A 144,179-nucleotide genomic window follows, 5' to 3' on the forward strand; every position below is an offset into this window, starting at 1 on the left:
CTTGGATGTGCTTCTTTAAACATCCTACAGAACATCTCTGCTTCAGTTTCCTCCTCTGTTGACTAGACATAAGACCACTTGCTGGTAAAGGGCAAAAAAGAAAAAGAAAACATACATGTGAAGACTAGTAGGAAGATAGACTATTAAGCTACTCCTACAGGTTTGAAACTTTGGCTGATTCATTTTATTGCTATCTTTATTTATATGAACTATATGTCCAAAATCAACAATATGCTAGTTATTGGTATGAGGTAACCTTCCATAATCCATAAAGATTAAGGTCTTCTACAGTGTAATATCTTATACTGCTGCCAAAGGGAGTGTCTGAAAACATAAAACTGATCATGTCATCTCTATGTTACAAATACTTTAATAGCTCTTCTTAGCATAAAAGAACAATTCTAAACTCCCAATCAGGATGTGTAAGGGCCTTCTAAAACTGGATTCTAACTTCATTTGTAATTTTATTTTCTACCACATCTCCAGGTACATGCCGAGTTTCGCTCACACTAATTATTCGTAGCTCCTAACCCAGCACATTTATTCCTTCACTTACATTTCTGAATTCCAAGAGATTAGGGATTATGACGTACCTGTTTTCTTTTCTTCACCCGCCTGAGCAATTCATGGTTATAGAAGACTTTAAGTCGTTGTCTGTTGCATGAACTCTTAGTGTTTGGAGCTCATAAAGCAGTATCACATACATCATCTCATTTAATTCTCAACAACATTGTGAATTAGGAGGGCAGGAATTATATTTTGCAGGAAACTGAGGTCGCTGGAGAGTAACTTGCTCACCTGAAATCTCAAAGCTGGTGAGTGGTGTAACCAGGGTTCTGCCACCTTTTCATTAATTCCAATGCATTTTTCATTAACATTAATTTGTATTAATAACAAAATGCAAACATAGAAAAGTCTTTAATACTAAAATTTTTTTTAGATCATTCTGCTTGTTTTAGATACTAATCTTACTGCTATGGGGATATTCTAAACATAGGTAATCTTGTGTTGGATAATATACTTCAAACAATAATGAGATTTTTCTGGCTTTTGAACCAACAGTGACAAATTCAGCAATGTGTCAATGAAGCTATTAGTGCAGCACTTTTACTTATTCCCAGCTAAGCTTATGATGAGAACAAATAAACTGCCATTCATTATGGTAAAAAGAAAATTGATGTGGGATATACAGTGTCAGGTTGAATATGGGATCCTTCTTTTTGTCCTAAATTATATTTTCATATATTTTTCAGAAGATTCATGAAGTTGATTTTCAGGGCATTTGCTTATACAATCCCACTTGTGAACAATCATTTCTTACCTTAATATGTCCATAACATGTGACTAGTATGATATCACTGGATATTGGGACATGATGGTTAGTTTTGTATGTCAACTTGACTGGACTATGGGATGCCCAAATATTTCATCAGACATTTTTTTCTGGGTGTGTCTGTAAGAATGTTTTTGGATGAGATTAACAACTGAATCAATAGACTGAGTAAAGCAAAGTAGATTGACCTCTTTATTGTGGGTGACCCTCATTCAGTCAGTTGAAGACCTGAATAGAACCAAAAGGCTGACCTTCCATGAGTATGGGCAAACTCTTCCTATCTGACAGCTTGAGCTAGGACATTGGCCTTTTATTGCTTTCAGAATCTAAATGAAACATGGGCTCTTCTTGGGTCTCAAGCCTGCTGGCTTTCAGACTGGAACTTTATGCCAATGACTTTCTTGGTTCTCTGGACTTTAGGCTTGGACTAGAAGTACACCATCAACGCTCTTGAGTCTCCAGCTTGCCAACTGCTGCTCTTAGGGTTTCTTAGCTTCCATAATTGTGTGAGCCAATACCTTATAATAGGTGATGTCCCTTTGTTTTCTCTTTCCTTCCTTCCTCCTTCCTTCTTTCCTTCCTTCCTTCCTTCCTTACTTCCCTCCCTCCCTCCCTCCCTCTCTCTTTCTCTCTTTCCTTCCTTCCTTCCTTCCTCCCTTCCTTACTTCCTTTTTCCTTTTCTCCTTTTCTTCTTTTCTTTTTTCTCTCTCTCTCTGTCTCTTGTGTGTAACTCCCCCGACCCCACACCCCCCGCCCCCCACACAACACATTCTGCATTCTATTGGTTCTGCGTCTCTGGAGAGCCCTGACTAGCACAGGGGCTCACTGTTATTATGTTTTACTCCTAAATAGTTCCTTTTCTTGCTCCTTCCTTGCAGTTCTAATTGAGGAAGCATAAACACAAGAGTTGAAAACATAGTGGGACTTTATGATAGCTGGGCAAATTTGGGAAAAAAAATTTCCCTCTGAGTTTAGAACTCTTATTTTTTCCCACCAGTGAATTCTGATCTAGAACGTTCCATAAAGCTGGTATATTAGTTTCTTAGGACTGCCATAACCGAATATCACAAACGAAATGGCTTGAAACAATAGAAGCTTGTTGTCTCACAGTGCTGGAAGCCAAAACTCTGAAATCAAGCCTCAGCAATGCCATGCTGTCTCTGAAACCCATGGAGGAATCCTCGCTTACCTCTTCCCAGCTTCTAGTAGTGTCTATCAGTCTTTGACATTCTTTTTACACTATGTAATTCTAATTTCTACCTTCATCAAAACATAGTATACTTCCTATATATCTTTGTCTTCTCATGACCATTTGCAGAGAGAGAGAGAGAGAGAGAGAGAGAGAGTAGTGAATGTGACAACATAGTTTCTACTTAACTAATTTTGAGTTACTATGAGGATAAACTGAAAATTAATTTAAAGTGTTCCCAAAGTGTTTAGCATACAATAACAAGATGTCTATAAATATTACCTCTATAAATGTTATCATTACTCCAGTATCTGTGATGTTGAGTTTGTGTGGTTGTGATCAGTTTTATCATTCATTTGTTTAGTTAGTTCACTAGGGGATTGTTACATATAGATTCTCTCAAGTGGGTTGGAAAAACTACATTTATTCAAGTAAAATCATGGCCTATTGTGAAATGTCATTGATGACTCAATAGAAGGATAAATGCTTGCTGTATTGTTAATTGATCAATTAATTTCACAAAAATTATTTAGCATCTTGTGTTCATTGATGCTATTCATTTACTCTTTCTGCAGACAAATGTTTGCCACCTGCTCTGTGTCAGCAACCCATAAAGTCAGCACCTCTTCCTTCAAGGAACTCTCTATCTGGTGGTATTCCAGATAGAAATTGATTGATACATGAGTAATACATACTTATTGATACATAAGTGAATCAGTAATTATTACATAAGGGGCCACATCTAAATAGAGTGCTTTGAGAGAGAGATATTGTACATGCCTAAAATTCTAAAGGCTTGTTTGAGATAAATAAATTTAAAACAAGAGAAACATGAAGAGTCAAGCAGGAATTTTTTTAAATATGGAAGATTTTTTCTGACATTTATAGACCTTGGAGGCACAAGGCAAGAATAAAGACTACTTTGCAGTTGTAGTGGTGATTGAAGAAAATGTATGGAGCCAAATAATGCAGCAGATGGAAAGGTGTAAAATCTGATACACAAATGGACAGGTTGATTTTAAAAAAGAAAAAAGATATCTCATTCTCTATGATAGTTGGGAGTATAGATACATTTGTAAAGTTGGGGTAAAATTTGAATTAATTAGGGTAGTGATGATTTAAGTTTTCTTCAAAGGCAATTTTCTATAATGAGGCTAGGAAGAAATTTGAATAGAAGTCTTGAGGAAAAGTTTTGAGTTTTGGAATAATTTTTGAGGAAGTAGAAAGAAAACTGTTTAAGGAAATTCAGTCATTGTTGAGAAATATTAAATCCTCAAGGTGAGTTGACAACTACACTTTTATTTTAAGGCAAATCTGTGTATTTAAGAGAATTTCTGAGAAGTGTTCAGACAAATCTGTATATTTGGAATAATTTCTTTAGAAGTATTCGGGAACTGAAGCATGGTAGTATTAAAATTCTAAGATTAGTAAGTCATATTGTATACATTTATATTCTTAGCTTCTTAAAAATATTTGCTGCTGAATAATTTTTGTGATTTTTTAAATTGTTGTTAATATGAAGTTGAAATCTAATTTGTTTTTTCATTTACTTCTGCTCCAGTCACCTATAAGCCATTCATTTAGTTAGAAATTCTCAAAGAAATGTGACTTTTAACCTGTAGGGGTTCTTTCTGTCGTTGTTCAAATGATATGTCTTATGAGCCACCGTCACTGTGTTCAGTATGTGTTGGAGAACTCTTACCTCTAGATCTCTTCTCCTTACTTTGACCCAATCATCTACTGAGAATGAGTGAATAAGAAAGTATTTATCAATATGTCATGAACGTAAAATGATGCAAGCAAAGGGCCCTTTTGTTCAGTGAAACCTCTACCAATTGGCATTGTGATTAGTACATTTTTATCATTAGTTCCATACTTTTAGTCTGTTCATACAATTCAAATACAGAAAAAAATGATTTCAAGTAAATGTTAACAGATGCTTTTACCTTTGTTTGTTCATGTGTGTGTTTGTTTTTGGATCTTTCCCCAAGAGCGTACATTTACAGTAGGGAAAGGTAAGTGAAGCTCTGATAGCTGTACCAGAGACTGGGAGGAGAATAGAGAAGTGAATGAGAACAGAGAAAGGAATTAGAGACTTTTATTATAACTGCCAAAGCTGTAATCTGCTACTTCTTCTGATAGCCATATCTCTAGACAGTGGCTGTTCACAAAAGTAAAACAATTCAATTTGAGGTGTGGAGAAGATCAGTCATAAATTAAATCTGGAATCTGAATTTGTTCGAAGAAATATTGAAGCATGTGACAGTAACTGGAGTGGCAGTAGTGTGAGTATAAAAGGGTATTAGTGCTGTCAGAGCATGTTTAGACATTGGAAAATGTAGGTCAGCAGCTTAGAAAGGCACTAAGTTGGAGACAAGTTTGGAAAGTATTTACATAAAGATAATCTCTGTCATTCAGGTTATGGACTTCTGTTGTTTACCACTGGAGGGAGCGGAGTACCAAAAAAAAAAAAAAAAAAACCATTTAATATAATGATTGAGGGGTGCGGTGGCTCACGCCTATAATCCCAGCACTTTGGGAGACTGAGGAGGGCAGATCACCTGAGGTCAGGAGTTCAAGACCAGCCTGGCCAACATGGTGAAACCCTGTGTCTACTAAAAAATACAAAGATTAGCCAGGTGTGGTGGTGCACAACTGTAATCCCAGCTACTTGGGGGCTGATGCAGGAGAATCACTTGAACCCAGGAGGTAGAGGTTGCAGTGAGCCAAGATTGCACAATTGCACTCCAACCTGGGCAACAGAGTGAGACTCCATCTCAAAAAACAAACAAACAACAACAACAAAAACATAGTGGTTGAGAACTCAGGCCTCAGACTCTGATTTGATGTCAAATTACCATTTCAAGAAGTTATATTTAACCCTGAACAAGATACGCAACATTATCTTACCCTTGGTGTGAGCATTAACATAAAGATAATAACTATACTTATTTCAGAGAGTTTTAATTGAGGGTTAGATAGAATAATACATATAACATGATTAGCAGATACCTGCCTGACATTTACTATGTGCTCAATAGATGTTAGTTAATATTATTATTAACGTTATCATTATTACTTTATATAATAATGTATCTCCATTGGGTACATAGAATACTTGATAAAAATATGAGGGGAAATTTAATGATTCTTTGAAAAAATGTGCTAGAGTGACACGTCAGCACCTAGTGAATGCTAGTATATTCACGGCATATCCAAAATTCAGTTCAGTGAAAAAAGGAAATCCAACCTCAGTGTGGAACAACTTTCAATCTCTAAAATCAATTTTTGTGAGTATGGAGTAATAATCTTTTACCCATGTTTTTCAGAGTGAGAGCTTTACAAGAGCGTTGTCTAATAGTTAAATCTGTTTAAAAAGATATTTCTGTAAACATGCTAAAGTGCTTCCTGTCTCTGATTAGTTCTTGCTGAATGACATGGTATTGCACAGTGTGACTGCCTGAAACTTAAAATACAGGAAGCTCTAGATCATTCTTAATAAATAAATCATGTCTGTTCCTGCCATCATTTCTGCTAACGCTTTTGTAGAAGCCAAGGTTAGTGTTGTGATAAACTATCAATAATTAGGAAAAACCAGGTCAGTTATTTGGTACCTTGATGTAACAGCAATATCTGTTCCTGTATATTTTTCTTTTTTTAAATTAATTAATTAATTAATTATTATACTTTAAGTTCTAGGGTACATGTGCATAACGTGCAGGTTTGTTACATATGTATATTTGTGCCATGTTGGTGTGCTGCACCCATCAACTCGTCAGCACCCATCAACTCGTCATTTACATCAGGTATAACTCCCAATGCAATCCCTCCCCCCTCCCCCCTCCCCATGATAGGCCCCGGTGTGTGATGTTCCCCTTCCCGAGTCCAAGTGATCTCATTGTTCAGTTCCCACCTATGAGTGAGAACATGCGGTGTTTGGTTTTCTGTTCTTGCGATAGTTTGCTGAGAATGATGGTTTCCAGCTACATCCATGTCCCTACAAAGGACACAAACTCCTCCTTTTTTATGGCTGCATAGTATTCCATGGTGTATATGTGCCACATTTTCTTAATCCAGTCTGTCACTGATGGACACTTGGGTTGATTCCAAGTCTTTGCTATTGTGAATAGTGCTGCAATAAACATATGTGTGCATGTGTCTTTATAGCAGCATGATTTATAATCCTTTGGGTATATACCCAGTAATGGGATGGCTGGGTTATATGGTTACATCTAGTTCTAGATCCTTGAGGAATCACCATACTGTTTTCCATAATGGTTGAACTAGTTTACAGTCCCACCAACGTGTAAAAGTGTTCCTATTTCTCCACATCCTCTCCAGCACCTGTTGTTTCCTGACTTTTTAATGATTGCCATTCTAACTGGTGTGAGATGGTATCTCATTGTGGTTTTGATTTGCATTTCTCTGATGGCCAGTGATGATGAGCATTTTTTCATGTGTCTGTTGGCTGTACGAATGTCTTCTTTTGAGAAATGTCTGTTCATATCCTTTGCCCACTTTTGGATGGGGTTGTTTGTTTTTTTCTTGTAAATTTGTTTGAGTTCTTTGTAGGTTCTGGATATTAGCCCTTTGTCAGATGAGTAGATTGCAAAAATGTTCTCCCATTGTGTAGGTTGCCTGTTCACTCTGATGGTAGTTTCTTTTGCTGTGCAGAAGCTCTTTAGTTTAATGAGATCCCATTTGTCATTTTTGGCTTTTGCTGCCGTTGCTTTTGGTGTTTTAGACATGAAGTCTTTGCCCATGCCTATGTCCTGAATGGTATTTTCCTTTATTTTAGAACACTGAAGCATGTTTTATTAAAAAATTAGTTCCTAGAATGTATTTATTCTTGTAACCGTTGTTTTTTTCTATGAGACAATGGAACATCCATAAAAAGTAAACTAGTTTTAAATAGCAAAGATAATCCTGTTGTTTTAGGCATTAAATTATCTAATTACTTAGTAATATTTGATTGAATGCCTTATATTGAAAATGTCGTTACTTGCCATACTTCTTGGCTGTATCTACAATACTAGTAGGAAAAGGTGGAATCAGCTGGAAACTATAAAAAATTAAAAAGAAAAAATTTTTGATTCTTTATATTTTCAAAAAGAATGCAGTGGTCAACTCCATTCTGAGAGATGAATAGGTTATTATTAAGGAATGGACAAATCAAGCATATGATTAGCAGTTTATATTCATTTAATATAAATTTGTATTAACTTAAAAAACATAAATCTCATATATGCACTTAGTAATAGTTTCCCTTAAAGAAATGTAAAATAACTAAATACAAAATTGGAGTGCTTTCACTTTAAAATCACTTTAAGTGCCTATTCTTATTCTCCTCAAAGTCATAAGTTTGCTAAGTGTCTGTTTTAGTTTTGATTTCCACCAAAATGCTTTTTCATTTAGTAAGTATCTATATATTTTTGGGAAATTTTGCTTTGATACAAATGTATTAACATAAAAATTTAATAAACATAGGTATGAAGTAAGCACTACACTTTTTATGGGCATACTTGGCTAAATAATCATGTGATCTTTATCCTAAAGAAATTTTTATTAAACTAGGTAAAACAGTTAAGTGAATACATTTTTTTAATAATATAGTGTGATAATAGCTATGATAAAGGCATTTATGAGATTCTAGGTGAGCACAGAATGGGACAATAAAATCGTGTAGAGTGGTGATAAAAGTATAATTAGAATAGAGATTTTAAGAAGCAAATAACAGGATATTATACTAGAGTGTTAGGTAGGCACCTGATTACAAATTGCCTTGTTGGTTAAATTAAAGGGCTTGAATTTTAACTAGAAAACTAAGGAAAATGTATTATATAATTTTAATTAGAAGTAATATGCAAACAGAAATGCACTTTTGAAAATTTACTCCCATCCTGGCACATGAGAATGAGATTGGAAGGCAGGAGACCAGTTAGGAGGTTGCTGCTATAGGTTAAGTGTGGATTTCTGGGCTTATATTGTAGTTTATAGTGATAACAAATGTATGGAGGAGTTGATATGCTTGACAGATCCTTAAAGTATAAATTCATAAATCCTTGGTAAGGTGGATGGTGAGGAAGAGAGAAAATATATTAGCAGACCTTCATTTTCCCCAAATTGTTCTTCCTTAAAAATAGAAAGACACTGGCTGGGTGCAGTAGCTAGCACTTACAATCCCAGCACTTTGGGAGGCCGAGGTGGGCAGATCACTTGAGGCCAGGAGTTCGAGACCTGCTGGGCAACATGGCAAAAACCTGTCTCTACTAAAAATAAAAAAGTTATCCGGGCATGATGGAGCATGCCTGTATTCCCAGCTACTCAGGAGGATATGACATGAGAATTGTTTGAAGCCAGAAGGCAGAGGTTGTAGTGAGCTGAGATTGCGCCATTGCATTTCAGCCTGGGTGACAGCGCAAGACTCTGAAAAAAAAAAAAAAAAAAAAAAAAAAGGAAAGAAAGACAGACAGATATTTACATATTTGACAAGAATAATTGAAAATTGCTGTATATATTATATTTAAACGAAATTGTAGATAATACTCAATATTTGAGTATGTATGTATTTATTTACATGACTTTTAGTGCAAACATTATAAATAGTTAAGAACGCTGTATTATTTTCCTGTGGCTGCTTCAAAAATCACCACATACTTGGTGAATTAAAACAACAGAAATTTATTCTTTTATAGCTCTGGAGTCAGGAATTATGAAATCAGTATCAGTGGGCTGAAATTGAGGTGTCAGCAGTGCCATGCTCCCTCTTAAGGAGCTAAGGGAGAATTCATTTCTTGCGTCTTCCAGCTTCTGAATGCTGCTGGTATTTATTGGTTTCTGCCCACATTACTTCAGTCTTGAAAGCCAACCATCTGAAAATCTGGCTTCACTTTGCCTTCACATTACCTCCTCTTCGTGGGTAATATGTTTCCCTGCCTTTCTTTATAATGACACTTGTAATTGCATTTAGGTCCCACCTGACATCCCAGAATAATCTCCCCATCTGAAGATATTTAAAGGTTTCAGGGATTAGGTCCTAATATTTATTTTGACAGTGGTTGGGGGGAAAGCATTAACCACTTACTAAAATGCCTGTTGTTATATAGTTAAAAGAGTAAAATATCTAGACTAGCTATATTTCTTTGCATCAAACATCAAGTATACACTGATAGGATTTGAAAGAAAGAGCTTGAATTTTTTGGAATACTGTATGAGTCCACTTATAAAAAGCCCCTAGAAGAAGCAAATTCATAGAGACAGAGAGTAGAGTAGAGGTTATCAAAGGTCGGCGAAAGAGGATATGGAGAGTTATAATTTATTGGTTACAGAGTTTCTGTTTGAAATGGTGAAAATGTTTCGGAAATGGATGGTGTTTATGGTTGCACAACATTGTGAAAGTACATTTGCCACTGAATTATACACTTAAAAATGGTTTAAATTATAAATTTCATGTTATTTGTATTTTACTACAATTTTTAAAAAGCTTATAGAAAAAATTATGTTTTGCCTTGTTAAGAAAAAGCTGACCCAAATGTCAGAACACAGAAACACAGTCTTAAGATCAAAAATGACTCAACTTTTTCTCTGCCCTTTGGCTCAGTCTATAAAACCATCAACATTACCCCAAATGGATATTTTGAGAGTTGATTTTGTGTAAGAGATCCTGGGGGTAAGACAGAAACAACTGCAAAACAGTAAGGCAAAAAAGTATGAGTAGAGACAAAAACAAAACAAAACAAAACAAAACAGAACTGACACCACCTTCTGCTCCTAGTAAGATTACAAAACAAATTTTAAAAACCTGAAAAAAATATGATGTTAAAAAAGCTAAGGCAATCAATTGGATGACATTACAAATATAGAAAGAACTGAGCAGAAGTAGTTTAAAATACATATGTGTAGAGGATGTATACTTCTGGCCATTATGTAGTAATGGGTACTGTGTTTGCATTTTCTTTTAAAAGACTAAGAAAAAAAAATATCCACTGATTTTTCAGACATAGGATAACAAGCAAAAAGAGAATAATTCTTAAAGGAAGGGAAATAATTGGGATAGGTACCCCAACATTTTGCTGAGGATGGTTTTCAGGATGCAATGCAGGCAGGGAAAATCAAGTAGAGCCTGTCTGTTCCCTAGAGGTAAAGATCAGAATTTGGAAAGATCAAACTGCTAGAATTTTGGGGGCAGCATAGTGGAGGGAAAAAAATGAGCTACATCAGCGAGGCTTCAAAGATCTCCAGAAAGTTCCCCTTGAATTTTTGGCTATATACTAATCTACAAATATTAGTGAGAACTATCCAAGGCGAAAGGGAAGAATGACAATAACAAAAATGCTTCATGTGAAGTTGGACGCAGTGGCTCACACCTGTAATCCCAGCACTTTGGGAGACCAAAGCGGACGAATCACTTGAGTCCGAGAGTTCAGAACCAGCCTGGGCAACATGGTGAAACCCTGTCTCAACCAAAAATACAAAAATTAGCCCGACATGATGGTGCATGCCTGTACTTCCAGCTACTTGGGGGGCTGAGATGGGAGAATAGCTTGAGGCCGGGAGTTGGCAGTGAGCCTAGGAGACAGAGCGAGACTCTTACTGGAAAAAAAAAAAAAGAGAAAGAAAAAAAGAAAAAAGGAAGGAAGGAAGGGAGGGAGGGAAGGGAGGAAAGAAAGAAGAAAGCCTGGCCCCATAGAAAACAGTACACCAAACAGTCCCTTTCATAATGCATTTGGATATTTAGATATTAGGTAAAGTCCTCAGAAGTCTATCACATTAGTTATTCAGGAAAAATCAAGCCAGAAAACAATGAAGCATTATCTTTGAAGTACTGAAAGGGGAGGAAAAACCTGTTTTTTGTTTGTTTGTTTTACATTTTTATTTTATTTTATTTTATTTTATTTTATTTTATTTTTGAGACGGAGTCTCCCTCTGTCACCCAGGCTGGAGTGCAGTGGCATGATCTCCGCCCACTGCAAGCTCCACCTTATAGGTTCACGCGATTCTCCTTCCTCAGCCTCCCGAGTAGCTGGGATTACAGGAGCCTGCCACCATGCCCAGCTAATTTTTGTATGTTTGGTAGAGACAGGGTTTCACCAAGTTAGCCAGGATGGTCTCAATCTCTTGACCTCATGATCCACCCACCTTGGCCCCCCAAAGTGCTGTGATTACAGGCATGAGCCACCAAAATTGAAAAAATAAAAAATTGAAAGTGAAATAGTTTCCTGACAACAAAAGAAAATTAATCATCAGCAGGCCTATGCTAGTATGTTTATAAATTTGGTCAGGCAAGAAGTAAATAATACCACATAAAAATGTGGAGCTACAAATAAGAATGAAAGCTCCTTTCTTTCCACCAAGAAAGCTAAATATTTGGGTAAGATACAAGAAAACTATGAGTAAATTAATCATACTGTAAGCAGAAGTCAGGAAAAAAAATAAAGATAACAGAAACAAATGTAAAAGGAATACTGAAAAATGAGAAAAATTAATGAAAACTAAATCTGATTCTCTGAGTAAGAAAGTATAATTAATAAACCTATATTCAGAATAGTTGGAACAAAAGAAGATGACACAAATTACCAATGTCTAAAATAAAAGAGACCTCACAGGTAGTAAAAAATTACTAAGAGAATATTATAAACAGTTTGTAGTCGATAAATCTTACAACTTACAAGAAATAGATAAATTCCTTGAAAGAAGTAAACTACCAAATGCCACACAAAAAGAGATAAATAATATAAATAGTACCTTGTCTATTAAATAAATTGAATTCATAATTGAATCCTTTCAATCTAAAATACTCCAGAATCACGTGGCTTCACTTGCGAATTCTTCCAAATATTTAAAGCACCAATTCTACAAAATTCTTCCAGAAAATAGAAATGATGAGAACACTCTGTATTTTTACAAGGACAGCATTGCCCTAATACCAAAATCAGACAAACCCATTCCATGAAAAAAAATTGTCCAATATCTCTAATGAATATAAACATAGAAATCTTTTAAAAAATGTAAGAAAAGCAAACCCGTAAATAACATATTGTGATGGGCAGAAAATTGAATCTCCAAAGATGCCAATATAATAATCTCTGGGATCTATGAATATGTTATCTTGCATAGCAAAAGAGATATGATTAGGCTGAATTTTTTTTTTTTTTTTTTTTGAGACAGAGTCTTGCTCTATCACCCAGGCTGGCGTGCAGTGGCATGATCTCAGCTCTGCTTCCTGAGTTCAAGTGATTCTCCTGCCTCAGCCTCCCGAGTAGCTGGGATTATAGGCATGTACCACCATGCCCAGCTAATTTTTTTGTATTTTTAGTACAGATAGGGTTTCACCATGCTGGCCATGCTGGTCTCAAACTCCTGACCTGGTGATCTGCCCACCGCGGCCTCCCAAAGTGCTGGGATTACAGGCGTGAGCCACCGTGCCTGGCCTAGGCTGAAGATTTTTAAATGGAGAGATTATCTTGGATTATTTGATTGAGTCTGATGTAATCAGAAGGGTTCTTAAAGGGGGGAAGAAAGAGGCAGGAAAGAAAGAGAGATGGGAGCGAGGAAGAGATCAATAGAGAGAGAGAGAGAGAGAGAGACAGAGCTGACTAAAGAATTGTCAGAGAGATGCAAAGTTGTTGGCTTTGAAGATGGAAAATAGAGATCATGAGCCAAGGCATGAGTGGCCTCTTAAAGTTATGAAGGGCAAGGAAATGAATTCACCCTTTAAGCCTCCAGAAAGGAACACAGCCATGCCATCACCTTGAATTTAGCCTAGTGAAGCTGATGTTGAACTCCTAACCAATCGACAAGTTTGGGTTGTTTTAAGCCATTAAATTTCTGGTAAGTTTTAATAGGAACAATACAAAAAATGATACAGAGTTTTAAAAATTATGTTCCAGTCACATATGTGCCAGAAATATAATGTTGGCTCAACATTCAAAAATTAATCAATGTAGTTTATCATATTTACAGACTAAAAGCAACAACTGCAACAATACATGTAATCATCTCAATTGTTATGGAGAAAGCATTTAATAAATTCTAACCCACTGGATATGAAAGTTCTGGGCAGAAATAAATCAATTAAAGGGGATTGAACATCAGCAATGTGGCAGAATAGGGCTTTCTAGAACTTGTCTTTCTGTAGAAATACCGATTTGAACAACTGTCCATGCAAGATAGTTGTTCAATGGATATTTCTGCAGAAGGAATAAAGAAAATGCAAGAAAATACTTTCACAAGAGCTAAGGAAGCTAGATGAGAGATTATAGCACCTAGGTGTTGCACACAAATAAACACACACATTGAAAAGGGTGGGACAGTTTCACACTATCTGTGTCACCCCTCCTCCAACCCCATGCAGCACAGCATGGAGCCAGATAGCTTTCATGTGGGGGAAGGAGAGGAATGTGAGTACAGGACTTGGCCTTGAATCCCAATACTTAGCTCACCCCAGTAAAACCCAGCACCAGCCAAGCCTCTACAGTCTCGGGCTCTAGGCCAGTGTCCATGACTTGGCCCTCCATGGTGCCAAGCAGGATCCCCAAGCGTCAGTCTCCAGGCCTGCCTGGGGTATTGGGTCTCCAGGCCCCCTCCAGCATCAGAAACACAATGGAAAAGGATAAACAAAGCTAAGAGCTGTTTTTTAAAAAAATATATAAACAAAATTAACAAACATCTAGCTAAACTTAGCTTTTAAAAGGAGAAGAATCAAATAAATAAAAACAGAAATAAAAGAGGAGTCATTATAACTGAAATAACAGAAATACAAAGTTCATAAGAGATTACTATGAGCAATTATATGCCAACAAATTGGATAACCTAGAAGAAATAGGTAAATTTCTAGCCACATACAACCTATGAAGACTAAATCATGAAAGAAATAGAAAACCTAAATAGGCCATACTAAGGAGGTTTAATCAGTAATAAAATGTCTCCCATAAAAAAAAAAAAAAGATCTTATGACTTCATTGCCAAATTGTACTAAACATTTACAGAAGAAGTAATAACCATGCTCAAATGCTTCCTAAAAATTGGAAAAAAAAGATCAGAATAATTTAAAGAGGTGAGCATTTCTCTGATACCAAAGCCAGACAAGGACACTGTAAGAAAAGAAAATTACAGACCAATATCCCTGATGAACATAGATGCAAAAATCCTCAACAATACACTAGTAAACTGAATTCAACAGCACATTAAGAAAGGTTGCTCACCTTGATCAAGTGGCATTCATCCCGTGAATGAGAGGATGGTTTAACATATGCAAATCTATAAATGTGATACACCACATCAGTAGAATAAAGGGCAAAACACATATTATTCCAACAGATAAAGAAAAAGCATTTGACAAAATTCAACATCCTTTCATAATAAAAACTCTCAACAAATTTCATACAGAAGGAAAGTCCTTCAACATAATAAAGACCACAGATGACAAATTCACAGCTAACTTCATGCTTAACAGTGAAAAGTTGAAAGCATTTCCCTAAGATCAAGAAGAAGACAAGAAAGATCACTGTCACCAATTCCTTTCAACATCATAGCAGAAGTCCTAGCCAGAGCAATTACCAAGAGAAGATATAAAAGGCATTCAAATTGGAAAGAAATAAGTTCAATTGTCCTTATTTGCAGACAACGTGATCTTATATGGAGAAGATTCTAAAGACTCCACCAGAAAACTCTTAGGAATAATAAACAAATTATATAACATTGCAAAATACAGAATCAACATCATATAAAATCAGTAATGTTTCTACACACTAATGACAAATCACTTGAAAAAAATCAAGAGAACAATTCCATTCACAATAGCTATAAAAAATTACTAAGGACTAAATTTAAGCAGGGAGTTGAAAGACATGTGCATTGAAAACACCTATGAAAGGAATTGAAGAAGACATAAATAAATGAAAAAAGTCTGTGTTCATGGATCAAAAGAATTAATATTGCTAAAATGTCCATACTTCCAAAGTGATTTACAGGTTCAATGCAAACTCTATCAAAATTCCAATGACATTTTTCACAGAAATAGATAAAACCATTCTAAGATTTGTGTGAAAACACAAGGGACCTCTAAGGGCCAAGACAATCTTGAGTAAAATAAACAAAGTTGGAGCCATCACGCTACCTGACTCCAGGAAATAATACAAGCTGTAGTAATCAAACCAATATGATACTGGCATAAGAGCAAAAACAGATAAATAGAACAGACTAGAAAGCCCAGAAAGAAAAACCTTACATTTATGGTCAATTGAGTTTTGATAAAGCTTCCAAGAACTCCCAATGGGCAAAGGACAGCCTCTTCAATAAATGTTGCTCTTAAAATTGGTTATCCACATGAAAAAAATAAAATAAAATTGGATCCTCATCTGAAGTAAGAACTGAAATTATAAAACTATTTAAAGAAAGCATAGAGAAAAACTCCATTGCATTGGTCTGGCCAATACTTTTTTGGATATGATCCTAGAAGTATAGACAACAAAAGCAAAAATAGACAAATGGGATTATTTCAAACTAAAATTTTTCCAGGCAGCTAAAGCAACAATCAACAGAGTAAATCACATTGCCTTAACCTACAAAATGGGAGAAAATATTTCTAAAGCATACATCTTATAAAGAGTTAATATTCAAAATATATAAAGAGCTCAACTTAATAATAAAACAAATAACCCAATTAAAAATGGGCAAATAATCTTAATAGATATTTCTCAAAAAAAGGCATACAAATGGCAAACCGTTGCTCAGTAGCACATCAGTGAACAGGTGTTCAATATCACTTATCAGATAAATGCAAATTAAAACCCCAATTAGATAGCATCTCCCACCTGCTAGAATGGCTATTATTAAAATGATGAATGATAATAAGTGTTGTTGAGGATGTCGAGAAACAGGAACTTTTGTACACTGTTAGTGGGAGTGTAAATTAGTACAGTCATTATGGAAAACACTATAGAGATTTTTTAAAAATTAAAAATATAACTACCGTATGATCCAAGAATCCCACAACTGGGTATATATTCAAAAGACATGAAATCAGTATGTCAAAGAGATGTCTGCACTCCCATATTCATTGCAGCATTATTCACAGTTGCCAATATTTGAAATCAATCTGAGTGTCCATCCGTTAATGAATGAATTTTTAAAATGTGCTATATATCCATAATGGAATACTCTTCAGCCATCAAGAAAAGGAAATCTGTCATTTGCTATAATATAGGTAAACCTGAGGGACATTATATGAAGTAAAATAAGGCAGGTACACAAAGACAAATACCACAGGATCTCACTTATTATGTGGAATCCAAAAATGTTAAACTCATAGAAGTAGAGAGTAGAATGGTGGTTACCAGGCGCTGAGGTGGGGAATGTTTGGAGAGATTTGGTCAAATGATACAAGTTTTCAGTAAGATAGGAGGAATAAGATCAATATATCTATTGTATTATATGGTGACTATAATTAATAATAAAGTATTTTGTTCTTGGAAATTGCTGAGAGATTTTAAGTATTGTCATAATAAAATGATAAGTATGTGAGGTAATGCATATATTAATTAGCTTAATACAGTCACTCCACCATGTATACATATCTCAAAACATCATGTTGTACATGATAAACATATACAATTTTATCAACTTTAGAAATTAATTTTTAGAAAGAAATAGAAGGGAGTTTTGTCAATTCAATAATGCACATCTACTAAAAATCTGCTGCTACACTTGGTAAAATGTTGAATTCTTTAAGCTCAAGGTTGATACATAAGGCAAGAATGTTATCTCTCACAACTTCTAATCAGCATTGCACTGGAGGCCATAGCCAGTGCAAAAATACGAGGGATTACAACAAAACATCATATACTTTGGAAACGAAAGGATAAAATTGCCTTTATTCACAAATGACATAGTTATCTATATAGAAAATCCTGAGGAATTTCTTACAGATCTAATAAGTGAGAGTGTAGCAAGGCCAGGGAATATAGGTTAAATGTAGGAAACGGAAGTGTATTACCATATATTGATGATGAATAATTGGAGATTAAAAAACAAAAAAATTAAAAATGGCTAACATATTGGGAGAGATGTAATCACTGAAAATTCTCATTTGAATAGTATGTATTTCAGAAAAAATGAACCATTTACAAATGAAGACACCATAAAAATTAAAAAGTAAGAAATAAGTTAAAACTGATTTTAATATCTGATGAGATAAATATCTAGAATATATTCAGTTACACACACACACAAATTAGAAGGACAAAAGCATCAAGAGAACCCAATACAAGGTTAGGCAGATGATGCAAACATACAACTCATAGCAAATGAATTAAACAAGACCAATAAACATAGTGTAAAATATCCCATACTACTGGTAAACAGATAAATGCAAATAAAAGCAATATAACACCATATTATGCTCATTAGATAGACAAAATTTTAGAAGAGTTGGCATGTATATGAAGCAATAGAAAGTCATGACTCAGGGTGATTATTGGTAGCTTGTAACTGTTGAAGATATTTACTGATATAATTTAGCTTTCTAATTTTACCTATAAAACCCTGACTCTAAGACTCTAGCATATGTACAAAAAAGAACAAGCCATGTTCATGATTACTCATTGAAGGATTGGTTTGGTTTTAATAATGAATGTGAAAATGTATGATATTATACTCCAGATATCCATTGACCACAGAAAGGATAACTAAAGTGTAATATATTAATGCAACACATTAATGTACAGCAATTATAATAAATGAACAAGCAATATGTATATTAATTGGGGCAAATCTTAATGGTATAATATGTAGTGCCAAAAACAAGATGAAAAATAATACATACAATATTACAACATTTAGATATGTTTAAAAGTATTCAGTATGCAACTCAATATTGTTGATAGCCACATAGATATATAGTAAAAATATAAAAAGTACTCTTCAAAATGAGAATCACCAAATTAAGATTACTGAGTACCTCAGAGGAGAGATATAGGGAATTAAAATTATGGAGGAATAGACAATTAAAAGATTATTTAAAAACCCGAAACAAATAAACAACATATAAAGGTGTCCTGAACCTGGGTTGATTCGTAAAATGAAGTTTATAGTATTTTTCTCTACACTTTTCACTATATTTGAACTATTTAATGATAAAATAGACCAAAGTAAAGAGAAACTGCTGTTGTCTTTATCAACAAGTTTAAGGTTGATTTTTGGACTTTATTAATTGTGTAATTCATACCAATTACAACTAAGTGAGACAGCATCGCGTGGCAGTGAAACCTATTCCTGTTCAATCTATTATTTAACTGTTTTATGAAATTGGTCCCACTGAGAGTTGTCTAACTGTAAAATTATAACACTTGAGTGTTCACAACTAAATGTGACTATATTAAATTTAAGTCACTTTTTGCACATAAGCTGTTGCAGCTACCTAGCTCCATTTGCACTTATTTTAGAACTCTTCGGACTAAAGTTCAGAACTTTCTGTGAGCCCATCAACTTACTTTCTCCTGTCATTTAAGACAAGGGAACCTGGTTGCATATAAATAGTTTGTTGAAAATTATTTTAATATATGTTATAGGAAGCACTTTATATGTTTATGTTTTTATCTTGAGCCAAGCTTCTGTTATTTTGCTATTTCCAATGATGCAATGTATGGACATTATTAAATTGAGAAAACACTTTTATCAAAATGTAATCTTCATCATAAAATTTACTGCTGGGAAGTTCCTGTTCCAGAAACCAAAAGATAATGACTGCATGTGGAATATGCTTTTTATTTACTTTCAGAATAATTTTTAAGTAAATCAGTTAAGAAATGTAACATTCAGTTTTATCAAGATGTAAGATTGCTATACTTGTTTCATTTGATACCTAGTGACACTACCATGCTCTTTAAAACTTTGGACACTTTTGTTTTAATATTCTTTTATCTCCTTATTCTGGGACTTTTCATCTCTAAGCTGGGGATAATAATATTTACATGATTTTGGAAAGCTTTGTAGTATTCTGATCCTCATAATAGCAATCTTCTTTATTAAAAGAAGAAATAAAACAAAAGTGTGAAAGTGTTATCTAGGCATTCATTGAATAATTTGGGCCTTGTGACCTTCCATTTAATAGTAACATATACATCCATAATTAGTCTCTTAATTTGGAAAAATTTTTTTTGTATGTGAGAAATGTGTTCTTTCATTTTATTTTTTATTTATTATACTTTAAGTTCTGGGATACATGTGGTATCCCAGGTTGGTTACATAGGTATACATGTGCCATAGGGGTTTGCTGCACCCATCAACCCGACAACTACATTAACTATTTCTCGTAATGCTATCCTTCCCCTTGCCCCCAACCCCCGACAGACCCCGGAATGTGATGTTCCCCTCCCTGTATCCATGTGTTCTCCTTGTTCAACTCCCACCTATGAGTGAGAACATGTGGTGTTTGGTTGAATGACCAAGTCTCGCTCTGTGACCCAGGCTGCAGTGGTGGCATGATCTCAACTCACTGCAACCTCAGCCTCTAGGGTTCGAGCGATTCTCCTGCCTCCACCTCCTGAGTTAATTTTTGTATAAAGCATAAGGAAGGGGCCCAGTTCCAGTTTTCTGCATATGGCTAGCCAGTTTTTCCAACGCCATTTATTAAATAGGGAATCCTTTCCCCATTGCTTGTTTTTATCAGGTTTGTCAAAGATCAGATGGCTGTAGATGTGTGGTGTTATTTCTGAGGACTCTGTTCTGTTCCATTGGTCTATATATCTGTTTTGGTACCAGTACCATGCTGTTTTGGTTACTGTAGACTTGTAGTATAGTTTGAAGTCAGGTAGCATGATGCCTTCAGCTTTGTTCTTTTTGCTTAGGATTGTCATGGGTATACGGGCTCTTTATTGGTTCCACATGAAATTTGAAGTAGTTTTTTTTTTTAATTCTGTGAAGAAAGTCAGTGGTAGCTTGATGGGAATTGAATCTATAAATTACTTTGGGCAGTATGGCCATTTTCACAATATCGATTCTTCCTATCCATGAGCATGGAATGTTTTTCCATTTGTTTCTGTCCTCTCTTGTTTCATTGAGCAGTGGTTTGTAGTTCTCCTTGAAGAAGTCCTTCACATCCCTTGTAAGTTGGATTCCTAGGTATTTTATTCTCTTTGAAGCAATTGTGAATGGGAGTTCACTCCTGATTTGGCTTTCTGTTTGTCTATTGTTGGTGTATAGAAATGCTTGTGATTTTTTGCACGTTGATTTTGTATCCTGAGACTTGCTGAAGTTGCTTATCAGCTTAAGGAGATTTTGGATTGAGACGATGGAGTTTTCTAAATATACAATCATGTCATCTGCAAACAGTGATAATTTGACTTTCTCTCTTCCTGTTTGAATACCCTTTATTTATTTCCCTTGCCTAATTGTCCTGGCTAGAACTTCCACTACTGTGTTGAATAGGTGTGGTAAGAGATGGCATGCTTATCTTGTGCCGGTTTTCAAAGGGAATGCTTTCAGCTTTTGCCCATTCAGTATGATATTGGTTGTGGGTTTGTCATAAATAGCTCTTATTATTTTGAGATACGTTCCATCAATACCTAGCTTTTTGAGAGTTCTTATCATGAGGGGTGTTGAATTTTATCAAAGGCCTTTTCTGCATCTACTAAGATAATCCTGTGGTATCTGTCTATGTGATGGATTACATTTATTAATTTGCATATGTTGAACCAGCCTTGCATTCCAGGGATGAAACTGACTTGATCATGGTGGATAAGCTTTTCAATGTGCTGCTGGATTCAGTTTGCCAGTATTTTATTGAGGATTTTTGCATTGATGTTCATCGATTTCAGGCCAGTGGGCCTGAAATTTTGTTATTGTTATTGTGCCTCTGCCAGGTCTAGGTATCAGGATGATGCTGGCCTCATACAATGAGTTAGGGAGGAGTCCCTATTTTTCTATTGATTGTAATAGTTTTAGAAGGAATGGTACCAGCTCCACTTTGTAGCTCTGGTAGAATTTGGCTGTGAATCTGTCTGATCCTAGGCTTTTTTGTTTGGTAGGCTGTTAATTACTTCCTCAATTTAAGAACTTGTTACTGGTCTATTCAGGCATTTGACTTTTTCCTAGTTTAGTCTTGAGAGGGTATATGTGTCAGGAATTTATCCATTTCTTCTAGATTTTCTACTTTGTTTGTGTAGAGGTGTTTATAGTATTCTCTGACTAGGTCAGATTGATAACCCAGCCCTTTCAAAATGCTGAGGCCCTAAGCAGAAAAGTAAATAAAGGGATGTACTGCACCTTTATGCACTGTATTTAATGTTTACTGGACACTGATGTTTGATATTTATTTGTCATTCTGGGTAAATCAAACTTAAAACATTTTTATTCTTGTGAACAATATGATTTTGGTTTTTTTAATACTCAGAATTGTTGATCACTTTAGTAGCTTTGTCTAGCTTAGAGCAAAATAATTTTCTTGGGATGAAGTTAGACCATTTCTGCATTCACTTATTTATGGAGTATGTAAGTATTTCCAGTACATCTGAGAAATAATAATCTATGTTATTTGTACCCTTTCTAGAGGAAATACTCCCCAGAAAACCCCTTGTTATTAAGGTATATCCCTGTTAAGATGTATCCCTGTTAAGAAATAAGATTTCTCATATAATCCACAATTCTCAAGCACAAATATGTGAACTATTCAAATACATTCAAAGGACAAACAGATAATTTTTGGAATAAAGGATTGCTATGAGCCTGTTTGTGTGCCCCCAGAATTCATATATTGAAGCTTAATCACCAATGTGATGGTAATAGGAGGTGGGACCCCTTGGAGGTGATTAAATCATGAAGGTGGAGCCCATGAATGGGATTAGTGCCCTTACAAAAGAGGTCCCAGAGAGCTGTGCTGCCTCTTCCAATACCTGAGGATGAAGTTAAAAGGCATTATCTATGAACCAGGAAATGGGCTCCCATCAGACATATAATCTGCCAGCCCCTTGGTCTCAGACTTCCCAGCCTTTAGAACTGTGATAAATACATTTCTGTTGTTTATAAGCTGACCAGTTTATGGAATTTTGTAATGGCAGCCCAAGCAAATGAAGATAGGGCATGAATAGACAACATAAATGTGGGATATGAAAAGCAACCCTGTATGAAAAGACCTATTCATAAAAGATAAGTGTCTTTTCAAACAGTGTTTTTCACACTTGGCTTCTATTATGCAGTAAAGATACCTCAAGAGGTTTTTAAAAATGCTCTGAATATGCACCTTACCTCAGACATAGAAGATAAAAATCTCTGAAGTAGAGATAAAGATATTTGTATTTTAAAATACTGTGCCAGCTATTTTGGTGCATAGCCAAAGTTGGGAACCCACTAACCAAATATATAATCTGGAAGATAATCTTATTTTTGTCAAAACCATGGGATTATAAAACAATTCTCATCACAATCATAGGAACATTTCCTAGAAGTCAGTTGCAGTCAGGCCTGTGCCAAACACATTTTGCATGAAAGTGCTTGTGTCTGCTGGGTTTCTAGTATATTGATTGACTCATGTTTGAATAATTAGCAAAAATAATTGCATTTCCATATATAAAATGAATTTTGATCAGCTGCAGAAAAAGAAATGTATATCAGCAATAAATATAGAATTTTGTAACAATAATAAGCACTATTACTTATGCAGTGTTTACTTTGTGCCAACAATATACTTAAAGAACCTCAAAGGTCACAGTTGGCTGTGTAGGAGATCCACAAAATAGCAAATAGGAATCTGGATTTGTCCAAATAAAATATATTATCTTGGCTATTTCTGGTTATCCACTTCATCTTTTCACCAGTCTGTTAGTGAGATGTTAGTAAACAATAGAATTATGGTGTAGAATTATCATATGTCATTTACAGTTTCAGTATATTTACATTGGTTCTGTAATGGTTTACTCCTGCTTGATTAACTTAACCTTCCTGTAAGTTATAAAGGACCCCAACAGGTCATTATTAAAAAGAGTTATCTAACCTAAGCGGACTTCTCTAGCATATTAGTCATGCACAGATCCTGATATAGAAAACCAGATAAGAATATTCCTTACAAAATAGTTTCTGAACAGTGCCCACTGTCAATTGAGTGTGCTCCATTTTATATCAATAAAGAAACCTTGGGGTTTTCTAAGGAGCAATTGCCTTTCTACCTGTCCCCTTTTGTCTTTCAGAAATCCCAAGCATCCTGAAATGGTTCTTGTTTCCTCTCATGCATAATTCTGAGAGGATTACTAATTGCCATAACCTATAAATGCAATGTTTTAAAAGTATAGGTAGATGCATCTATCATTGTCATTTATTTTTATAAAATTCCTGGAGACATAAGGAATGATAGGAGGACGATGACAATGTTGAGGATGACGATGATGATCATGATGACTACAAAAAAAGTAGAGAAAGAGGGAGGAAGAAGATAAAGTGATGATCGAGAAGAAAAGGAAGAGAGGAGCATAATCTTAGAATTTTTAATTGATTGGTTATTATGAACCAGGTGTAAATTCAAGCATTTTATGTACTCTATGAAGTAGTACTGCATTACTTCCATTGCCATATGCAGAGCCAGTTATGCAAGTGGCTCTAATCACAAAACTTTAAAAAGGGATGCTAGATCTCAAACTAATATCTGCTCAGATTTCAAAGACAACTTTACTAGAATTATATGCTTTTGGAAAAAATAGATAAACAGGAGTAGAAAGCTCAATTTGAAAAAAAAATTATATACTAGTAATTTCAGTCTCTGTACAAAGGAATTCTAAGTATCTGCAGTTATGTTCACTTTTCAAGATATTTAGTAGAAAAGTAAACTGATAGTGATATTTGATACTCATTTAACTGCATTTTCAGAATAGTGAATATATGCCTACTTAATTAAAACATTTATTGTGAATAAAAAGATACTAGGTTTTCATTTATTTTTATCATGCAATATTAAGTATTAACATTAAAAACAATACTCATGACACCAAACATCTCACCATGCTGTGTTAAAAGACATTATAATTTGAAGTTAAGAATTAGAACATTTATAATATTACAGCTTTTGGAGTGATAACTGTAGTTTGAAGAATAGTACTAATACTTAAAATTTAAAAAATATTATAAAACAGTCATGATAAGGTTTTATGATTTTTTATCCTTGAGAAGTTAGATCTTATATACTTAGCATGCCTTTTTCATATTTTGAAAAATCCATTGTTCCAAAGAGCACCTCTTTAAGACAAGAGAAACTTTTCCTTCTCAAATAGTTCTAGTACTGTATCATTAAAAAGTAATTGGACCTTAAGTTAAACCTTTTAATTTCTTGACTATCATTAAAAATTTATAATTGGAATTTTTTGTATTATTCTTCCCTTAGAGTCCACAGATATACATTTTGGATATGTCACCTAGAGATGATGTAAGTGTTGTCAAGTTTCCTATCCTGGATTTTATGTTCTTCAGGATGAGAAACAAAGTACATAATTTGTTGTACATCAGTACTCTGATGAACGCTTGAAGGGTCTTTCTACAGATCTCCAGAGCTGTCTCCCTTTGCAGCTCTCATCTCCAACACTGTCTTGTGAACTCTAGAAATCGTGTTCTTCCTGATTAGCAAAGTCTCCTCAACATGGAAAAGTATGCCAAGCTCTACCTAGGTTTCCTCTACTTGCTCTGTTGCAAAAAGAAAAGTGATTCTCCTTTTGCCTAAGAGACAAATGTTTTAGTGATGTGCACAGTGAAAACACTACAAATTCCAACTGATATGTGATGCTGTTCTAAATGTGGGAGGTAGGAATGTCTGGGGAAAAGGAATTGTCTGTGGAGGATGGGTGGGTCTGAATGAGTAGGAGTTTGTTCCAGAAATCTAAGAACAGATGGAGTTTGGATTTGAAGCATGACTTAGATTCTAATGTGCATCCAGAATAATCCACTGTTCCTCTATTTTTTAATTTTCCTAGTTGAACTTCCACCTTTGATTTTTTTGTGGGCTAATGTTTTTTCTAGTGCTACTGTTGAACTTTGCCTGAGCCATTTTTAAAAAATAATTATTCCTTTAATTATTTGATTACATAATTTCTTTTTCAAAATACAAGTAGAAATGGAAATGTATCCTTCTTACATGTATAGAAGAGTTATCGGACTTTGAAAGGTCCAAGTGGCACAACATTGCAGCCTGGACTAGCAGGAGAGCCTCATTTTTCTCTGGATCTCACAGAAAGCTGGCAGACTTTTTAGGGTCAATTTGATAAATGGGCCTATTATAAACAGTGTACACCGAAGTGGTATATGTAACCTTTCAAATCCAAAGAGTGTACATATGTAAGATAAAGTTCAAATGCCACTAACTTTTTTCACCTTGAAACTAACTAACCTACAAGTCTGAACTATTGTTTGCTAACCACTGTACAGAGATATCAGGCTTCAAGATTTATCTCTTTGTTCAGAAATATAATTTATAAAACTCAATAGCCAGTTAAATTACTGATGTATCCACACATGCATAATAGATCCACACATGCATAATAGATCCTTCGCTCTGTGTTGATTTATAATAGGAGTCAACAGCTAATTAAACTTATAATAACTATCTGACATATACTGAGAATAACCATAATCTATACCAGCCAATCAGCAATTTAAATAAGAATGTAATAGGAATCCCAATCCTTGAAGATTTAAAAATTTAATGATAACATTATTGATTCCTTCAGGAATATAATAATTGCTTTTAGTTTACTATTTTAAAAAGCTGTGAATTGTCAGTGGTTCCTTGTATCTAAATTGCTTTGACTCCCCGAATGGAAAAGGCAACATGGGAATTGTGTCAGTACTTAAAATATTTTAGAGAGATTGTTTCTGTCCAATATGGCCAACACATATAGTAAATGTGTAACAAAGACTGGGTATTTTCTACATAAGAAAAATAACTGGACAAAATAAAATAAAAAGATGCTTCTTAAGATATTTGACATCAGACAATAGAGGACAATCCTTGAGAGAGAGGAAACAAATGAGGCAAGCTCTGTTATTGCCTAAGTTTACTGATTTGAGAGAATTTCCAGGCAACAGAGCAAGTAGAGGAAACCTAGGTAGAGCTTGGCATACTTTTCCATGTTGAGGAGACTTTGCTAATCAGGAAGAACACGATTTCTAGAGTTCACAAGACAGTGTTGGAGACGAAAGCTGCAAAGGGAGACAGCTCTGGAGATCTGTAGAAAGACCCTTCAAGCGTTCATCAGAGTACTGATCAATGCAAGTGTATGAAAACTAGCTGAGGCTTGGGTATGAATTACCTGAAAGGATTAGAATAAATAACTTGAGGCGGGATGCGGTGGCTCACGCCTGTAATCCCAGCACTTTTGGAGGTCAAGGCGGGCAGATCATGAGGTCAGGAGATCGAGATCATCCTGGCTAACACGGTGAAACCCCGTCTCTACTAACAACACAAAAAAATTAGCCGGGCGTGGTGGCGGGCACCTGTAGTCCCAGCTACTCGGGAGGCTGAGGCAGGAGAAAGGCGTGAACCCCGGAGGCGGAGCTTGCAGTGAGCCGAGATCGCGCCACTGCACTTCAGCCTGGGCGACAGAGCAAGACTCTGTCTCAAAAAAAAAAAAAAAAAGTATCAAATTACTTCTCAGTAGCATATATGTGTCCCATAACAAATGTTGAGACTATAAGATTACAGAAATATCCAGCACTCAGCAAGGTAAAATTCACAGTGTCTGTTGTCCAAGGAAAAATTATCAGATAGGCAAATAGGCAAGAAAACACAATCCCTAATGGGCAGAAAATTAAATCAGTTGATGCTGATACAGATGTTAGAATTGGTATAAAAAGACACTAAAACAGTTGCTACAACTTTATTTCATATGCTCATAAAGCTAGAGAAAAAGCTGAATATGTTAAATAATGACAAAAAGGATATAAAAATATAATCAAACGTCTAGAGTTGAAAACTATGATGTCTGAGAGGAAAAAAGCACTGGATATTATAAACAGCATATTATATATTGCAGAAAAAACAGTGAACTTAAGACATAGCAACAGAAACTACTTTAAAAAACACATAGGGAAAAATACTTAAAAAAATAAACACAGCATCAACAAACCTTGGGACAACTTCAGACAACCTAGTAACAATTGTAATTGGAGGCATGAAGGTTGTCAGGGAGGTGAGGGGAAGTGTTAGAAAAAATAATTGAAGATATAATATGCGAATTTCAAAATTTTCTGAAAACTATAAATCATGACTGCAAAATGTTAACAACACAAAATTTTAGACATACATTATACATATATAAAGCACAAACAAAATTTTATATATACATCAAATATTTATAAAATTTGTATATTAATTATATATATACACATATATAATGTACCTTGGTGTATGTGTGTGTATACACACACACACACAGATACAGACACACACACCAAGCTATATCATAATCAAATTGGTTCAAACCAGAGGAAAAAAGCACATTATTTCTAGAACAAAGGTAAGCATGATAGCAGGTTTTTTTGTGGAAGCAATGCAAGCAGTAAAACAACTGAGCAACACATTTAAGTAATTGAAAGAAAAAATCTTTCTACCTAGAATTATATACCCAGCCAAAATATCTTTGATAATAAAAGTTAAAAAAAGTTGAAATAATTTGTCACCAGCAAGCCTGAGTAACAAGAAATCTTAAAGTTTCTCCGTAAGATGAGAAATTCTCTTTTTATTTAAGTTAATGTAGAAAACAATTGATGACTTATTCAAACATAATAATGTATTGTGGGGATTATAAAAATATAAAAATATAGAAGTAAAATATCTGAGAGTAAAAAAACCATACAAAGACTGGGAGGGAAAAAAGGAAGTATATTGTTTTAAGTTACTTCTATGTGGAATGAAATTATAGTACATGAAGTCAGGTTATGAAATTTAAGGTATATAAAATAAACTCTAAAAGGCCCACTAGAGAAACATGACAAAGTTATAGCAAACAAAAGAAATAAAGTAAAATGAAACCACAAAAATATTAAATTAAAAAAGGCAGAAAAAGGGTGTAAAAAGGCTGAAAAAGAGGGAGAGAGGAACAAAGGACAGAGAGCAAATGGAAAATAAATAGAAAAATTTTAGATATAGAATCATCACATTAAATGTAAATGGAGCAAAAATGTCAGATAGTGCCAAAATAGATAAAATGCAAGACTCAACTGTACATGCCTACAAGAAATCTTTAAATAAGGCACACATATGTAAATCGTGAAATGATAGAAAATTATATATCATGATAACATCAATTCAAAAAAATCTGGAGAAGCTACAGTAATATCTGACAAAGAATATTTCAGAACAAAGAATATTACTAAAGATTAAAGACGGTAACTTTAAAATGATAAAGGGATCATTTAAGAGGTCATGGCAAACCTAAATGTTTATGCAACTAGTAGTAGAACCTCAAAATACATGAAACTAAAATTGATAGAATTTCAAGGACAAAAACAAAAATCTACAATTATAATCAGGGATATTAACACACTTAAATTGGGATCTCAAAAAATTATCTGGAAAATCAGTAACCATATTTAGGACTTGAGCAGTAGTATTAAATAGATTAACTTACTTGACATTAATAGAATACTTTATCAAAGAACAAGATAATACACCTTCTTTTTAAGTCGTCATGGAATATAATGTATATATTAGGCCATAAAATAAATCTAAATAAATTTAAAAAGATTCAAGTCAGATAAAGTTTTTCTTACCAAAATGAAGTTAAAAATTATTAAAAGATCTCTGGAAAAATCCTGGTACTTGAAAACTATATAACACACTTATAAGTAACCCATTTGTCAAATATATTTTAAGCGGAATAGAGTATTTTTAAAAATCCGGGCATATGAAAATTTGTGGAATGTTGCTTACTTGGTCATTAGAGGGAAATTTGTAGCACTAAGGGGCTGTTTTTATGTCTATATAAATGTCTTGAATTAATGACCACAGCTTCCACCTTAGGAATCTAGAATACAAAAATAAATGATACCTAATGTAAGAAGAAGAAAATAATGAATATTAGAGTGGAAATCAATAAAATGGAAGATAATTTAAAAATACAGAAAAATTATGAAACCAAACTGAATAGCCCTATACCTATTTGAATTTGCAGTTAAAACATTTATATAAAGAAAACTCTAAATGATTTTATTACAACAAAACACTTAGAAAGATATAACACCATTTCTATACAAACTTTTTCAGGAAATTGTTTAGGAAAGAATACGATTTCAGCAATGTCCTCTCTTAAAACTAAAGACATTACAAGAATAGAAACTGCAGACAAATATTCTTTTTAAACATAAAATTGTACAAATAAAATGTATAAATATATTAAAAAGGCACTGGGTGCGGTGGCTCACGCCTACAATCGAAACACTTTGGGAGGTAGAGGTGGGTGGATCACCTGAGGTCAGGAGTTTGAGACAAGCCTGGCCAACGTGGCGAAACCCCATCTGTACTAAAAATACAAAAATTAGCTGGGTGTGGTGGCGGGCACTTGTAATCCCAGCTACTTGGCAGGCTGAGGCAGGAGAATCACTTGAACCCAGGAGGCAGAGGTTGCAGCAGTGAGCCAAGATCGTGCTACTGCACTCCAAGCCTGGGCAACAAGAGCAAAACTCCATCTCAAAAAAATGGAAAAAAAAAAAAGAAAGGATAGTACATCATGACCAAATAAAGTTTATCTCAGGAATGCATGAACAATTTAGCTTTAAAATATCAAGTAATATTAACCACCATATGAACAAATGAAATAAAGTAACACCACATGATTATCTGAGAGACAGAGAAAAAGCATTTGACATTATCAAATGCAAATTCCTAATGTAAAACTCACAGCAAAATGGAAATAGAAGAGAATAATTCTCATCTTGATAAAGGGGCATCTTTGAGAAACCTGCCGCTAGCAAACACCATCCTTACTAGTGAATGACTGAATATTTTTCCCTTATTATCAAAGGAATGTCAGGATTTCTTCTTTTACTACTTCTATTAAACACTGTGCTAGCCATTCCATGCAGTAAGACAAAGAAATATCAATTTTTTAAATGGGAAAAAATGAAATATAACTATTATTTAAGATAATTTGATCATCTATATAAAAAAATTCTATGGAAGCTATGGAAAAAGCTACTAGAACTAATATGTGAATTAATATATTTGCCACATGTAAAAGCAATATAAAAATTTAGTGTTTATCTGTATACTGACAATGACCTATTCAGGAAATTAAATTTAAAAATATCATTTAGAATAGCATAAAAATACAATAAATTTGAGAGAAAAATGACCAAAACTATGTGAGACCTATACCATGAAATCTATAAACACTGAAAAGAGAAATTAAAAATAACCTAAATGGAAAGATACATTGTGTTTATGAATTGAAAAACTCAGTATTGTTATAGTGTTAATTCTCCCCACATGGATTTATAGATTCAGTGTGATTTCAATCAAAATTATACTTTAAAATTAATTTGTACATTTAACATACAAGGAAGTGGAATTACCAAAATAAATGTTAAAAAGAAGAAGACAGGTGGAGAATGAATACTTCTGATTCCAAAATTTATTATAAGGCTGAATTAATCAAGAGATAGATAAATATATCAATGGAATGGAGTGTCTAGGTCTAGACATATGCATACACAACAGCTGATTTTCAACTAAAGTCCTAAGTTCCTTTAGTGGAGAAATGACAGTATATTTAAAGAATAATATGAAATAATTGGATAAGCATACACAAAAAATAAACTTAGATCTTTACCTCACACTACATAAAAGGTATATCAAAATGGGTGATAGAATTAAATGTATCATCTAAAATTATAAAACTTCTAGAATCATAGAGATAATTTTTTGTAACTTGTTTAATGAAAGATCTCAGATGTGTCAACAAAAGGTCATCTATTAAATTTTAAAAAATGAAGATTCATAAAAATCACAAACTTCTGCTCTGAGACATATTGAGAATGAAAAGATAAGACACAGGCTCTGACAACATTTTGCAAATCACAGCAATAAAGTACTCATACTCAGAAATCTCAAAATTCAACAGTATGAAAACAAAGCAATTTTTTAAATGGGCAAAGCATCCCACCAAGGAAGACATACAGGGGACAAATAAACACGTTAAAATATACACTACATAATTAGTCATTTGGCAAATGCAAGTTAAAACCATAATATGGTATGCTTACAAACCTATTAGACGATCATTTCATACACCTGCATTGTGGGATTGCAGAGAACAACCATCAAAACTGTTTCAAAGAGACTTGCACTGCTTTGTGTCGTGTGCTTCTGCATGCTGTGATGAGGGTGTTCTGGGCTTACCAGTCTGTCAGTGTTTGGATGTATGTGAATGGGTCCCACAAGATGTATCTTCTTGCACTTTTTGTATCTTCCAAATTTGTTTTTTGTTTGTTTGTTTGTTTTGGTATTATTTATTTATTTATTTATGAATGAATGACAGGGTAGTGGTCTTGCCCAGGCTGGAACTGCAGTGGTAGTGCCACAGTCATAGTTTGTTGCAGCCTTGATCTCCTGGGCTCAAGGGATCCTGCTGCCTCAGCCTCCCATGTAGCTAGGAATACAGTTGTACGCTACTCTCCTACCTTTTTTTAAAGAAATTTCAGGCATCTCCATTGAGGTCAGGACATGCCAGTAATTTTAAGTCAGGTTTTCAGCCAATCAAACCATTGACTGTTAGGTGTTCAAGTTAGCACACTGAATTCAGAAACGCTGGTAATTTTACCTGCATTGATAAATTCAACCTAGTCTAAGATTATGTTCCTTGCTTATTGGTCTAACATTCACAGATTCTTTTTTTTACATCTATTTCCATGCTTTTGCTAAAGCAAATTGCCAATAATATACACACTTTTTGTGTAGATATTTTTTCTTCTAAGTTTTAATTTGAACTTTACTCCAGGAAAAGGCTGGAATTAGATTCTAGTTATACATGTGAAAATAAAGCAGGGTGGTAAACTGAGGCACAATTATCTTGCTTTCGCAGAGTAAATGCTTTAGGCTTGGTCATTACAGAAACTTAAATAAAGTAAGGACTATCTTATCAGCCAGGAGAGCAATTGTTACTTCTTTCTGCTGGCAAGAGCTCAGTAGAATTTAGTGGTTGATAGTCATTGGTTTGATACAATCTAATCTTATAAATATTCTATTTCTCAGTTTACCCTTTTTCCGAATTTCCCAAGTTCAGCTAGTATGTTTGTAAATATTATTAATAGTCAATTGTTCAACCATTTTGCCTTTTCAGTTCTGCTGCAATTGATAAAGCTTATTATTGAATGGTCTTGGACAAGGGCTTCAATCTTATTTTCATTCTTTAGGCCCCATACTCAGTTATTTAAAAAAAGGAAGCCAGTACCAGAGTCCTAGAATTTCAGGATAAAAATTTTATTCAATCATAGCAGCTATTGAATCAAGATTTATACTTCATGGGCACAGGAGTTCGCAGATAATAATGCACTGTTTTGACACTGTAGGTCAGGGACTGTTGTCTTACTATTCTTCAATTGTAGCTATTCCACAGTATTCAGATCCATCCATATCAGATTAACAATCCTAAATTCCTAACACTGAATGTCTAATACCTGCAATGACTTTACAGGATCAATATCCTGTAGATAATTTTGGAAGTTGCAAAAAACTGGTAATTTGCTGGCCAGTTTTTTTTTTAAAAAGGGAGTTCATTAAAGAATACTGAATATCTAACATGATTAGTAGGAAGATTAGAGGAAAAACAAAACAAAATTTGAGGCTAAACTTGTAGATAAACATCTAAAATTATGCTGCAAAACCAACTTCATAGGAAAATGATTTCTGGGGCTTCCTCTCAAAAGTAAATGTCAAGAAATCAACTGACCACAATGCTTCTATTATTACTACCAGTACCAATATCACCTCTGGATGGCAAATCTGATCTTAGTGCCTCTACTTTCAAGTCTGGAATTCCATATTTCAGGTTTACAGAATGGAAGAGGGTATATGATGTGATTAATCAACCTTTGAAACATGAGCAAGTACTTCAAAGATGGTTAGGAAAAATAAACTTTTGCCACCCTGGTCCCCAGAGCCCACTCACAATTCTCATTTATAAAGTTAAAAACTGTTCTGAGTTCTTGCATTTCCTTCTATAATTTCGTATACAATTAAACACATTTTAAAACATAGGTAGTGTCATATTGTTTAAAAAAAAAGATAGTTTTGCCCATAGTACACCATATTTACCCTACAGATGATCCACTCTATTTTTCTACAAGTAAATAGGATTTCCTTATCATACATGTATTCTTAATTTAGTCGAAAAGTTGTAGAATTTAAGGCTATGACAGAAATAGAGAACTAGTTATCATCTAGAGATTCTGTATTTTAAACCAGTGATAATACGCGATTGGACTTGGTATTGTTTCCCTTTTGTAAGAGTAGGAACATATTTTCGATTGTCTGAAACTTGAAAATATTATGTTAGGAAGAGAGCGCATAACTATTGAGTAATCAAAAGAACAGAGTATAATGGGTACTTGTCATATTTTGGCCAGCTAAGTTCTGAACTACATTCCTGTTTAGAGAAAACCTTTGTATGTTGGTTTTAGTGACTGGAGAGCAGATAATCCTTCCTCTTACTCCCTGGAGCTATGCTTTAGAAACAACCTAGGCTCAGCCAATCATTTGCTCCTGATATGACTTAGAAATTTGAGAGTGCTTAAAATACATAGGAAAATTTGGAATTTATTCACAATGACAGAAATGGAGTTGAGATGTTGTTGATCACAGCAGGAAATGTCATCATAAGAATTTTGTAAATGAAGATTTAATAAGTTTATGTGTATAAACCACTTAGAACACTACCTTCCACAGAGCAGATCCTAGGTTACTGTTTATTATTAATAATTGAAAGAATATTTCAGGTTTTACCAAAACTACAATTAAAAGCATTTTACTAGCCTAGGGATTCAAATTTAAAATCTCTCCTTGTTACAGTAATTTTATGCCCTTGTAGCTTAGTTTGTATTTGCTTGCATGTGAAATAAATATTTTATTAAATTGGACGTTCACATTAACCAATGAGTCAAAGTATAACTAACCTTCAGTAATTTACTCTGTGAAGGTCACCACATGATTTATCACTTTGGACGTTTTGTGAGTTTTGAAGGTAGACTTGCAATAATGAACACAGCACTAGTGCAACACACAGACAACTTTGCTCCATTAATCATCTCATTGGGAAGAAAATAAGAGCTGGTGTGTGGTTCTTAATAACTACAAAGCCAAATGCAATAAGTCTGGTTACTCAAATGTAGCTGATCTGTTCAATTTATTTCACCACATTTAGCTCCTGACCTAATTGGAGTCAGTCCTGGAATATTGTGCAATGCTTTAGGAAGTCCAGGTTGGGGAGTGCTGGTCACATAGTACACACCATCTACTGTTTTGCATTTTGTTTCTAGGATTTCTGGAATTCAGTGTACTTGAGTACTGCCAAAGTGTGTCCTCAATTAAGATAAATATATTTTATCCTTTCTCTCTCTTTCTCTTTCTTTGTCTCTCTTTTCCTCTCTATGTGAATAGTAAAAGGATTTTTTTTTTTTTTACTTTTTCTTATATGTATTTTATATGTATTTTTTATTTCAACAGCTTTTGGAGTACAAGTGGTTTTTGATTACATGGATGAATTTTATAGTGGTGAAGTCGGAGACTGTAGTGCACCTGTCACCTGAGTAGTGTACATTGTACCCAATATGTAGTTTTTTAATCCATCACCCCCTCCCTCTACACTCTTGAGTCTCCAGTATCCATCATACCACTCTGTATGCCTTTGTGTATCCATGGCTTAGCTCCCCATTATAAGTGAGAATATACAATATTTGATTTTACATTCCTGAGTTATTCCACTTAGAATGATGGATTCCAGCTCCATCCAGGTTACTGCAAAAGACAAGATTTTATTCTTTTTTGTGACTGAGTAGTATTCCATGATGTATATGTACCACATTTTCTTTATCCAATCAGTTGATGGACACTTAGGTTGGTTCCATATTTTGCATATGTGAAGTATGCTGAGATAAACATATGTGTGCAGGTGGCTTTTGATATAACAACTTCTTTTCATTTGGGTAGATACCCAATAGTGGGATTTTTGGATTGAATGGTAGATCTACTTTTAGTTCTTTGAGAAATCTGCATATTGTTTTCCATAGAGATTGTACTAATATACATTCCTACCAACAGTATATAACTGTTCCCTTTTCACCACATTCATGCCAACCTTGATTATTTTTTGAAGTTTTATGAATGGCAATTCTAGCTAGAGTAAGGTAGTATCTCATTTTAGTTTTAATTTGCATATTTCCCTGATGATTAGTGATGTTGAGTATTTTTTCATATGGTTGTTGGCCATTTGTATATTTTCTTTTGAGAAACGTCTATTCATGCCATTTGTCCACTTTTTGATGAGGTTATTTTTTTTCTTGGTGATTCCTTGTATGTTCTGGATATTAGTTCTCTGTTGGATGTATAGTTTGAAAATATTTGCTACCATTCTGTGGGTTGTCTGTTTACTCTGATGATTATTTCTTTTGCTGTGCAGAAGTTTTTTAGTTTAATTAGGTCCCATTTATTTTCGTTTTTGTTGCATTTGGTTTTGGGATCTTAGTAACACATTCTTTGCCTACACCAGTGCCCAAAAGTGTTTTTCCTAGGCTCTCTGCTAGACTTTTTATGGGTCTGGTCTTAGAGTTAAGTATTTGATCCATACAGTGTTGACTTTTTTAGATGGTGAGATATAGGGATTCAATTTCATTCTTCTACATATGGCTATCTTGTTTTCCCAGCACTATTTATTAAATAGGATGTCCTTTCCACAAGTTACGTTTTTGTATGCTTTGTCAAAGATCAGTTGGCTTTAAGTATTTGGCTTTCTTCTGGGTTCTCTATTCTGTTCTATTGGTCTATGTGTATACCTTTATGCCAGTGCCATGCTGTTTTGGTTACTACAGCCTTGTAGTATAATTTGAAGTCAGGTAATGTGATGCCTTCACATTTGTTCTTTTGGCTTGGGATTGATTCAGTTATTTGGGCTCTTTTTTGGGTTCCATATGAATTTTAGGACTTTTTTCTAATTCTGTGAAAAATTATGTTGATATATTGAAAGGAAATGCATTAAATATGTACATTGCTTTTGGCAGTATGGTCATTTTAATGATACCGATTCTTGTGGTCCATGAGCATGGGTTGCATTTCCATTTCTTTGTGTCATCTATGATTTCTTTCAGCAGTGTTTTGTAGCTAATCTTGCAGAGATCATTTACCTCCTTGGTTATGTGTATTTGTAGGTATCATTTCTTTTGCAGCTATTGTAAAAGGAATTGAGTCGTTGATTTGATTCTCAGGTTGGTTGTTGGTGGAATAGGAGTAATAACTGATTTGTATACATTGATTTTGTCACCTGAGACTTTGCTGAATTCATTTATCTAATCTAGTAGTCTTTTGGTGGAGTCTTTAGGATTTTCTAGGTGTATGATTGTATCATCAGCAAACCGGGATAGTTTGACTTCCTCTTTTCCAATTTGGGTTCACTTTATTTCTTTCTCTTGACTAATCTCTCTGACTAGGACGTCCAGTCATATGTTTAATAGAAGTAGTGAAAGTGGGCATGCTTGTCTTATTCCAGTTCTTAGAAGGGATGCTTTCAACTTTTCTTCGTTTCGTATGATGTTAGCTATGGGTTTGTTTTATACAACTTTATTATTTTGAGGCATGATTCTTCCATGCCTAGTTTTTTGAGGGTTTTTATCAGAAGGGGATGTTGGATTTTATTGAATGCTTTTTATGGGTCAGTTGAGATGATGATATTATTTTTGTTTTTAATTCTGTTAATGTGATGAATCACGTTTGTCAACGTTTGTGTGTTGAACCATCCCTGAGATGACAACCACTTGATTATGGTGAATTATCTTTTTGATGTCCTAGTATGTTGTTGAGGGTTTTTGTATCTAAGTTCATCAGGGACATTGGTCTGTAGTTTTGTTTTTGTTGTTGTTATGTCCTTTCCTGGCTTGGGTACCAGGGTGATATTGGGTTCATAGAATAAATTGGGGAGGAGTCCCTCTTTCTCAATATTTTGAAATAGTTTCAGTAGGTTTGACACCATTTCTTCTTTGAATGTCTGGTAGAATTTGGCTGTTGTTCCATTTGGCTCTGGCCTTTTTATTTTTGGAAATTTTTATATTACTGATTCAATCTTACTGCTTGTTACTGGTATGTTCAGGATTTCTATTTCTTCCTGATTCAAGCTATGAGGGTTGTATGTTTCCAAGAATGCATCCATTTCATACTTTATTTACCTTTTCGAAGAACCAAATTTTTGCTTTTTTGTTCTTTTGTGCTTATTTGGTTTGGTTTCATTTAGTTCAGGTCTAATGTTGCTTTATGAGTCTGGGATCTCCACAGTTAGGTGCATATATATTTAGGATTGTAATATCTTCTTGGTGAATTGATCCTTTTATCATTATACAATGACCTTCTTTGTCTTTTTTTTTTACTGTTGTTGCTTTAAAGTCTGTCTTATCTAATATATAAATAGCTACTCCTGCTCACTTTTGCCTTCCATTTGCATGAAATATCTTTTTCTTTTTCCATGTCATTACCTTGAATCTAAAATAATTGTTATGTGTTAGGTGTGTCTCCTGAAGACAGAAAATGTTTGGTTGGTAATTTGTTATCCATCTGGAAATCTGTATCTTTTAAATGGAGCATTTAGACCATTTACATTCAGTGTTAATATTGAGATGTGAGGTACTGTTCCACTCATCATGTTGGTTGTTAACAAGGTATTTTGTTCTCTTCATTGTGTTATTATTTTATAGGCTCTGTGAGTTTCATGCTTTTAAGAGGTTCTATTCTGGTGCATACTAACCTTCTGTTTCAAGCTTTAGAACTCCTTTTAACATTTCTCGCAGGGCTGATATAGTAGTGACAAATTTCCTCAGCATTTGCTTCTCTGAAGTACAATGTATTTTTTCTTCTTTTATGAAATGAGTTTTGCTGGATACAAAATTCTTGGTTGGCAGTTATGCTGTTTAAGAAGGCTAAAGATAGGATCATAATCTCTTCTGGTTTGTAAAGTTTCTGCTGAGTACTTTTTTATATATTTATGAAAGAAAAAAATATTACCATTAGATGAATTCTAAAATTTGTCTCAATTTTTATACTAAATAGTATACTCTTCATTTTATAGATGAAGAAACTGAAATCTAAAATTGGTAGTGACTTGTCCAAGGTCAGATGCATAATAAATGGCAGAAATGTACTAAAATCTAGATTTTGATGCCATAGCTAATGTACCTTTCACAATAGTTACTCGCTTTGTTGCCTCTTAACAATGGACACTTTATAGCTCATCACAATGAAGAGTAATTTCAATATCCTTGAATTTCCAATTCTACTTTTCGACTCCAATAGCAATAAAACAGATATTATTTTATAGTAAAAAACACTATACATGAAGCTCATTGAGCCCTGATAGCTCCTATTTGTCAATGTTAATGTAGATTTATTATGAATATGATTGCCCTAATGAATATCTGTTAATTGTTGTCAAAGCCACATAATGAAGAGCCTGTAATGATTTGTATATTAAGCTGAGTCCAGGTTCAATGAACATGTCTAATTCATTTTAAAACAAACTGCATCAGTAGAGTTGGAGCCATGGATTTTCAATAAAGCATGAACTAAAGCCAGTATTAAAATTTTTAAACATAATTTGTTTATGTGATTGTATAATGTGCCTTTTTCTTAAAAATTATAACTATTAACTTGTTCATTTTTTGAGGGTATACCTAAAGCATTTGCCACATGCAAGACAGGATTTGTAAGAATAATATTATTAAGTATTATTCTAAAATTGTATTTTACTACTCTTCCCAGTTTAAGGATATATTGAGTACTAATTTTATTCCTATAAATTTCGTTTTAGCATTTGGGGGTATTTCTACTCACAAATATTTACTTCAATAATTATGTCCTTGTGTATTTTCTGGTAGTTTTCTGTGCCTCGACTCTTTGAAATTTCTAAACTTAAGAACATTTTGAGAAAAGCACCATTTTCAATTTTATAAAGATAAGCACCTGCTTGTTTGGAAACTTATGAAAATCTTACTCAAAACTTTTTGCTTGGTGAAGATGTGGAGCAAGATGGCTAATAGAATCCTGGATTGACCATCATCTCTGCAGGAATACCACATTGAAAAACCCTCCGCACACACAAAAAAAGCACTTTCATAGGAACCAGAGATCAGGTGAGTAGTCAAAGTACCTGGTTTTAACTTCATATCACTGATATAGTCACTTAAAAGAGTAAGAAAGAGAGTCTTGAATTACCAATACCACTCCTTTCCCATCCCCCTGGCAGTGGTTGGTTGTTGTGGAGACAGAATCTTTGTACTTGGGGAAGGGAGAGCACAATGATGGTGGGATTTTGTCATTGAAACTCAGAGTTGCCCTGTCAGAACAGTAGTACCAAGCAGAATTCAGTCGTCCCCCACAGAGGGAGCATTTAGACCAGCCCTAACCAAAGGGGAATCACCCAACTCAGTGGTCAGAATTGATTTTTGGAAAGCCTTGCCACAATGTACTAAAGTATGCTGAGATCCTAAATAAACTTGCCATGCAGTCTGTGCCACAAGGTCTGTAATTCCTGGGAGAGTCCAGGTGCTGAGCTGGGCTCAGAGCCTGTGTTCTTGTGGGGCACATAATCCATTGAGACACCAGCTGGGAGAGACAAGGGAGTTCTTGCACCACCTATAACCCAACCCAAGGCAGTGCTGCTTGTAGGTCCAGGAGTTACTCCTCTGTTCTGCTTGAGGAACAGAGAAAGGAGAGTAAAGAGGGCTTTGTCTTACAACTTAGAAATCAGCTCAACCACAGTAGGGTAGGACTCCAGGCAGAGTCCTGAGGCCCCAATTCTAGCCCCTAGTTTATTGGCAATATTTTTATACCCACACTGGGTCAGAGGAAATCTGCTGCCTTGAAGGGAAGTACCCAGCCCTGGCAGCATCATCACTTACTGACTAAAGAGATTTGGGGCCCTGAATAATCCGCAGCAGTACCGAGGATGTACTCATGGTAGTCCTTGAGTGAGACTAAGAAACATGCCAGATTCAGATGTAACACAGAACATTTTTAGCTGTAATGGCTATAGGGAGAGACCTGCTTGAGAAAAGAGCAGCAAGAGTAAAGGGGAATTTGTCTTGAAGCTTAGGTGTCAGCTTGGCAACAGTAGGGTAGAGCAAAAAGAGAACTCTTGAGGTCTCTGATTCCAGGCCTTAGCTCTTGAGTGGCATTTCTGGGCCGCCTTGGACCAGAAGGGAGCCCACTGCCCTAAAAGGAGAGTACAACCCTGGCAACATTCACCATAAGCTTAACGAGGAACCCTATGGCCTTCAGTGGACATTGATGTTAGCCAGGAATACTCACCATAGCTCAGGGGCACTGGTGGTCATGGAGAGAGACTCCTCTGCTTGTGAAAGTGGAGGGAAGAGTGGGAAGGAATTTGTCTTATGGCTTGGATGCCAGTTCAGCTGCAGTAGAATAGAGCACCAGGTGGAGTCCTAAGATTTCTGACTGCAGGCCCTGGCTCCCAGATGGCATCTCTGGATCTGCCCAGTGTCAGGAAGAACTTGTCACCCTGAAGGAAAGGACACAAGCCTAGCTAGCCAACTTTGCCACTTGGTGATTGTAGATCCCTCAGGCCTTGAACAAACATAAATGGTAGCAAGGTAGTGATTACTGCAGACCTTAGGCAAGAACCTGTGCTGTTCTGGCATCAGTTCTGACCCAGCATAGTCCCAGTGGTGGTGGTCACAGGGGTGCTTATGATATACCTCCACCAGCTCCAGGCAGCTCACCATAGACAGAGAGACTCTTTTTTTTTTTTGAGACGGAGTCTCGCTCTGTCGCCCAGCCCAGGCTGGAGTGCAGTGGCGCGATCTCGGCTCACTGCAAGCTCCGCCTCCCGGGTTCACGCCATTCTCCTGCCTCAGCCTCCCGAGTAGCTGGGACTACAGGCGCCCACAACCACGCCCGGCTAATTTTTTGTAATTTTTAGTAGAGACGGGGTTTCACCGTGGTCTCAATCTCCTGACCTTGTGATCCGCCCGCCTCGGCCTCCCAAAGTGCTGGGATTACAGGCGTGAGCCACCGCGCCCGGCTGTAAGGGAAGAGTTTCTACCTGAAGTTCAGAGAAATTGTTTGGATCATATCCAGGACCACAAAAGCAATACCTCTACGGGTCTGCAAGATCCCCAAGTGTTAGTTGGCTTGGGGTAATTCTGGGCTTTCTCTAATGCAGAGATGGTGTCACTGACCACAAACTTAGATCACAAAACTCAAGTCACTTTGAATACTTGGAAAACCTTTTCAAGAAAGGAAGGCATAAACAATCCCAGACAATGAAGACTACAATAAATATGTAGTTCTTCAATGCACAGACACTGATGAACATCACAAGCATCAAGTGCATCCAGAAAAACATGACCTCACACAATAGACTAAATAAGTCACCAGGGACTAATCCTGGAGGGACAAAGGTATGTGACCTTTCATACAGAATTTGAAATATATATTTTGAGGAAACTCAGTGCAATTCGCAATGACACAGAAGAAATTCAGAATCCTATGAAATAAATTTTACAAACAAATGGGAAGTAATTTCTATTTTATTTTATGTCTTTTTTTTTTTTTTTTTTTTTTTTTTTTTTTTTTTTTTTTTTTTTTGAGATAAAGTCTCACTTTGTCACCCAGGCTGGAGTGCAGTGGCGTGATCTCAGCTCACTGCAACCTCCACCTCCTGGGTTCAAGCAATTCTCCTGTCTCAGCCTCTTGAGTAGCTGTGACTAAAGGTGTGCGACACCCTGTCCAGCTAATTTTTGTATTTTTAGTAGAAATGGGGTTTCACCATGTTGGCCAGGGTGGTCTTGAACTCCTGACCTCAAGTGGTCTGCCTGTCTTGGCCTCCCAAAGTGCTGGGATTACATGAATGAGCCACCACACCAGGCCTGAAACAGTTTTTAAAATCAAACAGAAATTCTGGAGTTAAAAAATGCACTTGACATAATGAAAAATGCATCAGAATCTTTTAACAATATAATTGATGAAGCAGAAGAAGGAATTAGTAAGCTTAAAGACAGGCTACTTGAAGACAGGAGACAAAAGAAAAAAAACATTAAAAAGAATGAAGCACATAAGATCTAGAAAATAGTCACAAAAGGGCAAATCTAAGAGTTACTGGCCTTAAAGAGGAGTTAGAGGGAGAGATAGGTGTAGAATATTTATTAAAAGGGATAACAACAAACTACTTCCCAAACTTCGAGGAGACTTTAATATTCAAGTACAAGAACGTTACAGAACACCAATCAGGTTTAATGCAAATAAGACTACCTAGGGTTATTTAATAATCAAACCCCAGGTCAAGAATAAAGAAAGTATCCTAAAAACAGCAAAATAAAAGAAATAAATAACATATAATAGAACTAAAATACATCTGGCAGCAGACTTTTCAGTGAAAATTTTACAGGCCAAGAGAAAGTGACATCATATTTTTAATGTGATGAAGGAAAAAAGTCTTTTATCCTTGAATAGTATAACTGATGAAAATATTCTTCAAATGTAAAGGTGAAATAAAGACTCACCTAGACAAACAAAAGCTGAAAGATTCACTCAACACAAAACCTGTCTTACAAGAAATGCTAAAGGGAGTTCTTCAATCAGAATAAATAGGATGTGAATGAGTAGTAAGAAATCACTTGAAGGTGCAGAACTCATTAGTAATAGTAACTACACAGAAAACACAAAATATTATAACATTGCAATTGTGGTATGTAAAGTATTCATGTCTTCAGTAGAAAGACTAAAAGATGAACTAATCAATAATAACTATAACTTTTGAAGCCATAGACAGTACAATAAGATAGAAACAACAAAAAGTTAAATAACAGTGGGATAAAGTTAAAGTATAGAATTTTTATTAGTTTACCTTTGCTTGTTTGTTTGGTTATGCAATCAGTGTTATCATTTGTTCAAAACAAAGGATTTAAGATATTATTTGCAAGCCTCATAGTAACCTCATATCAAAAACATACAACAGAAATGCAAAAATAAATACTAAGATATTTAAACATACCACTAGAGAAAATCACCTTTACTAAAGGGAAAACAGAAAGTAAGGAAAAAATAAAGGGAAGATTACAAAACAACCAAAAAACAAATAACAAAATGGCAGGAGTAAGTCCTTACTTATCAGTGATAACATTGAATGTAAATGGAATAAACTGTGTAATCTAGGAGTGTCCAATCTTTTGGCTTCCCTGGGCCACATTGGAAGAAGAAGAACTGTCTTGGGCCACACATAAAATACACTAAGACTAATGATAGCTGAGGAACTTGAAGTCACAAAAACTCATAATTTTAAGAAGGTTAAAGAAATTGTGTTGGGCCGTATTCAAAGCCATACTGGGCCACATTTAGCCTATAGGCCACAGGTTGGATAAGCTTGCTCTAGTCAAAAGACATAGATTGGCTGAATGGATAAAATAACAAGACCCAATTAGCTCTTCCTTATAAGAAATACAATTCACTATGAAGATACACAGAGTAAAACGAAGAGATGAGAAAGATATTCCATGTCAATGGAATTTTAAAAAGAGCAGGAGTAGCTATACTTATATCAGACAAAATAGATTTCAGGACAAAAATTTTGAAAAGAGACAAAGAAGACAATGATATAATGATAAAAGGGGTCAATTTAGCAACAGGATATAACAATTTTAAATATATATGTGCCCAATGCTAGAACACCCAGATAGATAAAGCAGAAATCAGAGCTAAAGAGACAGATAGGCCTTAATACAATAGCCAGAGACTTCAACACCCTGCTTCAGCACTGACGATTATCCAGACGGAAAATAAAGAAATACTGAACTTAATCTGCACTATTCACCAAATGGACCTAATAGATATTTACAGAACATTTCACCCAATGTCTACAGAATATGCATTCCTGTCCTCAGCAGATGGATCATTCTCAAGGATAGACTATAAGTTAGGTGACAAAACAAATCTTAAAATATTCAAAAAAATGAAAATTATATTAAGTATCTTCTCTGACCACAATGGAAAAAAACTAGAAATCAGCCAAAAGAGGAATTTTAGAAATTATAAAAACATTTGAAAATTAAATAATATGCTCCTGAATGACCAGTAGGTCAATGAAGACATTGCAAATAAACTTTAAAAAATTTCTTGAAACAAATAATAATGGAAATAACATCCTGAAACCTGGGTGATACAGTGAAAGCACTGAGATGAAAGTTTATAGTTATAAGCACATACATCTAAAAAGAAAAATTTCAAATAACATATTAGTGCATCATAAAGAGCTACTAGAAATCAAGAGGAAACTAAACCCAAAATTAGTAGAAGCAAAGAAATAATAAAGAGCAGAGCAGAAATCAAACTGAAATGAAGAAAACAATAGTAAAGCTCAATGAAATGGAAAGTTGGATTTTCAAAAGGTAAACGAAGCTGACAAACTTTAGCCAGGCTCTATTAGTCCATTCTTGCATTGCTGTAAAATACCTGAGATTGGATAATTTATTTAAAAGAGAGGTTTAATTGGCTAACAATTTCATAGGCTGTATAGGAAGCATGATGCTGGCTATCTGTTTGGCTTCTGAGGAGACCTCAGAAAACTTACAATTATGGTGGAAGGTGAAGAGGAAGCAGGCTTGTCTTACATGGCCAGAGCAGAAGGAGACAGAGTGGGAGGTGCCACATACTTTTAAAGAAGCAGATGTCATGAGAACTCACTGAATATATAGTACCAAGGTGGGGTGGTGCTAAACGATTTATGAGAACTCCACCCTCATTACACAATCATCACCCACCAGGCCCCATCTCCAACACTGGGAATTACAATTAGACACGAGATTTGGACAGAGACACAGATCAAAACAGTATCATTCACCCTGGCCCTTTCCAAATCTCATGTCTTCATATTGCAGAATAGAATCATGCCTTCCCAACATTCCCCCAAAGTCTTAACTCATGCCAGCATTAATTAAAAGTCCAAATTACCAAATCTCATCTGAGACAAGGCAAGTCCCTTCTGCCTATGGGCCTGTAATCAGAAACAAGTTAGTTACTTCCATGATAAAATGGAGGTGCAGGCATTGGGTATATACTTGCGTTCCAAAAGGGAGAAATTGGCCAAAAAAAGGGGGCAATAGGCCCCATATGAGTTTGAAATCCAGCAGGGTGGTCATTAAATCTTAAAGCTCCAAAATAATCTCCTTTGACTTCATGTCTCACATGCAGGGAACACTGATGCAAACAATGGTCTCCCAAGGCCCGGGGCAGCAATGCCCCTGTGGTTTTGCAGATGTCAGCCCCTGTGGCTGCTCTCATGAGCTGTCATCCAATACCTGCAGCTTTTCCAGGCTCATGGTGCAAGCTGACAGTGAATCTACCATTCTGGGGTCTGGAGGATGGTGGTCCTCTTCTCACAGCTCCACTGGGCAAGTGACCCAATGGGGCCTCTGTGTGGGGTCCCCAATCCCACATTTTTCCTCCACACTGTCCTAGTAGTGCTTCTCAATGAGGATTCCACCCCTATAACAGGCTTCTGCTGGGACATACAGCCTTTTTCATACATCCTTTCAAATCTAGGCAGGCTCCAAAGCTTCAGCTCTTGCACTCTGTGCACCTGCAGTATTAACACCACATGGAATCCTCCATAGCTTTTGACTTGCACCCTTTGAAACATCACCCCAAGGTGTACCTGGGCTCCTTTTAGCCAGGGCTGGAGCTGGAGAAGCTGGGAAGCAGAGTGCAGCATCTTGAGGCTGCACAAGACAGCAGGGTCTTAGGCCTAGCCCACAAAACTGTTCTTCCCTCCTAGGCTTCTGGGCCTGTAATGGGAGGAGCTGCTTCAAAGGTCTCTGAAATGCCTTTGAGGGCTTCTTCGCATTGCCTTGGCTGTCAGCCTTTGCCTTCCTTTTATTTATGCTAATTTCTTTAGCCTGCTAGAATTCCTCCCTAGTAAATAGGTTTTTATTTTCTACTACATCTCCAAGCTGCAAATTTTCCAAACTTTTATGCTCTGTTTCCCTTTTCAACATAAGTTCCAGTTTCAAGTCAATTCTTTGCTCACACATATGAAGATAGGTTGTTAGAAGCAGCCAGGCCACATTTGAACACTTTGCTGCTTAGAAATTTCTTCCACGAGATAGCGTAAATTGTTATCTAAAGTTCAAAGTTCCACAGACCCCTAGGGCGGGGGCACAATGCCTCCAGGCTCTTTGCACAACAAAAGTGACTTTTGTTCCAGTTCCCAAAATGTTTCCCATTCCTGTGTGAGACCTTCTCTGCCCAGACTTTATTGTCCACATTACTATCAGCATTTCTGTCACAACCATTTAACCAATCACTAAGGTTCCAAATTTTACCTCATCTTCCTGTCTTCTTCTGAGCCCTCCAACTCTTCCAACTTCTGCCAGTTACCCTGTTCCAAAGCTGCTTCCACATTTTCAGGTATATTTATAGCAATGTTCCACTTCTCAGGACCAATTTTCCATATTAATTAATTACCACAATGCTATAAAGAAATACCTGAGACTGGGTAACTTATAAGGAAAAGAGGTTTAATTAGTTCATGGTTTCACAGGCCTTACAGGAAGCATGATGCTGGCCATCTGTTCGGTTTTAGAGGAAGCCTCAGGAAATTTACAATCATGGCAGAAGGTGAAGGGGAGACAGGCTTGTCTTACATGGCCAGAGCAGGAAGAGGAGAGTGTGGAGGTGCTACCAACTTTTAAACAAGATCTCATGAGAACTCACTCACTATATAGTACCAAGGGGGAATGGTGCTAAACTATTTATGAGAACTCTGCCCCTGCCAGGTCCCACCTCCAACATTGGGGGTTATAATTTGACATAAAATTTGTGTGCATATTGCATATTGATACCATATCACAGGCTAACTAAGAAGAAAAGAAAATCTAAATAAACAAAATCAGAGAAGAAAAAGGAGATATTACAACTGATACCACAGAAATTCAAAGGGTCATTAGAGGCTACTATGTGCAATTATATGCCAATAAGTTAGAAAACCCAGAAGAAATGGATAAATTCCTAAACAAATGCAGCCACCAACATTGAACCATGAAGGAATTCAAAACCTGAATAAATCAATAACTAGAGTTTGAAGCCACAATACAAGGTCTTGCAACAAAGGAAAGCCTGGGGCCCAGTGAATTCACTGCTGAATTTTACTAAACATTTAAAGAAGAACTATAAAAATTCTACCCAAGCTATTCTGAAAAATAGAGGAGGGAATATTTCCAAACTCATTCTAAAAGGCCAGTATTACCCTGATACCAAAAAGCAGACAAGAACATATCAAAAAAAGAAAACTATAGGACAATACCTCTGATGAACATTGATGCAAAATTTATCAACAGAATACAAGCAAAATGGATTCAACAACAAATTGAAAAGATTATTCATCATGATGAAGCAGAATTTATCCGAGGGATATATTAAATTAGCCATATGTGTATATATATGTAGTATTTTGTAGTTGATTTCTTACACACAGTTGATGTTTGTTGTAGTCTGTTCTCATAGACTGTAACTACCTGAGACTAACTGTGACTGGGAAATCTATGAAGAAAAGAGGTTTAATTGACTCACAGTGCTGCAGGCTGTACAGAAGGCATGGTTGGGATGGTCTTAGGAAACGTACAGTCATGGTGGAAGGGTGAAGGGGAAGCAAGCACTTTCTTTGCATAGCAGAGCAGGAGGAAGAGAGCAAAGGGGAAAGTGCTATGCACTTCTAAACAACCAGATCTCATGAGAATTCACTCACTATTATGAGAACATCAAGGGGAAAATTTGTCCCCATGATGCAATCACCTCCCACAAGGTTCCTCCTCCAACACATGGGAATTACAATTCAACATGAGATTTGGGTGAGGACACAGAGCCAAACCATATCATTCCGCCCCTGACCTTTCTAAATCTCACATCCTTCACACATTTCAGAACACAATCATGACTTCTCAACAGTCCTCCAAAGTCTTAGCTCATTCCAGGAGTAACTGAAAAATCCAAGTCCAAAGTCTCATCTGAGACAAGGCAAGTCCCTTCTGTCTGTGAGCCTGTAAAATGAAAACCAAGTTAGATACTGCTAAGATACAATGTTGATACAGGTATGTGCTTCCATTTCAAAATGAAAAAAATTAGCCAAAACAAAGGGGCTGCAGGCCCCATGCAAGTCCAAAACCCAATAGGACAGTCATTAAATCTTAAAGTTCCAGAATAATCTTCTTTGGCTCTATGTCTCACATCCAGGCCACACTAATACAAGGTGTGGGTTCCCAAGGCCTTGGGAAGCCCCTCCCCTGTGGCTCTGCAGGGTACAGCTCCCATGGCTGCTTTCACAGGTTGTCCTTGAGTGCCTGTAGCTTTTCCAGGTGCTTGGTGCAAGCTGTCAGTGGAGCTACCATTCTGGCATATGGAGGATGGTGGTCCTCTTATGACAGCTCCACTAAGCAGTGCCCCAGTGTGGATGCTGCATGGGGTCTCCAGTCCCTCATTTCCCCTCTGCACTTGCCTTAGTAGAGGTTCTTCATGAGTGCTCTGCCCCTGTAGCAGACTTCTGCCTGGACATTGAGGCATTTCCATGCATCCTCTGAAACCTATGTGCAGGCTCCCAGGCCTCAATTCTTGTATCTGTGCACCCACAGGCCCAAGACCATGGGCAAGCCACCAGGGCTTGGGGCTGGAACCCTCTCAAGCATTGGCCCAAGCTGTACTTTGCTGCCACTCCCCCCTCTTTTTTGTGAGATGGAGTTTCACTCTTGTTGCCCAGGCTGGAGTGCAATGGCACGATCTCAGTTCACTGCAACCTCCACCACCTGGGTTCAAGTGATTCTCCCACCTAAGCCTCCTGAGTAGCTGGGATTACAGGCACCCACCACCACGCCCAGCTAATTTTTTTTTTATTTTTTTGTATTTTTAGTAGAGATGGGGTGTCACCATGTTGGCCAGGCTGTTCGCAACTCCTGACCTCAGGTGATCCACCTGCTTTGGCCTCCCAAAGTGCTGGGATTACAGGTGTTGAGCCACCATGCCCAGCCCTACTTTGGCCCCTTTTAGCCATGGCATCTGGAGCTGGAGCAGATAGAACACAGGGTACCATGTCCCAAGGCTTCATAGAACAACAGAACTCTGGGTCTGGCCCATGAAACCATTTTTCCCTCCTAGGCTTCCCGGGCTGTGATGAGAGGGGTTGCTGTGAAGGTCTCTGAAACACTTTGGAGGCATTTTCCCCATTGTCTTGGCTATTAACATTTGTCTCCTCTTTACTCATGAAATTTTCTGCAGCCATGAATTCCCACCAGGAAAAGGGTTTTTATTTTCTACCACATGGCCAGGCTGCAAATTTTCTAAACTTTTATGCTCTGCTTTTCTTTTGAACATATGATCCAGTTTCAGACCATCACCTTGGGAATGCATATGAGCATGCCCTGTTAGAAGCAGCCAGGCCACATCTTGAACACTTTGCTGCTTAGAAATTTCTTCCACCAGATACCCTCAATTATCTCACTCAAGTTCAAAGTCCCACAGATGTCTAGAGCAGGGGCACAATGCCACCAGTCTCTTTGCTAAAGCACAGCAAGAGTGACCTTTATACAAGTTCCCAATAAATTCTTCATCTCCATCTGAGACTACCTTAGTCTGAACTTCACTATTCATATCACTATCAGTATTTTGGTCACAACCATCCAAAAAGTCTCTAGGAAGTTCCAAACTTTTCCTCATCTTCCTGTCTTCTTGTGATCCCTCCAAATGATTCTAGCCTCTGCTCATTACCGAGTTCTGATGTCGCTTCCACATTTTCAGTTATCTTTATAGAAATGCTTCACTTCTCATACCAATTTTCTGTATTAGTCCATTCTCACACTGTTCTAAGGAAACACCTGAGACTGAGTAATTTATAATGAAAAGAGGTTTAATTGTCTCACTGTTCAGGCTGTACAGGAAGCATGGCTGGGAGGCCTCAGAAAACTTACAATCATAGTGGAAGAGAGTGAAGGGGGAAGTGATACACATTTTTAATCAACCAGATCTCATGAGACCTTGTTCAGTATCACAAGAACAAGAAGCATGATATCCTCCCCTGTGATCCAGTCACCTCCTACCACATCCCTCCCCCAACACTGGGGATTACAATTCAACATGAGATTTGGGTGGGGACATAAAGCCAAACCATATCAGTGTTCAATAGGTGTTTATTGTTTTATTAATATACCTTTGCTGCTTTACCTACTTTGATAAATAAGCGGTGTCAGACTCTACTTTAGTTGCTCAAGAAAAAAATATGTTGCTTGATACTTATTTCTGCCATAATTTTATTGCCTCTTCATATATAATTAATCACTAAATCCCATGAATTCTAGCTCTTAAAATATTTATTGAACTTTCTTATTCTCTACACCCCCACCACTAGCACCTTCATTTAAGTCTCCCTCTTCTCTTTTGTGGACAGTGGCCTCATGAGTGATCTCTCAGTACTTGAGGTCAGACTGATATTTTAAAAATAAAAATGTGGCTATCTTCCTAGTCCTTTACTTGACATCTCAAATGATTTTCTTCCCTTTTAAAAAAATTCTTCAATACTCACATGGCTTAGACATTCTTTTTTTTTTTTTTTTTTTTTTTTTTTTTTTTGAGACAGAGTCTAGCTCTGTTGCCCAGGCTGGAGTGCAGTGGCCGGATCTCAGCTCACTGCAAGCCCCGCCTCCCGGGTTCACGCCATTCTCCTGCCTCAGCCTCCCGAGTAGCTGGGAGTACAGGCGCCCGCCACCTCGCCCGGCTAATTTTTTTTGTATTTTAGTAGAGACGGGGTTTCACCGTGTTAGCCAGGATGGTCTCGATCTCCTGACCTCGTGATCCGCCCGTCTCGGCCTCCCAAAGTGCTGGGATTACAGGCTTAAGCCACCGCGCCCGGCCGGCTTAGACATTCTTTAAGGTCCTACTTCTGCTTAATCATCTCTTAAACCACTCCCCGCTAGGTACTTATTTCCCCCCTCTTATTTTCATATGAGGGTACTCACACATACTCTTCTTTCTGTCTGTATTCTTCATCTTCCTCTGATTCCCTCTCATGTATAGCTTTTCCTTTAGATAATTTTCAGTGCTACTTTTTTACTCAGTCTTTAACCTAATTCTCATTTTCATTGCATTTTGTCCCTTCTCTTTCTGATATTGATAGCACTTACATTAATTGCTTAATGTGTGCCTTCATATTAGACCATAATCTTTAAGAATTCAGGAACCACTCTGTTCTGCCCACTGCTATGCCCCTAGGTCTATCATAGAGTAGGTGGATGAGCATGAGTTAAATGGTTGTTTTCACGGAATGGTTAAAGTGAAAAGTTACATCGAGGGTTTTAAGAACTATTTGGAAAAGACAAAAGAGCAGCTAATATCAACAACTTTCTTAAGGATACTGGATAACTTTCTTAAGAATACTGGATAACTTTCTTAAGGATACTGGGCAATGAATGGGATGTTATCTTGTATTATGTATAGGGTTAAAAAAGTTGTTTTTCTTTTAAAGAAAAATGACAGCTTGATCATATATAAGGAAGAAAAAAATTATCTAATTAACTAGATTGAAATAAAGATTTAAGAAAGAAAAGTGATAATTGAAGTAGTATCTTACTAAGAAAGGCAACAAGATAATAATTTACTGTCATCACTTTCATCATTATTATTATCATCATTATTAGAATAAACAGGGTCAGAACAGGGTCATTATTAGAATAAACAGAATGAAGTCTTTGGGTTTCCAAATAATAATAGCAATAGTTTGTTAAATGTATATTATCTGACAAAAACCTGCTAATTATTCTTTACTACTCTATGAAGTCGCAATTTTTACCTCCATTTTAGCGATGACGGCATTGAGACTGCAAAACGAGGAAATTCGTCAAGGTCATGCTGTGTCAACACAAATTATCTAAACTTGGTTGTCCTGACTCCAAACCCAAAGCATCAGAGCAAGATGCTGTTTCTCTGGGGGAAAAAAAACAATTCTTCAAAAGCAAAGAAAGAGAAATGCACAGTTTTTTTATTCTTTTGAGTCAGAGAGGAGGACAATTGTGTAAACTTAGGTTGGGATGGTTTTAATTTTCTCAGTAGGAGGTGAGGTTATGTGCTAAGAGGGAGGAAGCAGGGCTGGTATTAGGGACTTGAGCACAACGGAAACATTTGGAACAGCTGCAGGGAGGAATGCAATGGTTAGTCAACAAGTGATAAATAAAAGAATTGCTGAGATACAATGAGGGTCCAGTGAGGTCAGTTGAATCAGTCACTATTGTTTAGTAATTTGATTCAGTTTGTGAATATGGGGGGAGGAACTGGGCAACCGGAGTTATTGAAATGTGAGGATTGGTAAGGTGGAAATCACAGAGGAACAGAGAGAAGGGAGACTTCGTGGCATGCAAGTGCATTAGTGACCTGATTAATTTTGTGAGTCTTGGCAGAGGGAAGAGGAAGGGTGTGGTTCAGAGTTGAGAAGAGCACATTAGTAAACTACTGGAGATCATGATAGAATTGATAGATCACAAAGAAAGGAAGACATGGAAGAAGTAGCTAAACCTCAACCAGAGCAAGATGTTGTTTCCCTAAAAAAAACAAAAACAAACAAACAAACAAAACTCTTCAGGACAATGCAAAAGCAAAGAAGGAGAAATACACAGATTTTTTTTTCTTTTGAGTCGGAGAGGACAATTTTGCAAACTTAGATTGGGATACTATATATAATTCTCATAAGATATCATGAGTTTGGTATTTTTATTTCCATTTTATGTGTGAGGAAACTAAAAGTTAGGTAAATTTAATACCTAGCAGAGAATTTTAATCCTCCTGGTTGTGAAAGAGAAAAGATTCAGGGACAGACAGTTGGGTAGCAGGGACTATACTCACATCCAATGAGCCTATTGACTTTGATGAGGACCAAAGTACCCTTTTGTAACATGTGTTTAAGTGGTTTATGTGGTTAAATTACTTTATTTAAGATCCATTAGTAAAAAAAAAAAGATACATATTTTCTTATATGTAATTCTTATGAAATCCAAGTGTACTACTTCACACATTTCAGGTCATGCAAGCTTTCTCGGGAAGGTACACACCTGTTAATTGTTACTAACACCCTCAAACATATTTTATTGGTTAGGCTATAGTGCTGTTGATTTTTAGTTCTTGCAGCTGGATGAAGCTGCACATTTTTGAATGCCTGAAATTTGATCTAAATGGTGTTGACATTACAGTGACTGTGAGTGATGGAAAAGGAAACAAAAAATCTTGGATTTTTTTCCTCTACAGAGACCTCTTCTCCTCAAATTAATAACAACAACAGACTTAGAAAATATCTCTTGAATTGCAGACTGCAGCCAGCAGTACAGCTGCATAGTTATGAGAGGCTCATGGGGACTCTTGCCTTTCAGGCTAAATCCTTCCACTCATAAAAGTACCCCTGTTGTTTTGTTATAGTGTCCTCTATGCTTGTTATTTTATTTTTTATAAAAGTTAAGTGTTGTGTAGAATATCTCCAATGCCTAACATAGTTAACTTTAGGAATCTAAATTTATTTTGCTGTGATTTAAAAGGAACAGAAATGGGAAAATATAATTGAACTCAATAAGTATCTATTGACAAATACATTAATAAGTAAAGCATTAGGTTTCTAGAAAGATTCCATAGGGATTGAAGCATAGTCTCTCTTCTCAGAAATGGTGTGGTTTAGGGATACATACAGGCATTTAGAGCAATGAGTATAATGCGAATCATGAGGCTGCTTTTTGTGAAAAGCTTTTGAGAAAGGTTTTAGTAATATAAAGAAAGGAGAGATGGTTTGTGATTGTCATTGAACTTATTATTGATACATAAGATAGATTTTGATAGGTAGGTATAAGAATAAAAAGCAATCCAGATAGACAGCATCTCAGTATCATAGGCAGCAAAAAAGTGAAGAGAATTTTCATGAAGTAATTGAGACTGCTCTGAGTAGTAGCTCATGTCATATTCAAAGAAACGTGAATTGAGGGGAAAAAGTTGCAGGAAACCAAGGAATGGTCAATTGAGGCCACGTTAAGACATCTCTGTAATACATAGTTAAGGAGCAGGAACCGCATTCTGCAGTCAGTGATGGACAGTGAAAGATTTATGAGCAAGTCATGTAACACAGTATATTTCTTTATTTTTATTTTTATTTATTTATGTATTTTGAGACAGAGTCTCGTTCGGTTGCCCAGGGTGGAGTGTAGTGGCACGATCTCGGCTCACTGAAAGCTCCGCCTCCCGGGTTCACGCCATTCTCCTGCTTCAGCCTCCCAGGTAGCTGGGACTACAGGCGTCTGCCACCAGGCCCAGCTAATTTTTTGTATTTTTTGTAGAGATGGGGTTTCACCGTGTTAGCCAGGATGGTCTCGATCTCCTGACCTCGTGATCCGCCCACCTTGGCCTCCCAAAGTGCTGGAATTACAGGCGTCAGCCACTGCACCTGGCCATATTTCTTTATTTTTAAAGCTCTTTATTGAATCATGATTGATACATAAAATGCTGTCGATATTTCATATATACAACTTGGTATGTTTCGAAATAAGTAAGCACCTGTGAAACACAGCCACAATCAATGTAATAAATGTACCCATTACCTCCGAAAGCTTCCTTTCTCCTGCCTCAGCCTCCCGAGTAGCTGGGACTACAGGCGCCCGCCACCACGCCCGGCTAGTTTTTTGTATTTTTTAAGTAGAGACGGGGTTTCACCGTGTTAGCCAGGATGGTCTCGATCTCCTTATCCTCTTCGTAAATGTTAAGTATACAATACTTAAGACAGAGGTTAATCATAGGTCCTACATTGTACAGTATATCTTCCTAACTTACTCCCTTATCTGAAACGTTGTAACCTTTGATCAACACCTTCTCATTTCCACCTACCTCAGCGCCTGGCAACCACCATTCTACTCTCTGCTTCTGAGTCTGGCTATTTTAAAATTCCACATATGACTGAGATAATGCAGAATTTGTCTTTCTTTTCCTGGCATAATGTCCACTAGGTCCATCTCTGTTGAATAATTGATCCTATTTAATGAAAAAGATTCTGAGTTAAGGAAAAAGAAGAGAGGTGATCTAGTCACCTTGTCACTTCTCCTTCTGTTAATAAAGCAGACCTGGTACCTGACTTTCCCACTAGCAGCAACACAAAAGCTGGTGTGTTGGTGTGTGTGTTTGTGTTCATCGAACACTGATGGGACAAGACCGAACTAATCCCACAGAGAATAAAAATGAAATGAAGAATATCTAGAAGCTATAAAACCATCCAAGGTTGCTTTTGCCTTCATAGTTACTGAAATACAAAAAAAAAAGCCTAAATAACTTGAATTTCTGCTCTAACAGGTGTTTGGGAATCAGAGTTAAGGAGATACAGTCTATGAAGGTTGAGGAGACCAAATAAGAGACTCCTCGTATAAAGCTAGAAAAGTGATTTTTATTGGCATTATGAAGATAAAAGAGAATAAAACTAAGGAGAAAGTTACAGCAAATTCAAACAAATAATAAAATAGCTAAAACCTCTGTTAAACTTAGCATTTGGAGGAAAGAAAAACAGTCAGCCCTCACTTCATGTTGTGTTCATACAGCTATCTCTATGGTAAGAAAAACTTAGTAATTCAAGAGATTTTAGGTTGGTGGTTTCTTCTTGCAACAAGTGGTCCCAACTTTAAGAAAATAATTCTAACATCTAAAAAAATTTTAAATAATTTTACTCCCAAATCAAGCATAACTTTGATAAAAATAACTAGAGCAGATTAAGAAAAACACATCCCTTTAGGCCAAATAATATCAAAGAAAATTGGCACTGTCTAAAAAAATAATGATTCAGAATGAGCCAATTGCATTTACCCCAGAAATGAAAGCATGAATTAATGCAGGAGATACTTTGTTATTACAAAGGTTGGGTATTCACTGATTTATGTATGCATGCATTCCTTCATATCAGTGTCTGTATCCATAGAGATATTATATAGACATTGAGTACCTATTATCTTTAAGATTCTGTGTGAAATATTTTATCATATATAAAAATGAGTGATTGGACTCTATACTAAAAGATATTATATAATCTAGTAGCAGGGAAAAAATTGATTAGTGTAACTCACCATGCATGTTAGGAGTATTTATTGTTTCCTGATACTTAATTTCTCCTTATTCCATATATATACATTATATATATGTGTATATATGCAATTTCTATCTAAACATAGGCATTCCAAGAAGTATATATTTTTAAATGTGGGCATGTGCTTTTCAAGAATAGTACAGTACATTCTCCAGACTTGTTTGCAAATACTGCTGCCGTGGGACTAAATTCTGGCCAAAAGGCTGTGAAACAGAATGATGTATATAATATCAGTTTTCTTAAATGATAAGAAGCTTACCTGATTTCATTCTGTTTTCAATTTATGCATACAGAAATGTTGAAATTATGTATAATACCCTTAGAAACAATATAAATATAAAGCCACAACAATGCAGAAGGAGTCTGGAGCACACTCTGTAGAAAACTTGCACTCTTCATACCTGGCCTGTTAAATAAAAGTAAACTTTGATCTTGAACCTGTTCTTACTTAAGACTATTTTATGGTTGCTGAATCTATATCCTAATATACCATATTAGTTTGTCCACTTTATCTACATATAATTTCAGTAGATAAAGTATTTAGAATGTTTCACTAAAAGATTATCAAATTGGGAATGGAAGAAAATTTTATATCCCAGTAAAAGGCATAAAAGCATCTGCAACATCCATGATCATATTATAATTAAAGTGAAATGATGTTAGCATCCTCATTAAGAATTTGATGGATTAAAGATCATCATAAATTGTTAGTCACCCTTTCTATTAAGAGCTGGTTCTTTCTTCTTTCCTTGAATCTCATTAGGCTCTGTGAAGAATATGCCAGAAGTGATGCTGCACTAGTTTCTGAGCCTAGGCCTTAAGAAATTAGCAGCTTCCACTTCCTATTTCTTGCAGTACTTTCTCTCGAAGCCCCGGTCATCAGATAAAAAGTTTAAGGATACTGAAGACAGCTTACTGGGTAAACCATGTGTAGGTACTCACATTGAGTCTCAGATAAGCCCAGCTGTTCATTCATTGCTGGCAAAACTCCAGGCATGTGAAGGAAGCCATTATGGACATTCCAGACTAGCCCATCTAATAGCTGAATATTAATGAGTGGTCACAAATGCAGATACATAGAGCCAAGAATCACATAGTCAAGTCCTCAATATACTCTTAAGAAGAATAGGAAGAAAGTGCCTTTACTTGCCAAATAATTCTTTTTAAAAAAATTCACAGATTTTATTAGTTATCACAGTTTTAGATTCATGGGAAAATGGAGCAGATAGTATGAAGAGTTCCCATATATTTCCTTTTCTGTATGCTTAGTATAGCACATTTGCTGTAATTAATGAATCCATTATTAACTAAAATTCTTTGTGTTGTACAGTTAAATGGATTTTGACATGTGCCTAATGCCATGTATTCACAATGAAAGTATCATATAGAATAGTTTTACTGTCCTACAAATTCTTTCAGTTTCCACTCCCCTCCCCACAACCCTCACCACCCCCACTAATCTTTTTGCTACCTCTACAGTTTTTGCCTTTTCCAGAGTGTCATAACATTGGAGAAATGCAGTATATAGTATTTTCAGATTGGCTTCTTTTACTTAGCGATATACATTTAAGTTTTCTCCATGTGTCTTCATGGGTTGAAAGCTCATTGATATGATTTGGCTGTGTCCCTACCCAAAATCAAACTTGAATTGTATCTCCCAGAATTCCCACACGTTGTGGGAGGAGCCCAGGGGAAGGTAATTGTATCATGGTGACTGGTCTTTCCCATGCTATTCTCATGATAGTTAGTAAGTCTCATGAGATCTGATGGGTTTATCAGGGGTTTCCACTTTTGTTTCGTCCTCATTTTTTCTTGCCACTGCCATGTAAGAAGTATTTTTTGCCTCCCACCATGATTCTGAGGCCTCCCCAGCCATGCAGAACTGTAAATCCAATTAAACTGCTTCTTTTTCCCACTCTCGGATATGCCTTTATCTTCAGCGTGAAAATGGACTAAAACACTCATATGTTTTAATCACTGAATAATATTCCATTTTATGAATGTACCACAGTTCAGCCATTCACTTATTGAAGGACATCTTGTTTGCTTCCAGATTATGGTGCTTCAGAATAAAGCTACTACAAATTGTGTGAAGGTTTTTGTGAGAACCTAAGTTTTCAACTCAATTAGGTAAATACCTAGGGCATAATTATTTAATCCTATACTATAACTACGCTTAGTTATGGAAGAAACTGCCAAAGAGTCTTGCAAAGAAACTGAACCATTTTGAATTCTCACCAACAATGAAAAATAGTTCTGGTTGCTCTGCATCTTCACTAAAATTTAACATTGTTATTTTAATTTTTTGCCATTTTAATACAGGTGTAGTGGTATTTCATTGTTTTAATGTACGATTTCCCAATGACATGATGTTGAGCATCTTTTCATGTTTGCTACATACCTAACTTCCTTTGTGAGGTGTTTGTTCGGATCTTTTGCCCATATTTAGATTTAATTTTTTGTTTTTCTTACCATTAAGTTGTGAGAGTTATTTGTATACTTGGATGCAAGCCCTTTATTAGATTAGTGTTATAAATAATATTTCAAAATCTGCAGCTTGCTTTTTAATTCTCCTAACAGCATTTTTTCAGAGAAAAAAGCAATAAAGTTCAAATTGTCAATGTACATTTGTCTATGGTCCATTTTGAATCTTTCTTGTTGGAAAGTATAAAAACTACATCTAAATTCTTTTTTTTTCCTTTTTTATCAGTAGATGTCCAATTGTTCCAATATCATGTGTTGAACATACAATTCGTTCTTCATTGAATTTGTGTCTTGGTCAACAATCAGTTGACTATATTTGTGTGGGTCTATTTCTGGGTTCTATATTCTGTTCCACTAATCCACTTATATATTTATTAGCCAATATCATGCTGTTTTGACTATTATAGCTTTATACTAAGTCTTGAAGTTGGTTAGTTCAGTCCTCTGACACTGTTCATCAGTACTATGTTGACTGTTCTACTTCTTCTGCCTTTCCATATAAATCTTAGTGCAGCTTGTCAGTATCCACAAAGTACCTTGCTAGAAATTTGAATGGGATGGCCTTGACTCTACAGATCATTTTGTGAAAAACTGACATCTTAACAGTATCAGGTCTTGATATCCACAACTATATACTATCTCTCTATTTATTTAGATTCTTCATTTCTTTGATCAATTTTGTAGTTTCTTCAAAAAGATCCTGAACATATTTGTAAGATTTATTCCCAAATATATCTTTTGTGTGTGTGTGTTTGTGTGCTAATGAAAATGGTGTTTTATTTTTAATTTAAATTCCAATTGTTCACTGCTTGGTATATAGACAATCGATTGACTTTTATATAATAACCATGGATCCTGTGACTGTGCTATATTTGTTTATTAATTCCAGATTGATTCTTTGGGATTTTCTGTATGGAAAATCATGTTATTTGTGAATAAAGGCAGTTTTTATCTTATTTCATAATCTGTATATCTTTATTTCTATTTCTTATATTAGTGCACTGGCTAGGACCTCTGGTACAATATTGAAAATAAATGGTGAGGAGACAGTCTTTCTTGATCTCCAATTTAGGGTAAAAGCATCTAATATCTTGCTGTTATGTGTGATGTTTGGTGTAGGATTTTTGTAGGGTTTTTTTTGTTTGTTTGTTTGTTTTACTTTAAGAAAATTCTCCTCTGTTTGTAGTTTGCTGAGAGTTTTTCCCCATCTTTTTAATTGATAAGTAATAATTGTACATATTTGTGGTGTACAAGATTTTGTCTTGATTCATGTATACATTGTGTAATGCCCAAATCAAGCTATTTAACATATATATTACTTTACATGACATTTTTTGTGTGTGTGTGGTGAGAAGACTTAAAACCTATTCTCTTAGCAATTTTCAAGTATACAATATTTGTTACTAATTATAGTCCCCATGATGTACAATAGGTCTTTTGAACTGAAATTATTTTGCCCTTTGAACAGTATCTCCCCAATCTCTCCTGTCTCTAACATTTGGTAACCACCATTTACACTCCATATGTAAATGACATCATACATTATTTATCTTTATGTGCTTGAGTTATTTCACTTAACCCAGTATCCTCCAAAGGGCACCAAGGGCAGGATTGCTTTTCATTTCTTTCTTTCTTTTTCTTTCTTTTTTCTTTTTCCTTTTTTTTTTTTTTTTTTTTGGAGACAGAGTCTTGCTCTGCTCCCCAGGCTGGAGTACAGTAGGGTCATCATAGCTTACTGCAACCTCTAACTCCTGGGTTTAAGCAATCCCCCCACCTCAGTCTCCTAAGTAGCAGTGACCACAAGTGCACACCACCACACCCAGCTAATTTTTGTTTTATTTTATTTTTTTTGTAAGGACAGGGTTTCACTAATTAATCCAAGCTGGTCTCGAACTCCTAGACTGAAGCAATCCACCTACCTTGGCCTAGCAAAATACTGGAATTACAGGTGTGCACCACCACATCTGTCCAGGATTTCCTTCTTTTTGAAAGTTAAATATTATTTCATTGTGTATGCATACCACATTTTAAAATCCATTCATCAATTCATGAATACCCAGGTTGATTCTATTTTTTTGGCTATTATGAATGGTGCTGCAATGAACATGAGACTGTAGCTGTATCTTTGACATACTGATTTCATATCCTTTAGATACTTATTCAGTAGTGGGATTGCTCTATCATATAGTAGCTCAATTTTTAATTGTTTTGAGGAATATACTGTTCTCCATAATGGCTGTACAAACTTACATTTCCATGGTGTGCAGAGGTTTTATTTTTTTCACATCTTCACCAACACTTATTGTATTTCATCTTTTTAATAATAGCCATTCAAATAGGTGTGAAGTAATATGACATTGTGGTTTGGATTTGTATTACCCTGCTGATTAGTGATGTTACCTGTTAGCCATTTGTATGTACTCCTTTGAGAAATACCTATTCAGGTCCTTTGTCCATTTTTAAAAATTGGGAACTTATTTTCTTACCACTAAAGTGTTTGAGTTCTTTATATATTCTGGATATTAACACCCTATCAGATGTATGATTTGCAGATATATTCTTCCATTCTGTAGGTTGTCTGTTCATCCTGTTGATTGTTTCCTTTGCATTGATGAAGTGTTTTAGTTTTATGTAATCTAATTCATCTATTTTTGCTTTTGTTGCTTGCATTTTAGGGGTCACATACAAAAGAAATCATTGTCTAAACCGTGTCATGAAGCTTTCTTCTATGTTTCCCTCTGGTGGTTCTGCAATTTCAGGTTTTAAATTTAAGTTTTTAATCCAGTTTTATTTGATATTTGTATATGGTGTGAGATGAAGATCTAATTTCATTTTTCTTCATTAAATGGTTGAACGCCATTTATTGAAGAGATTATACTTTCTCCATTATTTGTTCTTGGTATCTTTGTCAAAAAATCAATTGACTGTAAATGCATGAATTTATTTCTGGACTTTCTATTCTGTTCTGTTAGTTTATGTGTCTGTATTTGTGGCAGTGTCATACTCTTTTGATTACTGTAGCTTTGTAGGAGACTTTGAAGTCAAGTAGTGTGAAGCCTTCTGCTTTGCTTTATTGCTCAAGATTGCTCTGGCTATAAGGGTCTTTTGTGGTTTCATACAAATTTTAAGATTGTTTTACCTATTTCTGTGGAAAATGTCATTTAAATTTTGATAGGAATTGCAACGAACCTATAGATTGTCTTGGTAGTATGGACATTTTAATGATATTAATTCTTCTAATCCCTAAACAATAGGTATATTTCCATTTATTTGTGTGTTTTTCAATTTTTCTACTCAATATTTTCTAGGTTTTTTTTTTTTTTTTTTTTTTTGATGAAGCTCTTTTACCTCCTTGGCTAAATTTATTTGGTAGCTATTGTAAATGGGATTGTTTTCTTGATCTCTTTTTCAGAGTTTGTTGTTAGTGTATAGAAATGCTAGCTACTGATTTTTGTACATTGATATTATATACTGCAACTTTACTGATTTGACTAATTAATTTATTAATCTAACCATTTTTGATGGAGTCTTTACAGTGTTATATACACAGTCATGTATCCATATAATATTTCTGTCAGCAACAGACTGCATATATGATAATTGTCCCATAAGATTATATAGGAGCTGAAAAATTCCCCTTGACTAGTGAAATGGTAGTCTTTGTAACATTGTAGCCCAGTGCATTACTCACATATTTATGATGATGCTGGTATAAACAAACCTACTGCACTGCCACTTGTAGAAAAGTATAGTAATTATGTATAGTACAGAACATTTGACAATGCTAATAAATGAATGTTACTGGTTTACGTATTTACTATACCATACTTTTATGGTTATTTTAGTGTGTGCTTGTTCTACCTATTTTTTCAAAAGTTAACTGTAGTACAGCCTCAGGCTAGTACTTCAGGAGGTATTCCAGAAGGCATAGTTATCATATGAGCTATCATCTCCTGCTGGAAGCTCCGTGTTATTGCCCCTGAAGACCTTCCAGAAAGACAACATGTGGAGGTGGAAGACAGTGATATTGATCCTGACTCTGGGAAGTCTGGCCTAATGTGTGTGTTTATGCCTTAGTTTTTAAAACTTTTAAAAGATTTTTTTTTTTTTTTTACTTTGTAAACCTTTAAAAAGTAAAAATGGTTTAAAAAGTAAAAAAAAAAAAAAAAAAAAAAAACTTTTAAAGTAGAAAAACTTTATAGAATGAGAATATAAGAAAATAAACAATTTTTGTTAAACCAGTACAATGTGTTTGTATTTTAAACAATGTGTAATTACAAGAGTAAAAAAAAATCAAAAGTAAAAGTAAAAGCATTACAGTAATCTAAGTCTAACTTATTATTTAAGAAAGACATTTACAAAATAAATTTAGTGTAGCCTAAGTGTACACTGTTTAGAAAGTCTACAGTACTATTCAGTAATGTCCTAGGCCTTCACATCCACTCATCACTCATTCACAGTAATTTCAAACTCAGAGTAACTTCCAGTCCCGCAAGCTGCATCCATTGTAAGTGCCTTATATAGGTGTTTTAGTTTTTACCTTTTCGACCATAATTTTACTGTACTTTGTTTAGTTATGTTTAGATACAAAAATATTTACTATCGTGTTATTATTGCCCACACTATTTAGTACAGTCACATGTTATACTATTTTGTAGACTCGGAGCAATAGGCAATACCATATATTCTGGTTGTGTAGTAAGCTATACAATCTAGATATGTGTAGGTACACTCTATGATGTCTGCACATGACAAAATCACCTGATGATGCATTTCTCAGAATGTATCCTTGTGTTAAGGTACTGATTATGGTATAAAGGTATGCTGACCATAGAGACAATTTAACATTTTCCTTTATAATTTGGCTTTTTTTTTCTTGCCTAATTGCTCTGGCTATGACTTCTAGTACTATGTTGAATAGAAGTGAGGAGAGGGTGCATCTTTTTCTTGTTCCCAATCTTAGAAGAAAAGTTTTCAGCCTTTCATCATTGAGTATAATTTTAGCTATGGGCTTGTTGTTTATAGCTCTTATTGTGTTGAGTTCCATTTTACTATAGCTCTTTTGTTGAGAGATTTTTTCCCCCTAAAAGAATATTAAATTTTGTCAAATGTTTTCTCTGCATCTGTTGAAATGATCATATTTTTTTTTCCTTCATTCTGTTGATGTGGTGCATCAATCTATAGATTTATGCACGTTGAGCCATTCTTGTCTCTGTGGAATACATCTCAGTCGATCATAGTGAATGATTTTATTTTATTAATGTGCTATTGAATTTGGTTTGCTAGTATTTTATTCAGGATTTTTGCATCTATGTTACTTAGGGATATTGGCCTGTAATTTTTTTTTTTTTTTCTAGTAGTTTCTTGTCTGGCTTTGGTATCAGAGTAATACTGGCCTTGTAAAATGAGTTTGCAAGTATTATCTCCTCTCTAATTTAATGAAAAAATGAGAGCATGATTAGTTCTTCTTTAAATGTTTGTTAGAATTCAGCTGTGAAGGCATCAGATTCTGCCCTTGTCTTTGATAGGAAATGTTTTATTACTAATTTAATCTTCTTACTCAACATTAATCAGTTTGAATTTTTTATTTCTTCATGATTTAGTCTTGATATGTCTAGAAATGTATCAGTTTCTTCCAGGTCATCCAATTTGTTGGCATATAGTTGTTCATAGTAGTTTCATGACTTTTGTATATGTGTAGTTTTTATTGTAATGGTTCCTCTTTCATTTCTGATATTTTAAACTTTATTTTTCTTTTTTTTTTTTTTTTTTTTAGTTTAGCTAAAGGTCTGTCAATCAAGAAAATAATTGTATGTTTTTGATTTAGGCATAACCTTCCCCTTTATCAACATCCCCCACTATAATTGTACATTTATTGCATTGATGAACTTATATTGACACATCATAATGATCCCAAATTTATAGTTTATATTAGGGTTCACTCTTGATGTTGTACATTTTATGGGTTTGGACAAATGTATAATGACATGTACCCACAATTATAGCATCATACACAGTCGTTTCACTACCCTAAAAACACTCTGTGCTCTGTGTATTCATTCCTTATTCTTCATTAGCTTCTGAAAACACTGATCTTTTTATTGTCTCCATAGTTTTGCATTTTCCAGAATGTCTTTTGGTTGGAATCATATAATATGCAGCCATTTAATATTGACTTATTTTACTTAGTAATAGGCATTTAAGTTTCCTCCATGTCCTCTGGCTCATGTTTGTAATCCCAGCACTTTGAGAGGACAAGGAGGACAGATCGCTTGAGCCCAGGAGTTTGAGATCAGCCTGGATGACATGGTGAGATCACTGTCTCTACCAAAAAAAAAAAAAAAAAAAAAAAAGGGTTTCATCGATGTCTCTGATAGCTTACTTTTTTAGTACCGAATAGTATTCCACTGTCTTGATGTACCACAGTTCATTCATTCACCTATTGAAGAACATCTTGGTTGCTTCCAAGTTTTGGCAATTATAAATAAAGCTGCTATAAATGACCATGTTCTGATTTTTGTGTGAACATACGTTTTCAGTTTTTTGGGGGTAAATGCCAAGCAGCATGACTGCTGGATCCTATGGTAATAGTGTGTTCAGTTTTGTAAATAACTGCCAAATGACCAGCAGTGAATGAGAATGCTTATTGTTTCATATTCTCTCTAAAATTTGATGTTGTTAACTTTCTTTAGTTTTAATGGAACATTTTAAGTGATTTCATTTTTGTTCATCTCTTAGTGTCAGTCATTCTTCTTTTTAAATTTTTAGGTGTTTGCTCTAGAGTTTTAATTCACATGAGCAACTAATCTAACTCCACTCAGTGTACTGCAGGTACTTTATAACAGAGTCTTTCCAATTTCTCCCTCCTCTCACTGAAAACATTTCCATCATTTATTTCATGTGTTAAAATTACCTAATACATTGTTACTATTTTTCTTTAAACAAGGGGTTATCTATTCGATTAATTTAGAAAAATAAACATCAACTATTTCAACTTTATTTCATCTCTGATGTCCTTTCTTTCTATATATGAGTACACATTTCTGACCTATATGTTTTTTCTTCCCCTGAATAACCTTTGTTTGATATTTCTTGTACGGGAGGTCTGCTAGTAGAAAATTACCTTAGTAATTCTTTTGAAAAGTCTTTATTTCTCTGTTACTTTTGTGGAATAGTTTTCCTGGATGCACAATTGTAGGTTCATTTTTTTTCTTTCAATACTTTATATTACTTCACTCTCTTTTTGCTTGCATGGTTTCTTACAAGAAACTGATGTATATTTCTTATTCTTGTTCCTCTAACTAAAGTGCTCCTCATACCTCTGGCTCCTTTTAGGATTTTCAGTACTTTGAGTATGATATAACCAAGTGTAGATCATTTGGGCATTTATTCTTCCTGGTGTTCGCAGAGTCCTGGATCTGTTGTATGGTATCAGTAATTAAATTTAGAAAATTTTCAGCCATTATTACCTCAAATGTTTCTTGTTCTTATTTCCCTCTTTCTTTTCCTCTTATACTCCCATACACATGTATTACAACTTTTATAATCATCATACAATATATTATTTTATTTTTATTTCATTGTATTTTTTCTATTTGCATTTCAGTTTGGGAGGTTTTTATTGATGTGTCTTTCAGCAAATGGATTCTTTATTCATCTATCTCCAGCCCAATGCAGAGACCATCAAAAATATTCTTTATATTTCTCACATAATTTTTTATTTCTACCATCTCCTTTTCTTTCGTTGTTTCTATCATTCTACTTACACTGTCTACTCTTGCATACTGTCTAATATTTTATGAGATATCTTAATTTATTATACTTATTTTAAATTTTTTATCTGATAGTTCACAAATGGTATCTTTCCTGATTCTGGTTTTGATGCTTACTTTGTCTCTATAGACTGTGTTATTATTTGCATTTTAGTATGGCTTGTAAATTTTTGTTGAAAGTCAGGCATGGGAACTGAGAAAATTAGGCATTTTGTAAAGTTTCATGTTACCCTGGCTAAGAGCTGAGCTGTGTTTCATGTGTAGTGTAGCCATAGGTGCCAGAGACTCTAGCTTCATTGTTGTTGTTGCTTTTTCTTCCCTGTTGTCTTTGAATTTCTTTAAGAATTCTTTCTTAAATAGAGTCTGTGTCTTACAGTTCTCTCAATTGTTATCCACTGTTATTACACTGGTGCTCCATTATTGTCTCCAATGTCTTGGTTCTGATAAGGTAATCTCAGCTCTGACTATGTGTATTCACCTCTTGCTAAATCTGGAGTCAGTGAATTTCCTGCTAGGCCTATAAAAAGTCATTGATTTTGAGCTTGTTCATGTTTGTGCTCATTGTGAGGATAGGAGTTAGGAATTTCAAGCTGATTGAATGCAGAGCTGAAATTGTAAGCCTCCCCAATGAACATATTTTAGGTCAGCATAACTTGGATACCAAAACAGACTAGCATAATAAAGGAAGGAAATTTATAGGCCTGTCTGACGTACAAAATTGTTAGATATAACAAAATAATTATTATTTTAAGCTATGAAGTTTTAGGATAGTTTCTTATGCAGCAAGAAACAGCCAAAGTATTGCTGGATGCGGTGGCTAATGCCTGTAATCCCAGCACTTTGGGAGGCTGAGGTGGGTGGATCACTTGAGGTCAGGAGTTTGAGGCCAGCCTGGCCAACATGGTGAAAGTCTGTCTCTAATCCCAGCTACTTGGAAGGCTGAGGCAGGAGAATCGATTGAACCCAGGAGGCAGAGGTTACAGTGAGCCGAGATCGTGTCATTGCACTACAGCCTGAGTGACAAGAGCAAAACTTCATCTCAAAAAAAAAAAAAAAAAAAAAAAAAAAGAAAAAAAAGGAACAACCAAAATATCAACTACATAAAGTTAAGTTACAGTTTGTAGAAAGTCTGGCAAAATTACTGGACACAAATCAATATAGAAAATCAATTAAGTTAAAATTTTATTTAACAATGATGATGAAAGACTTAATTGATGGAGAAATGCATCGTGTTATTATCTGTGAAGATGCGATGTTCTAATGATATTAATCTTCTCAACTTGACCTATAAAATTAATACAATCTCCATTAAAATACCTTCAGTTTTTGGTGGAAATTGCCTTGTCAATTAATAATGTTTATGGAAGAACAATATGAAAAATAAGACTCACACCTACAAAAACAGAATAATGTTTTGGGGCTTTTCTTACTTGACTTGGCAGAGGTGATGACTTTGTATCAGGCTTATATATAACAAGTAATTTATAGGATTGAAGAAGGGAGATCTAGGAAGGAGTTGGCAGAGTACACTTAAAAGACATTGGTATTGCGTGTTCAATTCAGCCAGCAAATTCTCCCTGCCACCCATGTGAGTGGATGAACTTCATCCCACCTTAATTGCTAGGAGAAACCTGAATTTCTACAATTTGTTTTCCAAAACTTCACAAATACAAGGATTTTTTGACCACCAACTTACTACAGTGAATACTCAAGGTCACTAAGAGGTAAACATAGCTTTTATGGACAAGGAAGGAGAAAAACCTTTTTTAAAAACTTTGGTCTTATGAGGTCCCATTAATAGCCCTTCCAACCTTAAAGCAGAGATCTTAACTCCTGTCCCAATGCCACAATGTTTTAATATCTTTATAGAAACCTTCATGTAGGAAACTGAGAAGAACCACCTTTTCCCTTTCCCAATGTATTATTTACTGCCTTCTTTCCAAAATGAGGAAACAGTATATACTGCAAATAACACTGAATTAAGACAAGTTGGAATAGTGGAAGGTGGGAAGCAGATTGGTTCTTTCCTAAATGATTTCAGTATCGAGGATTTCTTTTTCCCATTAAATTGTATTAGTTCAATTTTATAGAAACAAAATATTAAGATAATTGTTATGTTGTCAGAATTAAAGAATATACTAGAAGGAAATGCATATACTATTTGTATTCAACATTTTAAAGTTGGGCCACAACAATATAGAGAATCTGAATGGCCACATCTGAAAAATGCAACATTTAGAAATCATTTCAAAGGTAGTTGGCTGTTTGTAAAAGAAAGAAAGTAAAATTCACACTCTTCCTTTTTCAGTGTCAGACAATTTTTGATGTGCTGAAAGAAACTAGATTCAGTACAATTTACATGGATTTCTCTGTATTTTACATGATTCTTGTTTATTATTTCTCTGTTGGTTTAAAACAAACTTCACCTATTTGTAGACAGAGTTTTCAACTCTCCTCCACCTGTTTTTTGGCAGATTACCATATTGACATTTATGGAAACTTGCTTTCTTCATTGATATTTGTCAATTTATCACACATCAAGAGCTTTTATTATCATACAATGCTACTGTAATTGAATTCAGTACATATTACTAAAAACACTTTTAAATAATTTTAAGGACTATTTCATAATTTGGTGCTTAGATAATTTTAAAACTGAAAAACACTTGGCAAATGCATTCACATTTGTTAAAATTGACCCCAACCCCATACATCCCTAACCAAGACTGAATAAATATTCCAAGTGTCTTCATAGCAGGTCATGGGGTCATTCCAATTGGAAAATAAGAGTTCAGATGCTATTTCCTTTACCTAAGCTAATTGCAAACAAATGTTCCTTTTGTCAGGAAAAAAAAAAAAAAAAGAAAAAAAATTAAGCCCAGTGGGAAAGGTCTTTCTATGTTTGGTGCTAGTTTTTGGTAGCCTAGGTCATCCAAAGATCTCATTTTTCCTTTTGGTTCTCCTCAGTCAGGATTGCCTGGGCAAAATTTTTTACTCGTAATCCAGCTTCTGTTGTTTAATTTATCTGAAGCATATATAAAACTAGCATTCATTTTTGGGTGCTAGGGATCATAATGCTCCTTATTATAGAATTTCCCATATCTGTTGGCCAGGAAGAAGTAAACACAGCAGGCCCAGAGCTCAAATTGCTAGCCTGATAGGCTTCTAGAAGGACCAAAATAACAATGCAGAAGTCAGAATGAGGAAAATACCGAGTTTACTAATGGAACTGCCCACACAGAAAAGAAGCCACTCTGAAAAAGTTGAGTTGAGCCCTTAAGCTGTATAAGGAAAAAGGCTTAGCCCACTAAAGAAAGAAAACCCAATAAATGCAAAGAACAAGCTGTTTTATTCTTCATTTCATACTTGCATTACCAAGTGCCTATTCTGAGCTTCCTTTCTGTTTGAAAGACCTTGAGGGTTCAAACACTGTATTAATTGGTAAAGTTAAATCACTTGCCCACTGCCTTTGCTATAACACCCACATTCTCAGCATAACCATTGGCCACCTGTACTCAGCATGTTCTCACACATGGCCATTAACTCTGAAAACTAATGCAAGCCAAACAAAGCCTGAGGAATAAATGGGTTGCCATAAGAAAACAATTAAAAAGTCACCTGTTGTGAAAAGACATATTTAATCAAACCTGAGCAAAGAGACCACCCAAGATTAAACAGAAGTTTTTCTACAAGTCTAGTATTTACAATACAGGTGCATGTTTGTGAATGAGTGATTGTGATGAAAATATATTTACTTGATTTGTTTGAATACTCAGAATAAGTGTTCCTGATGTAATAAAAATTTACCTAGTTTGTTTTTTATAATACCACGGATCTATTTTTTCTTCTTTGAAAACTAAAAGTAGATTACATTTTACACAATTCTGATAATTAATGACATTAATGAGTAAAATATCTGATTGCTAATTAGATAACCCATTGTATTCATTCAGATTTGTGGGTATAAATTATGCTAAAATTTGAAAGATGAATTCTTTATCTACTTAAAAATAAACAATCATTGAGATACCTGTATGTAATTTCCAAATCTTCTAATTGGTTATTTCTTTCTTCAAGATAGGTTTCTTTAAGCAGTCCTTTAGATTTACAACATAGACATTTTAAATATATATATGTTAGAAAAAATAAAATTATTGCATCATGTTTTAAATTTCTGTTACTAAAATTTAAATTTCTAAAATTAATGGAGAAAAGCATCCATCATATGATTCTACAAGAAGGACTAAAATATTATTTGTGTTAAATGTTTTAGGAAGAAAATAATCACACATTTTCATTCATACATGAAAATTCACATTAAAAAACAGAAGATGCATTTGTTACTAAAAGAAGAGTAAATTTTTCATATTTAAAAGTTGTAGGAGTAAAACTGTATGATGAAAATGGTAAATCATAATTGCCTCTATCCCAATAATCTCATTGGTACCTATTTTTAAATACCTTTTCTTGGAACACATATTATGCCAAATTTGAATATTTTGCTTGAAATTTATAGAAACACAACTGAAAAAATATTTAGACCTGAATTTCTATGTCTGTAAGAAGAGATAAATAAATATTCTTTTGTTTAGAGTCAATACGGTATGCAAAGTGACTAAGGACATAGACAGCCAGGATCAAAACTTGTCTACAACTTGAACTGTGTGACTGAAGGCCAATTTCTTAAACTGTGTCACATTTTATCTGTAAAGTGGGTATATATTAGCAACTACCTGATAGACTTGTGAAACTATATTATTTAATGTAAGTCTAGTTGCCTCCTTAGAGCAGTAGGCAGTGCGTCAGTCTCATAATGTAAGTCAAGTGCTGGCATACATCAAATACGATTTGTTTATTATCAATAATGTTGCTACTGTTTCATATTTCACAGGTTTCTGATGATTTCAGGAGATAAAATATGTAAAATCTCCTTGTTCATTTAAAAGAAGTTCCTTATATAATTCATAATTAAATATTAAAAATGTTTTTATTATTTTGAATTTGAATTGGTTTGTCAAAAGCAAAATATAGCTGTAAACATAATGCTTAATGAATTGTATTATACCAACTAATAAATTTACTACAAAAGAAATAGCAAGAGTTGGCAAATATTTGTTTGTAATTTATAGTATCACAAAAATGCAAATAAATGCAACAGAATAAATGCTTTATAGTTCTACCTCTATTATAGAGCCTTTTTTGGCTACTAGGGTCTTTCTTTTATTTTCCTCCACTTTATATATATAAGACATGTATGGGCATAGTAACATAGTATAGCTATTCCACAGAATTTAAACTCAGTAGGTCCAAAACTGCCTTCATAAATGTTCTTTCTTTCTTTTTTAAAGAGACAGAATCTTGCTCTGTTGCTCATGCTGCAGGGCAGTGGTGTGATCATAGCTACTGTAACGTTGAATCCCTGGTCTCTAGAGATCCTCTCACCTCTTCCTCCCACAGTGCTGGGATTACAAGTGTGAACCACGGAAACTTGAAGGTCTTAAAACTTTCTTCTTTCAAGTTTATCTACCCGGGCCTTGTTTAGACTAGATTTACCTATTTCTAAAAATTGATATTGTTCAAAAATTACTATTGATTATCTTGTGTATGCCAAAGATATTTCATTCTTCAATTCTTCACATCTACTCAGTTACATGTTCCTATGAATTCTACCCCCTAAATAGCTCTTGAAAATTATCTGTTATTTTCTTCTTCATGCTTTGGTTCAGGCCCTCATTATCCTTTGTACTGAACTATTATAATAATCATAGTTTTGTACTTGTTTTCTCAATCGTTGTTCTTGGCCTCTTAAATCTGCTTTCCACTTTGTCCATTCCCCTCCATTCCTTTTCCTTCCCTTTTCTTCCCTCACCTTCCCACACTCCTACAATAAGAAACTGCTTGCCCTTCTTGGGAAGTGCTAGTAGCTTCTATGACTTCATGCTTTCGGATTGTTTCCTCTGCCTAGCATATAGTTAGTTATTTTTAGAGACAGGGGTCTTCCAAGCTGGAGTGCAGTGGCACCATCATGGCTCACTGCAGCCTTGACCCCCTAGGTTCAAGCAATCCTCCCACCTTCCCTCCCAGTAGCTGGGACTACAGGCATGTGTTACCACAACTGGCTAATTTTTATTTTTGTTATGTTTCCATGTTGCCCAGACTGGTCTCAAACTCCTGGACCCAAGTGATTCTCTTCCCTCACCCTCCCAAAGTGCTGGGATTACAAGCATGAGCCACTGTGCCCAGCCCATGTTCTTCTTTCTTTAAACAATGAATTCTACTCATTATTCTTATATAAGCCAGATCAGTGTCACACACCCTTTGAGACTTCTCCTTTGACACCCTGGAATAAATGATTCCTTCTTCCTCTGTCACAAGACAGTGTCATATACTCTGGCTGTAGGATTTACCACATTCAGTTGAAATTGTTTCTATTTTGTCACCGTTGAACTAAAAGCTGTATTTGGTAGATAATTAGAATTTGTGTTTGATTTTTAATATATGTTATCCCACTTCAATTTTTTCCAAACAGAAATTAGTTTTTAATCTACCATTTATTATTACGATTACTTTATTTAAAAATACTATTATTAGGCTGGGCGCAGTGACTCACGCCTGTAATCCCAGCAGTTTGGGAGGCCGAGGCGAGCAGATCACCTGAGGTCAGGAGTTCGAGACCAGTCTGGCCAACAGTGAGAAACCCCGTCTCTACTAAAAATACAAAAATTAGCCAGGTGTGGTGGTGAGCACCTGTAATCCCAGCTACTCAGGGCACTGAGGCAGGAGAATCGCTTGAACCCAGGTGGCAGAGGTTGCAGTGAGCTGAGATCATGCCATTGCACTTCAGCCTGGGTGACAGAGTGAAAATCTGTCTCAAAAAAGAAAAAAAAAATTATTATATCAAAAGTTGGAACTATATACTCAGAGGAAAAAATAACATTTTACCTAATTTTCAGTATGTATAACATTTTGACTAAGTTATTTTGTTTGAGTATTTTTGTTATTTGTTTTCCTTTTTGGTTACTATTTATGAATAATATTATTTTGTTTATCTGCTGTCATAAAGTCATATTTTTCTCTTCTGATACTTTTATTTATATATGTGGCTCCATTGCATTTATTATTTAATAATTACAGGAAAGGAACAGGTAGAAATGTCTAACTTCCAAAAGGGAAAGTAAGAAACACTTGAGACGTGAATGGCAGCTGTAGTTCTTACCATGCTTTGGAACACCTATATTCTTATCTTAGTTTTAATGAAGAGTACGGATACTTGTTTGATCTTTTCTTGTTGAAATACATCCATCCATAATTGTGGAAAAATAGAGCTTCTTTTAATTTTTTCAAAGATAAGTAATATAAGCTAGTGCATTAAAAGCATTCTGGCCTTTTCAGATGAATCAATAAGAATAAGGATGATAATCAGAACACTAATAAAAATAGTAGCATTATCATAATATATTGTAGTATTCTACAAAAACCCTGAGTTTAATCAAAATTCATATAAGGTTCAAAGAATAATTTTACACTATTAGACGATTATCTTGTTATTATTAGTTGTAAATACTTCAGAATAAGAGTGTAGTTGAATAGAGCATTTAATAGAGATCAGTTGTGTGTTTTCTCAAATGTGCCTTTTTGACAGAAAAGCTATATTTCAAGGTTTTGGTGTCTTTTTGGAGGATTTTCTACCACATATTTTTCTTGATTTCTAATTTTAAAATAATCAAAGTCTACCAGATAATTCAAAATAAGATAAAAGTTAAAATAAAAGCCGTTGCCTTGCTTTTCCTTTGGCTGTGAGCAGAAGGATCAGAAGTGGCTGCTGAGACCACCAGTGAAGAACAGCTGTCTTATGAAACAGCAGGAAAGAGTGTTCCAGGAAGGACAAGAGGAACCCTAAATAGAGGGTTTAACATGAAAGCGTGTGTGTCTGCAGGGCTAAAGGCAAGATGACTGTGAACTTCTGACACTGGTAAATAAGATGGCATGGCAATGTAAAAGAGAAAGCACACCAAATATAAACCAAACACAGAAATGTTCAAAGGAAATGCAACTGAAATTTAGAATATTCTTTAACTTGAGTATTCCTAACCAAACATTTAGTTTAAAAAAAAAAATTCAATAAATATTAAAAAGTCACCCAACACTAGTATTTCCTTTAGGTAACATTTTCATTCACACTGGCAGGTAGCAAAATGAATTGAATTTATTAATTTCTTATTTCCAACAGTGGTGCCTGGTGACTTGGACCATCTACATTAAGCAAAATCTCTGCCTCTGCCCACTCTACCCTTGCCATTGAGCTTTCTTTTTTTTCATCTCTTCCTAAAATGCTGCTCAAAAGCGTCATCTTTGCTGGGCGTGGTGGCTCACGCCTGTAATCCCAGCACTTTGGGAGGCCGACGCAGGCGAATCACGAGGTCAGCAGATCGAGACCACCCTGGCTAACCAAGGTGAAACCCTGTCTCTACTAAAAATACAAAAAAAATTAGCCGGGCGTGGTGTCGGGCATCTGTAGTCCCAGCTACTCAGGAGGCTGAGGCAGGAGAATGGCGTGAACTCGGGAGGCGGAGCTTGCAGTGAGCCGAGATCGTGCCACTGCGCTCCAGCCTGGGCGACAGAGTGAGACTCTGTCTCAAAAACAAAAACAAAAAAGCATCATCTTCCTAATGCTTTCCAAGATGACATTCCTTCTGTTATGGGCAATCCAAGCATTTATTTTTATGTACCTCTGTCCAGCAGCCTCTGGTTCTGATTGTATTTCTAATAAATCCCTGTCTCCCATATTTTCATGTGTGTTTGGGGCTTTTTAAAATCTCCTTTGCTGAATTTCAGTTTGTCATTGGATCAAATGGTTTTATGTGGCCATTTTCCTTGAAGAAATACTGCACCGGGTGCAATGGCTGAGGCCTGTAATCCCAGCACTTTGGGAGGCAGAGGCAGGAGGATGGCTTGAGCCCAGTAGTTAGAGGCTGCAGTGAGCTATGATTGTGTCACTGCACTCCAGCCTGGGCAAGAGAGCAAGATCCAGTCTCAAAAAAAAAAAAAAAAAACAAAGCAAGCAAGCAAGAAAGAAAGAAAGAAAAGAGAGAAACAATGCATCTTTTTGTTTGATTTGTGTGGTCCCATGATTTTCCTGAGGCTTCTGTGCCTTTTATAAAAGGTAGGTCCCACAATCCAAAGAGCTTGATGGTTTAGGTTATGGCAGAAACACCTCTTCCATAGATATATCTTGTCATTGCTTTGTCCTTAAAAAACTGCATAGATACACGCAAATGCATTTTTATCCATTTTGTATTACTTTCACATATACTTATTAGGCAATGTTTATGAATTCTTTCAATAAATATTTATTTTGTCTCTCCCATGTGGCCTTCCTTGGTTACTGCATCCAACAGTAATAGCTCCCTTCACGAAACTACCCTGCCCTTAAGATATGTGCTGTGTTATTAGGCAGTAAGATCCCTGACTTGTGTAAGGGAAGAACTCTCAATTCAGAAAGTATGAAGAGCTTTCCCAGGCTCATAGTCATTGAATGAGATGATGTGTATAAAGCCCTTAGTATAAAGCAATGGCTCTGAATGTTAGCTGTTATTATAGGTAATAGTGGTAATTAGTTCTGCTTAATCTATTCATTTGTGATGTTTTTATCTCCCTAATTAGACTCTATTACCCTTTATAGCACTTATTGAATTTTTACTATCTAGTGTTCTGTTTGCAGCTTTGCAAAGTGGACAAAGTATTTGCTAATAGTTTGATTGATGACAGGAAGGCAGAAGGCAGGGGTAAGAGAGGAAATATAAAGAACCAAAAAACCCTAACAAGGCAGAAAGTCTGTGGGATTCAGATGGTCAAAGGCGGGAATTGGGTGGAAGATGGAAGCTGCTGGAGAAGTTTTCCAGAAATAATATCCTAGAAGAAAGCTGAAAAGTCTATTCTTCTGACAGTTTCTGGCTCAAAGCACAGTTCTGCAAAACAAAACAAAAAAAACCCTAAACATTGTTTAGTCCTAAGACTGAAGTTTTGATCTTTTATTTTCTTATATTTCTACGTTTATCTACTACATACAGAAGGATCCATAATTATAATACAAAAGATTAAGTATTATTGTTCTTTTGAAGGCGCAGGGTCCATTACCAGAAAACAATATTAATGGAAACTGCAATGCACAGTTATAGTCCCCAAAAAATCTACAAAATAGATTCCAGGAACATTACAATAAAATGTTAGACAAAGTGGGAACCAGGAAGGGAAATGAGTTTTAACAGAAAGAAAAGAAGTTTACAACCTCTTGTGGCTCAAGGGAGAAAAAGCTCACCCACATTGCTCTCTTTAAGTGTTTTTCCATGTTTAACTAGCTTCATGGAGATTCCCATATGGCTATTAAAGAATTATATTATCAAATAGAAAAATAATAAGTATATTAAAAACAGTATATAATCATGCTATTAGAAAGGAAGGACCAGGCTGTGAGCACATTATATTTAAGAGTTCAGAAGAGTAGGTACTCAATAAACGCCATGCACAGCATAGGCTTTGAGAGCCTACTTTCTAAATCTAATATATAACTAAATAAATAATGCAGCTTTGATAACCTTCAAAACAGAAAGTAAATGGTCCATTAAGAGAACACATTAAGAAATCTTATTGACTCAAGCACAGATCCTTCAAGTGCCCATTATTAGCCAAATGCATGCATCAATAGTTACCCACACAGAAAACAGTCTTGTTAAATACACCTCGGGCCATAAATTGCCATTCTTAGTCAGCTATTGACCAATGTTTCCAATGAGAAACTTTTAAATTCCAATTTTTGCTTTAAACTTGCCTTTTTTACATGGCATAGCTCATTTTTAGAAAGTAAAAAAAATCAGCAATTTTTAAAAAAGCCAAAGCTAGTATCCAGGGGAAACATTCTTGCCTGGGCCACTGCTCACATCCATACTGCCCCATGAAAGAGACGAAGTAGGAGGCTTCTTTTCAATTACATTGCAACTCTCAATAAAACAGCATTCTAAAAGGAATCATTCCAGTCATTTTCTATCAAACTCCAAGGATACAAAATAGATTTTCTTGTTCCCTTGATGTATCCTGTACAAAGATGTTATCTCTGCTTCCTGAATGGACTGTATTTCATACAGACCTGGAAAACACATGATTAATCCAAATGTATTGGTTTTTAACTAGATTCACAAGTGGGCTGCCTAAATTACATTGTTTTCAGCTTCTGATCATGTAAGTAAGCAAAATTTTTCAGTCTGGGTTTCAGGCACAGCTCCAAAATAAAAGTTAAAACTCTGCACTTGATTGCCCCCAGCCTTGGAAAACAAGGCTGCTCCAACTACTCTGGCTCATAGGCTCTGGCAAGAGTTTCCTTAGTCAAACATAGATCACTAGCCACAATCTGTTCTTCTTTCTTTAATTTTACTGATTAAATTTTAGCTCTACCTTTTTGATCTGTGTTTCCTTGAGTTTGTTACAATCTGGACTTCCTTTTCCACCTTCCTTTTCTCGTATTGTTTTTTTCTCCCTACTCCCCTCAAGCCAGCCTTTTTTTCCATCTCTATTCTTTCTCTTGTCGTAGTTTTTCTGCATTCATACCTATCACCACTTCAGGAGGCTTCTGTAGTGTGGATTAACTAGCAATTATTAATACAACTCTAAAAGACAACTTCCAGCTTGTTTCAACTTCAGCATTCCACAACCTCATTTTGAATCAGCAAATAAAGGATGGGTTTTTCTGTGTCTGCCAAAAGAAGGTACATGTAATGCACATTTAATTTGAGAACGATTTAGGCCTCATGTAAGTCTTTATTCAGATGTAGTTGTTCAGCCATTTATACATCTGGGAATGAATTCAGTATGTGTCTTGTGGAACCTGTTTGAAACAAATTTTAATCTCTGAAACTTACTTTTTAAGGAGGAAGTTGAAAATTTTCTTTTCTTTTAGCTGAAGGGGCAAGGTTAGGTGAATATTGTGTGAAGAGCATGAAGATAATGTATCTGAAACAATATCCAGAGAACGAAAAGAGGAAAAGGAGAAAATAGAATGGAGGAAAATAAAGGAGAGAAGACAGGAAAAGAGAAAGGAGGAGAGGAAAGGAGGGGACAGGAGGAGAGAAGGGGAATCTAGGAGTAACATTAGTTTTTTCAGGAGCATTGTTAATCATATTTGCTGTACAGGTTATATGTCAAACTTTTTGAAATCCTTATTCTATAGCTAGAGAACTAGAGAAGAGCGTCCTCTCTAACCGCAGAGGAAGGAATCTCTATTTTTATAAGTTAAGGGAGAAAAAAACCTTAGCCAGTGATATATAATAAAGTAATTATAATTTGTTATGATTAAACCAAACATCTAATTTAATGTAGCTGATTTAATTAAGATATTAATATTTGTAATAAAAGGTTATTGTTTTATGAAGTCTCATAGAAACAAAACAGCAAATAAATGAATAGTCATCAATAGAAAATGGCTGTGTAAAAATAGTCCTTTTGTATAATGAATTATTATGCAGTCACCATATTAGGGTATTTCCATGAGTTTATAATAAGTGAGAAAATAGAGAAAAATTATATAGTAATTATTGTTTTTGTAAATAAATAAAACTACCCCATATATGTGTATGTATATATATGGATAAGAAGATGTGTGCATATATGTGTATATATATACACACACATTATATATATACATTATATATGTAGTGTGTGTGTATGTATATATGCTTATCTATTATTATATATGCCTAGAGGAAAACAGAGAATAATATCTACTAAATAGATTTCCTGATTTGGTGCTGGGTGATGGATATGATTGCAAGAGGATGGGAGAGAGAACAAGAACCAAACAGGAGGTAAGCAGAGAAGAGTTGGGTAGTCATCGGATAAAAACAAGTATGTAGATAGAGTGTAATTAAGCATTTGTTTCCTAAGTACAGTTTATTATTTTTATAAAAAACATATTATATGTAAATGAATTCATGAATGTCTCCGTATAGAAAATTTAGTCTTTTTAAAAAAGAAAGAAGAGAACGTTATTCACTGATTCAGTTCTCTTGCCATTCCATCCAACCACTAAAATCAAAATTATGCATTTAGAGCTGTACAAACAAGACATGCACATATGCCTTCATATAAATCATCTCATCTCCTTTCTTTACAACTACACCACGAGATGTAAACTTACATTTTAGTTTGCAAATCTCCAAAGGGCACAAGTAAAGCTAGATGTCAAAACTCTACAATGGCTATTCAAACATATGGGAAATGCCATAGTAACTAGATCATGGGTTTGATGAAGAGGCAGCTCCTTGATTGCAAAAATTAGACTAGCAGTAGGAACATGGGTAAATAATTTTAAAACTTGAAGAAAGAAATTTGTATCAGGTCAACAAACACAAACTATTTTTGTTGTATTAATAAGCATATATTAATCATTAACAGTTTATAATTTTTCAAATGCTTATTAGCCTTTTGCCCTTTTGTACCTAAACAATTTTCTTTATGTTCATCTTCTGTGAAATTATGTGTATTTTCCTTTTGTATGATATTTTTAAATTGAAATTTTATTCTTATTGAATGTGCCCAATTTTAATGCATAATAATTGATGAATCTTAAATCTTAAATAATTTGATGAATCTTAAATCTTAAATAATTTGATGAATCTTAAACTCTAGCAGTCCTTTGTCTAGCTCCTGCATGCCCTGATTTGGGCCACTCTAAAATCTGTTATCTGTGAATTTAGCTGTTAAGTTTAGGATTCACCTCTATATATCTAAATGGTATGTTAAAATGACTATATTTTGAGTTTTCATTTTACACAATATCTAATGAATTCCTATTATACAAGATACATATTTAGTTCACTTTTACCTTATTTCTACCCGGTAAATAACCTAATACTAATTCTCCCAATATTCTTTTTCTTTTTTTCTCTGAAAGCCAATTTATTAAGAAACTAAAGGAATAAAAGAATGGCTGCTCCATAGACAAAGCAGCCTCAATATTCTTATGTAACAACTTTAGTTTGATCAATATTTTATCTTTATATTTTAAAAACTGTATTTTAAAAACTCAAATTTAAACTATTTAAATTTGAGTCTTTCAACATGATTCTCTGGCTTTTACATCAGTCTTTTGTTTCCTCTAAAGTTAACAATTGTTTTTATTCTGCTTGATTTTGCCCGTTCCTGGTGCTAATTTATCAACAAACTCCTCACTGCTGATGTAAAACTTAATTCTATAATGGTCAATTTATTTAGTGCATTTTTTTTTTTTTTGAGAAATCTTTCATGGGTTCTCCTGTCTGATCTCACCTAAACTGATTTCTGTCTGAGCATTGATGCATAGCTTCATCTTGAAGCTTTCCTTTACCATAAATCATTGTCACTCTGTAATAGTGGATCTTCTATTTCCTGAAAACTGTGGCTTCTTCCTTGGTATGCTTCTCTTGGGAGCACATCTTCCTTTAGCCTCCTTTAAAAGAGTGCAAGTGAGATGATCTTTGTTATGCTGACATGTCTGAACTTGATCTATACTTATGATGAATAGCTTGATGGAGTGCTGAAGCTGAGATTGGGGATAGCTTTTCCTCAGAATGTTGATGATGTTTCCTTTTTGCTTGCCATCTAGTGTTGTTATTGAGAACTCTAGCATGGTAATCAATCTCCTCATTTGTATGTAAACGTTTTTCTCCTGCTGGGAAGCCTTTGGGATCTGTTCTTTCTACTTGTGGTTCTATAATTTGCCTTGATGTAGCTTTGTCTTCTATTACTATTCTGAGCATTTAGTGAGCCCTTTCTATTTGAAAGCTTATGCTCTCAGTTTGGAATTTTTCCTCGATTACTTCTTTAATAATTTTCTATTTTTTTCTTTTTTTATTTCTGAATCTTCTTGTAGTTAGATTTTGCATGCTCCATATTGAGGATTTGGGATGCCCTTTATTGGTAATTTTTAAACATTTTTATTTCCTCTTTTTATTTATCACAATACCTAGTTTCTACTATAATTCTTTGACAACTTCTAACCATTTTAGTTATTTTCCAGTAGAAAATCATAAGGCTTTTGTTTTTCTCTGATTTTTAAAATTACATCCTAGTTTTTCAATGCAACTTAAATTTTCCTTATTTCCCCAATAATTTTAATAGTAGCTGGTATTGTGTACAATTTTCTTTTATTTCCAGAATTTCTTCTGTTTTCTCCAATTTTTACTTTTTTTTTCATTGGTATTGGTATGTCTTTCATGCGCATGCATGTCTATCGACCCTTGTGCATCCATTCACTTTTAAGAATGAGGTGCTAAAATGTTACATTGGGGCATTTGTTTGGAGTAGGGCAAAACATTTCAACAGGTGGTTTTCATGTCTACATAGTAAAATAATCAAATGTGGATGTAAATATTTTATTGCAAACCCCACACATATTGGTATTTGTGAGTCACATTTCCTAGGCCAGATTCGCCAAAGAAAACTCCAATTTCCTGCTTGGCGCTTAGAGGAGGGGAAGATATAAACTTGGCTTATATCATTCAGAGATATCAGAAGGGACAAGTGGCTGGAAACCACTTAATACAGAGCTTTTCCATTGTAATCACTATCCACCTCCACACCCTCACCTAAAACTGGTGACTAATTATTTAAGAATGTTAAATGACTCTGATTATTTAAGAATGTTAGACAATAGCATAGTGAGAGCCTGCTGTAAGCTAAATATTTTTAACTACTTTCACACAAATTATCTCAAGTTTCATATTTAAAGTAGATAGGGCCAGGTGCAGTGGCTCATGCCTGTAGTCCCAGCACTTTGGGAGGCTGAGGTGGGTGGGTCACTTGAAGCCAGGAGTTCAAGACCAGCCTGGCCAACATGGCGAAGTCCCATCTCTACTAAAAATAAAAAAAAAAAAAAAAAAAAAAAAAAAAAAAAAATTAGCCAGGCATGGTGACACATGCCTGGAATCCCACCTACTTGGGAGGCTGGGACATGAGAATCACTTGAACTGGGATATGGAGGTTGCAGTGAGCCGAGATCCCACTGCATTCTAACCTGGGCGACAGAGTACAATTAGGTCTCTAAGTAAATAAATAAAGTAGATAGGTAGTTTTTCCATTTTATACATGATGAAAATGATGTTTCATGAAGTTAGTAAATCCCACTATCAGTGTGTTCAATGTGACCCATGAAGCGAATGAAGAAAGTCATTACATGTTTGGTTGCAGTCTTTGCTTATACTTTTGTTACTATGTCCAATGTTATAAATTAAAGCAGAAATCCAAGAGTTTTTACCTATAATCTGTTCAGAAGATATGATCCTAACTTTGTATGCAAATATTAAAAGTTCTTGGATAGAAAAAGAAAAGCTCTTCTCACCTTTTTCAGTCTCATCTAGTCAGATCATGTTTTTCAGTGTAAAGCGGTTAATATAAATATAGGATGATCAACCAAGGAGATATGAGCTGCCACAATATTGATAATCTACATCATTAAGAAATCCTTAATTCAAACACGTACTTAATGCTTTTTTCAATATTTTAGCCAGATAAGCTTGAGATTTTCCTGTCTTCCTGGAATACTGCTGATTCTGGTCAGGTTTCTATAAGATTCTTCTTGGCCCAATTTCACTACTGGGACTTAGGTCAACCTAATTGTTGTAATTTTAATGATTCTAGTTTACTTGTCTCTGGCTAGTTCAATGTGCTGTAAATTCTCCCAGAGATGTCAAAATGAATGAAAACTTCTCCAATTATTTTTGTAGACCAAATATATCATTGGCACCAAAATCTGACAAAAATATTACAAGAAAGAAATATTGATGATCAATATATGTTACTAATATTGGTGCAAAATACTAAATATTGTATTAGCAAACAGAATTCAAAGTCACATTAAGAGAATCATACATTATTACCAAGTTGAATATATTATAGGAATTCAAGGTTGGTTCAATATTAGGAAGTCTATTATATCTCACATAATAATAACATACGAAAAAACTTCATAGATGCCAAAAAAAGTTTCCCCAAATTACACTCATTCCTGATTTTTTAAAAAGACTCAAGATAATGGAAAACTTTTCTTGGTGTGATATAATGCCTATATTTAGTTCTAAAGTTTATTACTTAGTGGGGAAACAAGAGCTATTTCCACTAAGATAAGAAACAAGGCAATGATGCTCATAGTCTCCAATAAAATAGTTGAATATAAAATTCGCTTGTTAAATTAAATTTTTGGAATCATATAGTTCCAAAAAATAAGAAAGTACTTAAAAATGATGATGCCATGTCAAAGAAACTCAGGAGCCAATTAATAGCTTTCATACACACAAAAATAACCAATTTGGTGTTATAATGGTAAGAAAAACTTCATTTATATTGGCAAGAAAGGAGAGTAAAAATTTAGGATAAACTAAATGAGAAATAGGCAAACCTATATAAGATTAACTTTATTCCTGAAAGGGTGGACTGCCATTCCCATCTGGCAATAATAAGCTGCCCTGTCCTCTACTTGCTGGAGTGCTAGAGTAAGTCTTGTGGTGAATCAAGACTTTTGCCACCACCCAGCAGGAATGAGGCCACCCCCTTTGTGGTGTCAGTGGAAGCCACACAGGAAGAAGTAACAAAGAGTTTCTGTTCCAGCAAGCCTGAGAGGTATCAGTGATTGCCTGGTTGAGAGCCAGAATTGTCACCACACCCATGAGTAACAAGGAGCTCCCCACAAACTTGTGTATCAGCAAAATCAGACTGGGGAACCTAAACTTTTAACTTAGTAAAGAAGCAGCATTCCTTTTTCTATTGCTGGAGTGGTATCAAAAGAAGACAGCTAAAACAGGTTAAATAAGATCCAGAAATCCATAAAATATTAATCAAAATATATGATTCAATACAAATTACCCATCTTATGAAGAAACAGGAAGATCTCAAATAGAATAATAAAAGACAAGCAATAGATGCCAACACCAAGATAACAGAGGGTTTGGAATTATTTGAAAAAGATATTAAAGCAACCATCAAAAAATTTTTAATGAGCAATTACAAACACACATGAAATAATACTGTAAGCAAAAAATGAAAGATATAAACAAATGAAAGTTTTATAAATAAAAAATCAAAAAACAAATGGGATCAACATTAGAATGGATGGGACAAAAATAATTATTGAACTTGAATACAGAATAATAGAAACCTAATTTGAACAACAGGGAAAAAAATAGACTGAAAAAAACACTTGAACAGACCTTTAGAGATCTGTGGCATTACAACAATAGCTCTAACATTTGTGTCGTCAGATTTCCATAAGGAGAGGAGGAACAGGGAATGACTGTAAAACTGCTCAAAACAATAATGGCAGAAAACTTTCCAAATTTGCCAAAAAATATAAACATACATTTTCAAAAGCTGAGTGAACACCAAACAGAATAGATTGAAATCCACACCAATGAACATCATAGTCAAACTTATGAAAACTAAAGGCAAAGAAAAAAACCTTGAAAGCTGTGAGAGAGAAAAGATACCTTACCTAAAAGGAATCAACTGAAATGAGTGGACTTCTCATCAAAAATCACGGAAGCCAGAAAGCATGTGGCTCAACATTTTCCAAGTGCTGACAGAAAAGAGCATTTAACCACAAATCCTACATTCAGGAAAAAATATTATTCTGGAACTAAGGAAAAATCAAGGCGTTCTCAGATACAGAGAAACTGAAAATGTGTAACCAGCAGACCAAAAAGAATAGCTAGAGGAAGTTATTTCAACTGAAAAAAATGTAAAAAATGGAATTTTTTAATACCAAGCGGGAAGAAAACTATGGAAAGAGCAAAAATATGTGCAAATACATTCCCTTATCCTCCTAAATGTATTAAATTATGTTTCATGGTTGAAAAATTATGCCACTGACATGCTTTAAAATGTATAAGAAATATTTAAGACAATTATGATCAGAGGAGATAAAGGGAGAGTTAAAGGAATCGGATTTCTATACTTCATTCAAACTGGTAAATATATTGTGGATAATGAAAGCACATTTCTTGCTAGATGGGGTAGGCATTAAAATAAGGAAGGAGGCAAAGCCAGGATGACCCTTGTGGAATTGTACTGGAACCAAAAAGACCAATATGTACTCATGGTGGTTTTTCTTTTTAATTTAAATATATACAGTTAACTATGGGTCTAACTGTGTATGCATATGCGTGCTTACATATATTTATTTTTGGGCTTACATTATTCTTAAAAGAATTGTCCCTAAAAAGCCATGTGCAAATCTAATGCTGAGATATTCATTTATAAATACCATTTTCCAGTAAATGGAAATAGGTGATTCTAGGTCTGAGGCAAGAGGAGAAAGCACAGAATGAGTCTGAAACATCAATCATATAGTTCCAGAAAAGAAGAAAGTACTTTAAAATGATGATGCCATGTCCAAGGCACTTGGGAATCGGCTTCAAAAAGCAACCAGTGGCCAACTCTGGAACATTTTTAGCCACAAAATAATGCTGCTAGCAATGTTTTCATTTTTGGTTTTAGGGACAGAGTTGTGCTATGTTACCTGTGAGCCACTGTGCCTTGCTGATAGTATGTTTTATGGCCCATAGACTGAAGTAAATGTCCATTAGATTGCACTGATATAAATAATGAATAGATAAATATATGGTAGAGGAAAAAAAATACCTATTTTCAATAGTAGCATTTCAGTATATAAATACAAAAATAATAATTGAAATTAAAATCACCTTTTTGGCCAGGCAGGTGGCTCACGCCCGTAGTCCCAACACTTTGGGAGGCTGAGGTGGGTGAATCATGAGATCAAGAGTTCAAGACTAGTCTGGCCAAGACGGTAAAACTCCACTTCTACTAAAAACACAAAAGTTCACTGGACGTGGTGGCAGGCACCTGTAATCCTAGCTATTCAGTAGGCTGAGGCAGAGAATTGCTTGAACGCAGGAAGTGGAGGTTTCAATGAGCTGAGATCATGCCACTGCATGTCAGCCTGGGCAACAGAGCAAGACCCCATCTCAAAAAAAATCACCTTTTTTTGTTTGTTTGTTTGCAGACATACACTGTAATCATTGTAGTCAAGAATTACCAATGTGCACCAAATTAGTTGGGGAAGGTGTTATAGAGACAGGATATTTGCAATATTTCAAAGTATCTGCCCATGAGATACTTATTAATTAAAAGTGAAAATACAAATATTATGGGACAGAAACTTGGCAAACCTCATTTTAACAGTTATCAAATGTAATATCACCAATAATGAGACATGTCATCCTATATCTAATATGAGACACTGAGAAGGGTGCATCAGATCTCTGTGGTCCTCTTGCCAAATATGTATGACTCATACTCAAGCTGACTGAGGAGCAATGTAAACTGAATGCAATGAAGAGTACTGGATTAGATATTAGGCCAGTATAAATAAATTAGTGAAACAATTGATAAAGGTGAATAAGATCCAGATGGATCAATATTATTATATCAATGTTAATTTTTAAATTTTGATAATTATACTATGGCTATGCAATGTTTAGTGTTTGTTCATGAGTTGAGGAAAAGGTTTCAGGGAACTCTTCATGCTATATTTGCAACTTTGTATAAGTCTGAAATTATTTCTAAATAAAGTTAAAAAGACAAAATTAAATAAAATAATTAGTGTGACTTCTGTCTCCTGATTGTTCATCAGCTATGATTTTAAATTTGTTGGTATAGTATATATTAAAACATTTAGAACTATATATAAAGATAATTTAATACACTATAGAATAAGTTCATTATTCTATGTTTGGTTTGCCCTTAAATGATTTTAAGTTAAAATGTCCTTAAACATTTATTACCATTGTTACATGATTAACTTTTAAATTCAAATTTAGATTTATCTGTAGTCTATAATTTAAAAAATCTGTTACTTTTTCCTGTCTTTTATGTCAAATTTCAATAGTTGAATGAAAACCAAGAACAGATTAGTAAGTACTAAAACAGCATGGGCCCTTATCATTGTATCTTTTCCAAATAAAGTTATCCCAGTATATATAATCTTTACAGGCAAGCTCTGTTTGGCAAAGAAACTATGTCCAAATGTTTGTGATTCAAACATACAGTAAATTATAAACAGTGTAGCAACTTCTCATGATTGGCAAAGAAGAACACATATTGGGGGTTTTTTTAGCATTCCAATTGTTTTATTAACATTTATCTTCAATTAGGCATTTAGTGCATGAGAAGGCAATATTGCAATTGAGATAAAATATATACACTTAATGTTTTCTGTAAGGATAAGACAAAGATAACATCGTATTTGATAATTTGAACTGGTTGGAATTTGACCAATTAGAATGAATAGCTTTGCCTGAAAATCTTTATCTTGATGGTCAGAATTTAGATGGGTAAGCTGCCTGATTAATTCCAGATTTCAAATATTTTCATTCCAAATTTTCTTCCTGGCAAGGTAATTGCCAGGAATAATATAGATGAGTACAAATGTTTTGGGAAAAATTTATGTTGTTTAGGGTTAAAAATAAGTTCATGATATTTAAACTTGGTCAACTTAAATGATATTTAAAGTATTTGGTAAACTTTGTCATCTTCTAGTTTCTAAACATTTTTGGAAATAATCCTTGCAAGGTTTTGTAATACTCAGTGTTCTTTGGAAGATGAATTCCAGTTGGCTGTGTTTCATAGCACCTGCAGCTTTTGGAAATAACTAAGATTTTCAGTTGACATGTCCTAGATATTAATTTATGTTGTAGGTTAAAATGATTAAATTTGTGTACTTGTGAGGCAAGCTGCCTTTGTTAAGGAGAACATTTAATGATGAAGAACAGATAAAGTAAACCAGTGATTTAAATCTCTATTTAAGAGAGAAAAATATATAAAAGTAATGCTTGGAATTTGACTTTAGCTGTTAAAGAAAAAAATGAATTACAAGAAAATGTAGAAGCATGTATCTTAGCTTATTTCAGTGTGGTTGTTTCATAACCTAAAAAAAAGAAAATACCATATAAAGTATTGCATGTGTAACAAAGTGTTATTTTGTTAAATTATTCTCATGCAAATAAGGTTTGCAACATATACTAAAGCCTCATTATTTCTTGTGTTGTATTACTGAGAGTAGAATAAACAGTGAAAGATTAAACACAGGCTTCAAGTTGCCTGTGGTTTGATCCCAAATTTTAAGTGTTCATTGAGAAAAAGAGTTCTCTGAGGTCAGACACAGGAATGATACAGATTTAATTATGGTTTTGAGTCAGAGTCCCTAAAAGAAGAATGGTCCAGCAATGAGCAGGATAATAAATCAATAAAAGATTGGATTACAGTGTCACAAACCAATAATAATATTTTGCATGTGACCATATACCTAGATCACTACTAAATTTAGGTATTATTTGAATATTCGAGGATATCCAGGGTTGGCCTGGGGGTTTAAAATGCATGTTCCTCATTGAGGGTTTGGAATGGGTTAAGGGTCTTTTAAAAGATATTTGGGGGGTTTGTCAAGTCCTGAGTTTCCCTGAGTTTTAAATGCTTTTAGGAAATAGCAATTGGCTCACTACAGATGGTTTTAGGAAAAAAGCAAAAAACAAAAACAACAACAAAAAAGCATTTTAAATATATAGATCTTAGACACTAGACCTGCCTTAGAATAGAGGAAAAAAATGGCTAAAAATGACAAATTTAAGTGACAAATTTTGAACTTTATTGGCTTGTCCATTTACTGCAAACCTAGAAAGATATAAAAGAAGTTTGCTGAAAGGATGGATAGAAGCACAGATGCTGTTAAAGGGCAATTGTGTCCTTAGAAAAAGGAGCATTAGTTTCCAGAATATTTGTGGAATAAGAGAAACTGAGGAAACACTGAGGGATATTTGAGAGGGACTCATGGAAATAGGTTCTTCCAGGGAGGCAGGCACTGTTTTCTATTGGTCACCAGTCTATTTCCGGAGCATAATTGAGTACTTGCCCTTAGATGGTATTTAGCAAAAATTTGTTTTAAAAAAGAAATGTAATCACTCCCTCCTCAATCCTTCTCTTGCATTTTGCAGCTAACCTCAACTATAGTACATGATGTCATAATATGTTGAATTTTCTCTTTCTTTCTCTTTCTTTCTTTTCTTTTCTTTTCTTTTCTTTTGAAACGGAGTTTTGCTCTTGATGCCCAGGCTGGTGTGCAATGGTGTGATCTCAGCTCACTGTAATCTCTGCCCCCGGGTTCAAGCAATTCTCCTGCCTCAGCCTCCCAAGTAGCTGGATTACAGGTGCGCGCCAACATGTCTGGCTAATTTTTGTATTTTTAGTAGAGACAGGGTTTCACCACATTGGCCAGGCTGGTCTCAAACTCCTAACCTCAGGTGATCCACCTGACTTGGCCTCCTAAAGTTCTAGGATTACAGGCATGAGCCACTGCATCCAGCCCAATATGTTGAATTTTCATGTAGCATGCTGTATGTTGAGAGAGAATGGAATTTGGAGTTGGAGAGATATGGCTTCAGTCAAATTCTATTCACTAATATCTTGATAATTTAGGAAATTTGCTTAACTCCATTGAGCTTCAGTTACCTCATCTGTGAATTAGGAATAATACCAAAATCATATACAAAAAGTTTAGCACAGTACTTAAAGAGGAATGAGTATATTGAATAGCATGAATAATACATTTGGAATATAGAATATAGAATAGAATAGAATAGTTACAAATCTAAAGTAATATATCTGCTGAAAAACTTACCTGAATAAACAGGTTGCTTTAGAAATGAATCAAATGGCAAGTTCACTCATGATTGATGGCAAAATAGGTAGGTGCTGGAATTCACAATTAATGAGTAGAGGAAACTGTTATAGCCCCTAACAATGATAAATATTTAGGAGTTATTTGGGCTAATAATTTTGAGGTAGGACAAATTCCCTTTCCAGCAATGCTGAACAAAGTAGATTGTCTATGTCGTTGGTTGATGCTTAGTGATCCACTCCTGGGGCAACACCAGAGGCCTAGACCTGGAAACTAGATTGTACCAACACCAAAGCAGAATTTCTGTCCTACTGGTTCTCCATAGACAGGGAGAGAAGGAAAACTAGCAGGAGAAATTTTGGAGTCCAGTAGATCACTGCAGAATCCTGAATCTGAAGAGTGACAAATTGAGAGAGACTCAGAAAACAGTATTCAAATCTAGCAGTCATCATAAGACCAACAGATAGAAAACTGGAGCAAGGATAAGAAATGGGTTTTGGGTGAGAGGGGAAGACGAGAATGGCAGGTAGATCAAGGCTGTTGATAAAGTTCATGGTTCGCTTGTGTTGGGCTCAGGAACAAAAGCGAGAGTAAGTTTGTAAGTGACATGAAAAAGAATTGGAAATACTGTGTGATTAAAATTGCGGGGAAATCAGAAAAAAAAGCAAATTTCTAAACACATATAGAATGCCTTGTAATTTAGTTTCATATTCTCAACACATTTGGCAGAGTTTCCTGCAGAAAGGCAAATCTTAAAAAGATATACAAAATCGGGGAAGAAAATTTATTGTTCAAAGAGACATTTTAAAATATGGCTGGCCTTAAAATGTGAAAGGCACATTGAACTGAATTTGACCTTGGCAATTTGTAATAAAAGATGAATAGTTTTGCAGAGATAGAATTTTTGTTTATCTAAATTAAATGATAAACATTATTCTTCTTGAAGTCTGCCTTATCCTAGATCTTCAATTTTCTGCAATGAAGGATGTCTTCAGATATTTTTATCCAAAGCTTTTTCTTCATTATTTTGAATACTCATTTTAATCTTCATTCACTAAGGAAAATTAATGGAATGGGATGGATTCACTCATAGTTAGATATGTATATGTGCAATCTTTCCTCATTATAATTTTTACAACTTGAGTATGTTTATAACTCACAGAGTATATAATTTTTATTTTCTTGCTATATCTGTTTTCTTTTTGATTATAAAAAATGTCTCAAAGGATAAAATTAAATATGTGTTTGTATATAAAAAGCAATTCTATGCAATGATTAGTCTCCCCATTACCTAGAAACATTTTTTATGCTGACAATTGATGAATCTCATGTTATGGCTCATTAGTAAACTTAGGTTGAGTTCCAAGTTTTCAGACATACTCCCAAAAGTCATTCAGTATAAACATATATGTACTTTACAGCATTTGTTGTGGTAGGTCTGAGGATATTGTCAATGATTCTGGTCTTATTTAAGAAGGCTCTGCAACTTGGTGTGTCATTTGAATCCCACATACATAAGGAGCATAAAAGTCAACCAAGAACATAGCACTGTGGCATATCACATGACAAAGAATGGTATCCCTGGGATTCTCAGCCCTCATTCTATCAGCTGATAGCCCAAACTTCAATGTTGATTTTTAGAAGAAGCCTAATGCAAAATTTCAAAGGAGCAGATAAGTGGAAAGTCTCATCCTATTTGCTACCAAGTCCAGGGCTGTTTGCCTTCCTTTTTGGTCAGCTTGTCCAACAGGTTGCTGTGGTGGGGTATGTGGGATGCTTTTATGAAAGAGGCACTACCAAAGTCAAAGAGCTGTTAAGTGTAAGAACTGAGATATGAATCCAGGCCTCATGACTCCAGTTCCTTAGCCAAAATATATACTAAAGGTATTAAATAGCTAATCTTTTGCAAGACAGGTAGGTAAATTTGGGTTTGAGTCAATAATCAAGAAAGTACCCAAGTCTGGTTCTGTTTTCAAAGTAAAACTCCCTTTAATGACAATAGAAATGTAACTTTATACTTTGTACTTTGAATTCAGAGTAGGGCTCTGAGTGGGCATTCCTGTTGCCTGATCATATTTCTTGCTAATCTCTTAATATTTATAGATAGAAAGCCAAAAAATGTTAAGTGTGTGCTAATAGGTTCCTAAAAGGATTGGCCCTTAACTTTACGTATTAAGCCTTTGCTTATCTTGTCCAAAACCTCAGTTTTGTTGGAATTCTAATAACTAACCTATTCCCCTGTGCAGATGGTCATGGGAGGAAGTTCTTCCTCCCTTGACCAAAGTAATTTATTAGTTTGTTGACAGATTACACAAGGCTGGGTTTTCTGCTTATCAGAGTTAATGTCTCAAATATGCCTGAGGAGTGTGTATTTTGTACTTGTAAGGTCATCATGTTGCCACAAGCTCTAGCCTGTTTGTTTGAACAGGGGCAAGAACATGCACATAGATCACTCAATAAGCATAATTGTTAAAGGTATGATGGCTAACAAAGATAAACATGGTCCCTGAGGAAGAGGTCATAAAATTCCCAGCATGTCTTCTAATGCCAACACAAATTTTAAAAAACCTATTTGATTGTTTGGCTTTACTTTTATATATATGTAAACAGTTTAGTTAACTTCCTTATTATGCGTTTGTATCACAATATAGTTAATACATACAGAATTGTTTGTTAGTATTAACAAGTAGAATACCTGAAATCATCGCATCTACTATTCATGAAATGTATCTAAGTTTTTCTTAAAATTATGTATATATTAATGCCAGTGTAAATAGATGGTTTCAGTATTCCAGAGAACTTGTTTAAATTTCCTATTAGAAAATGAATATCTACGTCTATATGTCCCAAATCGGTGAAAATTTCTGAGGTCTTTTTTATAGTTTTAAGATTTCAGATTAAATGTTTAATCATGCCTCTTCACAAAAAAATTAAAGAATAAACATAAAAGTAAAAAGAGTAAAAAATTTGAGAGTAAAAGTGAAAAATAAAAAATTTCATCTGATTATAAAATAAATTCAGATAAAAATTCAACTATTATCTGAGTGGCTCCAAAAAAATCAATGATGACTTTGTCAACAACTCAAGAATATCAGAGTTGTGAAGACAAAACATAGAAAAAAATACTGATTTTTATATTGAAGAGATATTTCAAGATAACAGATACTAATTATCATTTTTCCTTTTTTAAAAAATTTAGAATGCAAAAATTACGATTGACTGTTAGCCAGAGCTTATTGAAGAATGGCAAACAATGACTTGGTAGTGACTGAAGTAAGGAAGTGCCTCACTTTTTGATCAAAGCATTACCTGTTTTCAAAGAACTATGTGGTCTAGAAGGCACTCAGGAGACTAACTTAGTGACCAGAGCAAAAAAGGTTACTTATGGTTCTGCCTTGTGACTCTTCATTATCAGCACATTCCAGAAACTCATCCCTTGCTTTTCCTTTTTAATTTCCTATATTCTTTCATAGTTTTAAAGAACAAGTCTCACTTTGTAGTTTAAGATTGTAAAGCTATTTTATCTCATTGCTGTGAAGAATGCTATTTGTTGTTCATTTGTTAAATATTATTTTACTTTTTAATAACAAAACTTTAGATTTTTTTTTATTTTTCACTTCTTTCATTTTATACCTCTTCTTTAAATCTTCTCCTTGGAAAATTTGTATTCATTTTACTTTATCTCATTATATTTTTCCTATATTATTTTATTTATTCAATATACTTTTTGTCATCTACTTTACTATTTACCTTTCTTTTTACCTTTTACTGTATTTTCTTTATACTGCTTATGCTCTTTGATTAATTTTATAGTTTAATTTCTGACTTTATATATTTTTTTATTTTATTGCCCCTTTTTATAATGGCTATAATGGGATAGCAGCAGAGGAAGAAGTAGTTCAGAGCACTTGTTTATTCTTTGAAAAAAAGTTATGTGGCTATAATATACTGGGCACAATATTTGTAAAAAACGTAAATTATTGAAGAATCATTTACTCTGTCTTTAAAACATGAATCTGGTGCAGTTTCTCTCAGCCGTTTCTTTGGGATTGAGTGCCCCCATAAAACCAAGTAAGAGATTGTTCTCTCAGGACCACTTGAGGGCAGGTGGTGCATGCAGAGGTTTTTAAACTGCACTTTCCTGATTGCTGACAGGAGAGCAGATTCAGGAACACCCATAAGGGACCATCGATAAGCCTGCTGACTAGCATGAATTTCCCAACTTGTGTTTTCTTCAAGAGGACTCCCAGGACAAATCTCTTTCAGGAAGTCCTTCATGGAAGTAGTTGTTCTTCTGAGTAATAATTTTGTTTTATATGCGTTGTGAATGACAAAGCTGACAGTTTTCCCTCTTTGTCTTGACTTTTGGAATAAGCACAGCCCAATTTGTGGCTTGCTTCTTGCAATTTTGTAGCAGGAGTTTATAGGATAAACTTAGTGTACTCGAATTCACTTTTAGCTGCCTTTTCTTTCTTCTTATATTCAATTTGCACTAATTTCTTTATTAATAAATATCCCTTATTTTGTTTTTCCTCCTGTATGCATTTTAAAAAGGTTTAAATTAGTTTTAAGAGCAAGGCAAAGGCTTTTTTCTCATACTATAAAAAGATTTTAACAGATTGCATATTTTTGAGCAGAAACTATGCTCCATCTGCCTCCACTGGCACTGAATAGTACACTACCTGTCACAAAAGAGTGTGAATTCTGGTTTAATTGATTCCAGAGCAGTTCTGTGTTTTTATTGTCACATAGAAACCAAGTGTTTAGGATTCATATACACCCCCAAGTCTGATCACAGGCAAATCGTGCAATGATCATTATTTCTAAGGTTCATATTTATTGAGCTTGTGTGCTCAGGGGGCTACCCTAAAACTGATTATGTCTTCCTTTCCTCTATCTTCTCTAACAGCTAAAGGTCTGATTACAAGGCATTTCTTGCCAAGGCATTGTCTTTCATAAGTTAATAGACATTCACAGGCTTTTTGCCTACTTATGATTGTGGGATTTCCCTACAGCTTACTCTGTTACCTTAGAAAAAAATGTTAAGTATCTTTCCTAAGACTGGATATTTCTTAGATATACATATAGTAAGGAATAGACTGTTGCAAATTTATGGGAAGAGATGAAAAGAGGGCAGATATTACGGAAGTCTCCATCAAGTTATTTAAACAGTAATACATTTGAACTCTTCTTATAAAGTAAAATTATGTCTTTATTATCCTGCATATACCAAAATGTAGTTCTGTATTTGGGGAAAGATTAGATTAGAACTAAAGGGCACATTCTTCAGGAAAATGTCTGACATATAACCACTTGCTGTTCCTTATTTGTGTATTTTTCTATATCAAATTTAAAGAAAGATATAGAGAAGTTATCCACATAGACTTTGTATAGTGAGGAGATTCCTCCGTTCATCCTGAGCACAGCAGAATGGAGCCTGTCAATGGGGCCACAAAGGAACTCTTGGGAATGAGCAGATAAACACTTTTTCCTAAAAAAAGAGTGATAAATTATCTATATTCTTCAAAATGCTTTTTAAATTTGGTTGAAATTTTAGAATTTTTAAAATTCTGACAGTAGTAAAATGCCGATTGTTAGAGGTGTTCCTGTTTTATGCGTTTGGTTTAGGTTAATACTGTGTTACCCAATGTGACTAATCTTTGAATTATTAATGTAATGTTCATAATTTTTGCTAGCAACTCACCCAGAATGGTCAACTCTTTGTTATTGTGTACTATTTATCACCTTTTCTAAGATATTATAGTATTTACTATTTTGATAAATTTTCAAATATAAATGCTAGTCTCTAAAGCAATGTTTATTAAGCCATATCTGTTAGACATTACTATTCTAATATAGATCTTTTCCCATTAGATTCAAAACAACTCGAGCTTCCTTTCCAACAGAAGTCCCCACTACCATTCAAGTTGCCATGTAACTTGAAATGTATTTACTGTTCCTTTTTGATGAACAAAAGAGGTCCAGTTTCACAAATGCTTATCAAGTTCAGTGTTAGGTGATATTCTGTATTAGGCAAAGACAAATAAAGTGAGATTACAGTGTACTGGGAGAAACATACGTATACAAATAAATTATAATGAGATTTCTGCTTTGGGCCAAGATGGAGTAAAATAAACAAGATTTACCCTCATGACTAAAACAACAAAACAAGAAACAAAAATTATAAAGCAATGGATCTCGACATTGCCTCTCAAGCACCAACGACAGTTATGTGAGCGAGACAGAAAACAAATGAGGTGAGTTCTATGATTGCTCTAGCCTACAAGTTTCTGGAACTTAAGGCAGAGGGAGGACCCAAGGAGAGCCGAGCAGTCTCCCTGAGTTGAGAAAATGAATCTGAAAACTCAGGGAAGTCAAAACACCTAGGGTTGGAAAGAAAAGTGTGGGAGAGGAAATAAAAGCAAAGAGAGAGAACTGCAGAAATTTATCTCACAAGTGTTCAATTGAAGGCTGATCAGTACATGTGTGTAAGGAAACCAACCACCTTAAATCATTAAAGGTGACAGTGTCCCAGACTTGTAAAGGACCAGCAGTAGTGCCAGTTTCCAATACCTACCAAAGAAAACCTCATAATTCACAGAATATCAGATGGTGTCCTCAGAATATGCTTCAGTAGTGGAAAACATTAACTGATGAAAGGCTATGCTCATTCTTCTTAGGAAAGCATTAAGACAAAGACTCCAAAGAGTGAATGCTTTCCAATTAACTTAAACACCTTGTAGAACAAAAGAATTAAAAAATATCCTGGCCCAAATAAGATAAAATTCACAATGCATGTAATAGAAATTATGAAGCTTAATATAAAGAAGCAAGGAAATGTAAGGCATAATGAAAAAAGATTCAATTAAAAATGATTCAGAAAAAAGGGGATGGAATCAATAAAGAGTGAAAGAATAGTTTTTACAATTATATGCAGTATGTTCGAGAAGCTAGGAGATAGATTGGACATGTGAAGTGCAGACATGAAAGAGGTAAAACTAAAAAATCTCAAAGTCTAAAACAGATAACAGTCTGCATTGTCTAAAAGAAAAATACAATGAGTAGAGTTAACAGCATTTTGCAGAAGAAAAGCATAGTAAATTTCAAGACATAACAATAGAAACTATTCAAAAGGAAATACAGAAAAAAAGATTTTAAAAAATGAACAGAATATCAGTGAACCATGGGACAACTCAATTCAGCCATTGTATGTATACTTACAGTCAGAAAATGACAGGGTAGGGTGAGGTGATGGAAAAAAAATCTGTGAAAAAACATTGGCTTAATGAGAAACATAAATTCAAGGTACAAGAAGTTCATGGAAGCCCAAACACACGTATACACACAAATAAAGAAAATGACACCACGACACATCATAATCGAATTGCTTAAAACCAATGATTAAAGATAGTCTTTAAAGGAGCTGGAAAAAAAGATTCATTATAGAAATAGAAACAAAAATTAAGACATCAAATTTGTCATTAAACAATGAATATTTAATGAGTGGATCAATATCTTTAAAGTCTTTATCTAAAACTAAAAAATAAACACATCAGCCTAAGATTATTTATCCAGCAGAAATATGTTTCATAAATAAAGAGAAAAAAAGAAAAAGACTATTTCAGACATACAAAAGCTAAGAGAATTTATAATTAAGGCATCTGCACTACAAGAAATGTTAGAGACCCCAAAGTAGAAGGAAAATGATATCAAATGGAAATCTGTAATGACAGAAAAATGAATAGTAGAAGTGGCAAAGAAATGGGTGGCTATAAAGACTAAGTCTCATTAATAGATAACTGAGTATTCAAAATAAGAATAAATAATGTTTCCTGTTATTTATAACATATTGAAATAAGATGCATGATTGAAATACCTCAAAGACCATGCAGGGTCAAATGGAAGTATGTTGTTTTAAATTTCTTACTCTGGGAATGAACTAGGACAGCATTACATGAGAGTAGAGTGGTAAGTTAGTGAGGTATACTATAAACCTCAAACCACCAACAAAATAACACCACAAACACCTACATCTGCTAAAAGCAGCAGAGATAAAGTGAAATACAAATAAAATTCAGGTATCTGAGGGGCTGGGCTGCTGCATGATTTGGCACAGCTGAAGCGCCAATCATCCGGCAGGACCTCACCCCACTAATTCCTGTCAAGCAGCTTCATGGGCACGTTGGCCAGTGAGACACCCCTGTTGCTCTCTTTCTTCCTGAGCTGTTTCTCTTCCCTCTGGTTCAGTTTTCTGAAAGCATGGAAAGGAGAGGGTCTGGGGACACCCCACACCCCTTTTGTGTCTGCACATGGCAGGTGCCACTACCACTCTGGGCTTCACCATCCCCTCTATTCCTGTCTTAAGTAAGAGGCAGATGTTCATTTTGCGGTTGAATGGGATGCTGCTGTCAAGATGTTCTTCCGTATAAGGTAAAGTTAGGGGAGATAGTCACCATCCTTCCTACCAATGTTTTAACGTGAAAAGAGTAGAATATAAGAACATTTGTTTCACAGTATGAGAAGGTCAAGATAAAATTAGGCCTCCTTGGAGGCATTACTTCCAGAATACCCAGGCTCTTATTTTTGGCAGACAGCAATGATTATGAAAGAATTCAGGAAGGAGCAGAAGAGCTACAGAAAATGCTTCACAGAGATAAACTGGGAGATACTGTGCTGTTCCTTTTTACAAACAAAATTTGCCAAATGCTATGGCTATCGGCGAAATGACACACGAATTCAGTCTCTGTGCAACAGAACACGGTATATTCAAGCCACTTGTGCTACACAAGGCACTCTTCTGAATGAGGAACTTAACTGGCTGGCAAACGAGCTTTCAAAACATTCAATGAAACTGGATAACTAACCAAGGACATGTTTGATAGAATTGAAACTAGGCTTGTTACAACAAAACTAGTTTGCATCTTGGTTATTATACAGTCTCTGGGATTCCTTAGGCAGACTATTACAGCATTTAAACTTATTTCGTTGCCAATGATTGTTTACCAGGTATAATGTTGCTATTTAGCAATATACTTGGTTTTAAATAAATTCTCCTAGGAAAAAGTATCCTCCTTTAATTTTATAACCCTAAATGCCTGGCTATTGTGAAACCTTTAAATAAACCAATTTGAATGCTTTTTGAGCCCACAGCAATTTTTTTGTTTTGTTTTGTTTTTTGTTTTTTGTTTTGTTTTGTTTTGTTTTTTGAGATGGAGTCTTGCTCTATCACCCAGGCTGGAGTGCAATGGCACAATCTCGGCTCACTGCAACCTCTGCCTCCCGGGTTCAAGCAATTCTCATGCCTCAGCCACCCAAGTAGATGAGATTACAGGCTCCTGCCACCACTCCCAGCTAATTTTTTGCTATTTTGTTTGTTTGTTTGTTTGTTTGTTTGTTCTGGTAGAGACAGGGTTTTGTCATGTTGGCCAGGCTGGTCTCAAACTCCTGACCTCAGGTGATCCACCTGCCTCAGCCTCCCAAAGTGCTGGCATTACAGGCGTGAGTCACTGCATCCAACCAATAAATAATGTTTTAAATTATCGCCTTGGTACTTTACTGATACCTTTATCATTTATTAAATGAGACAGTGTGCTTATTTAAAAGTATAGCATTTTGTTTGTATTTATTTATCTCCCTTGCCAAAGATTTTTTTTAATACTGCTTACACCAGCCAGGAAAATAGTCCAAAACACTATTCAGTTCTCTTGCTCTGAGGAACTTATTTTTTACCTCATATTGACTCCTTCCTTCCTTCAGCCAAACTTACTTTGGATTTGATAGCTAATTAGTTCTATGACGATTGCAAAGAGTTCATATTGAGGTGGTTTTTAATACTCAACAGATTGTGTTCCTTTATATTGTATCTTTTTAATGTTGAGTGTTACTTGGTATCAGTCTAACTCTTTGCCTAGTATATGATAGCTCTGCTGATGTTTATTTTTATTGGCAAATATATCTTCATTAAGAGTTTTCAGAAAACTCATCAAATTCAAAAAATACGTTTTCTCATAACCCATTTGGAATTACTCCCAACATAATGATTAGAATATTTAAAAAATTAAAAATAAAAATGAAAGTTATTTAATAAAAAGGAAAGTAAAAAAAAGGTAAGAGCAGAAAGGACGAAGAGGAAACAACATTTCCTCTTTGTAGATTTAAATCCATTTCTTTCTTTTCTTTTTTCTTTTTTTTTTTTTTTTTTTTTTTGAGACAGAGTTTCACTCTTGTTGCCCAGGCTGGAGTGCAATGGCGTGATCTCGGCTCACTGCAACCTCTGCCTCCCAGGTTCAAGCGATTCTCCTACCTCAGCCTCCCAAGCAGCTAGGATTACTGGCATGCGCTACTACCCCTGGCTAATTTTGTATTTTTAGTAGAGACGGAGTTTCTCCATGTTGGCCAGGCTGGTCTCGAACTCCCGACCTCAGGTGATCCACCCACCACAGCCTCCCAAAGTGCTGGAATTACAGGCGTGAGCCACCGCGCCCAGCAATCTGTTTCTAATAGATAAAAATGTTTATGTTATATTATTGTGTGCACAGATATTTATAAATGTCAGGTTGTGATTGTAGGAGAGATCTTTATAACAATAAATTGTTCATTCTCTCCTGACTTTTAAAGTGTCACTATAATTATATCTACTTTCTTTTTCTTTTTTTTTTTTTTTTTTTTTTCAGTATGTCTTTTCTTATTCCTATATATTCAGGGTTTATCAGAATCTCACATTCAGAGCAAATGGATACATTTTGTTTTATTGTCTGTTTTTTTTTTTTTTTTTTTTTTTAATAGCTGACTGGCTTTAAAATTATTATCATGTGTGATGTGCATTTTTTTCTAAACATTCCACATATGACATAGGTTTTCTTTTTTTGTCTTAAAATTTTGTAAGTTCCACAATTTGCCCTCAAGACTGTACTATCAATCTAGTTAATTTTATACAGTATTTATTAACTCTAAATGTCAGTACTGATAATAATAGGATTTTCTTTGGCACATTTGTTTCTCCATTTTTTTGATGAGTTAAATTTTGTTAATTTTCTCAGCATCTCCCTGTATGTCTGTTAAGTAGTTATATGATAAGTAGTTTTAAATTATAGCTTTGAATGCTGTCTATAAGAAACACAATGATAAGTGTGTATATGTCTCATCATTCATTATTTTGTTTAGCCATTATTCTCATATTTATTTCCATTATTAGTTCTACAGTTAAATGTATACTCAATGCTCACCACCATTTGTTTTTGTGTAATTAACCGTTTATTTTTTGGTTGTTTTTGTTTTTTATCAATAATTTTTTCCCATAAGGACTTATGAGAAATGTGTTCTTCCCTATAACTCAAAATTAAAAAAAAAAAAAAAGCCAACTACTAACCCTAATAAAAAGTGGGTTAATGACTCGAATAGAATTTTCTTCAAAGAAGACACACAAATGGCCATCAGGCATCACTAATCACGAGGGAAATGCAAATCAAAACCATCAGGTGATATCATCTTACAGCTGTTAGCATGACTGTTATTAAAAAAAACAAAGACAAGTCTTGGCCAGGAGGTGTAAAAATTGGAACACTTGGACACTTAGTAGAAATGCAAAATGGTGCAGCTGCTATGGAAAAGAGTATGAGGGGTCTTAAAAGACTAAAACTACATTGTGATTCAATAATCCTACTTTTGGATATTTATGCAAAATAATTGAAATCAGGAATTTGAAGGGATATTAGCATTACTATAATAATTCATTGCAGCACTATTCACAATATCCAAAATGTGAGAAAAATGTAAGTGTCCATGAATAGATGAATGGATTGAACATTTTTTGTATATACATACAATAAAATACTATAGCCTTTAAAAGGGGGAATTCTTCAACATGCAACAACTTGGATGAACTTTGAGGGCGTTATGCTTAATGAAATAAGCCGATAACAGACAGGTAAATACTGCATGATTCTACTTACATGAGGTATCTAATATAGTCAAATTCATAGAATGAAAGAATGGAATAGTAATTACAGGGGATTGGGGAGGGGATGTTATTAATCAGTGGGCATAAATTTTCTGTCAAGCAAAACGAATGAGCTCTAGAGTGCTGCTGTGCAACGTTGTGCCTATGGTCAACAAAAATGTACTCAAGAATTTGTTAAGAGGGTAAGTCTCATATTAAGTGCTCTTACCACAATACAATTTTAAAAAGGAATGAAAAAGTTTAAAATGTTTATTTAACTTTTCTGGGAACTGAATCAGACCTCCGATTCTTCTTGAGAGTGCATAGCTGAAGAATCTGTTTTCTCTTCCCCCTGTACTTATTCGAGTACGGAATAAGAGATGACTTTTTTATTAAGCTCACTAATGGGTTTGTATTAGAAATTCTCATCAACCTGAAGTTCTGAGAGCTTCTGATAGGCTCTGATGAGCAAATTATCATCTTCTTTCCCCTCTGTCTTCCCTACTCTGTACTTCAGCGACCCTGGCATTTTCTCACCTTCTTACTCTCCACTCTTCTTGCTTACAGCCTTCTCTGTTGTTGTTTAACCACAGAACAACTGTGCTGAAGCCCTATCCCCTATAGTAGAAAGGGAGAAGGTTGTGATACAGACACAAGGATGAATAACTATTTAAGAAGTATTGGCGTTTATATGCTGAGCTAAAATATCTATGAAGATATAATGGATAGGAAAACAAATGGAGCAATGATCCATAAGAAATAGAAGAATGTAGGACAAACAGTGCCAATGGGTGGCTTTGCATTGAGCCACAAGATGGATACAATCTTTATTTTATTATTTTATTTTTATTATTATACTTTAAGTTCTAGGGTACATGGGCATAACATGCAGGTTTGTTACATATGTATACTTGTGCCATGTTGGTGTGCTGCACCCATCAACTCGTCAGCAACCATCAACTCGTCATTTACATCAGGTATAACTCCCAATGCAATCCCTCCCCTCTCCCCCCTCCCCATAATAGGCACCGGTTTGTGATGTTCCCCTTCCCAAGTCCAGGTGATCTCCTTGTTCAGTTCCCACCTATGAGTGAGAACATGCGGTGTTTGGTTTTCTGTTCTTGCGATAGTTTGCTGAGAATGATGGTTTCCAACTGCATCCATGTCCCTACAAAGAACACAAACTCATCCTTTTTTATGGCTGCATAGTATTCCATGGTGTATATGTGCCACATTTTCTTAATCCAGTCTGTCACTAATGGACATTTGGGTTGATTCCAAGTCTTTGCTATTGTGAATAGTGCCGCAATAAACATACGTGTGCATGTGACTTTATAGCAGCATGATTTATAATCCTTTGGGTATATACCCAGTAATGGGATGGCTGGGTCATATGGTACTTCTAGTTCTAGATCCTTGAGAAATCGCCATACTGTTTTCCATAATGGTTAAACTAGTTTACAATCCCACCAACAGTGTAAAAGTGTTCCTATCTCCACATCCTCTCCAGCACCTGTCGTTTCCTGACTTTTTAATGATTGCCATTCTAACTGGTGTGAGATGGTATCTCATTGTGGTTTTCATTTGCATTTCTCTGATGGCCAGTGATGACGAGCATTTTTTCATGTGTCTGTTGGCTGTATGCATGTCTTCTTTTGAGAAATGTCTGTTCATATCCTTTGCCCACTTTTTGATGGGGTTGTTTGTTTTTTTCTTGTAAATTTGTTTGAGTTCTTTGTAGGTTCTGGATATTAGCCCTTTGTAGGTTCTGGATATTAGCCCTTTGTCAGATGAGTAGATTGCAAAAATGTTCTCCCATTCTGTAGGTTGCCTGTTCACTCTGATGGTAGTTTCTTTTGCTGTGCAGAAGCTCTTTAGTTTAATGAGATCCCATTTGTCAATTTTGGCTTTTGTGGCTGTTGCTTTTGGTGTTTTAGACATGAAGTCCTTGCCCATGCCTATGTCCTGAATGGTATTACCTAGGTTTTCTTCTAGGGTTTTTATGGTACTAGGTCTAGCATTTAAGTCTCTAATCCATCTTGAATTAATTTTTGTATAAGGAGTAAGGAAAGGATCCAGTTTCAGCTTTCTACTTATGGCTAGCCAATTTTCCCAGCACCATTTATTGAATAAGGAATCCTTTCCCCATTTCTTGTTTTTCTCAGGTTTGTCAAAGATCAGATGGCTGTAGATGTGTGGTGTTATTTCTGAGGACTCTGTTCTGTTCCATTGGTCTATATCTCTGTTTTGGTACCGGTACCATGCTGTTTTGGTTACTGTAGCCTTGTAGTATAGTTTGAAGTCAGGTAGCGTGATGCCTCCAGCTTTGTTCTTTTGACTTAGGGTTGTCTTGGCAATGTGGGCTCGTTTTTTGGTTCCATATGAACTTTAAAGCAGTTTTTTCCAATTCTGTGAAGAAACTCATTGGTAGCTTGATGGAGATGGCATTGAATCTATAAATTACTTTGGGCAGTATGGCCATTTTCACGATATTGATTCTTCCTATCCATGAGCATGGTATGTTCTTCCATTTGTTCGTCCTTCTACACACTGCTTTAAATATGTCCCAGAGATTCTGATATGTTGTATCTTTGTTCTCCTTTGTTTCAAAAAACATCTTTATTTCTGCCTTCATTTCGTTATGTACCCAGTAGTCATTCAGGAGCAGGTTGTTCAGTTTCCATGTAGTTGAGCGGTTTTGATTGAGTTTCTTAGTCCTGAGTTCTAGTTTGATTGCACTGTGGTCTGAGAGACAGTTTGTTATAATTTCTGTTCTTGTACATTTGCTGGGGAGTGCTTTACTTCCAATTATGTGGTCAATTTTGGAATAAGTGTGAGGTGGTGCTGAGAAGAATGTATATTCTGTTGATTTGGGGTGGAGAGTTCTGTAGATGTCTATTAGGTACGCTTGGTGCAGAGATGAGTTCAATTCCTGGATATCCTTGTTAACTTTCTGTCTTGTTGATCTGTCTAATGTTGACAGTGGGGTGTTGAAGTCTCCCATTTATTATTGTATGGGAGTCTAAGTCTCTTTGTAAGTCTCTAAGGACTTGCTTTACGAATCTGGGTGCTCCTGTATTGGGTGCATATATATATATTTAGGATAGTTAGCTCTTCCTGTTGAATTGATCCCTTTACAATTATGTAATGGCCTTCTTTGTCTCTTTTGATCTTTGATGGTTTAAAGTCTGTTTTATCAGAGACTAGTATTGCAACTGCTGCTTTTTTTTGTTCTCCATTTGCTTGGTAGATCTTCCTCCATCCCTTTATTTTGAGTCTATGTGTGTCTCTGCATGTGAGATGGGTCTCCTGAATACAGCAAACTGATGGGTCTTGACTCTTTATCCAATTTGCCAGTCTGTGTCTTTTAATTGGAGCATTTAGTCCATTTACGTTTAAGGTTAATATTGTTATGTGTGAAGTTGATCCTGTCATTATGATATTAACTGGTTATTTTGCTTGTTAGTTGATGCAGTTTCTTCCTAGCATTGATGGTCTTTACATTTTGGCATGTTTTTCCAATGGCTGGTACCAGTTGTTCCTTTCCATGTTTAGTGCTTCCTTCAGGGTCTCTTGTAAGGCAGGCCTGGTGGTGACAAAATCTCTAAGCATTTGCTTATCTGTAAAGGATTTTATTTCTCCTTCACTTATGAAACTTAGTTTGGCTGGATATGAAATTCTGGTTTAAAATTCTTTTCTTTAAGAATGTTGAATATTGGCCCCCACTGTCTTCTGGCTTGTAGAATTTCTGCCGAGAGATCTGCTGTTAGTCTTATGGGCTTCTCTTTGTGGGTAACCCAGCCTTTCTCTCTGGCTGCCCTTAACAGTTTTTCCTTCATTTCCACTTCGGTGAATCTGGCAATTATGTGTCTTGGAGTTGCTCTTCTCGAGGAGTATCTTTATGGTGTTCTCTGTATTTCCTGAATTTGAATGTTGGCCTGCCTTACTAGGTTGGGGAAGTTCTCCTGGATGATATCCTGAAGAGTGTTTTCCAACTTGGTTCCATTTTCCCCCTCACTTTCAGACACCCCAATCAGACGGAGATTTGGTCTTTTCACATAATCCCATACTTCTTGGAGGCTTTGTTCATTTCTTTTTCCTCTTTTTTCTTCAGACTTCTCTTCTCGCTTCGTTTCATTCATTTGATCCTCAATCGCTGATACTCTTTCTTCCAGTTGATCGAGTTGGTTACTGAAGCTTGTGCATTTGTCACGTATTTCTCGTGTCATGGTTTTTATCTCTGTCAGTTCGTTTATGGCCTTCTCTGCATTAATTATTCTAGTTATCCATTCTTCCATTCTTTTTTCAAGATTTTTAGTTTCTTTGCGCTGGGTACGTAATTCCTCCTGTAGCTCTGAGAAGTTTGATGGACTGAAGCCCTCTTCTCTCACCTCGTCAAAGTCATTCTCCATCCAGCTTTGATCCGTTGCTGGCGATAAGCTGCGCTCCTTTGGAGGGGGAGATGCACTCTGATTTTTTGAATTTCCAGCTCTCTGCCCTGCTTTTTCCCCATCTTTGTGATTTTATCTGCCTTTGGTCTTTGATGATGGTGATGTACTGATGGGTTTTTGGTGTGGGTGTCCTTCCTGTTTGTTAGTTTTCCTTCTAACAGTCAGGACCCTCAGCTGTAGGTCTGTTGGAGATTGCTTGAGGTCTACTCCAGACCCCGTTTGCCTGGGTATCAGCAGCGGAGGCTGCAGAAGATAGAATATTGCTGAACAGCGAGTGAACCTGTCTGATTCTTGCTTTGGAATCTTCATCTCAGGGGTGTACCCCACCGTGTGAGGTGTGGGGTGTCAGTCTGCCCCTAATGGGGGATGTCTCCCAGTTAGGCTACTCAGGGGTCAGGGACCCACTTGAGCAGGCAGTCTGAACATTCTCAGATCTCAACTTCCATGTTGGGAGATGCACTGCTCTCTTCAAAGCTGTCAGACAGGGTCGTTTGCATCTGCAGAGGTTTCTGCTGCTTTTTTTGTTTGTTTGTTTAGCTGTGCCCTGTCCCCAGAGGTGGAGTCTACAGAGACAGGCAGGACTCCTTGAGCTCCTGTGAGCTCCACCCAGTTTGATCTTCCCAGCTGCTTTGTTTACCTACTTAAGCCTCAGCAATGGTGGGCACCCCTTCCCCAGCCTCGCTGCTGCCTTGCCCTTAGATCACAGACTGCTGTGCTAGCAATGAGGGAGGCTCTGCGTGCATGGGACCCTCCCGGCCAGGTGTGGGATATAATCTCCTGGTGTGCCATTTGCTAAGACCCTTGGTAAAGCGCAGTATTGGGGTGGAAGTTACCCGATTTTCCAGGTGTTGTGTGTCTCAGTTCCCCTGGCTAGGAAAAGGGATTCCCTTCTCCCTTGCACTTGCCAGGTGAGGCGATGCCTCACCCTGCTTCAGCTCTCACTGGTCGGGCTGCAGCAGCTGACCAGCACTGATTGTCTGGCACTCCCTAGTGAGATGAACCCGGTACCTCAGTTGAAAATGCAGAAATCACCCGTCTTCTGTGTCCCTTGCGCTGGGAGCTGGAGACTGGAGCTGTTCCTATTTGGCCATCTTGCTCCGCCCCTCTCGGATAGAATCTTTAAAACTACAGGATCAGAAGTTGGCATAGATGTGTCATGCGGGAAGAAGGGGAAGATAGGAAATTTTTTAAAAATTGTCTTCCCAAATTTTCTCTGTGAATTCTTAGACAAAGTCATCTTTTGAGAATAACCAGAATGAAAGTTAATTCTGTTAGATTATAGATGTTTTCTGAGAGGGACAGCAGGAAATTGAATATATATATATGTGAGTGTGTGTATGTATGCATATAATACAGTTATATAAACATATATATATGTGATTTTACTTATAACAAGGACAGAAACAGTCACAATATGGCATTGACCTAATTTAGAGAGATTTCTAAACTAATATAGCTAATATAGTGATTCTAAGAATAAATATATTGGGAAAAATTCCAATAGCCTGTTAACTATTGACTTGTTAATTTTAAGAACAGGTACCATAAAAAATAGTTATTTTCATACAAACTATTTGTATGACCTTACAAAGACATTCCTGCTCATAAGATAATTTTCTCAGAATGAATTTGAAATCTATATAACATATAAAGTAGAACATGCATCAAAGAATCATGTGCATGAGTTTGAATCATTTTATAAATGAACTTTGCATACCTTCAAAATCTTAAAAATAAGAAAACTTTCATTTTTTTTTCAACAGACCATTTGTGAAATTTAGCATAAAATTCCCTCTCGTGAAGCTATATAATTTCTTCCTGAAAACCTTTCTTTCAAGTCATAGGATGATTCAAAGCTGTATGGGATAAAAAGAAATGATTTTTCCATAGTGCATAAGATTGTAACCATATGCACCAATAGTCCAATTTCTACTATCGGTTATATTATATAAAAATAAATGACAAAATCTCTGCATGGAAAGCCAATATTGCAGGGAAGTAAGTGATACAGTGAAAATAACCAGAGTGTTGTCTGTTAACTGTTACTGGAGTGTACTTTCACTGCGATTTCCGGAATTAGACTGTTTAATGTATGTTAAGCAAAATAAAAGAAAATTCAAACATATTGAGTAAAGTCAAGAACTAAAAATATGCATTATTTATATGTTTCAAACTTTTTGTTTGCGTGCTTTTTGTCTTGTTTTGTGGTATAAGTATTATTTTAGGAGTCATGAAGTGGGAACCATGATTGATTAATTAGCATTGATTAATGAAATTTTGTGATCCAGAGTGAAGTTTTATGATTTCTTCCTCCCTTCAGCCATTTATGTAAGTAAAGTAGTTTCATGCATTGAGACTTCCCATAAGATTAATTTTGATAAGAGAGTTTTCTAATACAAAGTTTCAAAACTGCTGGACACTGTTAGAAAGGAACACCCTTTCCACAATTCTGGGTTTCTTGAGGAGAGATTTTCCCTAAACATACTGCTATCATTGCCCTAACTCTGTTTCTAAGATGGAGTTATTCAGTTAGTTGATTGATGAGTGCCAAATATTGGTCTACAAGTCTCAGTGAGATGAAGTTAAGCTCTCAAAAGTCCATTGCATGATATTTGATAGCTTTAATGCTTCTTTCTCTGTTCATTCTAAACAGCAAAATAAGCATGTTAAATCTATAGACAAAATTCCCTGTGTTTGGCTACCCCAAATTTCAGTCTAGGGATAGTCTCCTTAGCATAAGAGTAGGTTATTTGACTCTTATAACAAGTTATGTAACCACATTTTATCTGTATAATAGGATATTTTTTGGCTTTTATTTTTGTTTTATTTTTGGCTTTCATCTTTGTTTTATTTCTCAAATTGATCAGAATCTGGTCTGAGAACTAGGTTGATAGCTGCCTATAAGATTTCAATTGATTAGGTGATCTTTAAGGGCTTTCTCCTCAATGAGAGGGGAATAAAATTTACTGCCAATTAGTGAGTGATTACTAGGTATCATGCTTTATTTTGTGTAATTTTCACACACCTTCACGTCTTCTCTTTTAATTCCTTTACAATCTGATGTGGTCACTATTCTTATGCTTATTTCACTGATGAGGAAACATAGACACAAGGATTTACTTACTTGCCAAAGGACATAGCTTTTAAGTGGTAGAGTCCAACACAAATTCAGTGCAGTCTGAATTTAAAGACAATTCCTTTAAAAGATATTTATATCACATTTAACATGAAACATATGACAACATGGCCTGACTAAATTAACATACAATGTTTGTATTAAGTGAAAAATATAAAATTTAAAAAAGGAAATAAACCACAGGCACTCATAATTTAATCATCTTCTACTGATTGACTCCCCCACCCCTTTTAGTCTTCTTTTCCTCATCAAGTTAATGCTAATAGACTTGTTTATCCCTCTATGACTTTCCTCTTGATCTGACAAACGTAGGAATTCACATATGTATGTATAGATTATTTGGGCTTTTTTATTTGTATATTCATAATCAAAATCTACAAATTACTATAACACTTCTTATTTTTTACATAAATGTATATTATATATCAAATTCTCATTTAAAATTAATTTATGAATGTTTATTATTTTACATCAATTAGATCCACCCCCTCTTCTTTTTATACTACTGCATACAGCAACCTCAGTGCATACACACATAATGAAGTAAAGTCTGGGTGTACTTAAATATTTTTAAAATGCTTATATATTTCTATAAAATATGTAGATTTATAACTTGAGTTTAGATAAATCCACCTTTAAGAATTCAGCCTTACAAAGGGTTTCATTTACTATTTCTATTTTGTCTTGCAGAACATTTATTATTTAAAAGGATTTTTAAGGATTTTCTTTGCTTCATGAACAGATGGGCAACATCACATGAGAACCACCCACGTCAAAGTTTTATAGTTAATGCATTTTATGGCAAGTTTTCCATTTGCAGGCTCACAGTTTGTAAATTCATACCACTAAAAATATTGCACAACATGCATCTCATAACATTATTTCTTTTGTTGATTATGGTATTGTAGGGGCAGAAAAGGGGTGATCTTTTTCTTCTTCATCATAAGAGCCATGGCCAACATGTCTATAACAGAAGACACGTTAGAGAACACATCACACATTTATTTGATTATAGTTTTCTGTGACATGGGAGCCTCCAGAATGAAGACCCAGAGATACAGGGGAAGATATCCAATTTTATGCTTTGGTTCAATGAAGCAGGGACAGCACAGCCATGTACAAGTGTGATTGAACAGAAAAGGACAGGAGCTATCTGTGATAGACTCAAAAATGCTAGCAGGGCCTGTTTGTTCAGGTTCTTCTTGGCCTCTCTGTACAGAATTTCTTCCTCCCAGGCATGGGGTAGGACTCCTCTGAAATGAGGGTCTTAACTTCTTTATGGCCAGCTGTTACACAGAAATGTGGGGAAAATTCAGAGTAATATTTTTAGGCTTTATAGCTGACTTTAGGGAAAAGTGGTTTTAGTTTCTATGACTTGCCTCAGGGATGGATGAGAGGTGACAGACAGGAGACAGGAGGGCAAGAGAAGGTCAGAGAGAAACTGCTTCTGAGGCTACTTTTGAGGCCTTCATTTTGGGGTATTATTTTTCAGAGCCCCAGAAGTATCATTTACATTCTTTTCGTGGATTCTTTTAGTCTTTATTCTTCTGTTTTTTCCATTAAATGTCAAATTACATAAACTATACACATACACATGGATGTTATTTATAAGTCTGACTAAAAAATGCCTGTTACAAAACAATTTAAAGATAAGTTAGATGGTCAAATAGTAGAATGATTATTGAATTTGTAGGACTATACAGTTTTTCTTTTTCATTTCATTTTTAAAGTTGTACTTGCCTAGCAATTTATTTCAAATTTGTTGGCATATGTTTATTTATAATATTATCTCATTATCCTTTAAATGCCTGAATAATATTGATATTGGTTATTTGTAACTTGTATCTCTGTTTTAAAACGTTTATCTATATGTCTTGCCACAGATTTATTACTTTTATTATTATGTTCTAAGAAACAGTTTTTGCCATCTTGATTCTCTGTTTATTTATTTTTCTTAACTTTTCTTTTATTAATTTTTATTTTTTGGAGACAGGGTCTTACCTTGTTGCCCAGGATGGAGTGCAGTGGCATGATCTCAGCTCACTGCAACCTCTGCTTCCCTGGCTCAAGCCATCCTCCCACATCAAACTCACGAGTAGGTGAGACTACAGGTGTGTGCCTCCATGCCTAGCTAATTTTTGTACTTTTTATAGAGACATGGTTTCACCATGTTGCCCATGAGAGGTGAAGCCAGCTGGACTTCCTGGGCCGAGTGGGGACTTGGAGAACTTTTCTGTCTAGCTAGAGGATTGTAAATGCACCAATCAGTGCTCTGTGTCTAGCTGAAGGATTGTAAATGCACCAATCAGCACTCTGTAAAGTGGACCAATCAGCACTCTGTAAACTGGACCAATCAGGAAGTGGGTGAGGACAAATAAGAGAATAAAAGCTGGCCACCCCAGCCACCAGTGGCAACCAGCTCGGGTCCCCTTCCAGGCTATGGAAGCTTTGTTCTTTCACTCTTCACAATAAATTTTGCTGCTGCCCACTCTTTGGGTCTGTACTACCTTTATGAGCTGTAACACTCACCATGAGGGTCTGTGGCTTCACACCTGAAGTCAGTGAGACCGTGAACCCACTAGGAGGAACAAACAACTCTGGACATGCCACCTTTAAGAGCTGTAACACTCACTGGGAAGGTCTGCAGCTTCACTCCTGAAGTCAGCGAGACCGTGAACCCACTAGGAGGAACAAACAACTCTGGACATGCCACCTTTAAGAGCTGTAACACTCACTGGGAAGGTCTGCAGCTTCACTCCTGAAGTCAGCAAGACCATGAACCCACTGGAAGGAAGAAACTCCAGATATATCTGAACATCTGAAGGAACAAACTCCAGACACACCACCTTTAAGAACTGTAACACTCAGGCCGGGCGCGGTGGCTCAAGCCTGTAATCCCAGCACTTTGGGAGGCCGAGACGGGCGGATCACAAGGTCAGGAGATCGAGACCATCCTGGCTAACATGGTGAAACCCCGTCTCTACTAAAAATACAAAAAACTAGCCGGGCGAGGTGGCGGGCGCCTGTAGTCCCAGCTACTCGAGAGGCTGAGGCAGGAGAATGGCGTAAACCCGGGAGGCGGAGCTTGCAGTGAGCTGAGATCCGGCCACTGCACTCCGGCCTGGGCGACAGAGCAAGACTCCGTCTCAAAAAAAAAAAAAAAAAGAACTGTAACACTCACGGCGAAAGTCCGCAGCTTCATTCTTGAAGTCAGCAAAACCAAGAACCTACCGGAAGGAAGCAATTCCAGACACATTTTGGTGACCACGAAGGGACAATCACCAAGCGGTGAGTGCCATCGGACCCCTTTCGCTTGCTATTCTCTCCTATTTTTCCTTAGAATTCACTGGCTAAATACCGGGCACCTGTCAGGTAGTTAAAAGTGACTAGCATGGCCGCTGGACTAAAGACACAGGTATCAGGCTTTCTGGGAAAGGGCTGTCTAACAACCCCCAACTCTTTGGAGTTGGGAGCATTGGTTTGCCTGGAACCAGCTTCCACTTTTCCTGTACTTCTGGGCTGAGCTGAGGGTCGACAGAGAGGAAAGCCATTCAGTCCCAGGGTCCTGACAACAAGTTGGTTGACCCCGCAGCCATGAGCGGAACTCTCAAAGTCACGTCACCCAAGCGAGGCTTGCCCATCTATTCTATCTATCCTGACCCTTGCCTCTAGGGTGCTAATGCCTGTCAGACAAACTCCCTCCTGCCTCTCTTCTCTGAGACTAGTCCTGCTTCTAAAATCCACTCCCTGTCTCTGGTGCTTTTCTAGTTTCTCCTATAAGAATGATTTCTAATATAAACTCCAGGACTCCATTCCCTTCTTTAGGGACCTGGGCTCACCAATCAGAAAGACATAATTTTTGCCAAAAGCAAAAATTGTCTGAGGATCCCTCCTCAGACAAGCAGGCATAAAAAACGCTATTCCTGAAGCTAGGATATGGGGAGCTTCAGAAATGATAGCCTTCCTATTCACATGATGAGAAGTGAGGACAAATGTGTCACTCTTCCAACCCTAGAGATCCATTCCCTCCCTCAGGGTATGGCCCCCCACTTCATTTTTGGGGCATAACATCTTTATAGGACCGGGGAAAGGTCCAGATACTAGCAGGAGAATGCCTAGGACTCTAACAGGTTTTCGAGAATGTGTCGGTAAGGGCCACTAAATCTGACATTCCTTGGTCCTCCTTGTGGTCTAGGAGGAAAACTAGTGTTTCTGCTGCTGCGTCGGTGAGTGCAACTATTCTGATCAGCAGGGTCCAGGGACTGTTGCGGGTTCTTGGGCAAGAGGTGTTTCTGCTGCTGTGTCAGTGAGCACAACTATTCTGATCAGCAGGGTCCAGGGACCGTTGTGGGTTCTTGGGCAGGGTGGCAGGGTGAGGAGGGGGAGCTGTGGAACAAAACAAACCAAAACCATGGGCGGTTTTTTCTTTCAAATGGAAAATACTCAGGCACCAACAGGCTCACCCTTGAAATGCATCCTAAGCCATTGGGACCAATTTGACCCACAAATCCTGAAAAAGATGCAGCTCATTTTTTTCTGCACTATGGCTTAGCCCCAATATTCTCTCTCTGATGGGGAAAAATGGCCATCTGAGGGAAGCATAAATTACAATACTATCCTGCTGCTTGACCTTTTCTGTAAGAGGGAAGGCCAATGGAGTGAAATACCTTATGTCCAAGCTTTCTTTTCATTGAAGGTGAATCCACAACTATGCAAAGCTTGCAATTTACATCCCACAGGAGGACCTCTCAGCTTACCCCCATATCCTAACCTCCCATAGCTCCCCTTCCTATTAATGATAAGCCTACTCTAATCTCCCCTGTCCAGAATGAAACAAGCAAAGAAATCTCCACAGGACCACAAAAACCCCCAGGCTATCAGCTATGTCTCCTTCAAACTGTAGGGGGAGGAGAATTTGGCCCAACCCGGATACATGTCCCTTCTCCCTCTCTGATTTAAAGCAGATCAAGGCAGAACTGGGAAAGCTTTCAGATGATCCTGATAGGTATATAGATGTCCTACAGGGTCTAGGGCAAACCTTTGACCTCACTTGGATAGATGTCATACTATTAGATCAAATCTTGGCCTTTAATGAAAAGAATGCGGCTTTAGCTGCAACCTGAGAGTTTGGAGATACCTGGTATCTTAGTCAAGTAAATGACAGAATGACAGCCAAAGAAAGGGACAAATTCCCTACTGGTCAGCAAGCCATCCCCAGTATGGATCCCCACAGGGATCTTGACTCAGATCATGGGGACTGGAGTTGCATCTGTTGACCTGTGTTATAGAAGGGCTAAGGAGAATTAGGAAGAAGCCCATGAATTATTCAGTGATGTCCGCCATAACTCATGGAAAGGAAGAAAATCCTCTGCCTTCCTTGAGCAGCTATGGGAGGCTTTAAGAAATATATTCCCCTGTCACCTGACTCACTTGAGGGCCAATTGATCCTAAAAGATATGTTTCTTACCCAAGCAGCTGCAGATATCAGGAGAAAGCTCCAAAAGCGAGCCCTGGGCCCTGAACAAAATCTGGAGGCATTTTTAAACCTGGCAACCTTAGTGTTCTATAATAGAGACCAAGAGGAACAGGGCCAAAAGGAAAAGCGAGATCAGAGAAAGGCCGCAGCCTTAGTTATGGCCCTCAGACAAACCAACCTTGGTGGTTCAGAGAGGACAGAAAATGGAGCAGGCCAATTACCTGGTAGGGCTTGTTATCAGTGTGGTTTGCAATGACACGTTAAAAAAGATTGTCCAGCAAGAAACAAGCTGCCCCCTCGCCCATGTCCACTATGCTGAGACAATCACTGGAAGGTGCACTGTGCCAGAGGACAAAGTTTCTCTGGGCCAGAAGCCCCCAACCAGATCCAACAACAGGACTGAGGGTGCCCGGGGCAGGCGACAGCTCATGGCATCACTCTCATTGAGCCCCAGGTACGTTTAACCATTGACGACCAGGAAATTGACTTCTTCCTGGACACTGGCGTGGCTTTCTCATTGTTAATCTCCTTTCCTGGACAGCTGTCCTCAAGGTCCGTTACCATCTGAGGAATCCTGGGACAGCCTGTAACCAGGTGTTTCTCCCACCTCCTCAGTTGTAATTGGGAGACTTTGCTACAGATAGTAAGTATGCTTATTTAATCCTACATGCCCATGCTGCAATATGGAAAGAAAGGGAGTTGCTAACCTCTGGGGGAACCCCCATTAAATACCACAAGGAAATCATGGAGTTATTACATGCAGTGCAAAAACCCAAGGGGTGGCAACAGCGGCATAAGCGGCTGACAGAGGCAGGGAAAGACCAGCAGAGAGACAAAGAAAAGAGAGAGAAAGAGAAAGACAGGAAGTCAAAGAGAAGGAGACAGAAACAAAGAAGGCATCAAAGAGAGAAGGAGAGAAAGGAAGAGACAGACAAAGAAGAAGTCAAAGAGAGAGAAAGAGATATAAGTAGTAAATAAAAAACAGTGTACCCTATTCCTTTAAAAGCCAGGGTAAATTTAAAACCTATAACTGATAACTGAAGGTCTTCTCTCTAACCCTATAATGCTCCAATACCACCTTGTTGTCAGTGTAAACAACAGCATAGCTGGAAAGCACTGAGGCCACTGGCAACCCATAGGCTTCCTATCAAAAATCCTTAACCCAGCAGTTTTCCTAACAGGGGATCTACATCTTAATTAATTACCATACAAAGGTCCGACCAGACCTAGGAGGAACTCCCTTCAGGACAGGATGATAGATGGTTGCCCCCAGGTGATTAAGGGAAAAAGACACAATGGGTATTCAGTAAGTGATAGGGAAACTCTTGTAGAAGCAGACTTAGGAAAATTGCCCAATAATTAGTCTGCTCAAATGTGCCAGCTGTTTGCACTCAGCCAAACGTTAAAGTACTTACAGAATCAGGAAGGAGCCATCTATACCAATTCTAAGTTAATATGGACTGAACGAGGTCTTATTAATAGCAAAGAATAATTGAAATCCCAAACTTACAAGGTTTTCAACAAAAGTAAAGTTTGCTAAAAGTTAACAGTGTAACACGTATTATCCTACTGCCACACACTCTCAAAGGATTTATCAGACAGTTTACCAGAAATAACAGAATTTATCCTTACTCTACAATCCCAAATAGACTATTTGGCAGCAGTGACTCCCCAAAACTGCCAAGGCCTAGACCTCCTCACTGCTGACAAAGGAGAACTCTGCACTTTCTTAGGGGAAGAGTGTTGTTTTTACACTAACCAGTCAGGGATAGTATGAGATGCCACCTGGCATTTACAGGAAAAGGCTTCTGAAATCAGACAACGCCTTTCAAACTTTTATACCAACCTCTGGAGTTTGGCGACATGGCTTCTCCCCTTTCTAGGTCCCATGACAGCCATCTTGCTATTACTTGCCTTTGGGTCCTGTATTTTTATTTTTATTTTTATTTTTTTTATGATTATACTTTAAGTTCTAGGGTACATGTGCACAATGTGCAGATTTGTTACATACGTATACATGTGCCATGTTGATGTGCTGCACCCATTAACTTGTCATTTACATTAGGTATATCTCCTAATTCTATCCCTCCCCCCTCCCCTCCCCACAATAGGCCCCGGTGTGTGATGTTCCCCTTCCCGTGTCCAAGTGATCTCATTGTTCAATTCCCACCTATGAGTGAGAACATGCAGTGTTTGGTTTTCTGTTCTTGTGATAGTTTGCTGAGAATGATGGTTTCCAGCTGCATCCATGTCCCTACAAAGGACATGAACTCATCATTTTTTATGACTGCATAGTATTCCATGGTGTATATGTGCCACATTTTCTTAATCCAGTCTGTCACTAATGGACATTTGGGTTGATTCTAAGTCTTTGCTATTGTGAATAGTGCCGCAACAAACATACGTGTGCATATGTTTGTCATACACAACAAACATATGTGTGTCTTTATAGCAGCATGATTTATAATCCTTTGGGAATATACCCAGTAATGGGATGGCTGGGTCAAATGGTATTTCTAGTTCTAGATCCTTGAGGAATTACCACACTGTTTTCCACAATGGTTGAATTAGTTTACAGTCCCACCAACAGTGTAAAAGTGTTCCTATTTCTCCACATCCTCTCCAGCACCTGTTGTTTCGTGACTTTTTAATGATTGCCATTCTAACTGCTGTGAGATGGTATCTCATTGTGGTTTTCATTTGCATTTCTCTGATGGTGAGTGATAACGAGCATTTTTTCATGTGTCTGTTGGCTGTATGAATGTCTTCTTTTGAGAAGTGTCTGTTCATATCCTTTGCCCACTTTTTGATGGGGTTGTTTGTTTTTTTCTTGTAAATTTGTTTGAGTTCTTTGTAGGTTCTGGATATTAGCCCTTTGTCAGATGAGTAGATTGCAAAAATGTTCTCCCATTGTGTAGGTTGCCTGTTCACTCTGATGGTAGTTTCTTTTGCTGTGCAGAAGCTCTTTAGTTTAATTAGAGCCCATTTGTCAATTTTGGCTTTTGTGGCCATTGCTTTTGGTGTTTTAGACATGAAGTCCTTGCCCATGCCTATGTCCTGAATGGTATTACCTAGGTTTTCTTCTAGGGTTTTTATGGTTTTAGGTCTAACATTTAAGTCAAGCTGCAGATTGTCTTACAAATGGAACCCCAAATGAGCTCCACTAACAACTTCTACCAAGAACCCCTGGACCGACCTGCTGGCCCTTTCACTGACCTAAAGAGTTCCCTTCTGCAGGACACTACAACTGCAGGAACCCTTCTTTTCCCCTATCCAGCAGGAAGTAGCTAGAGTGGTCATCACCCAATTCCCAACTGCAGTTGGGATGTCCTGTTTAGAGGGGGGATTAAGAGATGAAACCAGCTGGACTTCCTGGGTTGAGTGGTGACTTGGAGAACTTTTCTATCTACCGAGAGGATTGTAAATGCACCAATCAGTGCTCTGTGTCTAGCTGAAGGATTGTAAATGCACCAATCAACACTCTGTGAAATGGACCAATCAGCACTCTATGAAAGGGACCCATCAGTGATCTGTAAAACGGACCAATCAGCAGGACGTGGGCAGGGACAAATAAGGAAATAGAAGCTGGCCACCGCAGCCAGTAGCAGCAACCTGCTCGGGTCCCCTTCCAGGCTGTGGAAGCTTTGTTCTTTTGCTCTTCACAATAAATCTTGCTGCTGCTCACTCTTTGGGTCCACACCACCTTTATGAGCTGTAACACTCACCACGAGGGTCTGTGGCTTCACTCCTGAAGTCAGCCAGACCATGAACCCACTGGGAGGAACAAATAACTCCAGACACACCGCCACCTTTAAGAGCTGTAACACTCACTGGGAAGGTCTGCAGCTTCACTCCTGAAGTCAGCAAGACCATGAACCCACTGGAAGGAAGAAACTCCAGACACATCTGAACAGCTGAAGGAACAAACTCCAGACACACCACCTTTAAGAACTATAACACTCACCACGAGGGTCTGCAGCTTCATTCTTGAAGTCAGCAAGACCAAGAACCCACTGGAAGGAGCCAATTCTGGACACATCCAGGCTATTCTCAAACTCCTGAGCTCAAGCGATCTGCCAGCCTCAGCCTCCTAAAGTGATGGGATTATAGGTGTGAGCCACCGTGCCTGTTTGTTTTATTTTCTATTTATTTAATTTCTCCTCTGATATTACCTTCTTTTGGTGTTTTATTTTATTTCAGTGTCCTTTCTGTAAAATACTAATATTAAGATAGATGCTTAGCATCTTGGTGCTAGCCTTTCTTCTCTTTTAGTATGCATTTAAGACTCTAAATTAAGCTGCCCAACACAAGTCCCAGGACGACTTTGAATGCAGCCCAACACAAACCCATAAACTTTCTTAAAACATTTTGAGATTTTTTTTTTTTGCAATTTTTTTTTTTAGCTCATCAGCTATTGTTCGTGCTAGTATGTTGTATGTGTGGCCCAGGACAATTCTTCTTCCAGTGTAGCCCAGAGAAGCCAAAACATTGGACACCCCTGCTCTAAGTGCTCCTATAAGTTACTGTTTCAATACATAGATCCGATATTGGTGTGTACAGTTTTACAGTAATTTATTTCAAAACTTTCTTTTGTCTTCTAAGATGTCTTTTCTGATATGTAGGTTATTTAGAAAATGACTTTTCATATTAAATACATATGAACATTTTCTAATATTTTTCTTTTGATTTCAAGTAGAATTGAATTATAATCGGAGAGAAAACTCCCTGTTATTTCAATATTTTGCTATTTTTAATGATGTTCTTTATTGTATACCATATGATCATCCTTTTTATCAATTTTTGCAAAATGTTTCCTACGTATGTACCCAAAATAATGCTTTGCTACGTTTTTGGTAGGTAGCATTCTATGTCTATATCAAGGAAATACATTTTTTAAATTGTGTCTTTATCAATTTGCTCTTTACATACTCTACAATTATTCAATAACAATTTTTACTCTTATTGTGAATTTGTCTCTCTCTCCTTTAAGTTCTATTAAATTCTGGCTTGTATAATTTAAATCCCTATTATTAAGTACAGATAAGTGTATATTATTATCTTCCTGGAGAAGTGGCAAAACATTATCATTATGAAGTGACTCTTCTTGTTTTAAATAAAGATTGTGCCTAAAAGCCTATTTTTTCAAGTATTAAGAAAGCTTCATCAGCTTTCTTTTGGTGACTCATGGTATAATTTTACATCCTTTTATGGTGAAACTTTCCACACTCATATATTAGAATGTTTCTGTGTAAACAATAGAAAGCTGCTTTCTTGCTGCTGTTGTTTTTAAACAGTATTCAATTGAATAAGTTACAAAAGCTAACCAACAATTTGGAGCTGAACAAGGTGTGTTTTAAGTCAGTCTGTGCTGTAGTAATGGGTTCTTTGTATATAATGTAGCTACATGTTTCTTCTGTAGCTGCTGTGGGATTTCCCAAAATCTAGATCTTGAAGAACTTATCTGAATTTGTTAAGCACTAGAGGTTTTAGAATGCTGTGAGCAGAGGTCTACGTCTGTTAATATTTTGTTACATGTTTGCTTGAGAAAGCTTGGTTAAATAGTATCCTATATTTGCTAATTACTGATTTCTGTTATTCCTGGAAAAAATTGAACAATTGAAAGAAAAATAAGAAGTAGGAGGAGGTGGAGGAGGAATAAAAGGAGTCATATATATATATATTTTTAAGATACCATTCTTGGGAGAACCTTTCTAAGAGGGACTTCAACAAGAATAGTCTGCTGAACATGTTAGTATACATGGGCAGGTCATAAAGTAATCAATTAAATTGTGGTATTTATTATTTTTAAGATCTTAAATGTATTACTTTGTGAGGTGCAGTGTATTTTCCCATATCTTGCAATACCTCAGGATACAACTGATGCAGAATTTTTTGCTCCTTAGCTCAGCTAATCTGGGTTCTTTTCTCATGACCAGGAAGAATTAGGCATGTGGACACATTGAAGGGTTATGAGTGTGGAATTTATTAAGTGAAAGGAAAGCTCTCAGCAAAGACAGGGGGTCCTGTAAGCAAGTTTCCAACTCCCAAAATGAATACCAGGGCCACCACATGAGCTGAAGAGGCCAGGCTTCTCCCCTGCATAGGGTACAAATTCCTGGTGACTCCGCCCCATTCCCGCAGTGCATGTGGGCCTCCAGTCTATGGTGGGCATGCCCAGGCAAGCCCTCTGTGCAGGTTCCCTTATCTATACAAAATATCTGGTGTATAGATATCTGGAAGGTGGGTTGGAGATTCTCTAGGGAACCTTCTCTATGTGCCTAGACCTTTGTCTGCCTCCTGCCTCTACTAATTTGATAATTTTAAAGCATGGAACAGAACCTTTAGACATTTGTAGAAGACTCTGTGTCTAAGGAAGGTGGTTATGCTTTACTAAATTTTAGGTTGGATGTCTTTCGCCTTCTGGAGTTTTATATATATGTAAACCTGGAGATCAAGCATTGGGCTGAGTTTTACAGATTTTTCTTTGGTGTTTGATCAGAATTCTAACCAAAGTATCTATACATTTCATTATAAAAATTTTTATGTTAGAGATTCATTTAAGAATACAAATTACCTGAAATAACAGCTTAAATTAAGTGATAAATTTACTAGTTACGTGAATATAATTATATCAGGTATTGAATATAAAAGGAACTGGAATTTTGTTTTCTTTGTAAATGGTACTTACTCTAAATCGTTAGAGATACTCGGAATGTGGTATTTTAAAGTGGATACTTTATCATTAGAATATATATCTCACGTGATTATTGGTCCACCTTAATGCTGGTTAAACATGAAAAACCGGGCCGGTCGCGGTGGCTCACGCCTGCACTTTGGGAGGCCAAGGCGGGCGGGTCATGAAGTCAGGAGACCAAGACCATCCTGGCTAACGGGATGAAACCCCGTCTCTACTAAAAATACAAAAAATTAGCCGGGCGTGGTGGTGGGCGCCTGTAGTCCCAGCTACTCCGGAGGCTGAGGCAGGAGAATGGCCTGAACCCGGGAGGCGGAGCTTGCAGTGAGTTGAGATGGTGCCACTGTACTCCAGCCTGGGTGACAGAGCGAGACTCTTGTCTCAAAAAAAAAAAAAAAAAAAAAGATGAAAAACATATTAAGCATTATTAGTATTATATTGTTTTAGGGCATCTGATTATCTGACTGTCCTAGATTGAGTTCCAGTATCCTTTTGGGAGAAACAGAGAGAGATTTAGATGATTTTTAAAGCTCAATACACATTTTAACCACAAGTCACTATTAATCATTAAAAATAAAAATTAGTCCTTTATTTGGATGCAAATTCATGCAGCACACAAAAAGACTGGAAAATGCAGATTAGATAAAAGGGAACAGTCTTAGTATGCAAGACACAAAAGATGTTGAGCACAAGGGAAGCAGGAAATCAGAGTGAAAACACAATAATACCCCCAGGAAACTGAGAGAAACCTTACTTAGAATGTTGGGTATTTCATAACACTTGTCATAATGACTTGAGTCAGCTTGATCTAAATCTCAAAGGACAAGGTAACCTCAGCTAATATCTGGGCTAAGTTTTGACTAATTTTCTAAAACATCTATTATCTTGTTTACTTGCCTAAAATTCTCCAAGGAGTTCAAGTTGTACAAGTTTTAGTTATTTAATGTGATAATTTATAGGATGAACTGTTTTAAAAATGGGAAAAATGTTATATAGAATGGGAACATATGACTTAGGAGATTTTAACAGGTTAATAACTCTTTCAGGACAAGTTTGTATTAAAAGTTCCTTTTATTCTCATTTATAAATGCCAGAAAGTATATCTCACCAGATCTCATTTCAGAGCAGGACTAAAAAGAAGGTTATAGTCCACACCTTGTGTAAATGCTGCAGCAACAAACATATACACAGTTGAGACCATGTTCTCAGGTATTTGGAAAAAAATTTCCATAGAGAAAAGTAATTGCGAATGAAATAAATTCATTTCTTTCTCAGAAATATATATATCTTAGATTGTAAAATACTAAAGTACAGCACATGTACAATAAATTATATGTGTATAGCCCGATAAATTTTGCCAGACTGAATATATCAAACAACTGGTAAATTTTCATATACAAAAAAAATTCTGTTAAAGTGATTCAGATTGCATTGACTTCACAGACCAGTGTGGGAATGATAGGCATTTTTACATCATTGAATCCTTCAATTCATGAACATTACATATTTCTTTATTCAATTATACTGTACCTTATGTAGCAAAGTTAATTTTAGTTTTCTTTGGACAGATATGACACATTGTTTATTAGATAACAATTAGATACCTAGTTTCTAATTTTGTATGGTTTTAAATGACATTTTTCAAAATTTAATTTTCTAATTTTTGGTAGGGTATATAGGAATCCTTTTATCATATTTGTTCACCTTGTCAGGTTCACATACTAATTCACATAGGTTATTTATAGAATTGTTTTTATTTTCTGTGTACAATCATTTGTGAATAGTGGCTTATTTCTTTTCTTTTGGCTTTATTTTACTGGCTAGATAGTAATACATGTTGTCTTTACCAATCTCAGGTAGAAAATCACACAGTGAAATAATTCGATAAATTACATGAAGTTTGTTGTAACTAGCCTATTGCATGCGGTTAGGAGAAGTGCAAAAAGGGGATGCTGAGTTGAGAGACAAGCAGAAGATCATGGACTTTGCAGCCCATACTAATTAGGTTTCCCTTGTAAATGCAGGGCAATTTGTTCATAATATAGCTAAATGGAGTCCACGATCTTGATTTTAGTAGTTCTACAATCTTTATTAATTAAGAGAATATTAAAACTCAAAAACTAAACACTCATTCTAGCTAATAAAGTTAAGAAAAGGAAATAAAAGTGTACATATGAGAAAAAAAATTAAATTATCTGTGCCCACAGATGATAAGATTGTGCATGAAGAAAATCCAAAAGAACTGACTGACCCCCAAACTTCTTGAGCTAGTAAGCAATTATAGCAGGGTTGTAGGGTACAAGGTTAATATATGAAAGTTAATTACTTTCCTACATACTAGCAGCAGACCAGTGGAATTTGAAATTAAAAACATGATTTCATTTATATTAGTATCCCCTAAAATGAAATACTTAGGTAAAAATCTAACAAATATACACAAGATCTGTATAAGGAAAACTATAGAATTCTAATGAAGGAAATCAAAGAACTAAATAAATATAGGAATGTTCCATATTTATAGATATGAAGAATTCATATTGTTAAAATGACATTTCTTCTCAACTTGATCTTTAGATTCAACTCAATCCTAAGAAAAATGTCAACAAGTTATCTTGTGGATGTCAACAAACAGATTCTAAAGTTATATGGAAAGCAGAAGACCCAGAATAGTCAATACAACATTGAAAGGGAAGAACAAAGCTGGAGGACTGACACTACCCAACTTTAAGGCTGGCTAGAAAGCTATAGTAATTGAGACATATAGTACTAGAGAAAGAAGAGACAAATAGATCAGTGCAACAGGACAGTCCAGAAATAGACTCAAGGAAACAGAGTTAAATATACTTTGGAAAAGATGAAAGGAAGTACAACAGAGCAAAGATAGTTTTGTAAAACAAATAGTGCCGGAACAAGTAAATGTCTACATAATTGATAAATAATTGATAAGGTAAACTTCATTAAAATTAAAACTTCTGTGAAAGACAATGTCAACAGAATGAGAAGACAAGCCACAGATTGGAAGAAAATATTTTTAGAAGACATATGATAAAAGACTGCTATTCAAAATATGCAAAGAAATCTTAAAACTCAACAATAAGAAAGCAACCTGATTATAAAATGGGCCAAAGACCTTAACAGACACATCATCAAACAAGATATGCAGAAGAAAAATAAGCATATGAAAATATTGCCCACATCATATCACATTAGGGAAACACAAATTTAAACAGCAATGAGATACCACTACATACCTAATAGAATGGCCAAACCCCAGGATGCTGATAACACCAAATGCTGCCAAGGATGTAGACTCTCAAGAACTCTTATTTTTTGCTGGTAGGAATGCAAAATAGTACATTCATTTTGGAAGAAAATGGCAGATTTTTGCAAAATAAAACATACTCTTGTCGTATGACACAGCAATTGAACTCCTTCAAATCTACTCCCAAATAACTAAAAACATGTCCACATAAAAACCGGACCATGAATGTTTACAGAAGTTTTATTCATAATTGCTAAACCTTAGAATCAACCATGATATCTTTCAGTAGGTGAATGGATAAAAAAAGTATGGCACATCCAGACACTGGAATGCTATACAGGTTTAAAAAGAAATGAGCTATCAAGCTATGAAAACATAGGGAGGAATCTTAAATACACATCACCAAGTGAAAGACACCAATATGAAAAGGCTACATACTGTATGATTCCAAATATATGACACTCTGGAAGAAGTACTACTTTGAAAACAATGAAAAGATTAGTGGCCTTCAGTTTTGGGAGGATGGGGATAAATAAGTAGGGCACAGGATAATTTTTAGGGCATTGAACATACACTTATTGATACTATTATGATGGATGCATGCCATTATTCATTTTTCCAAACCTATAGAATACACAACTGCAAGAGTGAAGCCTAATGTAAACTATGGACAAGGGGTGGTTATGATGCATCAATGTAGATTTATCAATTATAATAAATGTAGCACTCTATTGGGGAAATGTTGATAATGGGGAAGGCTATGCATGTGTTCGGGGAGTGGGTATATCGTAAATCTCAGTATATTCCCCTTAATTTTGTTGTAAATCTAAAACTTCTCTAAAAAAATAAGATCTTTTTAAAAAGTAAACATTTAATAACATATTAACTTTATTGAGGGCATAGAATTTCCATATCCTTCATTACTGCCTCCCCACTTCTTAACAAGGTGCCTGACACAATATTAGCATTCAATAAATACTTAAGAATTAATGATAAATGAATGTGAAATGAGAAAAATAAAGCGGAGGCTATGTTTTCCCATTCCTAGGCCTGATATGTTTTTTCGATATAAATAGTCAAAGTCAGACATTTAGCCTTCTTCCTAAGCCTTTTCTTAATTGAAGGTGACATCTCTGCTTGGCATATTTATATTACTTCTTTAAGAGTTTCTCATGTTTTGTTTATTTTGTTGTGATACAGTCTCACCCTGTTGCCCAGGATGGGGTGCAGCAGTGGCAAAAACATGGCTCACTGAAGCCTTGACTTCCTAGGCTCAAGCAATCCTCCCACCTCAGCCTCTCAAGTACCTGGGACTACTGGCATGCTCCACCATGCTCGGCTATTTTTAAGGGTGTTTTGTTTTGTTTTGTTTTAGAGAGAGAGACAAGGTCTTACTATGTTGCCCAGGCTAATCTCAAACTCCTGGGTAAAAGCAAACCTCTGACCTCGGCCTCCCAAAATGCTGTGTTAACAGGTGTGAGCCATCGCACCTGGCCTCATGTTTTTTATACCACCAGCTGTTAATTCACAAGATCATCATTCAAGTTTAATATCTCAATTCATTTATATCTGCAATATGTAAGCTAATTTCCAAATACTTCTTACTTCCTAATATATACCAACATGTATGAAAGCACATTTCTATTGATTGATCCAGTTCATCCAGCGAAAGATGCCCTGGATCCTTTGATAATTTTAGACAGAGTGCAACTTTTGGTACATAACCCACACAATACTTTTGATTCTCAATGGTTTCCAGTCCTTTTTATTTTGATTCCTGTTCCTTTTTCTTTCTTTCTTTCTTTCTTTTTTTTTCAATTGAGACATAATCTCACTCTGTCACCCATGCTGGAGTGTAGTTGCGTGATCTTGGCTCTGCAACCACTGCCTCCCGGGTTCAAGCAATTCTCTTCCTCAGTCTCCCTAGCAACTGGGATTATAGATTGTTTTTAATTTAAGCAAAACAGTTTGGGTGTTAGAAAGAGGACTTCTCACTCAATATTCTTTCTAAACTGCTGCATCTAACTTTATCATAATCACTGCAACTCTGTGACATATTTATTCAATTATCAATAGAATTCAATTCCAATATTTAATGCAATCCCAGATATATCCAATTCTAGGTAAACTATACAACTATTGTGCATGTATGTGTGTGTGTGTACACATAGGTATGTGTATATATTTCTTTATTCAGTCATCTAAATTTCAACATATGTGGTAGCTTGCCTTGTTCATTAGCCACTTGATAATATGGATATAGAGATGTGTTAATTTGCTGAGGAGACACTGAGGTACAGAGGAGTTGGGTGCTATGTCCATGCATAAAATAGCTTATTTTTGGAGTCAGCCTCAGTTTTAACAATTTCTTGTCCAACTCTCTTTCTGTTTCAGCTTCTGAAAGGCCCATAATGTCGTAACCATTGATGTGAAATGGATATCAAGATAAAACTCCCTTATCTAATAACCTAAAAATATAAACCATTTTTCAGGAGCTAAATGCATTAAGTAGTCTTATAAATTATTAATCTCTAAGGAACATTAAAAAAGAACACTAAGACTTTTAAAATACTTTGTACCAGAAAAAGTTGTTTTGAGCTCTTCTATTAATCCATCCACCTTAATCTTTTAAACAAGAGATAATCATTCATCTGTTCATTCATCAATATCTATGATTGCAGACTCAATCATGGAAAAGCCTGTCTTTTGTTTTTGGATAACTTTAAGCTGATGGGGTAAATGAGGTATGCATATAAATAACACTGTTGCAGGACATCTCACGTTAAAGATTGAAAATTGCACATATAAAGTAAAAATGAAAGTTGAAGACAATAATTTAAAAAATTAAGAATGGTTTCCTGAAAAAGAAAATGTTTGATGTGGTTCTGAAAGAAAGAACCAAACTAAAAATTCCAGCAAAGGGGAAAGAACATAGTAAGCAGAGAGAGTCTCTAAGTAAAGTCACATCAGCAAAAATACAAGCATTCCATTTCCAGAGTTTTTGTTTCATATGTCTAGAGTCGGGCCTGAGAATTTTCATACCTAACAAGTCATGGTGCTGCTGGTCCAAAGATTACACTTAGAGAAGAATTGCTCCAAAGTAGGTTTTGCCTTGGTGTGGTCAGATGGCTGCTGGGAATCCTGGGACTACCCTGTTTGTTGGTATCTGGATCACATGCCCAGCCCATACTAATCATTAAAGCCTGGATGTTCCAGATGGTCAGGCTTGGATCATATGCTCAGCCCTGTATCTGGAGACAAGGTCACATGGACTGAGGAAAGCAAAGACCCACAAAGGATATTTTGGATGCTATTACAGAAGAAGGCTGGGGGGCAGCACTGGGCAAACACAAACATCACCTATTCACCAATGTCCTCTAATTCACAGCTCGACTTTGATTTGAAGAGTAGGATGGTTAAGGACATCAGAAAGAATTTCACAGAGAAAAGGGTCGAAACAGAACATGCAAAACCACAAAGGTAAAAATAATCAAGGTGGGGTGTGAGATATATTGTTCCAAAGTAATTTATTATCTACTTAAAAAAGACACTGTGCCATTTCTGGCAACATGAATTAATCTGGAGGACATTATGCTAAGTGAAATAAGCCAGGTACAGAGAGACAAATACTGCATGACTTCTCTTATACGTGGAATCTAAAGTGATGAAACACATAGAAGCAGAGAGTAGAATGGTGATTACAAGGGACTAGAAGGAAGGAGAAATGGGGGTGTGGGTGAGAAGGTACAAAGTTTCAGTTATGTAAAATAAACATCTGACAATCTGTACAACATAGATTACATGCCTGGTGATTAGCAATATTATAATTAATAATATTGTATTAAATGCTTTAAAATTTGCTAAGAGGGTAGATCTTATGTCAAGTGCTCATACCCCAAAAAGAAAAAAATAAATTTGTTTTTAGAAACAGCAATAAATGGGGCTGGGGGAAATTTGTGAAGATACTGGATAAGATTATGACATTGATAATGACAATGGTCTGATGGCCTCACAGGTATACACCTATCTCCAAACACATTATATTGTATATGCTAAATATTTACGGCTTTAGTACATCAATCATACCTTAACAAAGCAGCTACAACTTTATTATTTAAGTGGGGAAGCTTTTAGGAATTAAACGGAGCATCATTAACAACAACATCAGGACAATAGGTGAAACCAGAAACTGTCCTATACAAACCAGAACTTATGGTTATCTCAATCATGGATTTTGGGGGAGTGGAGAGAATTAAAACTAAAAATATCTGCTGGAACCTGTTCAAAAAGAAAACAATGTCTTGCTGAGTGGTTTAGAATTTGTGTTCTGGCCAAAGCATTTTCATCGTCATTCCTATGTTATAGATGGGGTTAGTGAAGTGAGAGAATTACTGCTCATAGGCATGTCAGAGTAGGCATTGATGTAACCTAGAGGACATCTATGTTTAACCACTTAGATGACTTTGACACTAGACTTCAGCCTTTAAGCTTCTCTGATTTATATTTTAAATATAAATGTCTTAGAGTCAGAGACTGTCAATGGGGTTTGATGGGCCATTTTGGGCCATTTTGATTATTTATAGTTTTTTGATAATTAATTTGCGTAAACATTTATTTTTATCAGCATATTTAATTAGTTTGACCACAATCTGAATCCTGAGGAACAAAGTGAAAAAATTTTAAATCCTTTAGATGACTTACCTGAGCTCAATTTCCATCATGGCAAAATCTATTTGTCCTCCGGGCCCTATGGTCATTATATATACACCTGCTTATATCCTAGACAGCATTTTAAAACTATTTTCATTGAATAGTATATGATACTAAGTGCACTCATGTTAATATATAATCACAAAATTTATTGTTATTACTATATATATATATATATATCTCTGTCAATAATAACTTTAAGTGACTGGAAACTTTACTGAAATGTGGCGTTTTGACTTCAAAATGTAATGGTGTCCCTCATAACTTGGAAGAGTATATACATTTTCAAAACCCTTCAATGTATAAAAAACCACAGTGATTGAGAGGAAACTACTGCTATTTATTTGCAAATTACTTGCTGAAAATGTAGTTTAGTATCAACGTGTTGCACAGCTGAAGAAGGGCAACATTCACTTTGTGTTCTATGTGAGTAGAATCACACAATCGTACAACATGGTTGATCCTCAGTTACATTCAAAATTTCCCAAAACGTATAGCTCTTTATTGCAGATGCTGGGTTCTTTTTGGTTTTTACATTTTATTAGTCACTGTTACAACAAAATGTTCTTTATAAAGCTTTTTATAAATCTAGAAAATAGTCTTCCTTGGCAAAAATGATTTCTGCTAGTCTAAGTGGAGCCTGCTCTAAGAACCCTGGATGTCGATCTGAATTATTTCATAAGCATCCTTTCCAGAAACACATTGACAAAAGTCCCAGAATGCCTGGATGGCCCTGAGAGCACAGTCTCCCCATGAGACTGTGAAAAAGTTACTCGTTTTTACAGCATTAACTTCAGAAGTTATAGGAAAAGACGTTTTCTTCTTTGGACTCACAGTTAGCTATACAACAGCAATAGATAGAAAGCTCCCATTTGCGGGCGGAGGAGTGTCCCACCAGCAAAAAAAAAAAAAAAAAAAAAAAAAAAAAAAATGCGCGTGGTGGAAAAAAATACAAAACAATACAACATACTAAAGCACACTTGAATTTTGAGCCTGTGAAAACTTAGTGTCCAAACACAGGTAAAATGATTTCCAAATAAATTGACCATCTGAGGGATATTTTCCACATGTTTTAGTGCTATTGGAAATGGATAATTTGAGAACAAGTGGGGAAAACAAAGGAATAATTCTTTAAGCAGGCATGTTCTCTTGTAATCTTGCCCTTGTGAAAAACTGCCCACAAGCATATTTAAGGGCTTATTGTTCTGTTTTCTGTGTGTATGAGGTATGATCACGCATCTGGGGAATGAGTTATAGAATGGAAAATGTTCCCTGGCCTGAGACTACAGACAGAGCTGTTCCGGCATTGCTTTGGCTCAGTGACAACATGTTAAAATTCCTCTTACTGCAGCAATGGTGGAGTCTCAATTTTTCTCAAACAACAAGATAAAAATTATTCTAGTTTGCACACTTTGCTTCATCGATTTTATGTTTGACCAAAAAATCACAAAAGCAACTTGTATATTCAATTACATAATAATTTTTAAACATTATTTCTAAGTGTATTTATTTGCCTCTAAATGCTATTCAATATCTAGCTAAGCAAACAAGTAAAACACATGTGAATATTTGTATCACTGTCCAAAAGACATAGATGAGCAGCAAGGAAATAAATGCCATGATGTTTTACTTGGCTACAGGCTTGTTGATTGTGGACAGATGTTTAATAGGTTTTCATTTTCTTTCCTTTTTTAAAAAAATAATACTATGTCTCAATTACTTGGAGATGATTTATCCAGTTGTCAACACTTTTAATCTAATTTCCTAAAGCTTGGTGTAGATTGTTACTGGGTGGTGTTACCGGGTAGTGTGTAGAAAAGCATGAGGAAGTTTCAGCATAAATCTGCTAGTTTTCTATTGTTACTACTTGAGTAACTTTAGTGGAAGAGAAAAATAAGCATGTACTGACACATTTATGAAAATGGTATATTGTAATATGTCTCAATAGTGAATTGATTTTTTGTAACTGTTAGTTTCTAAAATACTCTAGAGATCCTATTTTGTTTTATTTAGACATGCTCTTCAAAAATTGCTTAGACAAAATGTTAATTTTCATCAGGTTTGTCAAAAACAGCTCACTTTCTTCTACTTGGAATGCTGCTTTCTTGGTTTCTGGAAAATGTTTCTTCATTAATATATTTCTTGAGATATGTTAATTTAAATAAAATTAAATTTTAAAATGCAAATTTAATTTTAAGAAATTTTAAATAATTTTTAAAAATAGAAAAAAGAATTGAAAATAATTTTATCATGTAAACCTCATCCTTTTGCATTTCACATCAGACATATTATCATAGTGTGATGCCTGGAACATTTTAAGAATACTTTGGAATTAAAAAATTTATTTGCTAGGAAAATTTATTTTTTATTTATTTATTTATTTATTTATTTATTGATTGATTGATTGAGACAGAGTCTCAGTCTTTTGCCCTCACCCAGGCTGGAGTGCAAACAATGGTGCAATCTTGGCTCTCTGCAGCCTCCACCTCCTGGGCTCAAGCAATCCTCCAATCTCCACTTCCCGAGTAGCTGGGACTACAGGTGTGCACCACCATCCCCAGCTAATTTTCTTTGTGCGTGTGTGTGTGTGTGTGTTTGTGTGTGGAAGTGGGATTTCGCCGTATTGCCCAGGCTGGTCTTGAAGTCCTGGGCTCACGTGATCCACTGTCTCAGCCTCCTAATATACTGGGATTACAGGCATGAGCCATCGCACCCAGTTGGAAATTTTAAATTTCTATAACATTTACACAAACTTATGAAACAAGAGAACTCTAATTTTCTAAAATCAAGAGCTAACTTGAAAGCAAAGAGAAAACTATTTATTGTTTGCCAAAATTGTAATAATGTTTGACTGTGGTATGATTAACAGAATTGAGTAATGAATTAGCTTATGTTAGATGATTTTGCATAATTATTTACCCTGCTGTTTTACTGGTTTGTTTTACTTTACATAATATGATAATTAAAACAGTGATTTGACAGTATCTTTTAAAATTTATGTATTTGGCTAACCACTAGCTTGTATCTTAATCTAAAAGACCCTGTATTGACGTTCTCTTTGGTCATAAATTCTCCTTAATTTATTAGATTACTAAGTTTGAAATATCGACATTAAATTTCATAAGCTGAAACATTAAGGAGGTAATTTTTTTCTCTCTCTAGGTAGTTTTTGGAAGTGGGGAAATTGTATGAAACCAGTCTCTGTGACTGATCAACCTGTACTTCTCTGGTTTGCATATGTAATAGATGTTCTCTTAAAATAATATGCATGTAAAATATAGCACATTTTTAATAGAAAGACGTGTTCTAATATTTACTTTGTGTTTCAAATTATGTTAAACTGTAACATCTCTCTTATTTCTTTTTTCTTTTTCTCTTATTTTTTCTTTAGGCTTGCTCTCCTTTTTTAAATTGTATATGTAATATCAGCTGTATGGGGGTTTGAAAAAGTCAGGTTAATATTGAACAATTTCACCATTAAAAACAAGAAAGAAACCCTGGATGCTTCTCAGTCTTTGGTAACAGAAAAACTTGCAGCATTTTTATTTTTTAGGGAAAGAGTCATGAACTCTGTTTTGTAGGTAACCTGGAAAAGGGTGTTTTTTTAAATAAATGGTCAAGACAGGGACATTAGGTCACTGACATCAATGCCTATTTGCATTACTTTTGCGAAAAAAAATGTTGTTGATACCAAAATTGGCACATAATCCACAAAAAGTCAAACAATTTAATATTTTGATGTGTGCTACAACAGTGATGAATAATTTGAGTTTGTCCACATTACCAAAATAATAATAAATCCTTCAAAAATATTAATGTATTAGATATCTTTCTGGGTTTTAAGATTGTGTTTCCTTTTAGTGCACTAGCAATCATGTAGATTTATTCATTCATATTCGTGTTTACCTATAAGACTTCTATATAATATTGTTCATAGTAAAGTATATTTTGCATCTTTTTTCTTACAAATATTGAGCAACAGCAAATTCTTTTAAGTGTGTGCATTTTTTAAGTACAAAGCCATGATTAATATCTTTCTCAAACTTGTCTTAATTTTGTGCAAAATTCAAATGTGTATCTGGATTTCACAATAGCATTCCTTTTACCTCATTCTGTCAGGTCAAACCTTGTACAAACTAACTCCTTTCCTTAGCTTCAAAATATTAAAACTCAAATGACTCTAGATAGTACTATAGGTCATTTACTAATTATATATACAAACATAGTCGTTACTTTTTAAAGCAGAACTTCCATGAGCTTCTGTTTCTGGTTGAGAATTAAATCTGTGTATCATTTGATATTGCAAAGTCAGAAATGATGTTATATTCTCTATAATTTAGGCTATCTCATTAGATGTAAAACTGTCTTTAACATTTGTTAATCTAATTATCTGCGTTGTCAAAATATGTAGTGGTCAGTCTACTTTTATGTGTAGTTTTTGGTGATGTTACTTCCTACCTGCCTCATTGTGTTTACAATAAATGTACGATTTGTGTACAGCAAAAGACCATCAATATCTTCCTAGTCAACAAAGTTTAGTCTAGAATTGCTTGCTGTAAACAAAGATGAGAAAAGGATACTTTGTTTACTCAGGAACATGGTCTAGTGTCTGAAGTTTTGCTTTTATGAGCTTAAAATTTTTTTTTCAAATAAATTCATGTTTTATAAAAAAACTTTAGATATTCTTTGCGATAGCTCAGTGTTACCTAAGGCATACATTTAATTTTGAATTCTTATAAATATTCTACATCATAAGTGATGTAGAAAATCTATCTGAACTACATAGTGACTGTGGTAGTAGTGGTGATAGTAGTGATGGTAATAATAATTTCACTTATACCCATAAGTTTTAAAAGCAATTTTGTTGTGTGAGATAGAATAGTAAGACATGGAATACCTACTTTCAGGGGAAAAAAAACACCTTCATATAGCAAATAATGTACAAGCCCAAATTGAATGGTATAGGGAGTGCCAAGTAAATATCATAGACATATGAGGAGCATAGAAATGTAAAGAACAAGGAGCTTGAGTCAGGCGCACCTTTATGCCAGTGGTGTGAGTTGCATTGGCAGCGTTTTATATGAAGTGAGCAATAATGGAAAATCCCAGATACATGAATGGATTCAGAATGGTAAAGACTCTAGGATTTGAGAGACTTTTTATGGGACTGCAAGAAAGAGTGAATACAGGGAAAATAGATTAAACAAGCATTCTGAATAGCTTGAACTTTCTTCTCAAGCAATGGGAAGACAAACTACCACTTACTGGAAATCTGCTGTGTTTTCAAGCTTTGTGCTATGCACTTTGTGTGTATTATCTCTTTTTATTTTAACAACACTCCTTTTAGGTAGATAGAAAAATGACATGAAGAGAAATAGAATAGCTTCACTTTCACAAATGTATTCATTGTGTTAGAGAAATAAACTGGAAAGCATATATTCTGAGTATGTCTGAGGGTTTAGTTATTTTCATTTATACTTTCCCACATTTTAGTCATGTATTTACATTGTGGTGAATAGACTCCATCTTCTAGATCTGAGCTGCAACTTACGGTGGTAAGTAGCTGAACTGGTTGTCAAATGAAGTTATTTGTGTTCCAGTCTCTGTGCCTACAGAGCTTCTCAGAGGCAGTAGGTCTGTCATCAAAAAAATGGCAGTGTGAAAGCCCTCTTATGTCACCATCTTAGATTTTGTTCAAGAGAATGGAAACTAAGAAACTGAGATGCTGACTTTGCCAGAGTCATGGAGCCAGGAAATGATGGGTGTTTAACAGCTCCCTTCCCCAAAACAACCTTGAATAGTCCACCAGATGGCTGGCATCAAGGTTCAAGTATGTTTGACTTGGGCTGCCTTTCTGATGCTACTGTGCAGTTCTCATTTTTCTGGCCTTACTTTGTTATTTGATATAGAGACACAAACTAAAGCTTGAAAAGTCCAGTGAAGTAAATAAAAAGCATTACTGTTTCTATTTCCAACTTCCCTTATATATTAAAAATATTCAGCTTAACTTCTAAAGCCAGAGTATTGTTCATTCATGTAGAGCCATTTCTCCTAGAGGCTAAGATAGAAGACAGTTGCAGAATGGTTGGACAATTAAAGATGGAGTTAATCATTCTCTTTTCATTAGAAAGCACATTGTTACATGTCTAAGAAAACAGCAATTTTTAAATGCCCTATTTTGTCAATTAGCATAAAATGTGGTATTTCCCTAGTTTACTAAGTCATAAGAAACTCAATTTTTATTACTCTTTTGATATTTTTTCCATAACTATGTATTTTTTATTTTTGCCATCACTAGGAATGCATATTTGAAAGAAATATGTACCCACATTAAATAATCTTATCTTTGAAAGGAGGATAGTAAGCAGCAAAATTAACTAGTAGGCAGCTATTATGAATAGCTGCATAGTACCTCAGGAAATATTTAATAATTGGAGGCTTTAATATTCTAGCACTTCCTTTAAGGTCTCAAGTTAAGAAGGATCACTAAATTTCTGTGTCTTGAGCAACTGAATATGAAGTAGAAATTTATGAGGTGAACAGGAAGTAAACACAGTCATTTTAGGGGTCAAGTAACTTATTGGTTGTGTTATCTGGAGAAAGTCCTAATTTTCTCATTTGTTAAAAACAAGTGGTATAAAAATATGTGTTCTATTTAATTCGTTGGTTTGGTATAGAATTTTGTTAAATGTTAGGAAAAGCGAAAGGTTTTTGAAAACTCTAGAACTTATTACAAATAAACACTGTTTTTAAAATGTATCATTCCTGGTTATTATCAGTGTTACTTCCTACCCTTTTGGTTTCCAACTTTTACTGTTATTTTTCAGAATGCAGCATTTCAAACCTGAGGCTCCTTCATGAAAATGTGGAATGGGGGGCTTGCCTGAAATACCAAGTGCTTGCTAGTGTTGAGTGCTCAGTACTCTCAGTGAGGCTGCCCATCATCTCTCAGGGGAAGCCAGAGTGACAGCATCTCAGATCCACACTGTCCTTGAGCAGGGAAGTTGGGGTCCAGTTACAGCTCCTATACTTCTCAGTGTGCTCACCACCTCTCTAGGGTTTCGCTTCCTTCCATGGCAAAAAAAGAGGAAGATTGAAATAGCTGATCAATAAACTTCTTTTGATTGTTAAACCCCATGTTACTGTGAACCACAGCTAGAGATGATGATCTTGGGATGCTGAGTAAAGTGTTTTAAAACATAAATTTTAAAAAGTTAGAAGTTTTGAAAAAATAAGCCAAGACTTCATTACTTTTTGCTGTAGATTTTCCATTTTCATACTTTGTATTACATTAAAGTGAAGGAAACTTCAACACAAGTAGGTGTGTAGAAGGCCATCTGAGGGAAGATTAAAGTTATGTATTTATTTATCTATTTATTATTTTTTGAGATAGGGCCTTGGTCTGTCACCCAGGCTGGAATGCAGTGGTGCAATCATGGCTCACTCTAGCCTCGATCTCTCATGCTCAAGCAATCCTCCGACCTCAAACTCCTGAGTAGCTGGGACTACAGTTGCACATCACCACATCTGGCTAGTTTTTGTATTTTTTTTGTAGAGACCGGGTTTCACCATGTAGCCCAGACTGATCTTTAACTACTGGACTCAAGCAATCTGCCTGCCGTGGCCTCCCAAAGTGCTGGCTGCACTACAGACTGTACCTGGCCAAGCCTAAATTTTTAGAAAATGTAAGTCAAAATAACTTATTTTAAAAGATTGTATATATTTTATAAGTTTCTCAAAACATTTAATCAACATGGTTTTTTTATACTGATATTTAAGAAAATAAAAAATGGTGATTGAGAGCTTGAAATGTGGAATCAGAGACTGGAGTTAAATATTGGCTCCATCCAGTTTTATCACTTACAGCCACGTGGATTTGGTCAGATTTTCCAACTTCCTTCAGTGCTAGTTTCTCATCAGTAAAATGAGAATAATATAGCATGTAACTCATACGGTAGTTATGAAGATTAAATGAGAATATGTGTAAAGAACAAAGTGGAGGTAGCAGTGAATATGTGAATGTGCTATAACTATTCATATGACTAAGGATAATTTGACTGACATATTAACAGTATTTAGAGTTATAAAATTTAGAAATAACATTCCAAAGTTAAATAGCATATTGATGAAAAATATGATAATCTCCTTTTTATGTACTCTATTCCAATCTTTTGGATTGCTATACCAACTTGCATTGATCACTCTTCAAAAGTCTCTCCATAGCTTACAGAATTTTTATAGGGACTTAAGACCAGAGAATGTACTAATGTATAAAGTAAAGAGTTGTTCTGGATCAGAAGGAAAAAAAAAGAAATTTATTGTGCCTTTCTTTAGTTCTACTACTGTTTTTGTTTGCTTTAATGGGTGAAATGGAACTGTGACTATTATTAAGTAAAATGGATATTGAAATAAATATTAACTTCAGAATATAAATGATAGAAAAGGCTCTAAATACAAAGTTGCATCTGCAAGATGTGAGAAGTTATAAATATGTTGTTAGATCACCTATAATGTCTGCTTTAGGCACCTACTTCTTGCAGTCTTACATTGAAACACACACACAAAGACAATATAAATAAGTCATTATGAAGCTCTTAATCCAAAGAGAGAAATGCACACAGAAATAATTAAAGGATTGCCTAAATAAAGGACTAGATAATGTGCTATTGGACTAAAGTGATGGAACTTCTGAATTCTTCTTCAGAAGATGGAGAAAGGAGGCTTTCCAGGTGTTAACATTACATTCTAGAGTGAAGAAAATAATGTGTAGAATTGTGTAGTTCCTTGTGTGGATACAGAATTTTGGGGAAAGCAGCTGTTCAGGAATAAGTCCTGATATTTTCTGTATATGTTCATAAATTAACATGCACTTACATTGTTGCTTAATCCTCACACAAATTTATGAATTATTATTATTATTTTAAATAAATGACATAACTGTGTGATATGGCTTGGCTCTGTGTCCCCACTCAAATCTCATGTCCAGTTGTAATTCCCAGTGTTGAAGGAGGGGCCTAGTGGGAAGTGATTGAATCATGGCGGTAGACTTCCACTTTGTTGTTTTCATGATAGAATTCTCATGAGATCTAATTGTTTGAAAGTGTGCAGCACCTTCCTTTTCCCTTTTCTCTCTCCTGCTAGCCATGCGAAGATGTACCTGCTTCCGCTTCATCTTCTGCCATGATTGTGAGTTTCCTGAGGCCTCTCCAGAAGCAGAAGTCTGTGCAGTCTGCAGAACTGTGAGCAGATTAAACCATTTTTCTTTTTAAATTACCCAGTCTCAGGTATGTCTTTATATCAATGTGAGAACTAATGCACTCAGACTGAGAAAAGTAAGTGACTTATCTAACAATATATAATACCTCTCAATTCAGTTTTCTTATTATTCTGAGGAAATATTTTAGACACATGTAAGTTTGAGAGTAAAGTAAATTATAATAAATGTAGGCACATTATTATAATAAGAAAAAGTACTCAAACGGTAATTGCAATAGAGTTTATGAATATTAACATAGTCTAAAATGTGTAACACACATTCACTTTCTCTAAACCTATTAAATGGAATCAAAATTCTGAACAAAACTGCAATGAAACAATTATTTATATCCAGTGTTGTCTTAAAATGTCATTGTAAATGGTAGCAAGATTATTTATTCCATTTTTTTTTTGTTTTTTATCTCATGTTTAGTTGACCAGATATTATCCAAAGATAACGTCCCATAAGAATTAAATATAGAGACAAAAGTATTGCATTAAAAAATATCATCAGTGAGACAGAAATCCAGGAACTGTATGTGAGAAATCAATCCTTCTCTTTATTTTACAAGTTGGGAAGAAGGTCCAGTAGTATGAATATTTTACTGTATCAGAAAATTAAGAAGTTACTTTCAGCTGTAGGTCTGCCATGTAAAAGCTTTTGTACTCTGAATAAATTATTTAATTTTTAAATCACACTGTCCTCATCTGCAAAATAAAATATACTAGCCTAAAATAAAAATAATCTAGTCTAAATGCACTTTAAGATCCCTTTTAGCTTTAACTTTACTTTTATAGAAAGCTTCAGAGAGATTTTGACATGTATTAAGGGGTAATGGGGTAATTTCACTAAATGTGTTAGAATGAGGAAAATAAAGTTAGTTATTAGTGTATCAGGAACATAAAGAAATGTTGAATGGATTTTCCATGGGAGACAACAATGTCTCCATCCAAGGTTATAGGAAAAAAAATAAAGTGACAGAACATGTCTTTGAAAGTAGCTTTTAACATATGTGCAGAGATTGACACAGCACTAAGATATTTATATTTTAATCTATTACTCTGGTAATATTGCACAATATGGGGCTTGAATTACATGATATTCAAAAATAGATTTGGTAAATCATTTTGAACTTCATTTTGAACATGCCTGCATGGACATAGGAATTGGAATGTTGAGTCTGTTTAGGAGGTTTAAGAGAGAAGAAGAAACAAGTTAGGAAGAGATTCTAGGGAAAGGGGATGCAGGCAAAGGGTTTTGTATTCACAATGTCATATTACTCCCTTATAACAGGGACTCTTGCAGACTGAGATTACATTTTGGAAGAAAGAGTTGAAATTAATGTTGATTTCTGGAAATCAAGCCTTATAATAGGTCACACATATACCAAAGAAGTACAAATGAAGAAATAATAAATGAAATAATTTATAAGACAGGTTATATGTGTGGAGGGAAACTTTCTGCATCCTGCATAAGTAGGAGTTCTGGGAAATGCCAACTCTTTTCTCATGTGTTACTTTAGACATCATTCCTCCATTGAGCCATCCTGAACTTGTCCAAGTCTGGATTTTGTGCCCTCTGATAGACCAGGACAAATGTAACCCATAAGGACTTGCATCAGTCACGACTGTCTTTATTCTTGCCTTTCTCCCCACTCAGAAGGTGCACAGGCAGGTTTTATCTTAAGCGTTGTTGGGCATTGCACTTAGCTCCATTTTTGCCATGTAGTAAGCCGACACAATGAACTAATGGTCTGTGGTGGCAGAAATTAAGCTTGTTTGCTAAGAAACACAATGTAACAATAACAATAAATACAACAAAAAAATAGGTTGAAAATAGAAGTGAAGTGGTTAAAAGCCAGGGTTCTGATGAGAAGGAGTGTTTCTTATACAAGATGCACCTACTACTGTGTCATCAAGAATCAGTATCTTCATGATTTTCAGCCTTAGTGTCCACATTTGTAAAAAGGAGACAACAACCATGTCTATCTCAGAGGGGATTTTGGAGGTTGAAATGAAATCATACATGTTCGTGTATAACCCATGTATATGTAATACAAGACTAAGTGCTCAAAAATATTTACTATTTTTATTAACCATAACTTCTGCTATCAATGTGATTAGAATACAGAAAAACAATGAAGAATTTTGTCACAACAATTAAGTGTGTTAAAAGTAATACAGATTATTTTGTATCAGGAAAAAATTTCATCCAGGATAAACACTTTTAATTTCAAAAAGTATGAGATTAGAAATTGTATTCTTTCAAAACTGTAGTCGGACTGTGTATTTCCAGTGCCTGGCACATATCTGTCAAATGTGTAAAGCCACTTCATTTCATTTTTAAAAATATTATACTTTAACTTCTGGGATACATGTGCAGAATGTGCAGGTTTGTTACATAGGTATACACGTGCCATGGTGGTTTGCTGCACCCATCAACCCGTCATCTACATTAGGTATTTCTCCTAATGCTATTCCTCCCTCTAGCCCCCAACCCCTTGCAGGCCCTGGTGTGTGATGTTCTGCTCCCTGTGTCCATGTGTTCTCATTGTTCACCTCCCACTTATGCGTGAAAACATACAGTGTTTGGTTTTCTGTTCCTGTGTTAGTTTGCTGAGAATGATGGTTTCCAGCTACATCCATGTCCCTACAAAGGACATGAACTTATCCTTTTTTGTGACTGCATAGTATTCCATGGTGTATATGTGCCACATTTTCTTTATCCAGTCTGTCACTGATGGGCTTTTGTTCCCATCAATGGGAACAAGTCTCTGCTATTGTAAATAGTGCTGCAGTAAACATACGTGTGCATGTGTCTTTATAGTACAATGATTTTTAATCCTTTGGGTATATACCCAGTAATGGAATTGCTGGGTCAAATGGTATTTCTGGTTCTGGATCCTTGAGGAATCACCACACTGTCTTCCACAATGGTTGAACTAATATACCCTCCCACCAACAGTGTAAAAGTGTTCCTATTTCACCACATCCTCTCTACCATCTGTTGTTTCCTGAATTTTTAATGATTGCCATTCTAACAGGTGTGAGTTGGTATCTCATTGTGGTTTTGATTTGCATTTCTTTAATGACCAGTGATGATTAGCTCTTTTTTCATAGGTTTGTTGGCTGCCTCAATGTCTTCTTTTGAGACGTGTCTGTTCATATCCTTCACCCACTTTTTCATGGGGTTGTTTTTTTCTTGTAAATTTGTTTAAGTTCCTTGTAGATTCTGGATATTAGCCCTTTGTCAGATGGATGGATTGCAAAAATTTTCTCCCATTCTGTACTTCGTTTCTATAAAACAATTTGGAATATCATAGTTCTATGCACTAGAAGGGAGATTTCCATTTTTTTCTTAACCAATGAAACTTCATATCCTCTTTGGGAAGTAGATCATTTAATGAGTCATTGGTGGAAATAAAATCTACTTTAAAAACACAATACACTCTCTTTTGTTTCACAGATATGAGTTTCTACAAGATGCATTTCCCTTTACAATTATGATAGTTCTTCTCCTTAGAATCTAAAGGTTAACTACAGTTTGTGTTTCTATGGTGCATGTGCCTGTGAATGTTGTAAGAAAGCCGGTTCAAAGAGATTATGTAATTTAGAAGAATAGATGGTTTGATTTTTTTTTCTTTTCTAAGAACCAAGGTGCTGCCTTTTCTAATATAAGGTTGGGAAATCCTTCTGTAGCTGGGTGGGGATATATTAATATATCATATACTCACAGGGCACATAATGACAGTGCAAAAATATGCTTTCATCAAGAACATAAATGATGGAATGGAAGTAATATTTAACAGGTAGAGATTGGTTACCATGGCATCTATTACAGTGAAAGTGCCTAAAAAGCACAATCTGTCACTCTATTTAATATACTAACTATATATTTTTGTGTTTGTAAAGATTTGAAATCTAGTCTAATGGTTTTAATATATGTGATGCTTCTGTATGCCTTAGGAATGACTACTATTTCAAAAAAAAAGGTTCCATCTAGAACAATAACTCAGATATAATGAATAAGTTAATGTGTATATAGTATGGAAAACCATTCCAAATGATTCTGATTGCCATTTCCAGGAGAGTATGACTTCCTCTGACTCACTTTAAAATTCACTGTGTTTTTTGACAATATTTCCAGTTGTTCATACAGCAACTAGCAACTAGCCTCCTACTTTTCTTCAATATGTGAATTCTATCTAAACTATCACATTTTTAAAAATTCTTTTATCATTACACATGGCCAAATAATACATATATATAGTGAATGACATTTATCAAAGTCTGGTAGGTATTTCTGAGAAAGTTTTGCTTTCTTGAATTTGGTCCCACCCTTCTTTCTTCTTCTCTTGCCTGGAATTCAATATGAGGCTGAAATGGAAATTATCATCTTGTAACCATGGAGAC

The sequence above is a fragment of the Macaca thibetana genome, chromosome 17 (genome assembly GCF_024542745.1).
Source record: "Macaca thibetana thibetana isolate TM-01 chromosome 17, ASM2454274v1, whole genome shotgun sequence".
NCBI classification, from domain to species: domain Eukaryota; kingdom Metazoa; phylum Chordata; class Mammalia; order Primates; family Cercopithecidae; genus Macaca; species Macaca thibetana.